Here is a 123,776-nt window from a genome sequence, read left to right on the forward strand (position 1 = left end):
TTGTAATACCGGCCCCGGCAGGTGTTTTACAGGCTAGGCCGGTAAAATACCGGACGGGTGGCAACCCTATGTGGGGGCGGGGTCTAGGGCGAGGCCTGGGGTGGTGGGCTTGGCCCAGAAATTTTTGTCATATGGGGCCCCATGATTTCTGATGGTGGCCCTGATAGTAGCAGAACACATGGCAGAATAACTGCAGTGCTGAGGCCATTACATGTATAATGCTACCAGGACACATGGCAGAATAAAAGTGGGGCCAATTTCATGATTAATACTAAACACACAGAAGCAAACAAAAATAATTTATTAAGATAGCACATAAAAGAAGCAACGAAAAGCTATAAATTGCAATACAAGATTATAACAGGGGATGGAGGACAGAAGAAAGACATAGCACAAACGCAGACTCTCAATTCTACTTCCAAAACGTTTATTGTTGCACACTAGGAGAGAACTCTTGCTACAGTTTGTCACTGTGCTACTGAGCTGCTTCTGGTTTGAAAAAGCCCGCCCACCCCCATCCTTCTCCATGGCAACCACACAGGCAGAGAGTAGAGCAGGATGGAGCAGCTGATATCCTTAATATGCTCTGAAAATTTACAAGGCATTTGCCAATCACACGCTGCTCTGCCTCTGATGATGTGATGTGCAATCAGCGTCCATTCAGTTTTTCTTGAACTACAAATCCCACGATCCCCCGGCAGGTTGGCCACATGTGGGATGGAGCGAGCCAGACCACACACAGTAGGAGGAGCAGGGAGTGCTCGTTCATTTCGGACTCGTTTGTGACATCAGCTCTGCCTTAATCCTGCCCAGAGCCCTAGAGAGACAGGGGAGGCGGCTGGAGCCCAGCGATCACTCGGGAGCGTCACAATGATGAAGAGAGCGGATCTGTCGGGCAATAAGAAGTCTGCTCTGTCCCTGCTGGAAGCCGCCCGCTCCCGATACGAGAGCCTGCAGATTTCTGATGATCTATGTGGCGAGTCTGGAGATGACAGCAGCAGCGGGAACCCCTTCTATAGCACCTCGCCTGATTCACCCACCTCAGCCTCGGGCTGCTCCACTGACGATGACAATGGGGGAGGTAGAAAGAAGCCGCATCCACTGGGCCAGCGCGAGGTTGGAGAGGTGGCCAGGAATGTGGCTGATGGCGATTTGGGCATTAGAACAGCGCATGGTACGCCGAGGGCCGAGGGAAGAGAGGAGCAGCGGGACTGTACTGATGGCGATACAGGAGGGGAGTCGCTGCTCAGAGAAGAGAGAGAAGGGAATAGGCGTGAGGAAGGGGATGCGGAGCAGCAAGTGCCCATAGACAACCTGGAGAAGGAGGAGGGCTGGACCCACACCCTGCAGGACAGAGACGCCCCTTATTTCAGCGACACCAGCGGTAAGAGACAGCGGAGAGGCATTTCTGTATTGCAGCGAGAGATATGTATTGACCCAGCAGGACTAGTGAAACCCGGGCACATTATGAGAGGGCGCGCCTGGAGCCTGAGCTTTGGGTTTATGCCTCTCACTTGCAACCGGGTACCGCTTCCTTATTGGCTTTACATCAGCCCCTTCTAATCTTCCGCTCATCCCATTAATCTCAGTTCACCTCTAACAGGGCTGAGCCGCCCCAACACTTTGGGCGGGGACAGGGCCGGGTTAGTACTTCGTATTAGTCCAACAGCAGAGCTGTGGCACCGTCTCTTATAGCAAGTTCCAAATTCTGCTGTATCCTACCAGTGGCCACACATTCTGACTTACAGGGTGCTGCTGTCATATAGATTCTATTGAGAAATATATACTGTAGCATTAACCATAGGATGCGCCATTACCTGCAAAGTCACCCTGACATGTCCAGTCATTTGTCTTTTGGTTTTTCTACCTGCCAGGGCTGTTGCACAATTATTTCATTCATCTCAGGAGGAAAACCACTCCATTATACAACAGCTAATACACAATTAGTGTTAAAATGATAAACATGCCTCTTACATATTGTCTATCTCTCGCTGTTAGGGTTGCCACATGGCCTGTGTTTTACCCGTCTGGCTGGTAAAAACGTTGCTTGATGCCATGTTATTTATAGGGAAAAACCATAAAAACAATCAAGTATTTTTTTCCAGAAAAGGTGGTAACCCTACTGTCTGTGTTTATATATTTAATATTAGCCCAACCTGGGTAAGATCTGAGAGCAATTCGTAATTGTTTTCATAGATACTTTTAAAGGTGTGGCTTGAAGGCAGTGACATTCATGATGAATTTCTGCTGCATTTTTTAAACCCTAGAATTGAGGCAGCCTGAAGGTTTATATATATATATATATATATATATAAATATAAAATGGAATAAGTCAGAAAAACGCAGATGGTATATTGACTGCTGCATTTTAGGTGATAACCAAGTTATCAGTGGGATGCGAGTAGTAAGCAACCCAAAATAAGGAGGTGCCATTTTGATTTCTACTCCAAATAGTGGTGACCACAGTGCCCCAGTATCCTAGTTCTTATGCAGGGCCACCATCAGTAATCATGGAGCCCCATACTGCTAAGTTAGTAGGATCCTATCCCAGGGGGGCCAGTTATTAGCTGACATTGGCCGTACCAACAAGTAAAATGGAGCCCACATATGATAAAAAAAAAAAATATTTCTTGCATGTATGGCCACAACATTGATCCATCCAATTATGGCAAAATCACCACAAGCCCCACCCCTTTTGCAACATTTAGAATTACAACTTTGCCACGGGTCCCTTGACCCACTCTGATGGCAGCCCTGTAAAGATGTGATGTCACGATAGAGCTATACTATCATATATTAATATAAGCAAATATGTGTTGATTTTGAAGTTATTTGTAGATTTATACAATATAAAGGGCATGATAGCAGTAACTATGTAATGATAGTAGTGCCACAGCTTGGAATCACTATATATGAATAATCATTTAGAAACGGGTAGAGATGTCATACTAATTTTGTTCCTTGAATGTCTGATAAATAATGTGCATTAGGCACAGGAATCCGAATGCAGAATACAGTGTGATTATTCACTGTCACAGACAAGAGAAAAGGAAAACAGTCATGCTGGCATAATGACTAAAGGGCAAATTGCCAAAAGGAGCTTCATTCACTGGAGCTAGCAATAAAATCTCCTTTTATTTACATACAGGTTTCGTTTATTGATTTTGGTGTAAACAAACACTATGATGGATTGTATAGCCACACCTTAGCAGAAACTCTAGGTACACCAGTGAAATTTGTACACCACTTGCTATGCCTGCTTCCTTCGTTTCTGATGTATTCATTTTGAATACATTTAAAGGACAATGAAAAATAATGTGGGTGGAGACCAAAATCACTAACCTCTTAAAGAAATATCGAACTGAATCTGGGCCATACTAAAGCTGCAACACTTAAGCCAGGGTTATAAATACAGGTGACTTTCAAAAAATCTGGGATCATTTACAGATTTTTTGCTCCAGGGTGTTCTTTAAGGTGTCCATACACTATAAGATCCACAAGTTTGACAAGGTCGCCAAATAAGCCACCTATGGGGCTTTAATTTGATTGTTGTCCCTAGGGCTGAACAATCAGATTACAACGGTGGATATACGAGTGCTTTGAAGTGTTCACTGCATGAAAAAGACGATGTGGTCCATGATCCGCGGGAAGGAAAATCAAACCTTCCCAATCGACATGTGAACGATTTTTGGCCAAATATCAGTCAGTTGGGCCCATCTGAAATCCCATTACACTGGCATATAGGTCTAAAGGGCCCAAATCAGCAGATATCTACCAGTGTATTCATATCAGATTTGCACTGCCCTGCCAGTATTTTTAACTTTTATTGTTCTTTAATGTATTGTACTTTTTTTTTCTTCCTATTTCTGTTTCCAATGTCTGTCATGTATCCAGGTGTCATAAGTAGACTAAATTTTTCTTAAGGGGAAGTTCCCCTTTAAATACGTTAGGTTTATTTAACACTCCTATAACATATTTACGGTTGCCGTGATTAAATAGGATTTAAAGTTAACCAGACTGGCCCTGTGAATGTCATTGTGTGTGTTACAGCCAGTCACTGGTTAATCTCCCTTTGTCTCTCTGTTCTAGCATTTGGCAGTGTTTCTTAATGGCTCCTGAAGCATGTGGACATGGAATATTTAGATTTTAGCTTCTTTAGTATTACCCTGATCTATTTCAGTGTCTTCCATGACCACTTAACTATTTGTTACCAAAGGCTGGGCTTTTCTCAGTATTGTATCTATGGCATAGTTCTACTGTGCTATTTCTCACAGTCAGCACCCCTTTGCACATTGATTGTAGCTCACATGCACCCCCTATCATTCTGGTTCTTCCAGTTCTACTCTGCTGTAAATGTATATGAGCATGTAGTGGCTGATGCCCGGCCCCAGGGCAAATGGTGCATGCACATATAGCACCCTGCAGGGGTGGCACACTCTGAATAAACAATACCTGCAGCTTGGAGAAGTAGGGGTTGTACTTGAGGAAACCTAAAGGGTAAGTGCAAAAGGTTCTGTGCCATTACATCTAGATGTAAGTCGCAAAGGGCTGCTGGATAGGGAAAACATTAGCCCTGTGTCATACTGATGTGCGGGTCCAGTTTTCCAGGACCCGACATCCCTCAATCCACGCCCACCCACGCTCGACTTTCCCCATCCTTTTTATAGACCCGCGCCCCCTGCCGATGATGTCACAAAGTGTGGGGGGAACAGGCCTGCGACCCGCAAATGAGGGAGCACATCACTACTGTGTCATACCCGGGGCGATCCGTGGGCTGCTGCCACCTGAGGCAGCAACCCCGATATGCCCCTCTCCCGCTCCGCACGTAAAAGTTTAGCATCGGAGTGGGTCAAAAGGGCTGCATCGCTAGTGCACCGAGCGTGTACTGCGCATCCTGCACTAGCTGAGACGAATTTCTGGTTTAAAAACCGTCGTCTTTTTGCCGTCCCTTGTAACTGGCCGTTCACTGCCGACTAAGGCAAGGTGGTCACTTTTCCTCATGGCAGGAACGGCCCTGGTCATACCACTAATAAAATAGGATATGCTTAATCAGGCCTTTAGTTGAATGAAAAGGATTATGCACCTTTAAATTAACTTTAATTAGGGATGCACCTAATCCACTATTTTGGATTCGGCCGAACCCTCAAATCCATCGCAAAAGATTCAGCCGAATACCGAACTGAATCCAAATCCAAATTTGCATATTCAAATTAGGGGTAGGAAGGGGAAAAAATTTTTACTTCCTTGTTTTGTGACAAAAAATCAATCTGGTTGTAATTTATTATTTTTTGTGTTATTTAGCTTGTTATTCAGCAGCTCAACAGTTTGCAATTTTCAGCAATCTTGTTGCTATGGTACAAATTACCCTTGCAATGTCTTGAATATGAGACTGGAATATGAATAGGAGAAGGCCTGAATAGAAAGATGAGTAATAAAATGTAGCAATAACTTTAAAGTTGTAGCCTTACAAAGCTTTTGTTTTTTAGATGAGATCAGTGAACCCCATTCAAAAGCGGGAAAGAGTCAAAAGTATTAAAAATAAATAATGAAGACCAATTGAAAAGTTGCTTAGAATCGGCCATTCTATAACATAATAAAAGTTAACTGAAAGATGAAATAATAATGGGTGAGCGAGCTATCCGTAACAAATTCCATCTGCCTTACTGATAATTGCTGCTAGTTGTTTTTCAGAAAAGGGCTGTAGATTGGGCAGTACTGGGCCCTGGTATACTTGTTATACTCCATTGTTTCCCACAGGGTACATATTGCACTAAAATATGCCTTTGCTTTCACGCATGTATTTATGTATTTGAGAAAAGTATAAATAATATACACATCTGTGGGAGAAGTCATTCTTTTATTAAATGCGTTATCTTTTCACCCAGATACACTAAATCACTGAAAAAAATTACATGCGGAATATCCATCCAGAGTCAGTGCAGTTAGTTATTCATCCTATTAGTTGCATTTTTATCAGTATTTTTTACTCATCAGCAAAGAAATCTCTGCCTTTTCTAGGGTTACCAGGCTGTCCTAGGGCTGACCTTTGGGGGGGGGGGCTGACGTTTGTAAGGCTGTAAAAATATATTTGTTGTGGGGTACAGTAATATCTAATTATGCCGCTGTTAGATTTATCCTTTTATTTTCAAGCATCTTTAGCCACAACATGTTCCTTTTAGGGGTATTATAAATACATTGGTTTTGATAGAATTTCAAATTGCAGTGACCTAGAGAATACTGTCTTTGGTATCCTATTGGTACTTATTGCAAAGCCCAGCTGGTTTGAGTCTGTTGGATGGTCAGTTTTTACTGATGGCACCGAACTGGACAGAATATTTGACAGTCGTCTGTGCAACACTGAGTTTTGATCTCTGTGCATATGATTGCATTTTTAAAAAGCAGTTTTTAAATTCAGCAAAACAAATATTTTAGGCTATATGGTTATTTTTTTGTGGCTGCCACAAACCAGCAACATACTGACTGACTGTACAAGTGACAGCTGAAAAGTCAGCTCAATTTATACATTTGAGCACCACCAGAGGGGTCAAAATACACTACAGGGCAGATTTATCAAGGGTCGAAATTGAAAAAAAAATTTTTTGGTCAAAACTGTCAAATTCGACTAGGGAGTTATTCAAATTAGATTCGAGTTTTTATTAAAAAAATGTTGAATTTGATTTTCGAACTGCAGAATTGCTGTATAAATCAATGGGAGAGGTCCAGGGATCAATTTTGAGTTGTTTGCAACCTGACATTCAAGTTTTTTTTCAAATCGAGTTTTTAAAATTCTAATCAAATTCGATTCGAGTTTTCGAGTCGATTCCATTCATCCGAGTTTAAAAGTTTAAAAAAAATTAGATTTTTTTTTTAATAAATTTCGAAATTCGACCTTTGATAAATGTGCCTTTTAACTGTGGGTGTGAAAATCATTAGCATCTTAGAGGTTAAATGAACAGTTTCCCTTGAAAAGCCCTTTTAATCCTTTAAACCAATTACAAGCTTGTCATTAACTGCCGGTACTAAAACATTTCTTTTACTTTTGTACCTTTTGCATTGCTTATGTTATCTCTGTACAAGCTTTGGCGGGGCTGCTTTAAAAAGGGGGCATTTTCCTATAGTCTATTTTTTTTATCTATCAAAGAAAATGTGAAAAGAGAAGAAAAATAGATCTTTATTTTTCCCAGCCTCTTTGAAAAAAAAGGAAAAGTGAAAAGGAAAAGAAAAAGAAAAATGTATGTTGCTTTTTTTCTTTTCGCAGAAATCATGACGATTACTATTGTGTCAAGAGTATTTTTCTTAAATAAGCTAGTGCTTAAGAATAAAAAAGTACATTTTTTTCCTGCAATAATGTTTTTTTCCTCCTTAAATTTAAAAAAATTGATAAATCCACCTCTATAACAGATGAGAAACAGTGATGAATTTGAACCTTTGTCCTGGTAGCCAGCCACGTGTACCTTAATCATTACAAGTACCTTAAGATTCAACTTAAAAGAATGGATAAATAATATGGAAACCAAATGAATGCCCAATTTTTTGTGCTGTTATTAATTTGTATTAATTTGCATTTGTATCTTATTAGCCACTAGCAGAAATACAGAATATCTGACACTGCTACCAATTAAAGTTCTATTCTGTCTTCTAGTCTAATATTTTTGTAACTGAAGAGAAGCCAGAGTGGTGCTTGTCAGAACAAATGTGGGTTGAAATTAAGGCCCATATGGTGCCCATGTGATACCATTTGTTTTGAGAACAAAATGTACTTGGCATATTATGTAATTATAATTAGTTTGGCTGTTCTTCTGAACATATTATTGTTATGCGGCACAGATTAAAAAGCTTGTATCTTGTAATGCTTTGGAATGTTCATAAGCGTATCAGGAAACATTCAGTAATCCTGCTTTTGGGTAAACCAGCTCGGACATTATGCATTTGCAGTTTCTTTAAAGGTGCAACCCAATTTATTGAAAACCTGACTAAGAAACAGCATTTCTAGTATTATTCTATTTTATGACTTTAAGTTCCCCTTTAAGCAATGGTTCAGCAAGGAATGTCACAGAAATATGAACATCATTATTACAAACAATAATACTAATAAAGCATCTAAAACTGCCTATTCATTACAGCACCACTTTTTTAAGTAACAAAAATGTCACCAAAGCTCCAGAAAACACCCTATTACCTTTAAGTCTAGTTTATTAGCTAACTATTGCCTGACAAGCCCTGGCACAAATAATTAAATAAAATTTAAATAAAAGCGGTGGAAAGCAGATCTGTTTAGATCTGTTTAGAGCAACCCCCCCCTCGTAATTCCATTGACAGGCCCAGTGTCAGCCTGTAAACTGAGGCATACCCCACAGATCGCTGCAACATTTTTGACTATGCCCATTTTGTGGCCACACCTCTTAATTACCATGTTCATTTTACAAAATTTGTCAGGTTATGAAAGTTTGAACACATTTTTGTGGTTTTTATGTGTTGTTACCGTTTTGCTCATGAAGGTGAAGCTGCAAGTCACAGTTTCCCCAAGAGACCTGCTTATCTTAAACAGTCACAATTGTTTCTTTGCTTATCTTAAAAGTACTTTTGTTACAAAAGTATCTACGAGCACCTGCCACATATTGTGGGCTCTCTGCCAAAAGCCAATTACATCTTAGAAACTTATCTTTTTCTGGCTGTTCAGTGCAGGAGATCAAAGAGAAAGTCAGGACATTTCAGTAACAATCCAGGACTGTGGGTTGAGCTGTCAAAATCGGAACTGTCCCGAGAAATACGGGACAGTTGGGAGGTATGTGGCGGGGATATCGGCACTGAATTGCTTACTTAATAAAATTTTTGTTTTTGCACCGATATCAATTCCATATAACTAACTACACATCCCAACCACAGGCTTGTCAATAATGGGGTGTGCATATAAGAGTGGATCTGCTTTCCTCCACCTCTATAAAAACCACCTGCGGAGAAATGGGACAATCTGCAGTGTGTCTTCACAGAGATGGTTTTGGGCTGTGTTTTTTTGCCTGTATGCCATTAGAACTGATAAGTGGCCTTTATTGAAATTATCGCAACAGATGAGATTAGGAAAGTAAAGATGTTAAACCAGTTGGCGGAATAGTGAACAAAATCACCTCCCATTCATGCATCCAAATGTCATTTGCATTTATATAGGTGCCCTAACTTTTGCTTCAGTCCTGCATCAGGAACCCTGGAACTACCATCAACCTGAATGCAGCAGTAATTCCAGGTTTCCCTGGATCAAAGTCACTCCAAAATAATCATATGCTATTGCTGTTTTAATGACAATTCCCTCTCTGGAGATGCTAGCTGTGACTTGCACACAATTTGCAAACAAACTCATTTGCATTGACCCAATTTGTTTGGCTTGAATTATGCTGCAATAGCTGCATAACTGGTAAATATAAATATGGTGATTTGCACACTGCACCGTGTTCCTAAATAACTTTTTATGGATTGCTAGGCAACATGTTTTTCCCATAGGGTTGCGTGTAACCCAGAAATATAGACACTTAGCCTGATATGTAATCCAAGAAACAAAGTATACACCTTTACATAATGTCTTGTAGCATTTGTAGTTTTGTGGCAGAGCTGTAGAATTTATGAACTACTGTGCATAAAGGCTTGAGAGAACATTTAGTAAGACTCAGCTAGAGCTTTTCTTAACCTGAGGTCTGGGACCTGTTTTCTGGATTCTATAGCACAGTCCCCAGCCTGGTATGGAAGCTGCACTGGAGTATTAGGAGTACACATAGGCTGGGGAGAATGCAGGTGCTGCCTTTATTAATAGAGCTGGGAATGGCATGTTTTTGAACTGATCTAGACACTTTCCTATAAAAAAAAAAATATGGACGTGTCAGTATAACTTAGTACCAGGGGCAGCTGGGAAATTGACAAAATGTCTAGCCCCATGTCAGATTTCAAAATTGAATATAAAAAAAATCTGTTTGCTCTTTTGAGAAATGGATTTCAGTGCAGAATTCTGCTGGAGTAGCACTATTAACTGATTCATTTTGAAAAAAAAATTTTCCCATGACAGTATCCCTTTAAACTAAGTTGATCTTGGAAAGTGCAGTGGAAAGTACACATTTGGTTGAAATAGATAAAAATTGCTGTCAACTCTAAATAACCAAACCGCAGAATTTGCTGAAGATGACCATCATTTCAGTTCTGGGCACCTCATGCTAGAAACTGAATTGTTGATGGTTAGGGATGGGGGAATTTGACCCGATTGGGCAAGAAATTCGCTGCCGGTGAAAATTTGCCAACGCTCGTCATTTTCTTTTTTAACGCACATCATTTTTTTCTCCTATTGGAGTCAATGGGCGCCATTTCCGCCATTTTGCCTCAAAACTTTTATTTTACAGTATCATCAGTTTGTTACCCAGTATGCCTAGAATTACCAAAATATGTGGTATTTAGAGAATCATATACAGTAATAAAAATGCATATGCTTATGAATTGTCGTATCATTCGTAAACAGTAAGATCACCCCAGAAAATCACATATTTTTAAATACACATTTGAACTAAATTAGAATATGTCATTTTAAACACAACTTAAAATGCAGCTGTATGTTATGAGTACAAGATATGTATCATTTGAATTAATGCTTGTTTTGTCTGTTTTAAAGGGCCGACACGTAAAATGCCACCCACATCCAGTGTAATGGATTTTTTTCAACTGTTTGTCCCTGACAATGTTATAAAGAACATGGTGACACAAACCAACATGTATGCCAAGAAATACCAAGAAAAGTTTGGAAGTGATGATGCCTGGACGGATGTGACACTGGCAGAAATGAAATATTTTTTTGGCTACATGATATCAACTAGCACTCACCATTGTGAGTCGGTACTCAGCATATGGAGTGGGGGGTTTTACAGTAACAGAAGCATTGCTCTTGCTATGACACAATCAAGGTTTGAAAAGATTCTAAAATATTTCCATATTGTGGCCTTTCGGTCCAGTCAGACAACTCACGGCCTTTACAAAATTCAACCTTTTCTTGACTCTCTCCAGAATTGCTTTGACTCTTGTTTCAAGCCTTCACAAACCCAGGTAAGCTTTCTCTCATCTTCATTAAACAAATGTAAAGCAAGTGAAAATTGCTAGTTTGGACACAAAATTGGGTGCGCATTGATGTTACTCAAAGTGCCAATGCACAGAGGTTTGTGTAAATTGGCTCATGTGACCTAACATGTATGGTTTGTTTGTGTGCACCATGAATCTTAGGATCCAACGGGGTGGACTTTAGTTTTTAAAATGGCAATTTTTTATTTAGGATTACCCAATGGCACATACTATAGGTATGGGACCTATTATGGCACTTGGGGATCTCCGGATAATGGAACTTTCAGTCATTTTGCTCTTCATACCTTAGGGGGCAGATTTATCAAAGGTCGAGTTGAATTTTCAAATGAAAAAAATTTGAATTTTGAGCTATTTTTTGTGTACTTCGACTAGGGAATAGTTCAAATTCGATTCGAATTTGAAAGAAATTCAAAAATTCGAATATCGAAATTTATCATGTACTCTCTATTTAAAAATTCAACTTCTACCATTCACCATCTAAAACCTGACGAAATGCATGGGGGACCTCCTAGAACCTATTTGGAGTCAATTGGTGGAAAAAATCTAAGGTTTTTTCGGGAAAAACTTTGAATCGAATTCGATTGAATGCACTATTCCTTTGATCCGTATGATTCGAATTCGGCCGAATATGGACCTATTCGATAGAAAATGGACCTATTCAACCAAAAAAAACCTTCAACTTAATTTCGGTTGGTCTTTTTGAATTTAAATTTCGCCATTTTTTCAATTTGAAATTTGAGTTTTTAATGCTTGATATTTTTAAAGAGACCTGCATTGTTTTGAGGCATAGTTTTCCTACGGTTTAACGGTTGCTAATTTCTCTCTGTATTGTTGCATCGTATGGTACCTTTGGTGGACACAACCTAGCATGCTCCTGCATTCCTGTTGGAATGCTTTGGGGGGATGCAGAATTGTGGGTAAAAAACTTAATTTGTGACCAAAAATTGTAATGGCACTTATGTTCCTAAATAACCCCCTAGGTCTCAAGCTGACATCTAAGCTCAAATCTCAGTTGCATTCATACCCACCGCATGCAAGCATACAGCAGGCCACAGATTCTAAATACAAATGCTAAGATCTTAAAGCTATTCAGTGTCCCTGTTCTTGGAAAATATTCAAAAGATCACTGAAAATTAATTTCTTAGCTATCATTGAGAAAGTGATGTTGTCAGTATCTAGGTTTTATACTTTTTGGGACCAACATTTGTAAAGTATACCTCCTGCAGCTTTTGCCTTTTTAAGCTTTAGTTTCCTTGATGGGTGAACTTGGGAGACTGATGGATTTTGTATCAGTTGGCTAGTTTAGATACAGTAGAAAAAAAGGAAAATTCCTATCATACTTACCACAATTTGCTTTTCCCAGCTATAATCTAGGACAGCACACATATGGGGTAGTTCCCCACTCACCAGTGGGACAGAAGGATCCACCCCCCCATTTAATTAAAGGATTCCACCTCGTCTCACTTACTGTCTTATATCTAGCCATATTGCTAACCCAACTTTAATCTATGCTGCCATGTATGATAGCGTGGAAAAGAAAATTACGGTAAGTATGATAGGAATTCTCCTTTTTTCTCAGCTATCCCAATGGCAGCACACATATGGATTTATCCTAGAAATAACTCGGGAGGGATACCAATAGCCAAGCACCAACACATATCTCTGATTGAAAAAAACTTCAGTGAAAAGAATAAACATCTTGCAATAGCTCAACACAGAGTCACCAAAAGAAGCTTCAGCCACTGATTTTACATCTAGTTTTTAACGTCTTATGAAAGTTCCCCAAGATGACCAGGATGCTACTGCACAGATCTGGCCCATAAAAACCAGTGCGTCAGCTGCCCATGAAGTAGCTACTGATCTCATTGAATGCGCTTTCAATCCACCAGGTACTGGAATCCCCTTAATACTGTACGCCTTCTCGATGACCACCCATCTAGAGAGAGTGTTGCTGTTTCCACTTGGTGTGCATTTCTAGGCTCTGCTGGGACCACAAATAACTGATTTCTTTTTGAAAAGGTTTGGTCTTTTCCAGATAAACCTTCAGGCATCTTTATTCTGCTGGGGGAAGTATAATTGGCAACGTGATCTGTTGACGAAGTGCCTGCTCTCAATTTCCATACCAGCAGTGCAAGGATACATGCTGGTCCAGTGGGCTGGCGGGGACGCCCACCACGCTCCCTGAGGGGAAGCCCTCCACGAGGTTCCTCTACTAAACTTTCTTCTGGGATGGTAGGCTTTGGACTCACGAAAAAATCTCCTATCCCCAGAACCATGAAAGTCCTTCAATGAAAACTGTCTATTCGAATGTCTCTCCTTCTTCTCCTGTAGCAAAAAGTGCTTTTCCCTGATGAAATCTTCTTTACGGTTTCATCCAGTTTCTCTCCAAAAAGTCTTCCCCCAATATATGGAAAGACATGGAAGTTATTCTTAGAAGAACTGTCTGCCGCCCAGGGTTTTAGCCACAAAGCCCTTCTTGCTTTAACTGACATACCCATCGCTCTTGCCTATAATCACACAGAATCCACTAAAACCTCTGACACAAATTCAGATGCCAATTTTAATTCATCCAATGCTTGAATGATCTTTCTTTCTACACCTTCCTTCAGTGCTTGCTCAATATTTCTTCAGCCAGAATTACATAGCCTTTTGAAGTTGAAGTCAGGCTGTTGTTTCTCCTACTCAATGTAACTGAATTTGTCGCAGAGGGACCTGTATTTTACTAATGAGTGTTTTTCTTAGATTGACCTTGTGTTAGGGACCTGCTATCTGGTTACCTTCCCATTTTTGTGTTATTAGGCATCTGGGGGAAAAGGGAGGGGTGATATCACTCCAACTTGCAGTACAGCAGTAAAGAGTGACTAAAGTTTATCAGAGCACAAGTCACATGACTGGGGGCAGCTGGCAAACTGACAATATGTCTAACCCCGTGTAACATTTCAAAACGAAATATTAAAACATCAGTTTGCTCTTTTGAGACACAGATTTTAGTGCAGAATTCTGCTAGAGCAGCACTATTAACTGATGCATTTTGAAAACAAATGTTTTTTCCCATGACAGTATCCCTTTAAACTAACTGTAGGGCAGTAAGCTAAAGAAATGCAATTCCACAACAGCAGGGGCGCCATCACTAGCTCCTAGCCCTCCTAGCTCATCACTCTGTTGTCGAACTTTGGCCACAACCAAGATGGCCTCCAATGCTTCCTACCATAGGAAAACCGACAGTTGCCCAAAACAAAGACTGCCACAGTGACATCACTGTCCTGCAACCTTCCCTGAACCATGCACACCTAACTGATTCCACAATTGGATTTCCTTGGTCATGACAGCCCTTGGAGAGGCTCCTTCCTGGGGCTTCACAGCAAGAGGGGACAACTAGTTCAGCTGGACCAACCACGGCTCGATAAGGCTTAAAAGAAAAATTATATAATTCCTAAAATGTGTTACCTCTTTTCCTGATCAGCAGAAGGAAAATAAGACCTCGAGTGAGGGGAGGAGGAGTCCTTAAATTAATTAAGCTGTGTGCGTTGGCCTCAAAATTTGTTAGCACAAGTGCATACCTAAGAGGGAACATTGATTGTAAGTACAAGTTGATCCAGGGACTGGTTCGATTGGCAAATATTTCCCCCTCTGAAGCAAATTGGAGAGGCTTCAAAAGTTTTTTTTTTGCCTTCATCTGGATCTAATTGCATTTAGGAAGGTAATATATAAAACTTGATGTTGAATGAATGCTTTTTTTCAACCTAACGTACTATGTAACTAAATGTAAGAAAATGAAGAAGACTGGTTTGTTCTGTTTATGGAATTGCAAAAATTACAAATATTTTTTCGTTCCTAATTAATTGTTTCTATAAATATGTTGCTGGCATAGCTTGCTTGCTTTTTGTCATGCTATTGGCATAGAGTTGCTGGGCACCGCACCATATAGCCCTCCTATTGTACTATGCTGTTACAAGCCCAACTGGGTCCTAAATGAAATAATAATTACATCATAAATAAAGATTTACATTTTCTTCATCAGCATAGATATTAAACCCAATTCTGTGGGAAACATATTAATGTGTCTTATCTGTGGGAAACATATGAATGTATCTTATCTGGTTTAGGTAGTTTTATACTCTTTCTTAATTTATTCCTTAAGATATCTAGTGAATAACCAGTAACTGATCAGTAAACACCTGCCTCTGCTAAAGAAAAGAAGAATGTTCTTGGGAAGATAAAGTGTTTTTCGGTTGTTGAGTGTAGCAATCAATTACATACAGTAAAGTCTGTTATAGTAGCCATATTAGTTTAGTTTTGTACAAATGAAATTGAATAAATGCTTGTGAACATTGCTCAACTTACTTTGAAATCGCACAACTTTTTATGAGCTCACGAGTTCAAAAAAAGAATAAAAAAAAAGCAGCTTAAATGCATGAATTTTGCACCTCTCTATATGAGCCCTTTAACGGATGGCTTTCTCGCTCCATTTGAGTGGTTCTGGGGGCAGTGCAGTCTTTTATTAGGCTGGAATACTGTGCACTTGTACTATAGAAGGATCACACTGCTCCCAGCGTAGCAGATGCAAAGAAGTTTTAGGTCCATTTGTACATTGCAGTGGTGTAATTAATAAACCTTTTTATGTTTGGTTCTTTTCTGATCTACAAAATTCAGCAAACCTTTAACATTTGCACAAATGTGCTCAACAAACCTTTTGAACATGACTGGAGGTTCTGTTTAGCAATTTTAGCTAGTTTACTTTATCCTAAAATCAGAAATGGGTTGTTACATAGTTACAAAATCACACAGTTTTACAAAACGGTAGAATGCCTGGTATTGGGTACTGCCCGATGTGGATACCTTGCTATTTTATTCATGAGAATGTAGAAATAATTCATTCATGATTAAATATCATTCACCAGGTACTACATGAACCTTTAATTGATGAAGACCCTGTGTTCATTGCTACCTGCACGGAACGAGAGCTGCGCAAAAGGAAAAAGAGAAAGTTCAGTGTCTGGGTCAGACAGTGCTCATCTACCGGATTCATTTGCCAGGTACATGTCACATACAGCAGCACAAGAAAATGGTTTCACACTGTGACTTTTACTTTCTGCCCATTTTCCAAGTTGTCCAACACCAGTGAGTTAATTTGACTTCTAGTGAAGGTCCCTTCCAATACAGAGAGTACAATGCTGGAGTACAGGTATGAAATCCATTATCCAGAAACCTATTATCCAGAAAGCTCTGAATTATGGAAAGGCCCATTGACTCCAAATAATCCAATTTTTTTTAAATGATTTCCCTTTTCTCTGTAATACTAAAACAGTACCTTGTACAAGATCCAAGCTAAGATATAATTAATCCTTATTGGTTTATTTAATGTTTACATGATTTCCTAGCAGACTTAGGGACGGGGTGGTGGCACACGTGGCTACTTGGGGAGATTAGTCGCCCAGCGACAAACCACCTCTTCTTTTGGTGACTAATCCCCCCGATATGGCTGCTCTCCAGCTAGAATGTATTCTGGATAACATGTCTCATACCTGTAGCAACATTTTATATTCTGCCCACTTTTATGTCATCCAAAAAAAACAGGCAGTACCAAATCCCTCCTTTCACATGCACAACATGACTAGAATAATCCTAATATAACATCCCTTGTACTCCCTCAAAGTGTTTTGAGTCAGAAAACCTGGTGAGCAAATGTGCAAATCCTGCACTTATAAAGCATATGTAACCTTGCACTCAAGGAGACAAGTAAATCATTTTATCAAAGCCATTCTTATTCACTGAACACTATACATTTTTGCTGCTAAAAACATAAACTTTTGACATCTATGTTGTGTGTAGCACCATGGTCCTAGAGGAACGTTGTTTTCTTTCACTGTGTACTGTACAAACATATATGGAAGAAATGACAATAAACTCACTCTTGACTTGTCTTGAGTAGTGTTCTTTAACTTAACCCACATAGCTTTGCAGACCATGGGAAAGAAAAGATGTCCGCTATTGAAAATGATGTACAGGATATATCTGGTTAGCTTATGTGGAAGTGGCCTTAACTTTTACAAGTAATAATTGTAATTCTGTCTTTGGGTCTGTTTTAAGGTTTACATTCATTTAAAGGAAGGAAGTGCCACAGATGGCCTTGACACATTGAAAAACAAACCACAGCTTCATCGCATGGTGGCCAAAAACTTGTGTCAAAATGCAGCTGGGAAAAACTACATCATTTTCACTGGGCCTAGCATCACAAGCTTCAGTCTGTTTGAAGAGTTTGAAAAGCAAGGTTTGTGCTTAAGAGTTTTATTTATATATATGTTATTTGTTTGTGGTTTAAAGAATAAAAAAGGATTTCATTAGAAGAACATTGAAAAGTGTTTTTTTCTGTTAGTGTTTTATCTAATCTGTAAGAATACAATTATTCCAACTAACATGGTAGTGGCTGGTAAAGCAGACAGAAGCAAGCAGTACTATTATGAAAACACTCAGAATGAAATGTGCTTTCAATTTGCAAAATTTGGATTTATACCTGCTTAGTTGAAAAAACATTGCTTTTGGTTGACTTGGCTCTGAAGCAACAAAGGAGTGGTAGCAACTCAGCCACCGTTAATGGCCCAAGAGCTCACAGAAATGAGTAAGCGCTGAGAGCTTGTGTATTTGTTGTATGACCCTAGGTCAGCATTTTGTCCTGTGTTTCTGTACAATGAGGCATCCTCTGAACACACTGAGCTGTGAAGGTTGGAACTCCAAAGAGAGTTTTAATAATACATTAGACACATTTAATCAAAGTAAATCATCTAAATTACATTTAGATGATTGTTTTATATTTGGACCGTACATTCATTTTAATTTACATAAATATAGATTATAGGGCCAGAAAAAATCTAGTGTGCTTTATTCCAAACAAAAAGTGTGTTGTCACAGACAAGATAGTACCGGAAGCAGTTGCTTTAATAAATTAGTCCGTTATCTCAGCTTTAACACTAAAGATTAAAATAAATTATTTTTATTTTCCCCAAAGTATTCCTCTTTTTATAGCAGTCAAGAAAGCCTTACTAGAAGGCACTAGCAATGCTGGGGCACCAGTAGGTAAAGTGAGTTTTTCTAATAATGCAGATAGAGAAAATTTAAGAGATCCTTGACAGAGAGAGGTTGATGGAGCAGCAAAAAAATGGAAAGTGCTATTACAGACTATGAAGATGATAAAAGGGGAAAAATAAGCCTTGAGAAAAGGCAAGATAATAATATGCAAAACGAAGACTGAACTATGAAAAAACAAATATAGAGGGCTTCATGCAGGAAATATGAGATTAATTCTGTCCAGAGGAGGAAAATGAAAGCTTAATCCATATTCATATTAGAGAATGGATAGTCCATTGTTTCATTTGCTATTTAACTGAACGTTAATGCATTCTCAAATGAAATGAATAAAGCTACATCACATTATTATTATGTTTTTCAGCGAAAAATAATTATTCAGAATCTGTCTTTGAGATTAATTTATTAATAAGCAAAATTTAGACCAAGATCAGATGGATTTCATACTAGATGACGTACATATTAATAACAATTTATAATCTGCAGTGAGTGCTTCCCTCTAAATACAATTACACAAACATCTCTCAATGAATGCCCTTGGATCGGTCAAAACAGGATTATACATGTATGGTATCCGTTCAACGGAAACCCGTTATCCAGAAAGCTCCAAATTACAGAATGGCCTCCCATAGATTCTATTTTATCCAAATAATCCAAATGTTTAAAAATGATTTCCCTTTTCTCTGTGATAATATAACAGTACCTTGTACTTGATCCACATTAAGGTATAATTAATCCTTATTGAAAGTAAAACCAGCCTATTGGGTTTATTTAATGTTTACATGATTTTTTAGTAGACTTAAGGTATGAAGATCCAAATTACAAAAAGATCTGTTATCTGGAAAACCTTAAGCATTCTGGACCCATACCTGTATTTGCCAAAAAAAGAAAATTTTTGAAGCCTTCCTGTTTTATTTGCATTAAAGACCTCACATACCTACCAAAGAGCACACACCTTTGTTCACACCATTGCTTCGTGTGACCTAACATGTTTGGTTTGTTTATGTGCACCGCGAATCGCATGATCCCAGGTGGTGGCCCTTAGTTCTTAAATTTATATTTTTTATTTAGGATTACCCAATGGCACATACTACTAAAAAAGTATATTATTATGAAAATGGTTTATTTACATTCAGTAGGGTTTTACATATGAGCTGTTTTATGCAATATATTTTTAATAGAAAACTTAATTGTTTGGGATTATAGTTTTCCTTTAAAGATGGCAAATAATTTGAGGGACAGTAGGAATCCAATGTTAGTTACGCTGGTAGGCATCCTTTTCCTTATTAGTTAAGGCCAGTATGTCTGTTAATGTCCATAGTGAGAAGTTTAACCCAATACACCCTATTTAAGACTTTTTTTTTTAATACAAATACTGAATCCTTCTTAAAATGAACCACATTGAGTGAGTATAAATACACTTGTCTTCTGTGTTAAATGGTAGAGCCCGTACTAGCATTTGCATTTAAAAAAAGATAAAACATGAACTCAGAAAAATGCTAAGCCTGGCCTCTACACTGCAAAAATACGAGAATTTAAAAAAATCAGGTCAGCCCTCGCTAGCACTATTGAACTTTATAACAACATTTGACAGTTCTTGTTTTTATTTACAATCCATCAATCCACATTGTGTCAGGAAACTGAGGCAGGGGAAGGGAAAAAGCAAGACACATTTCCACAGAAGGCTGTACATCAGGATTCTACATAAACAGCTCATAATAACAGTTGTAAGAAGAGTGGAATTGGTAGTTATAACTATGTGGAGGGGGTATTACTCTCATATTCTCTTGTGATCATGGATCATTAGCTATTTGTAATGAGCAGATTCCCAATGGAAGAAATACCTGCAGTTTGATGCTGTTTGTCTCCCATGGAAGGCTCACTTACTACCAGCTTTTAAGGTTGTTTTTTTGTCATTGTTTGTTTTTTAGAGTGTGGCCTATGGAGGGGTCAGTGGATTGAAATACTGCTGCAACAATAATCATACTCTGAAACTAGGTCACTGAGTTTTAATGTTATGAAGCTTTATAAGCACCTTAAATCTTTTATGTGGTTATAAATATCACATGCATTAACACTTCAGGATATGCTATTCTCATATTTGAAAAGTGCATGGGTAGCTTATAAATTTGCCATGTTTTTTTTCCTAGCCATTTCCTAATGCAAAAACATTTTGGGCAGATTTATCAAAGGTCGAATTTATGTGAATTTTTACTCTAATAAATTCAAATGTATTCAAAACTTGAATGTTATCATATTTATGAAAAAATTCGAACATCTAAAATTAGAACGAATGTTACTGACCTGAAAACTCGAATCGAACTTGAATGAAACACGATTCGAGTTTTTCTACAAAAAAAACTTGAATGTCAAGAAGGCTATGAACATCTTCAAATGGGTCAACGGACCTCTGTCATTGACTTGTAAATGAATTTGGCAGGTTTTAGGTAGTGAATATTCCATGGTTGAGGCTTGATAAATCTCATGTCCAAGTTTAAATTTGAGTTCGTGATTTTAAAGTCGAATTTATGAGTTTTGATACAATTTTTTTCCGAAATTCGAGTACGAATTTACCATTCAAACCTTAATACATCTGTCCCTTTGTGGTAGAATATTGGAACCCTGGAAAGAATTGTTCAGTCAGTAATTATACCTGGACAACAGCAGATTTAAATAACTCCCTGTATTATATTCCTTTAATTTACTTATATGAATATGGGATGGCAAAGGTTTTACATGACTATAGAAAACTGTGGCCATCTCAGACTGTATTTTCCAAAAAGGCTTGAATGAACAGATAGTGTTCAACTGCAATCTGAAAAAAGGCACATGCACCATAAGATTTTAGCAGGGAATACTGACCCCTTTATATTCTTGTGCCTCAAATCCAAGGGGCATATGCTTTTAGGAAAAGTTAAAGGTTTATTAACGATGTAGGGTATTTAGGATCTGGGTCAAAGAACTTTAAAGTTGGGTATTATCTGAATAATTATGGAAGCTTTGACTATGATGTTGGATTTATGCGTACGCTCTGCTGCTTTCAGTGTACATAATTTTGTGCAGGCTGAGACAAGCGGATCTGCTCTGTGCCCCATCTCAATTAATTTGAATTAGATATGCTTTCATACGCTCACAAGTAGCAGAGCAGGGAGCAGAGGTCAGCCCATATATGCAAAAGGAAGTATCTTCTCAAGCAGCAACGGCTCCAATCAATTGGACAGGGGCAGATTCACTTCTATCAGCCTGCAAAAATATGCAGTCTAAGAGCAGTGGAGCCTACATTCTGTTTGCCCATGGCCTAAAGATAAAACTGAGCCATGGGAATTGTATTTTAGTAGCAATAGGGTAGTGGAATATCGTCTCTTAAAATCCTTTCTAGAAAGACTTGAACATTTGCGAACAGTACCAGGACAATAAGTAAGGTCAAAGAATATTAAGATGGAACATTCACCCCGGTTTCTAGTCATTAGTGGGTCATTATTTTTTTTGAACATCAATGCTGTTCCAATATTGTGCTTTAAACTTTGAACTCTGACTGAAATTTGTCGTAGATATAAAACCAGTTTCATATATTTCACAAATACATTGACATAACCAACACTCAATACTGGTCATGCACCCCACAGATATAGAGCTTTTAGCCTGGGAGAATGGTTGTAGACTGGTATGAAAAGGTTTCAATGTGATCTATCACCCTAAGGGGCAAATTCACTAAGCGCGAAGCGCCTAACGCTAGCGTCAATTCGCTAGCGTTGGTCATTTTCGTTACTTCGCAAATTCACTAACGAACGCTGGTGTACATTCGCTAGTGTTACTTCGCACACTTATGCCTGGCGAATTTGCACAACAGACGTAACTACGCAAATTCACTAACGCACGCATTGTACTGAACGCTACCTTTTACGCTAGACTTCCTTTGCCACCTCAGACCAGGCGAAGCGCAATAGAGTACATAGGGATTGCTTCAAAAAAAGTTCAAATTTTTTCTAAGTCCCAAAAAACGCTGGCGTTTTTTCTATATTATGGGTGATAGGCTGAAAAAGATTGAAAATTTTTTTGGGGCTCACATCCTTCCCCCCTACATTTCCTAACTCATGGCAACTTAACTATACAGTGGGCACATGTGTAGGGCAAAATAAAAAATTTATTTGATGTTTTGAAGGTTTCCCAGGCATTTGTAGTGCTGCTACATATTCCTCCATTGAAATTTGAATTTGGCGCCGTATGCAAATTAACCATCGCTAGCGTAACTTCGCTTCGCTTAACGAATCAACGCTAGCGCAACTTCGCAACCTTACGCTACCCCTGAGCGCAACTTCGGATTTTAGTGACTTTGCGGAGCGCTAGCGAAACTACGCCTGGCGAAGTGCGGCGAAGTTACGCCTGGCGCAACTACGAATCTTAGTGAATTTGCCCCTAAATGTGAGCATAAGGACTTGATAGCATCTCCATGGTTTCCTCACATCAGTTAAGGTTCAAGGTGCCCCAGTGGCATAAAAAAGGTTAGTCTCCATAGGGCTGCCTAGTACACCTTTCCTCAGCCGACAGTCAGCAAGAACACTGCTGTTTAGGCCAAGGGCAGATGGAGTGCTGGCTCTGCTGTTTTCAACCTGTGTATTTTTTTTCAGGCTGAGAGAAGTGGATTTGCTCCATTTGCCCTTGGTGTTAGTGTTGTTTTGCATTGGTGATAATTTCCTTTATTCACAATGTACAAAAACTAGAATTAGATGGCAACTCTCTAGTGGTGGTTTTAATAGATACAGGAAAGGCCTCCAAAATGACCTCAGTATTCCATGTCACGCCAAAGCAAAGTGAACCTTTGATTATTATTCTAGCTGTGTGTATTTCTGTAAATGCTTACTACTAAGATGCTGAGGCCTCAGTCTGCCTTCCTGCAGTTACAGGAATGTTAGTTGCATTCTGCATCTCACAGGAACACAAAGAAGCTAGTATGGTCACCCTCACAATCAGAAGTCACCTGTCTGAACTTAACTTCAGAACTACTACTCTTTTTAATTTTTGTAATTTTGTAATTTCTTTTGTACAGGTATTTATTGCTGTGGATTATTAAGCTCTCGTAAAAGTGACTGCACTGGACTTCCTCCATCGATGCTTAGTAACACAGGAGTACCACAATCTCGGGGGCAGTATACTATCAGAGTGAAGGAAAACATGTCCCTTATTTGTTGGTACAACAGAGGATATTTTCGCTTTCTTACCAATGCTTACTCTTCAGTTCAGCAAGGTCAGTGTGAAATGTAAATACAGAGTGGAAAGAACATTCATACATGGATGCAATGTAAATAAATACTGCCAGAAACATATCACATGCTTTTGTATAAACATACAGTGTGTGGTGAAGACTGTACTTATTTCCACATGATTGTTTTCTGAAATGCAAGTCCATGATACAAAAACACAATCACAATGCAGTAGAAATTGAATTTAAAAGGGTGGTTCACCTTAACGTTTAGTACAGGGGTGCCCAAACTTTTTGCAACGAGGGCCAGATTTGGTGAGGGGAAAATGTTTGGGGGCCGACCATTCAGCCTGACATTCTTTGAACCATTAACATTAAATTACAGGAATCGAGTAATCGTAGCAGTAATATTTGGGCACATTAGTGAAATGATCTGCCACTTGGTCTATATTGCTGCCTGTGTGCTGAAGGTGTTAGCAATAGACACGTACTGGAACGTAGTGACGCCATACTTCTTTAGTTTACTGTACTGGCACATCAGTACGTCTATTGACACCTTCAGCCCTAAAGAAGTATGTGAAAACAGCGTGTCTCTAGGTGCCAGTACGTGTCTATTGCTAACACCTTCAGCACACAGGCAGCAGTATAGACCAAGTGGCAGATCATTTCACTAATGTGCCCATATATCACTGCTATGACTACGCAATTCCTGATTGCACTGTGCTGGGGGGCCACATTATTATTAATTTCATGATAGAGGCTAAATTTGAATACGGGCCGCAATTGGCCCCCGGGCCACACTTAGGATGTGCCTGGTTTAGTATGTTCTAGGCTGGCTAATTTTAAGCAACTTTTCAATTAGTCTTCATTTTTTCTTTTTTATAGTTTTTGTGTTAATTGCTTACATTTTCTGACTCTTTCTAGCTTTGAAATGGGGGGGGGTCACTGACACCATCTAAAAAAGAAATGCTCGGTATGGTTACAGATGTTTGTTATTGCTACTTTTTATTACACATCATTCTATTCAGCCCCTCTTCTATTCATAGGGTAATTTGGAGCCTAGCAACCAGACTGCTGAAATTGCAAACTGGAGAGCTGCTGAATAAAAATATAAATAACTCATAAACCACAAATAATAAAAAATGAAAACCAATTGCAAATTGTTTCAGAATATCACTCGCTACATCATACCAAAAATGTATTTTAAAGGTGAACAGTGCCTTTAAAATGGGTATCTGAATGATTCTGGTGGTAGGAAAAATAATACTAATACTATATTTACATATTCAGTAAAGCAATGCTTTTTAATCTGATTAATTGATTACATGGAGACAGCATTGCTATGAGATATGGTTATGTGATGTGGTTTATAATACACCCAGGTTGGCATCTCTATGATTCTGTTTTCTTTACATGGGAAGCAGGCACTGGTCTTGAGCGTGTAGCTAGTCCCTGGAATAAAGCAAGATAGGCTTCTGTACTTTGCCAGAAAGGAAAAATAATTAAATGTATACCTGAAAATAGGTTCCTCTATGCAAGCACAAAAAAGTGTGCAAAGTGAAATGTTTCTAAAACTATACTATTGGAGCTACAGTACATGGTTGATTTTGTAGGATGGTGTGGGAACAACTGGTGATGTATCAGTGGTGTAAAAGGTAGAAAGACAGGGTAGTATTATGGATATAATATATATACATGTATATATTTAATGCACTGAGGGTGAAAACAAGAAATATTTATTGATATGTATTGTAAAGATTAATATGTTTTTGTTTTTTTTACACTATTTATACATTTGCTAAATGGTAGTAAGTTTGCTACTTGTCTAGTAACCCTATAGCAAGCCAGTCTTTGAGTAGCCTTTACTCATCAGCTGTTCATCTGACTTCAAGAACAGCTTCAAGCTGTATCTAAGTTTCTTAGCCTACATGTTTATTTCCTTATCAGGAGTCATCATTAAAAGAAAGAGTGGAGAGATTCCTTGTCCTTTGGCAGTTGAAGCATTTGCCGCTCACCTCAGTTACATCTGTAAATATGATGATAAATACAGCAAGTAAGTTAACAAGATGTTAAAGATGGTTGTAAGAAATGAATGCGCGTACCCCATACCTTGAAAACCTCCTACCTCTGTCCTCATAATACATTAAATAGGCGCATTAACCCAGATGATACACTGACAGGCAGTATCACTACAGACTGTTGGGCAGGCTTCATTGGAATAAATCCTAGACTCCCTCAACTTATGAAGAATAGATCAGATGTTAAAACTTTTAAAGGAATTGTTCTGTATATCAATAAAACTGGGTAAATAGATAGGCTGTGCTAAATAAAACATGTATTCAATATAGTTAGTTAGCCAAAAATGTAATCTATAAAGGTTGGAGTCAGATGTCTAACAGAACAGAACCTCCTGCTTTGCAGCTCTCTTGGTTTCCACTGATTGATCACCAGGCAGTAACCAATCGTTGACTTGATGGGGGCACTTGGGTCATAACCGTTTGCTTTTGCGTTTGCTGAGGATTAATTGCAAACTCAGTTTTGTCCCTTGTGGCTCCCCTTAAAGAAGAATTCAACCCTGTGGGGAAAAATCCCATACCCTCCCCCCAGGAAATCTGCCCCCCAGGGGAAATGCCCCATACTTTATACTTACCCCTTGGCCCAGTTTCTGCCAGCGGAGTTCCACGCATCCATCTTCTGGGTCCTCGGTAAGATGAGTAGGAGATTGACAATCTCTGTCAATTTCGGCGCATGCACAGTTTTTGAAGACCGGCAAACTGCTCCAACTGCGCTTGCGCCAACATACCGATCTCCCAGGCAGCTTACCGAGGACCCGGAAGATGGATGCCGCGAAGTCCGCTGCCAGAATCTGTGACGAGCGGTAAGTAAAAAGTATGGGGCATTTCCCCCAGGGGGGTAGTTAGCCTGGGGGGAGGAGGGAGGGGGGTCTACGTGGGGTGGGGGTACGGGGTTTTATCCCACAGGGTTGAATTCTCCTTTAAAGTAGAAGGAAAGCTACAGAGGCATTTTATTGCCAATAGATTAGCTGCAATAGTGCAAGCTAGAATGCTATATTTATTCTGTAGAATGTTTTACCATACCTGAGTAAAAATCTCTATACGCTCTCTGTCTGTTTAGGATAGCAGCTGCAGTATTAGCTTGGTGTGACATTACTTCCTGCCTGAGTCTCTCCCTGCTCACTTATAGCTCTGGGCTCAGATTACAGCAGAGAAAGGAGGGGGGGGGAGGAGCAAACTGAGCATGATCACACCCAGGGTAAGGAAGTTTAAGCTGAAGGCAGGAAATCTGATACAGAAGCCCATGTGTACACAATAGAAGGAAAGAAATGCAGTTTTTCTTTTGACAGAAGACTCGGAGCAGCACTACTTTGAGGGTTTACTGGTATATTTAGTTGGACCTTTCTGATAAGGCTTATTTTGTTTTAACCTTTTCTTCTCTGACTTACTCAGAGTTAGAGAGCTGAAAAGCAGGAAGTTGTATTCTGTTCTGTTAGACATACACTCACTCCAGACTGTATACATTACATTTTTGCCTAACTAACTATAATTGAAACATTTTTAATTTTGCACAACCATCTATTTACCCAGTTTTTATTTTTACACTGAACTGTTCCTTGATGGTGCTGCTGCTCAGCCTCTAATACTGCTGTAGAACTTCAGACTACCCTTATTTTCTTATGCACAACAGTATGGTAGAGTGCTTCCACCCCTGATCATGTACCCTTTGTGGTACCAGGTGCTACACCGGAGAACCCACTCCTGCCATGTGGGTCATGTAGATACATAGAAGAAATTCCAGTGGCACACTGAATGCTGAAAAAAGTGCTAAGTTTATTCACCCAAATACATACAGACAGCCCTTGTCTGTATGTATTTGGGTGAATAAACTTAACACTTTTTTCAGCATTCAGTGTGCCACTGGAATTTCTTCTATGTACCCTTATTTTCTTGGCGTTTATTGCATGGCACATAGTATCCAACAATCTTTTAAATTATTTCACAGTTAGCCAGGGTCACTGTAGAACATTGCTCAAGCACAGTAACTACATAGATTTATCATGCATCTCTGCATCTTATACCCAAATCTATAGTCAGCCTATTGATTGAACAAACACCAGGTACCACTTTTCTAGTCTAATAAACATTAAAATACGAAGAGAATGATACATACAATAAGGGGTGGGAGGGGGGATCCCTCATGCCTCCCCTCACCTGCGACTCACTATTGATAAATGCAGTGAGTCAGTGAGAGGATCCATAGGTCTATGCACCCCAAGCATAGTACAGAGGCCTGCAAAGTGCCGAAAGCTGCGTCCTGCATTGTAAACAAGTTTTATTGTTTTTAAAAAGTCATTCTTAAAGTGTCATCCTCAAAGTGTCATCCTCAAAAGGTGTATTTTAGTTTCATTTTCTCTTGCCGTACACCCTAATGCCCAATTTCTCTCTCAACAACATCCCTCCCATCTGATGAAGTGCATTTCTGTTGCCCTCTATTCTACAGGCTAGCATGGTGCATAGTTGCACAACATTTCCCATCAACAACAACAATTTATCTGCAATCTTAAAAATGGAAGCCAACACATGTGATAGATAAAATTGTGGCATTCATTAATCCTTTTCCCCTTTTCTGTTGCAGATATTTTATTTCACACAAGCCAAACAAAACTTGGCAGCAGGTGTTCTGGTTTACTATCAGCATTGCTATAAACAATGCCTACATCCTCTATAAAATGTCTGATGCCTACCACGTGAAAAGATACAGTCGGGCTCAGTTTGGGGACAGACTTGTGCGGGAGCTGCTGGGACTGGAGGATACATCGCCATGCCATTGATATCAGTCTACTCTACAGTCTCTTGTTCTCAATATGACGCTGCAAGCTCATGATTGCCATTCAGGGATGTTGGCATCAACTATGCCAGCCTACTACTTATATACATATATATACATATATATATACATATATATATATATATATATATATATATATATATATATATATATATATATATATATATATATATATATATATATATATATAGTGATGTAAACCACTGAATCATTAGGACATGTAACAGATTATTTTAAACACATGATGAGGTTTTAATAGTCATCACTTCACTGAAATTTTTGTTAGAATTTGCAAAACCCATGCATTTTTAAAGGTTTACAAACTAAAATCTAGAAACTGTGGAGTGAAAGTTTGATGCTTGTATGAGGGCAGTTTGCACCAATAAAATTATATATTTTCAGGCAATTCCTTTTCTGTAACTAATGTGCAATATATTCTATCATGTTTTTCTTTTTTATGTCACTGATTTTTTTTGTCAATGTTATTTAAGTCTATTGTGTTTTGATGAATGATAAATACTGTTTAAATGCTGCCGAATTGCAAATAAGAATAATTAGTGAAACTCGGTGTTCAGGCTGGTCATTTCTTATAGGCTATATGTCTAAAGTAGTTTCATTAGAAATATTATTCTGAAGCACCAACATATTCCATAGTGCTGTACAATAAATGGGTGTATACTAGAGTTTAATAGAGTCCTGGGTGGGGTACCCACAGAATACTCATAATGTGATCGGGTTTTGGGCAGAAAGTTCACATTCTCTGATCCTGCGGATATTACACGGATAACCTGCCTTGGTGTGGGATTGTTCCCTCCCCTGAGGAAATTAGTCCCCCTCCGATCTGCTTTGGCTGCACGTCACTTCTGGTTCACAGTGACAGTACTTCCAGTTTCACAGGTCCTGGGTTGGAAGGTAAGTAAACTATTTGTGAGCCCAGTCGGTAGTGGGACTAGGTACGGGAACTTATTGGGTGGCGGGTCCAGGTCTGGCACAGGTCACACAGGACTCTAGTGCATACATAGAATGTGCATACATAGAATATACAAGAATACATACAAAAATAAAGCCCTTGCAAAGTCTTGAATGTGAGTACGTGAAGAGATTTTTCATATGATATTGACTGCCCAGAGATAAATACTGCATAGATATTCATATCAATTCTACTTCTTTTTAACTTTCGCACAAGTTAAGTAAATTACAGTGTATATTAGGAAACTAAAGCAGAATATAACAGCTGATTTAAAAAAATATCCCTAGAGAATAATATTGCCAATTTAACCTTATAGGGGATTGTAAGGCCGCAAAAATGAGTGATATTGTGCCTCTTGCCCCAGACAGACTGCTGTGGAAACCCTAGAGCTACCAGCATCTCCAAAGCAAGGGGCTGCTTGAGTCACTGTAGCTCAGATACACCACAAGAATACGGTGCACACATCACTCTCCCACCAAACACATTATGCCACCCCTGCTGCAATTATGGCAATTTTAATGCATCTACTGTCAATACATCAGGCCAATCACACCCTCGCAACCACAAATATGCTGCAATTATGGGGGAAACTGCCTCTCAGAGGGGGAAAATTCCTTCCTTCCTTCAAATGCAAATTGGAGAGGCTTCAAATGGTTTTTTTTGCCTTTCTCTGGATCAACATGTACATGTGGGGAATCGCTACCTTCTGATTCTCCTTATAATAGGTAAATACAGGTATGGGATTCGTAATCTGGAAACCCGTTATCCAGAAAGCTCTGAATTATGGAAAGACCATCTCCCATAAAACAGTATCCAAACTAAGATCTAATTAATCCTTGTTGTAAACAAAACCATCCTATAGGGTTTATATAATGTTTACATGATTTTCTAGTAGATAAAAGGTATGAAGATCCAAATTATGGACAAATCTGTTATCCGGAGAACCCTAGGTCCCGAGCATTCTGGATAACAGGTCCCATACCTGTACTTATTCTGCATAGGTAGAATAATAGCCCAATTTATTGTGCTCATGTGTATAGGTGTATACTGCCCCTTTAATGTTTCTCTCTTGCCCACAGTTTCATTTTATATTTTTTTCTTACTGTTTTATTTTATTAACTTTATTTAAATAATGATGAAAAAAGCGATAGAAAGGGATGTAATGAACCCCTCCTTTGAAATCTTATAGAAAACATATAAGATATAAATTTACCAAGCAGCAGATTTATTAAGTTTTTATGGGCAAAAATTTCAAATTCAAGGTTCCAAACGTAACTGTTCGAGGATTATTAAGCACAAAAAACTTAAATATAAAAATAAAAATGTGGAAAAAAAATAACACTTTCCCAAGGCATTTTTCAAACGGCTGCTTCCATTTACTTTTTTTTTTTAAACATAGAGATATGTGATCACTGAAATCAATACACAGCTTGATAAAGTCACTGGTTTGTTTTTTGTTTTAAATATTACAGTCGTGGTTTCCTCTCAATCTAAGGAATCATGAATGTCTCTCAGAAACCATTTTCCTACCCACTTAGTCATCCAACCCCCATAACCTTGTTCAATATTCAAGTGTTGGATTCTGAGACTTGAAGTCCGTTTGCCTTCCAGAGAATCAGTACACGGCTTCCCATGGAAAGCAGAAGTGTAAAAACTTGCTTTTGTGTGCCAAAAGGAATGTACCATCAGTAAGTGGAATCACCCATGGTGGTATCCTCTAAAAGCCAACTGACTCCTATACCAATGGCTTTAATTGTATAACATAACAAATTGTCTGTCAGCTGATAGACTGAACGGAATCATTTATTTACATTTACTGTGGCGCTCCTAGTCAAGCAAAGTCCAAGGTCCAACTATAAAACAATAAAACAAAGTCTTAAATGGGTTCTTTACCTTTTACCTGAAGTAGTTCTATTTTGGATTGTAAAAGCAGAATTGGGAATCTGCCCTCATACACATTCATACATACACACTGTGTTGAACTGTTAATTTAATATATAAACAGGATTACAATATTTACAATAGAATTATAAAGCCAGGCTTTCCAGGCACAATGGTTATCTCGTGCATCACATGGATATCTTCACAGACACCAGAAGTGATTTACAGTATAAACACTGAGCAAATTTGCACCCGCGAAATAAAGGTTGCCATAAACACACAGATAATATTGCACTAAACAAATCTTCGAATGATATTCAGCACAGGTATAGTGGGAGATAAGCCGATCGATATCGGTCAGCTAGTCAATCGTGATGCCCAGAAAATTTTGATTGAGCACCCGAACATCAGCCATTGTTAGTGCTGAATCATCAGATACAGGTAGAATTCTATTGTTTCTTCCTGTATAGCTGACATTTCAGTTCTACACGTGTGTGTTGAAACGAACAACCTTTCTTGGAAAGATCATAATTGTAATTCAATGACCACCTTAACTCATGGCAACCTTACCGGACTGGGCCAACTGCCCCTGCTCTTATGGGCCCCACCAGCCCAGACCCGCTCCCTGCAACTCCCTCTCCCTACCCCCCTCCCTGATGCGGACGCATTTGAAAGAGGTACGTGCACACTCGGGGTATTGCAGAGAGGACTGTGGCTGGGGGGCCCCTTAGGCTGCAGGCCCAGTGGGCCCTGAGCCCCCCTGTCTGACGCTGCCTGCAGCTGGCTGGTCTCTCGTTACTGCCCAGGTGCAAATTTGCCCAGTGTTTATAAATAAGCCCCACTGAGTCTACTTTGCTACAACAGGGAATACTCTATGTACTCAACTCATAGATGGCTGTTTTATATTTTCTCTACATGTATAAGCATAACAGCTTCTATTTACATAACAACTGTACTTTTACTACCCAGTTAACAAATATGTAGTCTGGGAAAATCACAGCCCAAAAGCATACCTCCCAACTATCCAGTTTTTAGAGTCCCGATTTTGACAGCTCAACCAGAAGTCCCGGATTGTTACTGAAATGTCCCGACTTTCTCTTTGATTTCCTGCACTGAACAGCCAGAAGAAGATACAAAGTTTCTAAAACTTAATTGGCTTTTGGCAGAGATACTTTTGTAACAATTTAAGATAAGCAAAGAAGCAATTGTCCCAATTAAAGATAAGCAGGTCTCTTGGGTAAACTGTGACTTGCAGCTTAAAGGGCAATTCACCTTCATTAGCAAAGCTGTGATAACACATAAAAAACACAGAAATGTGTTCAAACTTTCAAAAACTGCCAAATTGTGTAAAATGAACATGGTAATTAGGGGGTGTAGTCATAAAATGGGCGTGGTCAAAAAATTTTTTGCCCACAAATCTTTTTTAGAGCAATAGAACCCATGAAAAAATTGTCTGTCTTTTCAGGGGAGCTGGACAGGTTTAGGGTCTATGTAGCAAAATGTAAAGCATTTTAAGATTGAACATGTCTAGAAAGGAGTGTGTTTCTTTAGTTCTTGATTTATAAACTCTTTACATTCAAGTAGCATTGATATGAATACATTTTACCCTACACTCACTGCAGTAGAATCACAATTTTACTTTTTTCAGGGGACCAGAAAAAAATGGTGTAAATTCCAAGTGATTGTAAAATCAGTGAAATGTATTATGCATTATACATAGATGGGACCAACAAAAAAAAATTAGGGAAAACTTAAAAACACTGGATGTAAAATAGAGGTGTCACTGTATACTTTACTGGGTATTCCAACTGGGTAGCACTGGTTTATTATACTATAACCATGCATATATTCATGGTTGCTTAACTATAACATTATGAAAATATTATTTAAAGGAAAATTATACCCCTCGAACAATATAGGTCTCTATAAAAAGATATTGCATAAAACAGCTCATGTGTAAAACCCTGCTTTATTTAAATAAACCATTTACATAATAATATACCTTTTTAGTAGTATAGCAGTACAGGTATGGGACCTGTTATCCAGAATTCTCGGGACCTGGGGTTTTCCGGATAACGGATCTTTCATACCTTAAGTCTACTAGAAATTCATTTAAACATTAAATAAACCCAATAGGCTGGTTTTGCTTCCAATAAGGATTAATTATATCTTAGTTGGGATCAAGTACAAGCTACTATTTTCGAGTTTCCGGATAAGGGATCCTATACCTGTAGTAATCCTAAATAGAAAATTGGCATTTTAAAATATAAAGGGCCACCCCCTGGGATCGTAGGATTCACGGTGCACACAAACATATATAGGTTAGGTCACACGAGCATCTGCTGCTTAAATATTAATTTTGGGGGTAAAGTTTTCCTTTAACATCTCCTATTAGGGACATTATCCATTTTATCGACAAGTGGTGAGGTTGTTCTCTCTGCAGAAAAGGCAGACAAGATTACACTTTACAAGTACATTAGAGGACAATATAGACAAATAGCAGGGGACCTTTTTACTCATAGAATGGATCACCGTACCAGAGGCCACCCCTTTAGACTAGAAGAAAAGAACTTTCATCTGAAGCAACGTAGGTGGTTCTTCACAGTCAGGTTGTGGAATGCACTGCCGGGTGATGTTGTGATGACTGATTCTGTTACTGCTTTTAAGAGTGGCTTGGATGATTTCTTGGACAGGCATAATATACAAGGATATTGTGATAATAAAATATACTAGATATTGGTACAATATATAAAGTTTATATATGTTAGAGTCTAGATAGGTGTGTGTGTGTTTTGTCTTTAACGTTGTTACGGGAAACTGAAATTAAAAGGTTTTAATAGAAAAACATCTCCTTTTCTGACAGTTACGCTTACCAATAAACAAATGGTTAAATGAAGTGGTTAAAATGAGATAGAAAGCACATGTATAGTATGAAAACATTCAGATCATAGAAGTCAATGGCAGAGGTCCCTTTGACCGTTTGAAGATGTTTTTTGCCTTCATGAATTTCGGGTGTTTTACAGTGGATTGCACTGAAAAACTCGATAAATTCTAGGTATTCTATTTTTTTTCCACTATTGCATTCAATCGAGTATTTTACAATCGGGTTTTTTCATAAGTAAGCAGAGCATTAGAGCTGCGAGTTTATTAGAGGTAGAAAAAACCTCACAAACTAAATAACCCCAGTTTTTGGGTCATGATGTTATGAAAGCTAAATGATACCTTCTATTAAAGTCATCTTTGGTGTACAATCACTCACACAAGTACACATAAAATAAACACATATGTATCAAAATGAGCTCAACTGATAAAGAGTAACCACAATAGATATAACCTATACAGGAGCACACCCTTCGAGAGTCATTTTTGACATGAAAACACAGGTGAGTTCTTAAATTGTTTTTTTGGCGTTGAGTGAAAAAGAATCAAATAGCTATAAAGTATTTTATTTAAGTTAAACTTCATAACGACGCATCGTATTTATAAAATTAACAAGTACATATTCTGTACAGCTGACACAATTTTATTTAAACCAAATTGGAAAAAAGAACAATCGCCAAAGTATACTTTTGTAAAGAGGAAAAAAAAAAAGAACTAATGTTATTACATCAGTATTACTTCCATGATAACAATAAGAATACATCACAATATTTTTTTAAAGACTCTGCTCACTGCACACTGGCGTTTTAGATACACTTTTAGTTTTCTGTTTTAACTCCGCTCAGGACCGTTACTGTTTTTTTTATTTATATATTTTTTTAATAGAAATCACAACAAATGACTTTGGCACACCATGTTATGTAAACTTCCTTAAGACCAATAGCAAAAATCTTCACGGCTATTGCTCCACCAGATATACAGTCCATTGTATCTTCCAACCCCCAACAACAATGCATTCACGTGCGCACATCTGTAAGTTTCCTATATCGTTTAGACTAAACAAAAATAGATTGGTAGTTGTAATGTAAAATCAACTGAATAGGATACGCAGGATTCATCGGCAAGCAAGAAAATGGAGATTGAAACTCGAGATAAGCTTACTGTAGCCTCCGTACTTTATAAACTCTATTATTATAAAAAAAACATTACACAAAAAATACTGCTTGTGTTAAGGTGTAACTGCACGAGTGGAAATGACACGACAGGCACATCCACAGAGAACAAGGTTACGGTGGATAGAAAAGTCTTTACAGGGATTCCTTGGATCAGGGCATCACATATAGTACAATTATATTGCAAGTGTAGCAGTGTTCTGAAGCCTGAAAATGTCTCGGTTATCACTATAAAATGTTGATTTTCTAAAACAAATAAACTACATAAAGAAAGTGGTATTGCATGTTTCGTATGTAATACTCTTAATAATTATATATAATGTAATCTGCTCTGAAAATGCATTTTTACTTTGTTTTGTTGTAGTACTGATTTTCTTTGCTTCAAGTCTTAAGGCTCCAGCAATAAGTATGGGCGAGGTACAGTAGGTACCAAATCCTCTAAAGACTGAAATAGCATATGCTTAATTTGCAGCTTATATCAAATAAGGTGAATTTGGTGACCTAATGTAACATTAGATCAACTGCTTGTTCAGGAGAGGAGCAAGAGGAGTTCTAGGAGGTAGATGAGACCCAGGGGAGTCTCTACCTTACAGACCTGCCCTCAGCACACTCTCCATCATTCTCCCACGCAAATGGAGAATTTAGCTGTTTTACACCCAACTGCAAGTTTGTGGCTGAAATCTATGAACTCATGGCTTAAACATGATTGTCTACCTTAATCTTTGCACAGAATTCAATGCAGTTCTGCCATGTTCTGTATTTCCTATAATCAGCCCTTATGGAAAAAACACTCGCCAAAAAGACAGATACGGTTTCACATTCTAGGCAGCTTCTCTCTGTGCGGAATCTCCATGTGTACCGTTAGATAAAACAGGCTAAGGACATACAACATCACGGTGTTCAGCATGAGCCAAATACATTGGGTTTGTACTGATAATGAGGGCTACATATTCTTTTTAAAGGAGAACTAAAACTTAACTAAAGAAATAGGCTAGAAATATTGTACATTATATATTGGGCTTCTATACCAGCCCAAGGCAACCACAGCCCTTTAGCAATAAAGTTATGTGCCTCCAAAGATGCCCCAGTAGCTCCCCATCTTCTTTTCTGCTGATTCACTCCACATGCTCTGTGCTGCTGTCACTTACTGACTGACACAATATACAGTACTCAGACTATAAATGTCACAATAGAAGACTGATTAGTAATTAATACAGATAATTACTACATGGCAGCACAGAAACCAGTGCAATTAGCATCAGATTTTAATAAGCAGCCTTGTGGCATCAGATTATATCTGCCAATCTAATTTTCTGCTTGTTAATTTGCGATGGCCCCTAAGCTTAGTTTCTCAACAGCTGCTCAGAGACCACAGAGCATGTGAGTTTCACACTTTCCAAGATGGTGACCCCCTATGACAAGTTTGAAATCCTGGATCATTGCTGCTATTGACAAGCTGAAACTTTAGGCTGTTCAGTATATAAAATGTCATTTTTAGCCATTTTCATTTTTAGGGGTTAGTTCTCCTTTAAATCCTTAGGCTCTGTTTTTAATATTTCCTGTTTCAAAAATATATGTTTGTCTTTTGTTATAATTACAGGACAAATAACATATAAAGAGGACATATAGAAATTAAACTGTCATAAAAGATATTTCAATCACATAAATGTAAAAATATATTTAAGTCTTGCACGAAGAGCAACCTTTTGTCTAGACAAGGTCCCACACAGCCTGTAGGGATGAAGGAAGCTTTAGATAATACACATTCATGCAATACTCCCAAAAGTTCTGTAAACAGTAAAGCATGATCTTTTTAATTCAAAATAAGTGTAAGTTTAAAATGCACATTTTTCAATATGCAAACTAATGGCTATGGCACATGCAACATTTTAACTTCAAACACCACTACTTTCCTCAGAGAACTTCCCATTCATCTGATCCGGAAATGCCACGGGCCAGCCAGCAAGCAAGATTAATACTCAAATTGAGGGTGCTGGGGGACCCAGGTGCTTTCCATTCAATTAAACAAAGTGGTTTGTATTAAAACACTGTATATTCCACAGCCCTAATGGCAAATGCATTAAGGGCCATTTCAGTTTTTAAATGTATTTAAGGCATTACAATTTCCTTGTGTTCCTGGCTCTTTAAAACAACCCCTAATTATTTGCCTTGTCTCAAGCACAATTTTATTGCCCCGTTTGATATGACATTTTTTTCTGTTTACTTGATAGATATGCTAAAAGCAGAATAGTGTTGCTCAAAATATTGGCTTTAAATGCTCAGACCAGTTTTGCTGCTATTTGCTATAAAAAAAAAAAGGACAACCTTATCCAAAAAACATAGGTTAAAGATGCTGCATCACCATATACATCACATTTTTAAGGAGGAACTGGAACTAATCAACAAAACTGTAGCGAATGCTCAATATTTCTTTTTGATCAATAGATTTTCTTATAGTGTTTAAGATGTTAATGCTTTCTAAGTGTGTTTCCTCAACCTAACAGCACAACAGCCATGCTGTGGTCAGTAGTGCAGTGCTCAGGACAAAAAAAGAAAGAATATTGGGCACACTTCGACGTAAAGTGAAATAAAAAACACTATTTATTAAAACATTAAAAAGCACAGATGGCTGCTGTGGAATGGACGCCCAATGCGTCCTGCCTATGATTGCGGGGTGTTCACAAAACGAGTTAGGGAATACCCCTTCATCATAGGCAGGTGTCTATAATGAAGGGGTGTTCCTGAAACATGTTAGGCGTCCATTCCACAGCAGCCACCTGTGCATTTTAATGTATTAATTAATAGTGGTTTTTATTTTACTCTACGGGGAAGTGTGCCCAATATTCTCTTTTTTTGTCTTGGATAATTGCCGAAGGTTAGGTCGAGACTCACAAGCACATGGTTATATATACACAGTAGAACCCCCATTTTATGTTTTTCAGGACAAAAGAAAAAAATGGAGTAAAATCCAGGAAAATGTAAAATCAGGAAATGTATTAAGCTGGAAAACTTAAAACATGAGGATGTAAAATTGAGGTTTCACTGTATAAACAACTTTACGAAAATGTTACAAACAATGTTATAATTTTGTTATTTTAAAATTATTTGTGAAACAGATTCCAACACGATTTAGAGGAATTTTACAACAACCACCATTCGCTTTCAATAAACATGAGAATAACTTCCCCAGATTCTTATTAGATGCTTTATTCAAAGCTTATTGCAATATACTGTTAGGCCCATAAATATTTGGACAGAGACAACTTGTTTGTTGTTGCAGTTGAACTGCAGAATTTCAGCTATAATTCAGTGGGTTGAACAAAAAGATTGCATAAAAATGTGAGGAACTAAAGCCTTTTGAATGAACACAATCCCTTCATTTCAGAGGCTCAAAAGTAATTGGGCCATTGACTCAAAGGCTATTTCATGGGCAGGTGTGGGCAATTCCTTTGTGATTTCATTATGAATGAAGCAGATAAAAGCCCTGGAGTTGATTTGAGGTGGGGTGTTTGACTGTGGAAGATTTTGCTGTTAACAAACAACATGTGGTCAAAGGAGCTCTCCACGCAGATGAAACAAGCCATCCTTAAGATGCAAAAACAGAAAAAACCCACCTGAGAAATTGCTACAATATTAGGAGTGGCAAAATCTACAGTTTGGTATATCCTGAGAAAGAAAGCACTGGTGAAGACAACAGTGGTGGATGATCGCAGAATCATTTTCATGATGAAGAGAAACCCCTTCACAACAGCCAAACAAGTGTAAAACACTCTCCAGGAGGTAGGACTATTGATATCCAATGGCCAAGTCAGTCACCTGATCTGAACCCAATTGAGCATGCATTTCACTTGTTGAAGACTAAACTTAGGACAGAAAGGCCCACAAACAAACAGCAACTGAAAGTAGCTGCAGTAAAGACCTGGCAGAACATTAAAAAGGAGGAAACCCAGAATCTGGTGATGTCCAAGACTTCAGGCTGTCATTGGCAGCAAAGGGTTTTCAATCAAGCATTAGAAATGAACATTTTATTTTCAGTTTTTTAATTTGTCCAATTACTTTTGAGCCCCAGAAATGAAGTGATTGTGTTAAAAAAGGATTTAGTTCCTCACATTTATGCAATCTTTTTGTTCAACCCACTGAATTAAAGCTGAAAGTCTGCAGTTCAACTGCATCTGAGTTGTTTCATTTAAATTTCATTGTGGTAATGTACAGAACCAAAATAAAAAAATGTTGTCTATGTCCAAAGATTTATGGGCCTAACTGTGAATGAGCTTTTGATATGAATCACAGGCAGCAATTAAATGTTAGGAATAATACAGGATTGCCCCACAAGCTGGATGCAGATCTGTAGGGGATTGTTAGGCCCACAAACCATGACATATCACATAATCATTTTATTACAATATGGCCCATAATGGTGTGCCATGGAATTGAAATATAACGACTTCTGAATGAAGCATCTCACAAAAACACCAGTCCCTCTTTTTTTTAAATCAGTATTTACCAATAAGTAATACCACCCATCTAGGGGGAAAAGTACCCCACTCGTTAACATAATATCATTCAGCTGTAAAAAAAATTATATATTATACTGTAGATAAAATGACCGGCATTGGCAAACAATTCCTCCCTCACATTGTTCCATGTTGAAGTGATGAATTTTGGGACTTGAAGTCCCTGGGCAGTGAACAGATTTACTATGGACAAGGTGAGGGAGGGTTTAAATTACTCTGCCAGCCTATGGGTGGTGCTTTCTGCTCAACCAGTGAAATCAGGATGTCCGATATATATATATATATATATATATATATATATATATATATATATATATATATATATATATATATATATATATATATATATATATATATATATATATATATATATATATATATATATATATATATATATATATATATATATATATGTGTGTGTGTGTGTATATATATATATATATATATATATATATATATAATATAATATATATATTTCCTCCTATATTTATATATATATATATATATAACATATATATATATAAATATATATATATATATTTTTTTTTTTATATTTAACAAGTGAGCTCATGTTAAAAAGGAGGAAATATATTAAACTTAAATATATATGAGAAAATGACTCATTGGGGGTCATTTATCAACACTGGGCAAATGTGCCCTTGTGCAGTAACCCATGGCAACCAATCAAATTGCTGCATTCATTGTTCTACTTGCAGCTGGCTTTAAAATCACTGATTGGTTGCTATAGGTAACTGCCCTTGGTCAATTTAGCCCAGTGTTGATAAATGAGCCCCATGACTGTATTCTGGACAGTAGCTTTTCCGAATCTAAAATGCCCTTATTTCAGAAATACAGAATGAGGATTTTTATTTGGCACAAACCTCAGGTGATGAAGTAACTCAATATTGAGGCAAGCGGAGAGCAAAGGAAAAAGAAAACAGCATAAAGGACACTATACAGCGGCTTGCCGATATAAACTAGATGTTTTTTATGTTGTAATTTAATTTCGCTGTACTGCCACCACATCTGAATATGTGACTGAAGGACTATTATGTTTCTGTTAGGACGCACACCTTCCCTAACATAATGGCCATAAATATAACGGAAAAGCCAAAAACACTGGAACACAAGGCATGACAGACTGAATTAATGTAGAGGAAAAGGTTCCGTTGTAGCAACTGCGATGAAAGTTTCTGTGTTGCTAAATGTACTGAAGCCAATAAGCTGTAAACACTGTTTAAAATGATTTAAAGTGAATTCACATTTTTTGCAGTTGTTTGCCAATAAAATATTGATTCCGTTAAGTATTTTTTTAAGGTAGCGTTCATTTCTCATTATTTTGCACATAAGGAATAACAAGCACGAAACAGCACGACAGTAGTCCATGATAATCATCTCAGAAAAAGTTGTAGTGATTAGTGTTACTATAATAATGCACCAAAGAAACCAAATATAAGCAGAGAATCTGGGGAAAGAATAGTGCCATATATTTATTAGATACTATGCCACTTTTGCTTCCCCTTTAAATAAAAAAAGGCCTATGTGCCTAAACATCTTAACCTTTCCACTTCTCAAATCAAAGCCAAACCTCCTGTCGTGGCAACACATAATAAGTTACAATCCTCATTGAGGCCTCATGTGCAAGAATGCGATATTTCAATCCAAACAGAGGAAGAGGTGCAAAGGTGCTGCATCTTTGTGTCTCTTCTCTAAGACTTCCACCCACACTCATGACTCCACAAACAATGATGGAATACTGAGGTATATAGTTTTGCAGAAAGGTGGACAAAAATATCTGCAATGCATTCAAATCAATGTCCGTGAAATGGCGCTTGCTCACCCCCCCATTCCATATTTTCTGTTGTCCCCTCCCCCCCTTGCCCCCAAACCCTTCAGTTATTTTACTGTTGAAGATTAAGAGAGAATTTCCATTGCTGTGACAGGGAAGGGCTGCAGGCTTCTACTGTAAGACCACCAGTTTTTGCATTTCGACTATCCAGGCAAAAATTGCTACCCACGTGCCTCAGTTTGGAGTTATTTTCGATTTGTTCCCATTTCTAGAGGAAAGCACACACATAGATTAGATAAATTTCACAAATATCGCAACATGTTTCCAATTCAGCTATTGGAGAATGCTGAAAGAATAGTACTGCCAGTTCCAATTTCATTAAAGGCAAAGATGACGGGCCAAAAAGGCCCAAATCACCCTTTATTGATCCCTATGAGGATCATCTTAAAGTTTAAATACCAGTGCTGGTGACAGTGATAATGTTAAGGAATGAGAAGTGCCATGTGTCAAACACATAGAGTGGTGAGAGACAGAGCTCAGCTAGAAAAACATCACAATCACATCACAATCAAGCATAAGCTCAAAGGATCAAAGCCGCTATTCCACCGGGCAACACAGGACCTCCACCTGGATGGTTCTTAAATATTTTCTAATCTGCTGCTTGGAATAATTCTGAGCATTGTGATAGGTGTTTAACCAGCAAGCAGTTTTTTTAATGGTAGAAGAGAATGTGTTTTATGTATGTACAGCATATTTATTGGAGGGGGGGGATTATATTTCAGACAGCATACTCCAGGAATTGCCTTCAGGTCATAAACATGATAAATCACTTCAACGCAAGTGGTAAATTTTGTAAAAACTGGAGAAGCTAGGCAACATGCTTACCTGTCTGCTGTCATTTTCTCTACAGGCTTGAAGTTTTATAAGGGAGCCTGGAATCCTGTCTACAACAGTAAGGCAAAGATCCATATGTTTCACTGATTTATCCTTGGTTAAAGCCCATTCCTAAAAAGCAGATAAACAGAAAATCTAATTATTAATATATATATATATATATATATATATATATATATATATATATATTAGGGATGCACCGAATCCACTTTTTGGATTCGGCCGAACCCCGAATCCTTCGTGAAAGATTCGGCCGAATACCGAACCGAATCCGAACCCTAATTTGCATATGCAAATTAGGGGTGCTAAGGGGAAAACATTTTTTACTTCCTTGTTTTCTGACAAAAAGTCATGCAATTTCCCTCCCGTCCCTAATTTGCATATGCAAATTAGGATTCCGATTCGGCTGGGCAGAAGGATTCGGCCGAATCCGAATCCTGCTGAAAAAGGCAGAATCCTGGCCGAATCCCGAACCGAATCCTGGATTCGGTGCATCCCTAATATATATATATATATATATATATATATATATATATATATATATATATATATATATATATATATATATATATATATATATATATATATATATATATATATATAGATAGAAGAATACCTTGTCCAGTCAGCAAAGTTAAAGGGGAACTCTGGCTTCCAAACCAAAATTTGATAAAGAGGCCCACATAACACAGGAAACCCCTAATATAACCATCAGTTACCTGTTTCTTCAAAAAGAATAAATCTATGCTGAAATCCAGCTGTTTAACAGTTCTTCTCTTTCTGCATCATTTGAAATCCTGGCAGGGAAGGAGGGACTAAACACTGATATTACAAATTGTAACAACTTCTCCACAGCTTACAGAGATGCAGGAACTACATAACCCACAATGCATTGCACTGTGATGTTCCATTCCTTATATAAATTACGTGTGACGGGAATTGTGGGGTTTGGAGGATGCAGGCTGAGGACAGCTGGCTGTTGATACAAAGTAACATTAGTCAGCCAGCTCAGCAAAGTAGTCAGAAAGATCAGCAGGAGAGCAGGGGGCTAGGCTTAGGGAACTGTCAGAAACCATTAAAAACCATGAAAAGTCTGGATATTTTTAATTGATGTATATTGCAAAGTTGCTTGAAATTATGTTTACTTTTCAAAACGATTAAGTTACGTTTTTGTGGCGTTCCCATTTAATAATGACTGTTTTCTTATACAGGAATCAGTATTAATGACTATTGAGTCTACAATCACATTGGAGATATGTTGCTGGAATTTAGATTCTCATAATTTGGCTAAAACCAAGTTAATAAAAGCTATTACCCTAGTATGACCAGGAGAAGTCAAAAAGTGCAATGCAGCAGAAAATGGGGAGTGAATAAAATGGTAGACCCTTTCTTGTTCTTTAATCATCCCCTTATAACCTTTCTCTGCCAGACAGTGATGAATTATTTACTTTTATTGGACCGGAAAAAAAAATCTGCATGCACAAGCAAAATCCAGCTAGAGATAACTTTAGTTAGTCACGGACATTGTAAACTTAACCCTCTATCATCACTTTGTACAAAGTACAAATCAAGTGCCTGAACTACAATTTCCAGTCTTTTGTCATTTGCCCTTGGTTACTGGTGGGTTCCATAATCCTGATTATTGTCATTTGAATAAATGAAATAAATGAATAAATAAAAATACAATTAGATAGTATTTCAGCTGCTGATTATTTCTATTTACTCTCACAGAGCTACAGTTCTTTGTGTGATGTGATGAACACTTTGTTTTGATACCAGAGATTCATTTCCACATGTAGAACAAAGAGCAGAGAAGGGGATTATCAGTATGCTCTTTGTAAGTGAAGTGCTGCATACTAAACAGGCACAAATGCATTTTGTATGGGTCCTAAGTGGTGCATTTTTTGCACTTTTTAACATTCCTGCACATTCTCTACATATGGAAAACAGCACATGTTGCTTTAAATGCATATTACTTGGGAGATTTAACTTCCTTTAAAAATCACAGGGCAACATGCCAGTCTCCTCCATACAAACTATAAAGCTACTGTTTTGATTTGTGAATTTATAATATGCTACTACTACAATAGTATTTAATGTACATATTATGATTTGGTTCAGTTTTGCACAATTGTTGTTTTCATGCCATCCTGCATGAAAAGAAAATTCCAAAATATGAAAAACGGAAACATTTTATTCTTCTACCCACCTGATTCCCTCCAGCATTGTGACATTCATAAACCCCAACTACTCCATCTGCAAAATGGCCTAATGTGTCCAAACAGTTTGTGCCTTGCTGCAACGCCCCAAATGCAATATCTTGGTGATCAGGAACCCTGGGAACATATTCCAAAAGTTACATTGTAAAAAATAAATAAATAAATAAAACACTGATTTATTTCAGTGGTAATTTAATAAACACTATTGTCTATAAAAAGATCTAAGGTCATTATTTGCAGTTTGTAGATAGGATGTGAAAGGGTGGTGGGCTTAGGTGCACATTTTCTCCCAAAGTCCACCTAGTATGTGCAGAGAAAGGAGTATTTCCATCCTACCAATACATGTAAACAGAGTGGTAGGGTTAAGACACTAGCCTGCACATTTATAAACTGCAAATATAGTTTATCTAAGCTCTTGGGGTTTTACATGATGATGAAACCTATGCATACTGTATATCATTGTTCTACATTGCTTTTTTTATTGCCCTATATTGTAACTTTGGCAGACAAAAAAAAGCAATATTCACATTTAGTGAAAGAAGCTATTTATTATCACTTACAAAACTATGATCGATCAACATTCAAATTCGATTTTTCTTTTTTATCCTGACAATTTTTATTAGTTTTCAACAATAAAATCATTATATGGCATATAATGGTTCAAAACATTGCATACTTATTACATTAGCCAAAATAATATACACACAATTAAACAAACAAACAGAAAAAAAAATAGTAAGGGTAAGGGTAGTGTAACCTGTATTATATCTGCATGACTCTCAGGGTAATTACCATTCATACAATACATATAAGCTGTAAATAAACTAGATATTGACCTTAGACATCCAAAGTTTTTGAGCTTCCAAAACTGTTTTTTTCCCCTTAAATTCCTCGGTACTGCTTCTTCATATCCTAAATTGTTGGTCACCTCTCTTTGTACTTGGGTAATACTAGGGACTTCTTGTTTTTTCCAATTTCTAGCAATCAAAAGTCTGCAAGCATTCAGTATTTGGAAAGTCAGAAATTCTATATTTTTATTTGGAAGTTTTCCATATAGATTCAGCAGCATAGCTTCTGGAGACTGTGGAATATTTTGTTGTGTTATTTCTGTGATCAAAGATCTCACATTAAGCCAAAATCTCTGTATTTTGTCACATGACCACCAAATATGGAGCATATCTCCTATGTCCTTGTCACATCTCCAACAGGAATTTGAAGCTCCAGAGTACATTTTTGATAATCTTGAAGGGGTTAGATACCAGTTATATAAGATTTTGTAATAGCACTCTTGATGCGTAACACATCTAGTGAACTGTTGTGTTCTGGAGATAGCCTTTTGCCATTCCCTTATTGTATAGTTTTTCTTAAATCTTTGTTCCCATTTAATCATGTGTGGGATTTTCTGTATTTCCTTTGGTTCTCCTAAAAGACCATAAATCTTTGCCATTCCTTTTTTTATGCTTGAGCCATCATGGAAGTAGCTTTCAAAGCTCGATAGTGGTCTAAGTTTAGAAAAAGGAAGTGTTGTTATGTAATTCCGTATCAGCAAATATTTGTGAAAGTCATGTTTTTCCAAGGATAGTTCATTCTTCAGACACATGAAGGATTTAAGTTCATCTGCACAGTACAAGTCCATTAATTTTAATGGGGCTTTTTTAACCCATGTTGACAAATCAATGTTTAGTATTGGTTCCAAAACTGAAATAGGTGCCATAGGAGATGGAAACGGAGAGCATAGTGTGTTTTCTCTATTATCCCTCCATATTCTTATAGCAGTCTTTACAGTTGCAGGTAAGTTCATCAGTTGTCTTTGATTTAATTTTTCATTTGTCCAGAGTATTGTATCTAAGGAAGAGGTGTTCATGAGGGTCCTCTCTATTTCTGACCATTTGGACTGTGAAGATACTGATAAGTCTGTAGCCTGGTTTATAATATTGGCTATATAGTATTTCTTAATGTTTGGCATTCCAATACCAGCCATAGATCTACTTCTCTGCAGAATACTTGTTGCAACTCTAGGAGTTTTATTGTTCCATATAAATTGGTTGAACATATTAGAAACTTTAACAAAAAAAGAGGATGGGATTGTAATGGGAATAGTACGCAAAACATATAATAATTTTGGAAGCAGTATCATTTTTATCACTGAGATTTTACCCAACCATGAAATAAATAAATGTTTCCATTTGCCTGTTTCTTCTTTAATAGTATTTAGTATTGGATTAAAATTACTATCAAGCAATTTTGCAGGGTCCTTTGTCAACCTTATGCCTAAATAAGATATGTAATCTTTGCGCCAGTCAAATTTAAATTGACGTTTCAAGATATATTGGTCTTTATTGGAAATATTGAACATTAATGCCTGGGTTTTATTTTCATTTACTTTATAGTAAGATATGTTCCCAAACTCTTGTAGTATTGTCATAAGTTTTGGGAGAGTCTCTATAGGGTTAGACAAGGTAATAATAATAATATCATCTGCGTATAGACCAACTCGATGATCTTTAAAGTGGACCTGTCACCCAGACACATAAATCTGTATAATAAAAGTCCTTTTCAAACTAAACATGAAATCCAATTTCTATTTTTTATTAAAGCATTCATAGCTGTTGTAAGCTCATTTAAAAATCTCAGCTGTCAATCAAATATTGTCTGCCCCGCCTCTATGCCATGGGCATAGAGGCGGGGCAGACAATTACTTTCACTTTCCATTCAGCACTTCCTAGATGTCACTGCTCTCCCCACATTCCCCCATTCTCTTTACGATTTAATTGTGTAACCAGGGCATCGGGATGGACATCGGGTCCCCTATTCTGGTGCACAAATAAGATTCTGAGATGATACAAGGCTTGTCTTAAAAACAGTGTCCACAAAATGGCTGCTGCCTGCTTGCTATGATTTTGAAATCCCAGACTGAAGGAAGCAAGATTCAAATAATTTATATAGTGTAATTAAAGTTCATTTTGCTTGACTAATGTGATAAAATAGGATTTTGAATAATTTTTTTGGGTGACGGGTCCCCTTTAAGACCAATTTGAACACCCGATAATTCCTTGGAGGTTCTAATTTTTTGAGCAAGTATTTCTATTGTTAGATTAAATATTAATGGAGAAAGGGGGCAACCCTGTCGAGTCCCATTTGTGATATTAACTTTTTGAGATAGCAAGCCTTCATTTATTATTCTGGCTGATGGATTTTGATATAATACAGAAATTGCATGTATAAATGTGCTGTCACATCCAATCTTATCTAAGACTCTTTTTATCAGATCATGATATATTCGGTCAAACGCTTTCTCTGCGTCTAAAGACATGACTAAAGTAGGGACCTTGGATTGTCTGATAACATGTATTATATCTATAAAGCGCCTGGTATTATCCTGTGTCTGACGACCCTTAATAAAGCCTACTTGGTCTTTGTCTATGATATTGCAAACAATATCTTGTAATCTGTTTGCTAATATCTTAGCATAAAATTTTAAGTCACAATTTAACAAAGAAATTGGCCTATAGTTTGTGACATTTGATGGATCTTTACCATCCTTATGTATTACCGTACTCGTGGCCTGTAACATTTCTTCGGGGAAATATTCTTCTAATAATATTGAATTATATAACTCTGTGAGTTTTGGTATTAATACCTGCGAAAATGTTTTATAATATATTACAGGTAATCCATCTGGGCCAGGTGCTTTATTTATAGGGGATGATTTTATTGCATATTCAACTTCTTGTTGAGAGATTGGAGCTTTCAGGGAAAAAACTTGATCCTTATTTAAACAAGGTAAATCTATTGTTGTTAAATATGTATCTATACTTTGTGGGTTAGACTGAGTTACTGTATTATCCTTATTTAGGTTGTAGAGATCTGAATAATACTTTGCAAATGCTTCAGCAATGGACAATGGATTAGAGAGTATCTTGCCATTCTGTAACTTAATATTTTTGATTTTTGATTTTAGTTGCTTTGCTTTTAAATAGTTTGCCATATGATCTGTTGACTTATTACCTTTATAATATTATAGGATTTTTAATTTCCTTAAATAAAACTCAAATTTAAAGAGATCTAGATTATGAAGTTTCTCTCTAATTTGTTGTATTTCCTTAGTTCTATTTTTAGAGGGGTTAAGTTTGTTTTGTGTTTCTAATAGAGTTAGGTTTGATTCTAACATTGTTCTTTCCAACCTGTTTTTCTTTTTATAATAGGCAGCTTTTTGAATAAAGAGCCCACGTATGGAAGCTTTGTGAGCACACCATTGTGTCTGAAGTGGAGTTTCTGTGGAAGAATTAATCTCAAAATAATCTCTCAAACTATTATTGTAAAATTCTCTATCACTTATCCTATTTAATAAAGATTCATTTAACCTCCACGTATTTATTGGAAACTTATTTAATGGCTCGCTTACGGAAATTGATATTGGAGCATGATCCGACCATGTTATATTCCCTATGGTGGCTTTTTTAACATACTGTAGTAATATTTTATCTACCAAAAAATAATCTATTCTTGAATAGGTCTCATGGGGGTGTGAAAAGAATGTATAATCAATAGTTTTAGGGTTTATTATCCTCCAAGTGTCATAGAGATTGAATTGGGCTAGGATTTTGGCGAAGGGTGAATCTGTTGTTCCTTTTTTACCATTTTTGAGACTAGATTTTTGATATCTGTCTGAATTTGATGTAGTGTCTATTTTGGAGTCTGATATGATATTAAAGTCTCCACCTATGATGATAAACCCCTGTTTCTGTTTATATAGTTTATTAAATATTGATGTTAAGAATCTAATTTGTTTCGTATTTGGAGCATATACATTACACAATGTGAAAAGTTCATCATTTAATTTACATGTCAGAATTAGGTACCTTCCATCAGGGTCAGACTCACAGTGCAATAATTCAAAAGATATTCTATGGTTGAACAGTATGGATACCCCTTTTTCTTTTCTGGTGCCATTGCATGAAATATATGTGGGAAATACTTTGAAGAAAATTGTGGTGATTCTCCTTTTTTAAAATGAGTTTCCTGCAGGAATATTACATCTGCATTTTGCTTTTTCATATGAGAAAATGTTTTAGATCTTTTAAAGGGGATATTAAGACCCTTAACGTTAAGGGAAACTAATTTAATTGGTGTAGTCATGTTCAAAATTTGTAATATGCTTTGCTGACCTTGTGGAAGGCTGAACCCAGAAATACCTTACATATTGTATCAAGTCAAAGAACAATAATAAGAGGATATTGTATATCCTCTTATTATGCATATCATTTTTAGAGAGTTTTATAGCTTGACCTAAAAGCAGTAAAATACATTGCAATGAGATATAGTGGTAACTAGCTGTACTACCCTGGTACAGAAAAAAACTTATTAAACAAAACCTTAAAAGTGAGCAAAACATATCAAGGAAAATAACCATCTGACTATTTAAAGTCAGTGAACTTTGGTCCATACAGAATGAAACATTTTCTATATAAGCTTTCAAATTTTTTCTCATTAAATTATGAGTTGGAGCAGTTATATCTAGGACGTGTATTTGTTTAAACTAGTATATATATATACAGTTAGATAGACTAAAGAAAGTTAGCCCAGAAAAAAAAATTCCACCAGTCTCTGTGCTACTTGTAATCCATTTTAGCACTGATGGGTATTTCATTTTACAGGTGTTTTTCCCCATTCTGCGTTTAATCTAGGTTTTTTTTTGACCGGAAGGTCTCCATTGGAATCTGTGTTGGTTAGCTCCCATTCACGTGTTAACCCCCGAGCTTCTTCTGGTGTATTGAACACAAAAGTATTCCCATTTCTGGTTACTATCAGTTTTGTTGGAAAGCCCCATTTGTATATTATATTATTTGCCCTCAGAAGCGTGGTTATATCTGCAAATTCTTTACGTTGGGCCAGAGTGGCTGCAGATAAATCTGCAAAGATACGGATAGCTCTGAATTGTTCTGGTAGATCTTTTACGTTTCTGAGCTCTTTAAGAAAAGCATCCTTTATATGGAAATAATGGTATCGTACTAGAACATCTCTTGGTGCTGTGGCAGGAGCATTGCGGGATTTTGGCAGTCTGTGAGCACGGTCTAGAGTTAGCAAATGATCTGAGACCTGTGTAAGTACTGTTAAAGTTATGGACTTTAAAAAACATATCAAATCTGGACCTTTAATGTCTTCAGGGATTCCTCTGAACCGCACGTTATTTCTGCGGGAGCGGTCTTCTAAATCAATGACTTTTTTCTGTAGTGTAGTAATATCCTCCTCTAAGTTAGTACAAATATCCACAACTTGGTTATGTGCAGAAACAGTCTCCTCTGCCTTATTTTCCAAGTGTGTAATTCTATCTCCCAGACCTCTTATTTCTGTCTTTATTTCTGACAGGGTTTGTCTCAGGTCATTTTGGAGAGTTATACATAATTTGTTTAGCAGTTCTTTTAATTTGCCCTCTGTGACTGGCTGATTATATTCACCGCTTTGCTCATTTATATTTGGAAAAGCTATCTGTGTCTGTGAGGTAACTGCAGCTGATGAAGCTGCGGTGCCATTTTGTGTGGGCTCTGTGTGAGTTCCCTGTGAGGTACTTTTGAGAGTTGTTAATTTTAATGGGGAGCTAGATTTTTTGTGTCTGCCCATAATGCCAGAGGTGAGTAAGTCCTTCTGTAAAGCTTCCCTTCTTTTCTGCACTGTTTAGACCGGGCTTACTTGCTTTTGAAAGAGACTGGTGTGGAGCTCCCTAGGCTATGCGTCCATCTTGCTCGGTGCCAAGCCACGCCCCCCCAAATTCGATTTTTCTTAGTGATTCAATTTTTATGGAGTGAAAACTCCAGACGTTGACTAAGCTTTCGAAACTCGAATGTACAATATTTATTGCATTTCAAAAAAATTGAAAAGTAAAACATCAGCATCTAAAAGCATCAGTTTATGAAAAAGTCAATGGGAGCCGTCTATAAAAAAAAAGCACACAAGTATTTTTGGAAATTTGGGATTTATTAGAGGGAAGTAAGAGATTATATAGAAGTCAATGGGAATATTCTCTAAAAAACTCATTATTCCAGTTTATTAAAACATTTTAGATTTTCAGCCTTATTGAAAATCAATGCAACAATATGATTCTAGTTGGTGTGCAACATTTTCTCTGTGGAAAATTGTGTGGGGATATTTTGACGCATTGTTTTATGCTATTAGCTAGCATTAGAGGAGAGAGTCACAAGTTTTGTCGCATTTTTTTGGCAGCACTTTTTTTTTCTTGATCTTGAAAATGAGTAAATAGGGCTCTAAATCTTTCTGCCTATTCTCTGTCCATAGTAAATTTGCAAGACTATAGAATAATAGCTTATGCTACAGAAAAAAAGTTAGAGCCTTCTGCAAAGCTGTCCATATACCAGTAGATTTCTCCCAGCCAACAACTAGATCATGCGGCCTACAGATAGGGGCAATGAGGTTAAATTAAAAGAAAGGGAGTTCTTCAATTTACCAGGGATAGCTCCCCTTTCTTGTAAATTGACACTTGAGGCAGGGTTCTTGTCTTTAAAAATGCAGATTCTTTTGCACAGAGCTCAAATTATATGGTTATAAATCATCAGCAGTAACTGGTTATTTATTGTTCCAATGTAGAATTATGAAAAAAAATAATTAAAAAGAATTTCATAAAAGAAAGCTTCCCATCTCACCTTAGTTCTGGATAAACATTTTCTAGATACCACTTGAAAGGCTTGCATCCCAGGTTTTTTTTTAACTCTAAGCGGCTCTGAATGCTAGAAGGGGGTAAAAAAGCACAAACGGGGTTTTTTTTTTATATCTCAGTTCATTCTGAAAATGATATCAAGTATCAGGCACTGTCAATTACATAATATATAATATGGATTGATGTATGCCGATCTACATACCTCAGACCTCCAATTTCCAGATTATTAATTAAGTTAAAAGAGCAACAAAGTACAAGGAAATGCAATGGATTGTGCACTAAGTGCTAAAATAACCATCAGAAATAAAACTTAACGACCAAAGAACAGAGAAAGTTCTTGTTTGCATCCATGCAATGTTGCATTACATCCATTCCCCTTCTATATTGATTTAAGAAATGTGTTAAAAAGACTATTTCAGAACCAGAGGAACAGGTTGGCTTAACCACACCAAATGACGAGCCAGTGTATCATTAGCAATTTGTCTATAATGTAATCTATGTTAACATTTTCTGTATCCACTTACTTTCCATACGGTACATTTCTTGCAGAAGGTACTGCTGCATAGTAGAAATTCTTATAATCATCCATCCAAACCTCTGCAGCCCTTCGAGTATTTCTGTAACAAGATTCATATGGTCATTTTTTATTTCCTTATATCACACATCCCCAACTACAGTAATTTTATCCAGAGGAAGAAATCCCCCCTCCCACTCCCATATTGTTTTCTATTTGGCCTCAAGATTCGGAAAAAAACTGTGTAGCACAATGCAGTATATATAAACCAGTGGCGGTGTGTTCGATAACTTGTATACGCCTTTTCCATGTAAGCAAAACCATGATCAACACCTTCTTTTTAATGCAATGATGTAATACCTATGGGTGGAGTAATAACTAGTACATTTTTTGCTAAAGATCATTAAGTGCCACCTCTTGGAAACCCTACAATATGCCTTCGATGCTAAGGGACTTCCCCCATCCTTATCAGAAGCCATGGTAGTGGTCATCCCAAAACCAGGGAAAGGTCCAACTAGCAAATAGACTCAAGATGGTTACAGCAGACCTAATTAACCCTGACCAATCAGCCGTTATGCCAGGGAGATCCACTAACATCAACCTCTGCCGCTTGTACACTAATTTGCAGATTCCCCATTCAGAGCAAGGTTAAGGGTCATTGCATCAATGGCCTTTGACTCTGTAGAATGGTCCTACCTGGGAGGTATTCCAGATATTTGCTCCTGGTGAGCAGTTCATCTCCTGGGGAAAGTTCCTTTATAACAACCCAATGGCATGAATAAGGGCCAATGGTATCACCTCCTATCTCTTCCCTCTCAAATAGGGCCATAGACAGGGTTGCCCCCCTTTCACAAATGCTTTCTGCCTTAGCAATACAACCCCTAGCTATTTTATCAGGAATCCAAAAAACATTCAGGGCCTCACCTTCCACACAATTGTCGAGAAAATCTCCCTGTTTGCAGACAATCTTATAATATACCTCGCAGATGCAGGCTGCCCTCTTACAAATGGTACATTTATTTGGCCAGTTTTCAGGACTACACATTAACCTGCACAAGTCCCTGCTTTATTCCATGCACAAATCTCAACCCCCACCTCTCCCACCCAGTGTTACCCTTCTTCAAGTTTCTTGGTATCACTATTCACCCTGACCTGGGTCAATGTGTCCCTTAATCTTAACCCTACCATTAACTCGATGATAGCTGACCTTGCTAACTGGGGTAAATTACCTATACCTTATGGGGTTGCATCTATTTAGTATTATATACCTTGAAAGTTTCTTTATGTGTTCCATATTATATACATATATTACAGCCAAGGTCTTCCAAGACATTAACAAAATCCTTATTCCCTTCTTGTAGTACAGAAAACACCTCATGGAAAAAGGCCATGGTATCTTAGTATTTAGGGGGCCTGGCACTTCAAAACCTACAACCTTCCAGATCCATATAACTCAAATAGGACACTTCAAGCTCTAATCCTTGGTTCACTGGAGGGGGTTAAAAAAAATTTACCTTCCACACCTACCCTCTGGGGCAGTCACTTTCAAACTACACAAAATAGGGCTCCCACTCTTATCTCCCAGGCTTATGGGACAACGCTTTACTGCCACACTTACGCCACCTTGAGGACTTCATACCTTTCTTTCCTACGAACAACTATTGTTGAAGTGTCAAACCTATAAACCACACTTCAATTTAGGGATTGTTGAAAATTATGAAGCAAAAAACAAGGTTGGCTTGCAATATAAGCTGATGCTACAGGGCTGATTATTAAATTCTCATGCTATTTGCACTAGTTTCTGTGCTGCCATGTAGTAATTATCTGTATTAATAACTAATCGACCTTTTATTATGACAGTTATATTCTCTGTGTGCTGTATATCGTGAGTGGGTCCCTAAGCTCAGCAAGTGACAACAGCACAGCACATGTGCAGTGAATCAGAAAAGAAGATGGGGAGCTACTGGGGCATCTTTGGAGGCACAAATCTTCCTTGCTAAAGGGCTGTGGCTGCTTTGGGCTGGTACAGAAGCCCAAAACAAAATGTACAACATTTCTAGCCTACTTCTTTAGTTATGCTTTAGTTCTCCTTTAACACTAAACATGTCCTCCTCTACCATACAACACATGTCAAACACCTGTCCCTACCAAATTATCATTTCTATGTGCCACAAACACTTCAAGACAGCCAAAAATCACTAGCTCATCGATATCCCTCCAATGATCCAAGAGGACTGGGAGGAAGCAACCGAGAACGGTTAGGACTACTTGATCTCAACTAGAGACCAGCTTATCCAATTTAAGATATTACACCAACACTACATTACTCCAGTGAGGCTCCATGCCATGGGTAGAAGACCAGATACCGCCTGTCCCTGGTATAATATCCCACAAGCCACATTCTTCCACATGATCTGGTCCTGTCCCGTTATAGCCAGGTACTGGTCAAAGATTCTCAAGATTCTGGTTGAGGTCTTAGACTTTACCAATGTTGTTTCTCCTCTTATATGTCTCCTGGGGGTCCTGGATGAGTTTATGATATCCAAATATACCAGTTACAGATTCCGATCCCTTCTGTTCTATGCAAGAACAGATATCACTATGTACTCCTGCCCACCAACCGTTAAAACATAGAAGCAATTGGTCAACAAAGTTACACCCCTAATTAAACTTACCTCAGAAGCAAGGGACACACAGGAAATTTGATACAATTTGGACCCCGTGGTGTAAAGCAGGGCTAGACTTCCTGGACAAACAGGCTAATGCACAATACCTAGTTTAACCTCATATGATTCTGTTCACCACACCTGTGCAACCATTTTCTGATTTTTACTGGAATGTAACCTTGGCTTGGCATTATAACATATTATGTTTGCTTGTTTACTAAAACTAATAATAAAAAAAAAAGATCATTAAGTACATCCACTTAATATTTACCTGGCAAACACAGTTCCACTGCCTCCGGGGAATGTATATGGATGCTGTTTTCGAAACACATGGCCTACCCTACTGCAAGGGACAATTTCAAGGCTCCCACCGCACTGCCACACACGGAATGAGATTTCTAAGTTAAAACAGAAAATAATTGTGTCAGAAAGGCAACGGATTTGTGAAATAATATATTAGAACAATTACTAAAAGTGATTCTGCAGATTTCCCTGCCCTACAGTAAAAAAAACAAACAAAGCCACTGCTCTACGTTACTGCAGAGCAGTAGTAGAAAGCCACACTGGAAACCAGATGGCACAGCTGAAACAACTGCAAGCCATACAAACAGCTGTTGCCTGTAATAAAAATAGAAGCGAGTAAACTAACTTAACAGCACACTGGTATGACAGAAACTTTTCCTGAGGCAAATAGTAACACAATGTTGAAATAGGCATCCAACAAGCCACAAGTGAACTCTAGTGAGTCAAGTGTAAAAGTTGAGAAAATGTTTATTGTTGGTTATTTTTTAATGGGCAACTAAGAAAGATTGCAATAGTGAAGAAGCTGTTCCTCTTGGTGGGGAGAAAAAGAATTATAGCAGCAGAATTAAATATACAAAAAGTCTGGAAAGCCAGCTAGTAAAGCTGCCAGTAGCCTCGGTGGGATAGAATGAATGCATTGGTAAATGTTTCAGTAAAGGAAGAAATTAAAAAAAGGAATGAAATCTGGCGATACTGCAAAGGAAAAAAGTGACAGGCAGATCTTCTCCATGTTCTTAGTTGAATGATGTTTGTGTACCTCAATTTTCATATACTGCCACAAATTCTTAGCTGGATTGTGATCAGGGGCATTCAGCTTTTGTTACTGAGCCACTCTAATGTCACTTTGGCCTTGTGTTTGGGATCACGGTCCTGTTGAAAAATGAACCTTCTCCCAAGGTTACTATCTTTTAACAGACTAAAACAGGTTCTATTGAAGTATTTATACCTGTATTTTGCACAAATCTATTTTCCTTATACAATATAGACAAAATATAGACAATAAGAAAAAGGACAACGCAGGACTTAAAGGACCAGTAACATCAAAATTTTTTTTTAAAAATTCGTTAGTATACGTTGAAAAATAAAGACCAACACAAATCAAACTTTTAAATTGCAAAGCCTTTATTAAAAAAATAACTTACTGAAACTCCACTTCCGTTCTTCTTGAGAAAAGGCGAAAGGGCGACCATCCATTCTACAGCAGTTGATTTCGGAGAACCCGATTGATCTTTGGCCACTGGAGAAAGGTGTCAAAGGTGATAGCAGGAAGGTAGAACTTGTAGGTGCTGCGGGGGTAAGTGCTAATTCCCAGTGCTATGCTTATGTATTGCCCGGCGCTGTCTGGCTCTGTGTGTATTGCCCGGCGCTGTCTGGCTCTGTGTGTGCAACTACAATCTTCAGAACAGAGTTACAGTCCAAGGTGCAGCAGCTCACTTCAATCTCCTTGTAAAAATCAGGCAGCACAGGAGGAGGGAGACGGGGCAGCGCAGTGCAGAGGCTGGGGGTTCGGGAAGAAAAAAACATGCCAGGGTGAGACGGAGGAGCAATGCTGGGAAGTGCGGAGCAACTTGCAGGCAATGGCGACGTCGGCTGGAGGATACATGTGCATCACTTAGAAGTGCTGCCCCACCTTGCCGGCAGAGCACAGCGGCCAGGAGAGATAGCCAGGGAGGCGAAATCAACTGCTGCAGAATGGATGGTCGCCAATTCTCAAGAAGAACGGAAGTGGAGTTTCAGTAAGTTATTTTTTAATAAAGGCTTTGCAATTTAAAAGTTTGATTTGTGTTGGTCTTTATTTTTCAATGTATACTAACGAATTTTTTAATTTTTTGATGTTACTGGTCCTTTACATCAAAGGACCAGTTGATTAAGGGCAAGTGCATGAAAACTCATCGGTAGCAAGTATGTATTTACTCCTCGTCTAACAACACATATTTACTGAAAATATTAAATCCTCTTTTTTGTGAGAGAAAAACACAAGGTTTTTCTCCTGCCATAAATTCTTTCTGAATTCTTTCTGAAAATTGTGGTGATAATTTGCCAAACTTTCACACTTTAAATTTAGCACTTTAGTAGCGTGACATGTCCTGATGAGAAATACAACAAAGAAAAGTTGATAACAAATGGTAAACAGACTGCACACTTACCCAAATTTTCACCACCCCAAACATCCATCATCATATCATACTTCCCTAATTCTTCAAAGTATGGTTTATCCATCACAAACAGCCCCCCTGCAATCATTGGAGTTCTATAGTAAAAACAAACCAAAAAAAATAAATAAAATATTAAAAAATTATGCACCACTAAATATTTTCACACAGGATGAACTGTACATTTTATATGGGACCAGTTACTTATAAGAAAATGCTATCACAGCAAAATAAGAAGCAATTGGTCACTTGATCTTGTTTAAATTGTGCATCTGTTTGTTTCAGACAAGAGAGTACCCATTGTGCCTAGGTTACCATATACATATACAAGAATTGGCATTCTCTTAAAGAATGCCAATAACTGCCATGCTGTTTAATTCAGCAACACACTCTGTGTTCTTCTCAATGTAATGAATGGCAAATATTCCTGTATACTAAAGCAATTTTAACTACTCAGTGGGGATACTGCTGGAAGCCAGGAAAAGGGAAACAGTACAAAACATTTTTGCACTGGAAAATGCCAAGAAACATACGCATAGCAGATATCACATGACCCTACAGTTTATATATTTCCTGAAAACCTGCTGTTAAACCTTTACAAACCAACAGTTTTTATGATTCTTAAAAAAACAAAAACAAATTAAAATTAGGGATGTACAGAATCCTGGATTCAGACATATCCTAGCATTTTTTCAGCAGGATTCAGATTCAAAAGCCTGGAGAAACCAAATCCAAACCCCTAAAACCATGTGACTGTCATACAGAAGGAAAAGTTATCAAGAAAGCCTCTGTATATCAATGTCAAATATATGTGTATATACAGTCATATGAAAAAGTTTGGGAACCCCTCTCAGCCTGCATAATAATTTACTCCACTTTGAACGAAAAAGATAACAGTGGTATGTCTTTTCTTTTCCAGGAATACTTGGGTGTTTTCTGAATAAAGCTTTTTAGTGAAGCAGTATTCAGTTGTATGAAATTAAATCAAATGTGAAAAACTGGCTGTGCAAAAATGTGAGTTCCCTTGTAATTTTGCTAATTTGAATGCATGTAACTGCTCAATACTGATTACTGGCAACACCAAATTGGTTGGATTAGCCCCATAAGCCTTGAACTTCATAGGCAGGTGTGTCCAATCATGAGAAAATGTATTTAAGGTGGCCAATTGCAAGTTGTGCTTCTGTTTGACTCTCCTCTGAAGAGTGACAGCATGGGATCCTCAAAGCAACTCTGGCCCTTTAGATCGATTCTTTAGGTGGCCATACACAGGGAGAACCTCTCTTTTGGTGATGTTGACAAACGAGTGGATCTCTCCCTGATATGCCCACATTGAGGTGGGGGATATCGGGCTGATACGATCGTGGGCCCTAGGGCAACTGGATCGCGGGATCACATCAATGAATAGATGTGGCCGCGATCCGACAGGATTTTTAACCCTGCCCGATCAACATTTGGCCGACTTTCAGTGTTAATGTTGTATTTAAATCACTAAACTCTTCACTGTCTGCTTAAGCATTTGCCTAGCAATATGAACTCACCACCGAATATGATACAATTTTATGGTTTCCCTCTTGATGTGTGTCTTTGCCATCACAGTCCTGTCTGAGAATGCAAGCAAGGTGGAGAAATAACCAATATCATAGACCTAAGGATGTAAGTAGTCCTATCAAACTAGGCAACTAAATGAGTCTGCTGTGGTTAGATAATAACACATTAGCATTCATGATTATTTCTTCTTTAATTCATTTTTGTAATGTAATCTAGTTGATTGGGATTAACAAAATGTGAATTATTAACAAATATTGAGATGTGTGCAATTGTACATGTATTTTTACAGTTTGGGTACAGCATATGAGATCACATTTAAATTTTTCGTAGTTGTCCATATACCTACTGTTTTTTTAATTCTTACTTTTATTGGGCACGAATGTGGTTTTGTAAACTGTACATAAAATAATGGGTTTGATTTATCAAGCATGAACATTAATGAAAAAAAAAGAAACATACTTAATTGGAGCTACTGGATTTCCTTGTCTGCCTCTTCTTTGTTCGGGTGTCATATAGTCCCATTTAAAAACCAAATTCCAGTCAAAACCTGAAAAAATTAATAAATATTGTAAGATTTTTACATACTACAGATATGGGACCTGTAATCTAGAATATTCAGGACTTGGTGTCTTCCAGATAAGGGATCTTTCTGTAATTTGTATCTCTCTGAAGTCTATGAAAATATAATTTAAACACTAAACCAATAGGATTGGTTTGCCTCCAATTAGGATGAATTATATTTTAGTTAAGATGGAGTACAAGGTAAGGTTTAATTATTACAGAGAAAAAGGAAATACTGTAATTTCTAAACATTAGAATTATTTGTTTGTTAGTTTGTTTGGGAGATGGCCCGTAATTCAGCGCTTTCTGATTAACTGGTCCCATACCTGTACTAACGCATGAACAGAAAAACAATGTGAATAAGAACCCAATTATAAATAAAAACACACTGATTAGTTAAATCAAATCTGTCTATTCTGAAATTATCTTATTTATGTCAATTACACAGGAAAGAGTATCTCTGGTTCAATTTGATCAATATAAATACTCATTAAATGAAAATATTGTTAAAAAAAAAAAATGCCTACATGCTGTTGGGTGACTGATTTGGTGTTTTATCTATTATATACGGTGACTAGTGATGTCATCAGTTATAAATGGTGAGTAGTGATGTAATTTTTGTCACTACTCACTAAAACTTGTGTATTATAATAAATATGATATGAAATTGTAATATTCTTTAAAAGTTGTATATTGTACATCATCCCCTATGCTCAGTAAGTGACAGCAGCACAGAGCATGTGCAGTGAATCAGCAGAAAAGAAGATGGGAAGCTACTGGGGCATCTTTGGCTTCAAAGCTTTTCACTGCTAAAGGGCTGTGGTTACCCTGGGCTGGTATAAAAGCCCAAAACATAATTTACAACATTTTTACCATAGTTCTTTAGTGAAGCTTTAGTTCTCCTAAAGAGACACCTGTTAGCAAACAGTTTTAATTTAACTGAACGAATAAACATGACATTTCTGTGCACATAATTTTAATTAAACCTTATATATTAAAACTGACTATATAAACATGTGAAGTGTTTACTCAAAGGGTGTTTGAACCATAACAACGCTTAATTTGAAGATTTGACCTTTTATGGGGTAGCACAAGTGCAGTTCAATTTTCAATGTATTCTGTGCAAAGGATGAAGGACCCATATAGAAGAGTTGTGTTAAGAAAGAAAAGCCACTGTACCTACAAATGTCAATTTAAATAAGAACGAATTAAAAAAACAGATAAATGTTGTCAAAAGGACAATACAGAAGCATACATAAATACCTCTAAACTGAAGTTGTGATTCTGATTTATACATACCGCCTTTCAAATCAGCTGATGCTCCAACATACTGGAAATTGTCCATGTTAATGACATCAATTATAGGAGACACAACTCTAGTCCGGTCCTAAAACATAAAATTAAAATTGTAGTAAAATTTTACAAAAAATAGATTACAGGTATAAGCAAAATAAATAAACTAACATGCATGATTTGTTTTCTCTAAACAGGCCATAATAATATGCACCTATATTACCCTATCAAAATCTATGCACATATGTCCAGTTATCTTGATGCTGAACCATTATTAGGATACACTAACTACTACAACATTCTAGTACGTAATGAGATGAAAAAGAAATGCATCGTTAAACAGTATATTGTGTTGTATCTATGATTGCCAACATGCAAAAAAAAAAATAAGAGAAAAATAATCTGGTTTACACATTCTGTTTCTCATGCTTAGCAACAGATGTGAAAATGAATTATGAATGGCTTATTGAAGGCTATGACCGTAGGCTATAAGATGCTACAATGAGGAGCTGTCCCCCAAAGAGGGATCAAAGCAGTGATAGATACAGCAACCTGAAAGTCTGTAGTTGACATTTGGCACATTCATTTTTTATTTTTTTATTTATTTTTGTTTTTTTTCCCAACACAAGTTATTTCGCAAATAGTTTCAACATTATTTATGTTAAGGACAGTTATTCGGGTGGGGGGATATTAATAAGGGGGGTACACAGTTTAATAGTTTGTCTGTGTTCTACCAATATTGTTGCCGGATTTATCTATTCTAATTGTGTTTGTCACATAGTTTTATTGTATATATTCCTTGGTGTCCATATTTCAATATGCTTTCCTATTGTATCTGTCAATAAATCTGTTAAGCACAACAGTTCTGTGTCTTTCCTGTAATCCTTGTGTGGTGATGTAAATTTTAAACCATTGCTTTGCCAGGGTGATTCTGGCTATTGCTAGAATTTGACTCTGAGTTCTTTCAATGGAAGAGCCAGTAATGCTATGCATATATCCATAGGTATGGATTTGCTGAAAACCTTCTCTATTATCTTAAAAATTTCTCTCCAATAAGTTACAGCTATGGGGCAAGTTCACCAAATATGTTTGTAGTCCCCAATCTCTTTGCATCCTCGGGAACAAGTAAAAGTGGGGAAAGAGGGCAGCCTTGGCGCGTGCCCCTGGCTATTATAAAGTTAGAAGAAAGAAGTCCCATGCATTTAATTCTTGCCCAAGGGTTGGAATATAAGACACATTTTCTATTAATAAATTTACCCTTAATTCCAAACAACTGAAAGCAGCGATACATGTGTCTCCAGTTGACTGTGTCAAACACTTTTTTGAGATCTAATAAGATCTAATAAGACAAATAGTAGCCTCTAGCTGTCTAGCATCTCAGGGGGGATTGCATGACCTTCAAGTATTTTCTTGAATGTTGCTGTTAAATGGGGTATATGGAGAGCTGCAAATTTCTTATAGTTATGTTATGGCAAACCATCCGGACTAGGGCTTGATTTAGCATTCATGTGTTTGATAGCTTCACTTACTTTATCTGTTGTAATCTCTGTGTTTAGTGCCTCTAGTTCCTGTTCATTTAGTTTCTGAAGGTTTAATGAGGAAAATATTCTTTCTGGGTGTTTTTTTCCTGTGGGGAGCTATATAATTAGCTATAAAAATGATGAAAAATTTGAAGAATTGAAGGGAGGTTAATACTCCCTGGCAATTTTGGATTGCTGTGATTTGGGGTAATAGCGAATATTTGTTTAGTTTCCGGGCAAGCATAGTATCAGGTTTGTCTCTATGGATGAATAGTTTTTGTTTGGACCATCAAATAGATTTATCTGCGTCTTCCATTAGATGTTTGGTGAGGTCTGCTTGGATGGTCTGTAGCGGTTTAATTAGGGCCGGATTTGAATTTTGTTTATTCAAGTTTTCAGTTTGTTTAAGGTCTGCAGTTAATTTTGTTATTTTTTTGTTGGCAGATTCTTTTATATTTGCAACCCAGTTTAATAAAGGATCCTCTCATGGTTGCTTTATGGGCTGCCCATATGATGCTCATTGATAAAGCAGGGTTCAAGTAAGAGGAAATATTCTTGTAAATCATTAGCTACATGTTCACTGATCTCTGGGTTCGATAGTAGTGCTTCATTTAATCGACAGTTGATTCTAGGGCTTAGACTTGATTGAAGTTTTAACTGTTATTGCTATTGCTGCGTGGTCTGACCACGCAATGGCATGTATACTGGTTACTGTGATGCGCGAAAGCAAGTGGATTGGGGTAAAGATATAGTCGATGCGAGAGTACACTTTATGTGGGTGGGAAAAGAAGGTTTCATTTCTGGCAGTGGGGTTTAGAGCTCGCCAAGCATCGACTAAGGCTAACGACTTAAGGGACTTTGTGAAAATAGCTGGGGGTTTGTGAGTATAATCTAGAGGAGGGTTTTTATCGAGAGTAGTGGATATTACCATGTTGAAATCTCCCATTATTAATACTTACCAAAGGCTATATTATTTCTCTGTGTGAAAAAGGAGTGGAAGAAACTCTTTTGATTCTCTGAGAGGGCGAAGATGTTAACTATGTTGTATTCCTTGCCTAAGAGAGTGCCTTGTATGATATATTGGCTCTGGTCATCTTTTATGGTCTGGGTTTCTTGGAAACCTAGTATCAGTAAAAGATCTGGGTTGTATTCTGTAACGTTGAGATTTGTGTTTTAGAGTGCTTTGTTCTACTATGATGGCATCATGGTTTGTTTCCAGATCATTACTCGAGTGCCAATGGAGTTGATCTCTTTTGTTAAATTTGTTACTGTTTGTTGTACATCCGCCTTAAAAAAAGATTGCATTTTGTGGAATAATGTGTTTAGTCCTTCTGTAAGGTCTAATTTCGCTAAGCATAACGCATGGGATGTGGATGTTTGAGAGAAGGTCTCTTCTGCTTGTGAAATTTCCATGGCAGCTGCGTTAGTGTTGTCACGTTGTTTAATGTCTTTCTTGACTTATGAAGTTAAGTATTATGGGGTATGTTTATTTCGTGCTCCTGTCATCTTCAGTTATATTTACATTTGATGATCTATAGGAGTGTATTGTTAAAGTAGGTAGTTTATGGTCCACCACCTTTGTCTGATATGATATGTCAGGGCTTGATCTCTGCGGTTACATGGGCCGCTGTCTAGCTCCCATCTGTTTTAACGTGTACCGGCCTCCTTACAAGTTATCCAGTTTGTATGGGTTGTTGTAGTTGGTTATTTTTCTTTTATTATGGCAACTCTTGCAGGTTGGGTTTCTAGGTAGATTGCTGAACTGGCTATATATGTCTCCCGTTTTGATGAGGGGAGGGGGCCACTGTCTATGCACTACCTGTGGTTTATATTGCTCGATTCGTACTGCTCCCCGTTTCTCTTATGGTACAGTTTCTGGGGTGTTCAGTTCATACAGATTTGCAACCAAGCTATACCCTATGGGGTTATGTCCCACTGTTGCTGAATGGGGAGACTTCCCTGGGACTTCAGCTTATCAGTAATACTCTCCAAAACAGCATCTCTCCCACGTGGGCAGTGTGGGGTCCACTATCAGGCTGAGAGCTAGGGGCCCGGTTGTTATTTGACCCACTAACCTGCGCGGATGTCTCTCTGGAGCTGGGGGTCCCGTCTGTTTGTTAACCTGGAGGCCAGTCACGGGGGGTGCGGATCCAAATGTGCCCTTGAGAGCTACAAGCGCTGCTCAGTGCAGGAAGTGGCCGAATTCTGTCTGCACCGGGCAGTTCCATTAATGATCCAGTGCTGGTCTGGGGCGAGAACTTTTTTTTGTGTGTGTTTTATTGCAGCCAACCAAGTTCGGGTATGCTCCGGAGCTTAGGCTGGTGCATTCTACTAGTTCGGCTGTTGACTCCGCCCCCACGTTCATTATTTTTTAACCTAAAAGGGGCCCAAAAATGGGTCTGAGACAAAAAGCTAAAGCTTTAATTAGACCAGTAGTGTCCAAAAAGGTTGATCAAGATCTTCCATGTGGTTCTTATAACCAGGTTTATTTTTTAAGACAGGCAGAATGCTAAATACCAGTATCGGAACTACTATCCAGAACCAAAATTCAGGCAATGCTGTTCCCTAAAGGCTAACGCTAAACAAAAATTTAAATTAAATTACCTCAGCAACCCTTTCTAACAGAGGTTCCAACCAGCGTTCATTACATTCACAATGGCTGTCCAAAAACGTAAGAACTTTTGATTGTGCTGCATCTGCACCCTTTACACGAGAACGCATAAGACCTACGAGGAGAGAGAACATATTTTTAACAGCTATATAGACCTACAATTTAATGAACATATTCTGTTCTTTCATACAAATTACTGGAACAAAATTAAATAAAATAAATCTTACATGGTGTACTACACAAAACAACTGGATTTTACTGGACTAGTAAAACGGACAACTGAAAATGCCCTAAATAAATATAAAATTATTTAGGGACAGATTTATTAAGGATAGAGTTGCGATTTCCATGAAAATTCTAGTTTTTGAGGCTATTGTTTTGGCCAAAATCTAATTTTCGGGTAAAAAAAAAAACTAAAAATTTTCAGGATTTATTACACCCCAACTTGAGTCATTCAAGTTTTTTTTCAGCTAAAAACTCGATTAATTCTAGTTTTCAGGTTCCGCAACTTGAACTCCACGAATCAAGTCTTTTCCATCACAGTTTTTTCTTCAATAAGAAACCATTTGAAGTAAAAAAAACCTCTAAAATGTGACCTTTGATAAATAACCCTCTTAGCCTGCACTTCTCAAAATTCAACATTTTTGGCAGAAAAGCATGATATTCTTCTTTGAAAATACCTATGGTTTCTTTATTTCTTTAGGGCTTTTGACAAATCATAAATATGTATTATTGGAAATGCCACTGAGCAACATAGAGGTTGTGTAAACAAAGCCCCAACTTGTCTGACAGCACAACACACTTCTATAAAAACAAGGACTTCTTCAAAGAAATCCTTTTCATGTCAAATATAACAACCAGTTTGTCAATTTACATGAGTGGTTTTCATTTTGGTGTTTATCCTCCTTTAAATACCTAAGCTCCATAAAAGAAAATATACCACTGGTTCATTTATAATTTTTCAGTATATCTCTTAATATAGTTTCTAGTGCTGACATATTCTATGGTACTGTGTAACATTACAAAGAGTGCAGCATCCAAAAAAAGGGGATTGTGGGTCTTTAAATTAACTTTTAGTATAAAGAAAAGTCTGAAAAATTACAATTGGTCTTTAATTTTATATTATTTTTGTTCATCGCTCTAGTATCCGGTTTGGAATTTCAGCAGCTATCTGGTTACTAGCGTTTATGTTGTCCTATCATTCAGAAAGTGGAATAAATGAGAGACAGGAAGATGAATAGAAGTATGACTACAGTGAAAATCAAAAAGGGTATAGGTTTTTTGTTTTTTTTGTATTTCAGTGCATCCTCTGCAACACACACACACACAAAGAACAACTGAGCTCAGATGGGAGATAATGCATTCCAACCTACTGGGTCAGCCAGTTCTACACTGGCAGTGCCTGAATGAACTGACAGGCTAGGGCTGATTCTGAAGACATCAGAAGCTTGCAAAATGCAACCTTTGTTATAACAATCTTGCTTCAGTTACTTTAAAACTAAGTTACTATTATACTGACCTTCTCGTCTATCATTTCTAAGTACACGTACTTTTTCAATCTTTTCAAGCAGAGCCCCATCTTCAGCTGTAAAACATGTAAACAAGTTTAAGTGATCAAATTAAGATTTAAGTAATCTAGGCAAATTAAATGGATCCAAAATCAATGAATTAAAAATCTGCAATCAAGCATGATGCAATAAAATGTGTCCATCTTACATTATACACTTACAGAAATGGTTGTATAAAATCAAAATTAATAGGTGTAAAAATATACATAATTAATATCAGTTGTCTTTTCTAGTTTATAAGGTACACAAAATTTGCGAATGTTTAAGTGCTTTTGGTTACATACTGTGTGTTACACTCTCTTTTGGAAGACTCAGTACAGAACAAAAGTGCAAAGTAAATTTGAAGCCAGCGTGTCCTTTCCTTAAGTAAGTCCTCAAATTAGTTTAAAGGAGAAGGAAAGCTACAGAGGCATTTTATTGCCAATAGATTAGCTGCAATAGTACAAGCTAGAATGCTATATTTATTCTGTAGAATGTTTTACCATACCTGAGTAAAAAGCTCTAGAAACTCTCTGTTTGTCTAGAATAGGAGCTGCAGTATTAACGTGATATGACATCACTTCCTGCCTGAGTCTCTCCCTGCTCTGGGCTCAGATTACAGTAGAAAAGGGAGGGGTGGGGGAGAGGAGCAAACTGAGCATGCTCTTGCCCAGGGCAATGAAGTTTAAGATGAAAACAGGAAGTCTGATACAGAAGCCCATGAGTACACAATAGAAGGAAAGAAATGTGCTGTTTCTTTTGACAGGGGACTCAGAGCAACATTACTTTGGGGGTTTACTGGTGTATTTATATAGACCTTTCTGATAAAGCTTACTTAGTTTTAACCCTTCCTTCTCCTTTAAAAGACAAATTTAATATTGCATACTTTGCACAAAGCTGTATTGCAACTGTTTTTATGATTGCACTATACTATAGGTATTGGATCCCTTATTCGCAAACCCTTTATGCAGAAAGCCCATGTATACTAAGGAGTTGCAGTAAATGTGTTTCTGTAATTTATGATGTACAGGTAGAGGTCTTCTCCCATAGACTTCATTATAATCAAATAATCCAAATTTTTTTTAAAAATTTCCTTTTTCTCTGTAATAATAAAACAGTACCTTGTACTTGATCCAAACTAATATTTAATTAATCCTTATTGGAAGCAAAACCAGGTTATTTGGTTTATTTAAGGTTTACATGATTTTCTAGTAGACTTAAGGTATGAAGATCCAAATTATGGAAAGATCCATTATCTGGAAAACCCCAGGTCCCGAACATTCTGGATAACAGGTCCCTTACATGTACAGTACTAGAAAAGAGTTTGTCTTTCGACAAGCAGCAGAGTGCCAAAAACACATACTGACATAACCATAAATACAAAACAAAAAAACCAACAACTTCTCATTCACTAATTCCTGAATATACTTTTCAAGCACATAAGAAAAAATCTTGTTTGAGGACAGCTTTTCTGAAATATTCAAGGCACCTTTCTATATAGTGAAATTCATATATTATTAAATTATTATTTGCGTGAGTCAATTATCATTATACTATATACATCTGATAAATAAGCAGTTAAACTCACCAATATCACTGTAGTCATCAACAAGAATAATTTCCTTGATAAGGTGCACTGGGCTTTTTTTTAATACACTGAAATAAAAATGAAAGACCATCAAATCCTGCTGACCAGCAACATAAAATAGATCAAATTCCAGAATCAAAAACAAAATCGCAAACAAAAAGCCTGTGTTGTACATCAACAGAGGTGACCGATTTTGTTTGCAAAATCACTCTACTATTCAAGGCTTAATATAAATTGTATCTTGTTTAAAAAACCTTCATCCCCCATTTTAGTCTTTGCTTTTACATTACATTTGAAAGACAGGCAACAATATTTTGGCATGCAAATAAATGTTAGTTATTTTATTGAAAGACAACTCTTATACAAATGTTTACTTAATTGGCTTTGTTTAATTAAGCTATATCTGAGCAATTCTTCACATGTACGAAGTGACTAGTCCTGTAATTTGACACGTGTACACAAATGGCAATTCTGGAATATATTATATGATAATACGTGTATTTTTACACGTTGGTAGTGAAGGAAAGCAGCCCAATATTTATATATAGGCACCTGTGGGTCCTTGCCTAGGGCAACAGCTGTAGGGGGGATGCCCACAGTTGCCCATATATTAAAACAAGAATATTCCTCCAGTCCGCAGCCAGACACTGGTGGAGCTGAGGGGAAGTGATTCGCTCTTACACAAACTGTACAGAGCATGTGTTGGTCACCAAGGAAAGGGGGGAGGGGGCAACACTGGACAGTAATAATGCCCTAAATAATAAAATGTTGGACCTCAAAGGGGTTCAAGAACCTCTGCTCTACTCTATATACTGAAGATAATACTAAATTTAGATTGATTGCTTTCTAAGTCCCATGTAAATAAGCAACTGCATTTTTTTTTTAACCACTAATAGTCTAATAAAACTTTCAGGGATTGGTGTTACTTTGACAAATTTACAAATTTTGCTGCATCCTTTTCTTTCCTTTTTGGTTTCTAACATTTAAGGTACTAAAGCTAATGGCACAGGTACATTTTTTCTCTGCACACAAGCATTTTCCAGTAAAAATTCGCTATTCATGCAAAATGACAAGTAGAAGTCTGCTCCTGTCTGTGCTACAGAGCAAAGGCTAGTTAAGGAGCAGATTGCCATTTTCTTCAACAGTGTTTTTCTGCCAGCTGAGAAAATGGCATGTGTAATTAGCCTATGGTTGTATCATTACTATTTTACATTATTTTCTTAACTGTTAGCTAATCCAGCAAAGCCATTTAGCTCTGGATTTGTTTTTAAACTGAAAAAATATCATAGCAATTTATGTCCCAAAGTAGTGTTTCTAACTTCGGGAAAAGAAACTAAATCTTGATATGTTCCATTTTGTGTGTATCAGTTTGCATTATGAGAGTTTACGAATATAGTTCATGATATTGATTATAAAAAAAAATTGAATGATGAAAATAAATTGAATAGATGTGCTCTATCCTGCAGTGAAACATTGCCTAAGTGAATAAACACACCATTTGGAGCATTATTACAGATCATAACTTTATGCAGCATAAAAGCACACCATTGGACATAAATCTTCAACTATAAGAGCATACTACCTGATTATTGTGCGCAGTAAGGCAGACCTGGCTTCGTTATGAAATGTGATAACAACACTGGTTGCTGGTAAATCAACCCTCCATGTTTTTTTACGACATCTTAAAAATAAAAACGTTTTAGAGTGTTAATATGAATATTACGTGCAATATATACAATATGTCTGTATATGTTCATATTGGCTAAAATATCTTCTACAACCAAAAACGAAACACTGTATTAGACAATCTGATGTCAATCCTTTGTCTTGATCTCCATCTTTTGGTGCGGAGGGGGGTCACATGTCGCAGGCAATTCAAATATTCATATAAACTTCATATGCAATAACTACTGTTCAGGTGAATCCAATTATGTAGTGGAACTTACAGATACTCCTCGTGGATTGTTATACCTTGAGGTAGCAGAACCCTGCTCTATTACTATTCTATTATCACATAAAAAATAAATTAAGACTTCTCTCAAGTCATTGTTTGTTTTTATTTTAGTCAGGTAACATGAGACTTGACCCATGACAAACACCTGTGTAATTATGGATGATGCAGATGGCAAGTCATGCCTTCTCATGCCAGTCCAAGGTGGCATTACACAAAGGGTGGCATTTTAAAGAGAGACGCATTTAACTGAACTGACATGCAGGGCTCTCTCTTGCTTACTGTCAGGCATGTTCTCTTTTGACAGACATGTTTAAAGGGTGTGTACTGGTATATATACTTACACGCACGCACGCACTTACGCACACACACACACGTTTATAAAAATTTGCTTACGTACTGTTCATGCCTCGTGTCTTGGACACTTCGGTCCATGAGGAGTTTATCACTTTCCACTTGATTAAACTTGTTCCGTGCATAGGCATCCTGGCCAGGTCGTACTACAGTAGCTCCGACATAAGCATCTTGATTAAAGTCTTGCCACCTTACTTTACCTAAAAAAAATATAATAATTTTATTAAATATATACAAAATGTAATAATATAAATGCAAGTTATACACTAAATGGCAGTGTGTTGGGGGGTTTACTTAACTGTGAAGAATCAAGGGGTTTTTGCAGATAAGTTGTCTTATTCTGGGCAGTGTCATTCTGGGGCCACTAAAGCAAATAAAGTTCTGTCTTGCATAAAAAAGGGCATTAACTCAAGGGACAAAGACATAAATATGCCGCTATATGTCCCTGGTAAAGCCTCACCTGGAGTATGCAGTGCAGTTTTGGACTGCAGTCCTTAAGAGGCATATAGATGAGCTGGAAAGAGTGCAGAGACATGCAACTAAACTGGTTAGAGGGATGGAAGATTTAAATTATGAGGGTAGACTGTCAAGGTTGGGGTTGTTTTCTCTGGAAAAAAGGCGCTTGCGAGGGGACATGATTACACTTTACAAGTACATTAGAGGACATTATAGACAAATAGAGGACCTTTTACCCATACTAGAAAACTAGAAGAAAAGAACTTTCATTTGAAGCAACGTAGGTGGTTCTTCAAAGTGAGGACAGTGAGGTTGTGGGAGGTTGTGGAATGCACTACCGGGTGATGTTGTGATGGCTGATTCTGTTAATGCTTTTAAGAGTGGCTTGGATGATTTTTCGGACAGACATAATATAATTACTCTATAGTTAGTTTAGATATGGGTGTATATAATTTATGTGAAGGTATGGAGGGATGTGTATGGATGCTGGGTTTTTGGTTGAACTTGATGGACTCTTTTTTCAAGCCAATTTTACTATGCAACAAACTATGTAACTATGTAAATATGAAGCATTTTGTTGTGCAAACAAAAATATTCATATAATCCAGATTATCTAAACTTGCTCATATCAATATATTAAGGACATTAAGATATACAGGAAATAGTAGTAAAGAATTTGCAATATATGTATAGATGTTTTGCTTACAGGAGTGGACATTTTTAGTAGCTTTAGGCATTAAACATTGAAATGCCCTTAGTATATTGATATAGGTCAGTACAGAAGATCTTTTTTTTTTTTTTTTGTCTGTAAATATAGGCTTGGCTCCCAACTAACAGCAGTGGTCAACTAAATTGCATTTTTAATTCCTTGTACAGAAAGTACAATTATGGTATCTATTATCCAGGAAACCCGTTATTCAGAAAGCTCAGAATTAGAGGAAAGCAATCTCCCATAGACTTTTAAATATTCAGTTTTTCAACAATATTTTTAAACATGTAATACAAAGATATATCATGTCTACTTGAGGTAAGTTTGTAACATGTAGATTTTTACATTATGCTATTGCATTATAATACTCAAAGAATAAAACAATAAAGTAAAACAAAGATAATATTATGTATGTTAACCACCTTGAGGCACGTCCACCAGATGTGATACATTGAACCAGTTTGTGGACAGCCTTTAAAGCAGTTGGGATCAGCTGATGTCACACTTTTGGCTATTCTTTCAGGTGTCAAATACTATCTGAATAGTACTTTATAGGAGTCTTCCAACAATACAGTTTTTATGGAGCTAGATTTGGTGATTTCCCAACATTTCGTCCAAATTTCGGGGTCATAGGTAGATGTTGTCCTTTTCCCATGCCCGAACATATGCATGTTGCCTAGGGTTTGATAGGTTATTAAGGGCTGAGAATAAAGTGGAGACCATACGGATTTGGCTAGATGGGTGGGTGTACCACCGTTCAAAAAAGGATATGTTATGCCTGGCAGTCTCCCGGTGATCCTTTAATGATGATATATAGTGTATTACTTGTAATGCTCTAAAGGACTGATGCTGGGAGACCATGTTGGCTCTGTGGCACAGAGAAAAGGTTGCTTATTTGCTAGCATAACCCTGAACTGTAAGATGTTTACCAAAGGCAATAATATTTCCCAGGTTGAACAATCACCATCACCAAGGCAGAAACTGGTTATATCCTGCTGATATGTTAGCATACCCTTGCCCACCAAACCCTTTACTTGATATAAGTGGCCAGATATATACTTAAAAATGTTAACATATTGATGCAGTGTGGGGTACCTGGGTAACAATGCAAATATAAAAATGTGGTGTACAGATACTCAAGCATATAGACGAGTAAGCTACTAAACCTTCCTCTCAAGGCCCTTGAGAATCTCTCTCTTTCCTTTCCATAATCTTGGTTTCCTTCATTTTCCTCTCTAAGTTTGTTTAACTTGTAAAGTTGGTTGTGTTTATTATGAAACTTAAAAAATAAAATCTTTAAAAAAATGTTAACATAATACAGGCACCCTTTTAAATGTGAAATTCAGAGATTTAGTCTAGATTCACAGAAAGGAGTAAGCCACACTACCCATCAACTGAGAGACCTTACGTCTTGCAAAATATGACCCAAGCATGCCCAAAAAGACCAAGATCTGTACTATTAGTGGCTGAGGACCAACACACTAAGCCATGTTGCAAATATTGTTGAGAAATACTTACTGCACCTCAGATCTATGTGCAGTCAGTAAATATTTTTAAAATATAGTATCTGATGAGCACATTTGTTCAAGATCGGAGTTCTAGTGATGTTTGAGTAGACCCAACATCTGCTGGGGGTTTACCACTGGTTGGGCAATTTTGGGGGGAATTTGGCCAACCATTGCAGGGTAGGGTTTGGTGTTGGTCAGACTGGGGAAGTACATTCCTCCTCCTCTTTTCCTGAAGATTCCCTGTTTCAGAACCAGAGGTGTGCACAGAAGTAGCATACAGAGCAAGAAGATACTGTATGTTATGCGTTGGGTGTGCATTGTACACACCACTGATATTATTGATATTATCAGATGTAAGAAATTGCCATCTTGGTTTTTAATTTTAATAGGAAAGCAGTTGCGCAGGGAACTTACATGAAACCCTAATTATCATAAGAAAGGGTTTCCTGTGACTACTAAGTCCTATGTCTGCTGTGGGGACTTTAAAATCAATTTACTGTATGCGAGAAAACCTGCTCAACAGGATGTAGGCAAGTTGTGTAACAATCCATTGTTTTATTTTACAATATATCACTTTAATATACGCTTATTGGTGTGGATTGAAGATATAGTTAGTGAAACAGGCCAAGGTAGACGCAGAACTTTGCTGCAAAAAATCCTTTTATTCACACAACATGTTTCGAGCAAAAATGCCCTTTGTCAAGTGTGGATTCATGGTCTACTTGCTCAAAAGGACCAGAACCCTAGTATGTGGGTTGAGGTATATTATTATTAATATAATAGTATTAGTGATTATATTATCAGACACTAACTGATGAAACCTTTAGCCCTTACACATTAAATTGCAGTCAGACCGAGCAGTACAGTGATTAGAGGGACAGACAAACTTCTTTCAATTAAAATTTGTTTTTATGAATTTCTTTTCTAATTGGGTTTTTAATAATAACGCTAAACGTTCATTCTGCGTTCATCACATCATCTGTGTATGAAAGACTATATGGACAGAAACAGATCCATAACTATGCTGCTTCAAAGATGCTCCACTTGATTCCTTATAAAAAACCATGTACGCTTCAGCAAATGTTTAGATGAAGTGCAGATAACTCTGTGTAAGGGTAATGGCTGACAGTAAGATTTGTCGCCAGTGATAAAACTGCACCACAAATCTCCTAAAATGCTTCTCTGCCGGCAATAATTACAATCAACTATGGTAAAAATTTGTCCCAAAGTGGCATGAAGTTTCCTTGCGAGGAAACTTCTGGATGTGTAGGTTTTATCACCAGAAATTTCAATTATTGCCAGAGGAGAAGCATTTTTGGGAGATTTGTCGCTTACATTCGTGCATATTTATCGCGGGCAACAGATCTCCCTGTCGGCCATTAAGATAAAGCTGGTCATACACAGGCTGATAAAAACTGCAGCTTGGCAGCTCCAGAGCGAGTCGACACTTGCTGGCTTCACAGCTGGGTCAAGTTGTTGCTATGACTTCAATTATCCAGACATTGACTGGGGTAATGGGGTTGCCAAGACAGAAAAAACTAGTAGGTTTGTAAATATGCTGAATGACAACTTTTTATTCCAGCTCGTTCAAGAACCTACTAGGAATAACTCTCTTTTGGACCTTGTAATAACTCATCTCTAACATTTGTGTGGGTGAGCATTTAGGGAATAGTGATCATAACATGGTCTCTGTTGCAGAAGCAATTTTATAAGGGAGTAACTAAAACACTAAATTTCAGACGTGCAAACTTTGACCGTATAAGGGCATCTCTGCAACATATTAAGTGGGAAATGCTTTTCACAGGATTAAACACAGAACAAAAATGGGAAGTCTTTAAAATGCTGCTTAATAAATATACTTGTAAGTATATTTCACTTGCAAGCAAGGAACGTCGTTGCAAAGCAAAACCTTTTTGGTTATAGAAGTGTTGTTGGTGAGGTGGGTAGGAAAAGACGTGCTTTTAAGGCTTTCAAGTTAGCTGGGACAGCCGAATCATTTATAAGGTACAAGGAGGCCAATAAATCATGCAAAGAAGCTATAAGGCAAGCTAAAATGGATATGGAAAAGGATATTGCAGCAAGCTGTAAAAAAAAAAAAAAATATTTTTTAAATATGTTAATAGTAAAAAAAATGAAGGAGGAAGGGGTGGGACCTTTACTATCAGAGGGGGGTCAGCTGGTTGATGAAAACAAAATAAAAGCGCAGATTCTGAACTCATATTTTTCATCTGTCTACTAGTGATGGGCGAATTTGCGTCGTTTCGCTTCGCCGAAAAATTCGCAAAATGGCAAAAAATCAAAAGAGACTAGAACATGTTAAGATTAACAACGGTCCGGGGCCAGATGGTATTCATCCCAGGGTAGATAGCGAGCTTAGCTCTGTGATTGCCAAACCTCTTTATTTAATTTTTCAGGATTCATTGAGATCTGGCAAAACTATAGGCCAGTTAGTCTGATGTCAGTGGTAGGAAAGCTTTAGGGTTATAAAGGATAAGATACTGGACTTGTCTAATTCTGGGCAGTGTCATTCTGCGGCTACTAAAGCAAAAAAAGTTCTGTCTTGCATAAAAAAGGGCATTAACTCAAGGGATGAAAACATAATTATGCCTCTTTATAGGTCCCTGGTGAGGCCTCATCTGGAGTATGCAGTGCAGTTTTGGACTCCAGTGCTTAAGAGGGATATAAATGAGCTAGAGAGAGTGCAGATATGTGCAACTAAATTGGTTAGAGGGATGGAAGACTTATATTATGAGGATTGGGGTTGTTTCTCTGGAAAAAATGTGCTTGCGAGGGGACATGACTACACTTTACAAGTACATTAGAGGACATTATAGACAAATAGCAGAGGACCTTTTTACCCATAAAGTGGATCACAGTACCAGAAGCCACCCCTTTAGACTAGAAGAAAAGAACTTTCATTTGAAGCAAGGTAGGGGGTTCTTCACAGTCAGGACAGTGAGGTTGTGGAATTCACTGCCGGGTGATGTTGTGATGGCTGATTCAGTTAATGCCTTTAAGAATGGCTTGGATGATTTTTTGGATAGACATAATATCAAAGGCTATTGTGATACTAAACTCTATAGTTAGTATAGGTATGGGTATATAGAATTTATGTGAAAGTAGGGAGGGGTGTGTGTATGGATGCTGGGTTTTCATTTGGAGGGGTTTAACTTGATGGACTTTGTCTTTTTTCAACCCAATTTAACTATGTAACTTAACTAAGTGAAATGCATGCTCAATTGGGTTCAGATAAGGTGACTGACTTGGCCATTCAAGAATATTCCACTTATTTGCTTTAATAAACTCCTGAGTTGCTTTGGCTGTATGTTTTGGGTCATCATGAAACACCTTCCAACCAATTTGACTGCATTTAGCTGGATTTGAGCACACAGTATGTCTCTGAATACCTCAGAATTAATTTGGCTGCTTCTGTCCTGTGTCACATCATGGATAAACCCTAGTGTCCCAGTGCCACTGGCAGCCATGCACGCCAAAGCCATCACACTGCCTCCACCATGTTTTATACAGTAGATGATGTGGTATTCTTTGGATCATGAGCTGTTCCACGCCTTCTCTATACTTTTTTTCTTGCCATCATTCTGGTAGAGGTTAATCCTGGTTTCATCTGTCCAAAGAATGTTTTCCAGAACTGTGCTGGCTTTTTTTTTAGCAATCTAGCCTTTCTATTCTTGATGCTTATGAGTGGCTTGCACCTTGCAGTGCACCCTCTGTATTTACTTTCATGCAGTCTTCTCTTCATGGTAGACTTGGAAATTGATATGCCTACCTTCTGGAGAGTGATGTTCACTTGTTTGGCTGTTGTGAAGGGCTTTCTCTTCACCATGGAAATGATTCTGCGATCATCCACCACTGTCTTCCGTGGACATCCATTTCTTTTTGCGTTGCCGAGTTCACCAGTGCTTTCTTTCTCAGGATTTACCAATCTGTCGATACTGTAGATTTTGCCATTTCTTATATTGCAGCAATTTCTCGGATGGTTTTTTACTGTTTTTGCAGCTTAAGGATGGCTTGTTTGACCTGCATGGAGCGCTCCTTTGACCACATGTTGTTTGTTCACAGCAAAATCTTCCACATACAAGCACCCCCTCAAATCAACTCCAGGGCTTTTATCTGCTTCATTGTTAATGACATAACAAAGGAATTGCCCACACCTGCCCATGAAATAGCCTTTGAGTCAGTGTACAATTACTTTTGAGCCCCTGAAATGGATTGTTTCTCACATTTTTATGCAATCTTTTTGTTCAACTTTAAAGATGAAAGTCTGCAGTTCAACTGCATCTGAGTTGTTTCATTTAAAATTCATTGTGCTAATTTACAGAACCAAAATTAGAAAAAAGTTGTCTCTGTCCAAATATTTATGGGCCTAACTGTAGCTACTATGGTCTGGAAATCAGGATAACTGTTGTCGGGTATCCACAAACATTGTAATGCCCTCCAACTTACTTTTATATGTAATGGTTTGACTAAAAGATGGAGAAATTAGTTAGAAATGATCACAAAATGATGACCCCTAGGAAACCTGCATTCCCTTACTTTGCACCATCACTCAGCGATGTTTTGACAACTTTATCTCTCATGCACTTTATAGTGTTATATGATTTATTCTGCATACATATTATTTTAAACAAATAAAAGAAAAAAAAAACAAACAAAACTTTACCTGGAGGCAAGGTTTCCATATTCTGTTCTTCTCCATTGTTGTTGTGGGGATCTCTCTTTTTAACTGCATTCATTTCATTCCAGTCTTCCTGTAACAAAATTTACAGAAATGTATTTTTGGAGATCAGTTCATTAAGGGGCAGATTTATTAAGGGTGAAAATTTTCAGATTTTTTTTTTTTGTCTCAAAATTCACACATTCACTTTTTTAATCCCCCAAATCGAATATAAATTAGAATTTGAAACCTCACACCTCAACCATGGAAACAGTTTATTCAACACCTAAAATCTGCCGAGTTCATTTACAAGTTGATGGGAGAGGTCCGTTGAACCATTTGAATATGTTAATTGCCTTCCTGACATTCAAGTTTTTTTCGGAGGGATAACTTGATTCGAATTGAATTACAATTTTTGGGTCAGGACTATTAGATCGAATATTTGATGTTCGTTTTTTTTCTTAAATAGCCTCCCATTCGAGTTATGCATATATTCGAATTTAAAAAATTTGCACAAATTCAAAAATCGACCTTTAATAAATCTGCCCATTAATGTGAATTTTAAGAAAAGTTAATATTTGAAAGCAGGAATAATATTTCTATAATAAGAATAGCTATCATACAAAAAGAGTAACAAATTAACTGTAAATCAGGAATTCTTGGCCTATGGGTCGGAACAAAAAAGCTGGTCCTCAGTGGGTTTTTGTGATCCCCTTGAAATCAGTAAAATCTATGACTATGAATGCCATGGCCACCCTACCAGATCCCCTCTCTCTTTGTCAGCCCTATTAGTTACATTTTTGGACGCAAAGTTGGCTCCCAGAATTATTCTTGGTCCCCTGATAGAAAAAATAAATATTGGTCCCCTAATAGAAAGATAAAGAAACACTAATGCAGGGATCCCCAACCTTTTGAACCCGGGAGCAACATCTAGAAGTAAAAGGAGTTGGGGAGCAACACTAGCAAGACAAATGTTCTTGGAGTGCCATATAAGGGCTGTGATTGGCCATTTGGTAGCCTCTATTTGGACTGACCGCCTACAGGAGACTCTGTTTGGCAGTACATCTGGTTTTTATACAACAAAAACTTGCCTCCAAGCCTGGAATTCAAAAATAATCACCTGCTTTGAGGCCACTGGGAGCAACATCCAAGGGGCTGGAGAGCAACATGTTGCTCACGAGCTACTGGTTGGGGATTCATGCACTAATGTAAACATAGTGTAAACAATACAAATGGACATCATTAAATATAATCAATGATATGCTTAGTGTTGTTGCTGGTGCCACATTCATTTTTCAAAATAGTTTATTATGAAAAATAATGTACCTTCTTATTGTAAAAAATTAGGCTATACATTCTATCTCCTGTGAACTTGTGCCTATATATGGACATGGGACTTTCATGACCATATATTTTACTAAAAGTTTAAAGTTTTACCATATATAAAAAGGCTAAATAAAACATTTATAGCTTTAAAGCACGTTTATGGTTAGTCTATAGGGAGGAACTGGAGTAAATGCATCAAAGCTGAACAAGCCACAGTTCACTAGAGGGACATTTCACAGCACGCTATTCACTTATATGGGCAATTTATCATATTTATAAATAGGTAATTGTCAAAGTAAAAAATATACCACTAAATCTTTATAAAAATGAATCTATAACAAAGGAAAAGAGAGCTAAATATCCATTCCCCGTTGCAAACTGTGTAAAGTTCTTTTACCCTTAAATAAATATACACCTCTGAGTAAACACAAAAAATCAACACCTGTATGAAATGTATATTAAATGCAATACATATTTTAAAAATGTCAAAATGTATCTTAAACACATATTGATTTTTTGATATTTATTATTTAAAGGGAAAATAGAACCCCTCCCCTCTTTGAACTTTTTTAACTGTCATGGTTTTCAATTAATCCTGTGGAATGATGTCTGTGTAAAAAAAAATAAAGAAATTCATTTATATTTATTTCTGGAGGTTTAGGGGCAGATTTACTAAGCTCAATTGAAGAATTTGAATGAAAAATAATTCGAATTTTTTTTGGGTACTTCAACCATCGAATTGGTCAAATTCGATCGAATCGAAGTGATGTTGCACCAAGCTAATATGACAGCTCCTTTCCTAAACAAACAAAGAGCTTCTAGAGATTTTTACTCAGGTATTGTAAAACATTCTACAGAATAAATATAGCATTCTAGCTTGCACTATTGCAGCTAATCTATTGGCAATAAAATGCCGCCGTAGCTTTCCTTCTCCTTTAAACCTAACTGAATGTGCTCATGTCAAAAGATGGGTATATTTTTGCAAATTATAAAGCACATTGTAACAGATCCTGAAAATGTCTTAGTCATAATGCAACCAGTGATTTTATTTTACAATTTATCCTGGCCTTCATGATGGCTCAATCATCACAAAATGACTGGCTGAAGCTGGGCATTGTTCTGTATACAAACCATTAAATACAATGAAAGATAGTAACAGAGCTTTGAGCAAAATGGTGAAATTTGACAAACATCTTCTCCACAACTGTGTTATGCAAGACTTGGATAAAACACTTGCTTAGTTAGGGCAATTAAGCATAAAAAAATAGTGAGCTGTTTGCTTTCATTTAAGTTGCTAAGGAAACACCTTTGTGTAGAAGCTCAGCAACTGCAAAGTTACAAAGCTTTTTACTGCATCGCTCTCCTTCTGTGTGCCTGCTATCTCCCCAACTAACCAAGAGCTGGTGGCTATAGCATTTTGAGGGCAATATATGCAGTCTCAAGGCTTAATGAACATGCACAGGACTTCAGCAGGAAACTAGACATGCACTAGAGATAAGAGTTTTCTCATATCCCACTCTGATCCCAAAAAGCAGGGACAATTCTTCATATGTTAAAGAGATGATCTGTCTGCACCCAAAAATGGTCTCTCCAAATATTGGGCTAAGATTTACCTATCCAGTGTGACCAGTGCAATGGCACTAGGGTCCATGTACTTCAAGAGGCCGTCTAAGCCTGATGATGGACCATTACTGTGTTTCTGAACACAGAGCCCAATTCCGCACTGTAACATTCCTGCAGTCTGGATTGACCACTGCAAATATAGTATAACAAGGATGAGATATCACTGTGCATAAATTTTCTAGGTGAAATGTTACAGTGGGGGGGGGTGAATTGCCCATTTGGTGGTTTACAAAAGTAAGACATATAGGTGAATTAATATGAAGCTCTAAAATATGAAGAGAAAATTGCTGACATTCCAAAAATGGTTGAGATTTAAAAGGAAACCTTAATAGTACAGCTACATGAACAACCATCTGCTTGCTGTAACTTTAAGCACAATATGTACAAGGCCTTCTTCAAGTTCGTGCCTCAGCTAGATACATTTTGTAATAACAAACATGATGTGACAAAAAACTGTATGCAATTTTACGTTTGCTACATTAGATTAAAAAAAAAAAAAAAGTGTATGGAAAGCACTGTGCTTGCTAATTGGATTCCCCAGTACTGATCCGCAAGCGAGACCATGAGTTGAAATTGTGGGTAATTGAAGATTAGACGCAAAAAATGAGTGTAGAGACATTACAAAAACATATGTATTCCCTGTTAACACAATGATGTCATGTAGTAGCTGCATATGAGGGGTAAAAAAAAAACCCAAAAAAAACATAGATAACATTAAAAATGTTTCAAAAGAACTTACAGTTTTGGGAAACAGTAACATTAATACAGAGAGAACAGCTTTTCTTGCCAAACAAAGATACATTATTGGTCCTGTACATAATAAAAAGTAGCTTGAAAACAAATTTAATCATCCTCGATTCCAAAAACATCTGATCATTCCTTAGGACTGCAATTGGACTAGTTCTCGAAGCAACACTGCAATGTAATTATTCATAGCAGGAAAGGTGGCCATACACGAGCAGATTAAAGCTGCCGATATCGATCCTTTAGACTAGGGGTCCCCAACCTTTTTTTTACTCGTGAGCCACATTTAAATGTAAAAATGAGTTGGAGAGCAACACGAGCATGAAAAAGTTCATGGGAATGTCAAATAAGAGCTGTTATTGGCTATTTGGTAGCCCCCATTTGAACTGGCAGCCTGCAGAAGACTCCGTTTGGCAGTACACCTGGTTTTTATACAACCAAAACTTTCTTCCAAGCCTGGAATTCAAAAATAAGCACCTGCTTTATGGCTACTGGGAGCAACATCAAAGGGGTTAGTGAGCAACATGTTGCTCGCAAGCTACTGGTTGGGGATCACTGCTTTAAACTGATTCAGCAGCTTATCTGCCTGTGTCGGGGACATCTGACGACCCTGGCCAAAAACCATCCTGATATCCATCGGGCAGGTTTGATTTTTCCTGTGATCGAGGACCGCAATGGAAAGTTGATGCAGTCCTACGACCTGTCTGCGCCCATTTTCTTCGTCGTAAACCAATCGTTTGGCCCTAGGGCCGAACGATTGGATTAACTCGATATCGCCATGCCTTTGGTGGGCAAACTTGCCAAACGAGCAGATCTTATTGTGTATGGCCTCCTAAACAAATAACTTTTTGATTTGTTAAACAGTTATGTAACTAATTAAATCGATCAATGTAAACAACACCTTAAGATAGGGCCAGACGAGTCCGATCTGGCAGCGGATTTCAGTGCCAAAACAGGATATTTTGCATTTCGCTGCTAAAGCCACGACATCTCCCTGCACCAGAGCGGTTTCCAGGAGCAAGCACAGCAGGCAGAATGCTAGCAGTGGAAGAACAGATTTTCGGCCTGCATTTCTTCACAGGCCACGATTCGACTCGTCTGGCCCTAGTCTTAAGCAGAACATTCTATTACATCACTTCTCACTGTAAAATAACATCCCTGCAGCACCTAAAAATAATAATTCTTTTATCTCATTTATGCCCTTGAACAGAATATAGTCATGTTTTTTCAGTGCACCAAATTAAAAAAACTACACATCATATTCTAGATGGAGCCAAATAGATTCTCATGGGACAAAAACAGTTAATATAGAGGCGCAGTGAAATTAATTCTGCCACATAGCTCAGACATTGCCTGATGCAACCTTTGGTCAGATGATTATTTCGGCTTTTTGATAAATCAATAAAGGTGATACAAGTACGGGACCTGTTATCCAGAATGCTTGGGTCCTGGGGTTTTCTGGAAAAAGATTCTTCTCTGTAATTTGGATCTCATACCTTAAAGGGGACCCGTCACCCAAAAAAATTATTCAATATTCTATTTTATCACATTAGTCAAGCAAAATGAACTTCAATTACACTATATAAATTATTTGAATCTTGTCTCCTTCAGTCTGGGAATTCATAATTATAGCAAGAAGGCAGCAGCCATTTTGTGCACACTGTTATTAAGGCAAGCCTTGCATCATCTCAGAATCTTGTTTGTGCACCAGAATGGGGGACCCAATGTCCATCCCCATGCCCTGGCTACACATTTAAATGGTAAAGAGAACCGGGGAATGTGTGGAGAGCAGTGACATCTAGGATGTGCTGAATGGAAAGTGAAAGTAATTGTCTGCCCCACCGATATGCCCATGGCATAGAGGAGTGGCAGACAATATTTGATTCACAGCTGAGATTTTTTTTAAATGAGTTTACAACAGCTATGAATGCTTTAATAAAAAAAGAAATTGGATTTCATGTTTAATTTGAAAAGGACTATTATTATACAGATTTTTGTGTTTGGGTGACAGGTCCACTTTAAGTCTACTAGAAAATCATATAAACATTCATGAAACCCAATAGGCTGGTTTTGCTTCCAATAAGGATTAGTTTGGATAAAGTACAATCATTTTTAAAATTATGGATTATTTGGATAAAACAGAGTCTATAGGAGACGGCCTTTCCAGATAACAGATCCTATACCGGTACTGTAATTTTGAGCTCCAAAATGGATCAATGAGTCTCCAATTTGGGAATTAAAAAAAAACTGAGCTAGGGGCCATTTATAGGAATTTAAGGTTATTAGCTACAAGTTCTTTTCCATCAATAACTCAGCTAGTGCAAAATACATAACACTGCATTATGTATAATTAATCTCCTACACCATGGTGATAAAAAATCCTAAATCTAAAACCCATTGCAATGACAACTCAAATTCATTATATCCCACTGTTTTAAGTAAATCTGGTGAATTGGAAAACACAGAAATTGCTTTTAAACAGGCAAATGAATATAAAGCAATTAATGCGGCAACACTGATGGAATCATTTAGCACACATGTAATAACGTGTTATATATGTATATATATTTTGGGATAATTGTTTTGTAAACTACATGCTCTAGGGTTGGATTATATTTAAATGCTGATAACATACAAAGAGACTGTAGCCATAAAATGCCTTGAAGGGCCAACTCATGCCTGAGGGCTTCCATTTGGACAAAACTGATATTGAGGATGAATCCCACCTTATGCTCAGTTTATATTTACATAATATATTGTATGCAATCTTTTCTATATTCTAGCATTCACCTAGGTTTAACATATAAACATTTTACATTGAGGAAGGGTCTCCAGATTCTCTTCTTCTCTTTGGTATTGTGGGGATCACTTACTTCTTTTGGACCACAATTTTTACGTTTATACGGTCTTTAATTCCTCTATTCCTGTATTCTAAGAGTTCCCAACATACAGTTATATAGTTATTAGGGGTTGAAAATAGGCAACTGGCCATTAAGTTCAACCTTTCTACCTATCCCCACCAGCCATAACTTACCACACAGATTTTTATGGTGCTATGCCAATAGCCTTTACAGAATCTCAGCATACCACAATATCTAAATTCAACTCACTTCTCCACAAGAAGCAAGGCTATTTGTTTGTTTATGGCTCAGTAAGACAGGTTTCTGACTATCTAATTAATAGAATTTGCTCCAGTAACGGACATATGTCTCATCAGTATCATATATATGTCAACAACATATGTAGCCATTGTAAGTTACTCAGTGACAAGACTTTTGTAAGGGTCAAGGAATATGCTCAGTAGAGCAGATACTGCTGCTATTAAGAAATGTAATATGTAAAATTTGAACAGTTTATGGAGTCAGCAAACCACCATTAATAAGCGGAGTCAAAGACACAATAGGGTGGAAAGAGGAACTTACGTCTTAGAAAAAAGGTTAACCATTAAATGAAATGGAATAAATCTTTATGTTTGGTGTTGTAACAATATATATATTTAACAAATATACTTGCCACTTCTGGCTGCATTGCTACAATAGTATCTTTATATATGTATCAGCAAACATAATGAGGTAAAACGAGCCTAGGCAAATTTTGGGCTGCAAAGTCAGCCTTTAACGCTAAAAAGCTTTTCTCTATAGTTACATAGTTAAATTGGGTTGAAAAAGAGACAAAATTCATCAAGTCCAACCCCTAGAAATGAAAACTCAGCATCCATACACACACCCCTCACTACCTTCACACAAATTATATATACCCATACCTATACTAACTATAGAATTTAGTACAATAGCCTTTGATATGCTGTCTGTCCAAAAAATCATCCAAGCCATTCTTAAAGGCATTAACTGAATCAGCCATTACAACATCACCCGGCAGTGCATTCCACAACCTCACTGTCCTGACCGTGAAGAACCCCCTACATTGCTTCAAATGAAAGTTCTTTTCTTCTAGTCTAAAGGGGTGGCCTCTGGTACGGTGATACACTTTATGGGTAAAAAGGTCCCCTGCTATTTGTCTATAATATCCTCTAATGTACTTGTAAAGTGTAATCATGTCCCCTCGCAAGCGCCTTTTTTCCAGAGAAAACAACCCCACCCTTGACAGTCTACCCTTATAATTTAAGTCTTCCATTGCTCTAACCAATTTAGTTGCACGTCTCTGCACTCTCTCCGGCTCATTTATATCCCTCTTAAGGACTGGAGTCCAAAACTGCACTGCATACTCCAGATGAGGCCTTACCAGGGACCTATAAAGAAGCATAATTATGTTTTCATCCCTTGAGTTAATGCCCTTTTTTATGCAAGACAGAACTTTATTTGCTTTAGTAGCCACAGAATGACACTGCCCAGAAATAGAGAACTTGTTTTCTACAAAAACCACTAGATCATTCTCATTTAAGGAAACTCCCAACACACTACCATTTAGTATATAACTTGCATTTATATTATTTTTGCCAAAGTGCATAACCTTGCATTTATCAACATTGAACCTCATTTTCCAGTTTGCTGCGCAGTTTTCCAGTTTAGACAAATCACTCTGCAAAGTGGCAGCATCCTGCATGGAACCTATAGTTCTGCACAATTTAGTATCATCTGCAAAAATAGAAACAGTACTTTCAATGCCCACCTCCAGGTCATTAATAAACAAGTTGAAAAGCAAGGGACCTAGTACAGAGATATATTTAGATTCCAGCTAAGTCAACAGTAATGAACTACAAATGCTCATGAATGTGTTTATGCGGCCACCTAAAAACACACATGCTTCAGTTACATGCACTAACCATTCATATGTGTATTGTACCCTTGGAAATAAACACCTTTTCCACCAAGCAAAACAAATATGCCATTGTGTGATTCCTAATTAATTAGGGTAAATACACAAAGTAGCAATACAGCATTTTAGCCCCAGGATTACATTTCACTTTGCAGAGATGCACCTGTTTTATGCTGTTTCAGCCCCCAGACAAAGTTTACCCCCCATGTGTCATGTGACTGTTTCTCATTGTCCTCCTGTTAAGTAATGAACGAATATTACCTTTCGGCTGCTCCCATTGGTTCCAGAGTACACGTAATAGGCAATGCCCAGCAGCCAGAGAAAGGCGAAGCACAGCAGAATTCTAGATTTTCTTCTCATTGTTTCTCTCCTGGGCTCCCTGATCCGTCAGGCGATATAATAATTCAATAAATAAGCAGTTCACCAAGGAGATGGTTTTTGTCAAGCCTGACGTTCTATATATACTGACTCATACTTCCTCCACCTCCATACAGCGGCTCTCCCCTCGCCTGCAGCGCTAATCCCTCCTACTCCCTCCTCTTCTTCGCTACTGACTCGCGGACTGCAACAAGGCCAGCGAACAGGAAACAGCCAACATCGCCCGGTCATAGGGCAAAGGTCGAGTGTAACACGGACGACCAATCAGAGCTCACCGAGGGGCTGCTGGTAGTGGTGGGAGGGATTGGTGAATCTCTATGGCTACGGTACGCCGATGCTCGTAGCCTCTCCCACCCTCCTTTTGACTGACGTACTGACACTTGCAATACAGTAAATAGACCTGTAGTTTGTGGGTAGCGACAAGTTTCAAGGAATGTGTATGTGGTAGGTTTCTATCCAAAGATAGGACCGAAAGCCCTCTAGTGTGAGGTAGGAGGAAAGGAAAAAGTGCAATCTAGAATGACAAAGCTAAAGACAGTCCACTGTTAGTACAAAGAAACCTCGAAAAGAAATGATCATTTAAACGAGCAAATAAAATTAAAGTTTGTTTTCTCACCAGTCTGTTACAGTGTACACCCATTCCCCAACATCACAGTATTCAATCAACTGCTTTTAAAGGAATTCCAAATTCCAGAGCAAGACCTGGAGCATGAGCTCCAGGTACGGTTGCCACCTTTTCTGGAAAAAAATACCAGTCTTCCTATATATTTATCTTTTTTCCCTATTAATAACATTGGGATCAACCATCATTTTTACCGGCCAGGCCGGTAAAATACCGGCTAGGTGGCAGCCCTAGCTCCAGGGTCGCCATCCGGGGAACACGGGGTACAGTCATCCCATGCCCAGCGGTTTAAAGGGGGACCTGGCTGGGCTGCACTTTCCAGATTAGCTGGCCCCCCCTTAAGAGCGTATATATTGCCGAAGACCCAAAGCTGCAAACAGAGCCGAAGACCCAAAGCCATGAACAGAACCGAAGCCGGGAACAGAGCCGAAAGTCGCAAGAACATCCAAAAGCTGAAGACCCAAACTTAAGGCCCAAAGCTGCAAATAGAGCCGAAGACCCAAAGCCGCAAACAGAGCCGAAGACCCAAAGCCATGAACAGAACCAAAGCCGGGAACAGAGCCGAAAGTCGCAAAAACATCCAAAAGCCGAAGACCCAAACTGAAGGCCCAAAGCTGCAAATAGAACCGAAGACCCAAAGCCATGGAAAGAACTGAAGCCGCAAACGGAGCTGAAAGTCGCAAAAACATCCTAAAGCCAAAGACCCAAACGGAAGGCCCAAAGCTGCAAATAGACCCGAAGACCTGAAGCCGCAAACAGAGCCGAAGACCCAAAGCCATGAACAGAACCGAAGCCACACACGGAGCCAAAAGTCGCAAAAACATCCAAAAGCCGAAGACCCAAACTGAAGGCCCAAAGCTGCAAATAGAGCCGAAGACCCGAAGCCGCAATCAAAGCCCAAAGCCACAAAACAACCGACTGGACCCGAAGAAGAGAAGCTGCCAAAAGTTGGCGAAGACCAGAAGAGTAGAAGAACCACCAATGGCTTTTTTTAACATGTGTGTGTGTGTGTTTACTGTTTTTAGTGATGATTTCCCTGTGTTCTTTTTACTGTGGTGTGGAGTAGGAGGGATCTGGGGTGGGGCTTGGGGGCTGGGCTGTGGTGGACGGAGACCACAACATTTCATTGTATGAGACCCTGATGAGCGCACATACTTTGTCACTGTATGCTCTCGTGTTTCCTTGAGCGTGTTTTGTCTAATTTAGGATTGTTGCAATGCAGGGTCAGAAGATGGGGGAAATATGCACATATGCAGAAAAAACTTGAAGGATAGTTAAACCTTTAAAATAAGTGAATGTAAAATTGACGAGGGTTCTATTCTAAGTACTTGCAATGTACATTCATTATTTATTTTATTTATGTACTGTTAATATGACATGCCACCTGCTGGTCAGTTTATGACCATTCTGACAACCAAGTAGTAAAAGAAGTTGTCAGGAGAAAGAAAGAGGCTGCTTTGTTTGTTTTGGTTTGGAAAAAAATAGAAACCTTTCCTAACCAGAACATCAGCAGCCTCTTTCTTTCTCATGACCACTTCAATGACAACTTGGTGGCTCGGTTAAACGTAAAAAATCATTCATATTAACAGTACATGTATCCTTTAATATCTTGGCATTAAAAATAAATAATGAATGTACATTGCAAAAGTGCTTAGTATAGCACCCTTACCAATTTTCCATGTACTTATTTTGAAGGTTTACTTATCCTTTAATGCACAGATAAGACTAATTCTAATTCATTAATCCTGTGCTAATTACCTCTCTCCTGAAATTATTGTGGTTAAACTATAGAGTTTGCCAGTTTGTCAGGGGAAATTTTACAGCTCTCTTTTCATTTGTAGGGGAGTATTTTGGGCTCTTACACATGGGCAATGAAACTTGGCTGCAATTAAATTAAATTCTAAACACACAAGTACAAATTCTTAAACGCGTGACAATGCCTATGTGTAAGAGCGCTTAGTCAGCTAACCAATCAACAGGTAGCATTTACTGGTCACCTGTTTGCAAACAAACATTGCAAGTGATTTGCATTTAAATTGGCTTTTATTTTGTTGCATTGGAAAGTGAAGCCTTTTCTTATTAGACTCTGTAGGCCAGCCATTTTTTGAGAGGTCCAAAGCTAAATTGTAAATTTCTTTTGCCTTGTTGAGAAAAAGCTTCCTTTTAGAAAAGTGAAGCCTCGAAGCCTCCTCACATTAATTAATAACTTATCTGAAGATGATCTAAGCTACATATGTGTACATGTGAAAACATAATCCTTGTCATTGGCCATGTAAATGGTTATCATTCATTATATAGTGCAAACATATTCTGCAGCACTTGAGTAGATTTTTTTCAATCCTCAGGATTTTAAAGAGCAATAAAAAAAAAAGTCCCTTGCATGGAGGGTTGGCACAAAGTATGTATAATTAACCATGAAAAACAAAAGAAAAATAATATTTAACCTCATAAATAGCCTGGAAACCCAACATATGATAGCAAACTGGAGCTGCTGGCTCTTTTTAGGAAGATTTGCTTAGCTGAATACACTTCCATTGTCCTTTTGTAGCCAGCTACCATGGAAGTCTTATTAAGTAACCAATGATGTCACCAGTGGAGGGCTTTGAGAAGGAAGTGGCTCATGCGGTGATGGATAGTGTATGGCCTTTAGATCTCTAAATGGGAACTGTTGGTCGACAGTTTACAATTAGGCACAAAGGACATTTACATTTATAGTGGCATCTGTTGGTTCTACAGTTTCAAAGCACTGTGTACCATATTGTGTAGTCAAGCCAGTGTCATATTAAAAGGGGAACTATTGCAAAAATTGAAAATGTTATATTAGCTTTAGCATACTGAAACAAAAAACTTTCTAAATATAATTAAAAATTCTGTACCGTTTCTAAATAATCAAGTTTATCTTCACTATTCTTCTTTCAGCATCTGTTTCTCACCATTTGGTCTTCATTCAGGAGTTGGGTGACAGATGAATTATCCAATATATCTTATAGGGGTGCTCCTTTTGCCTACATGTATTAGAGCTCACTCTATTAAGATCAGCAGACATTTTGTCTCTCTACATGCAGAATTTGTGCAAAAGGCAGTTATTTTTTTAGATTTTGTTTGTACTGGAATCCGTTATTTGAGTGAGCTCTAATACATCTGCTAGAAAAGGGAGCCCCCCTATAATATATATTGGATTATTCATCTGACACCCAACTGCTGCATGAAAAAAGAATGAAAAGAAACAGATGCTGAGAGAGGAATAGTGAATATAAACTTGATTATTTCAGAAACAAAGCAGAGTTTTTAATTGATTGCATATAGATAGTTTCTTACTTCAGTATGAGGAATCATAAAATTTAACCTATAGCAACCAATCAGCAGGTAGTATTCACTGGTCACCTATTTAAAAGAAAATATTTAATTGATTGCTATTGGTTACTACTCCTGGGAAAACCTAGGGGGATATTTAATAAAAGGCGCTAAGTTAGCACAGGGTCAGTAACACATAGCAACTAATCAGCATTTCAAACTTACTGTTTATCTGTTTAAATGCAAACATCTTATTGGTTGCTATGGGTTACTGTGCCTTATATTACATATGGGTTTTAGAGCTTTGAGTCCTGGTGCCCATTCTGAGTTGTGGTTTGTAGTTGACACAGAAATCACTACACCACTTTATAATAGTTCATGTGTATTATTATAGTGTCCCTAGGTTAGGATTGGTGTCTTTAGATAAAGTTAAAGATAGTTAAGTTCACCTTGTCAGCTTCAAGTTTTTGTTCATCAGTAAAAGTCTAGATTTTCTCAGAAATCATTGTGCTGCACTAAAATTCACATAGATTTGCTTCAGCCAAAGATGATGAAAGCAATTTCCAGAAGTGTTTCATTGCTGCAATGAGGGCTTGAGAAGGACCTATAGGAGCGGGTGCCATAATTACTGTTTGAGAAGTCCACTGGGTTTGTGTACTATTAAATAAGCTTTTCTGTGTAATCATGTACTATATCTATCTATCTCTCTATATATCTCAACATTCCATGTAAGTTTTGTTGTCCTCTAAGGGTAGAGGGTAGACTAAAAATGGTTTATTTACTGAATCCACAAATGAAGTTTAGAATCAAAATACCTCATTGACTTTTTCTCTATGGGTACACAGAAGATATAAACTTTAAACAGTTTCAAATATGTTTAATATCGTCCATTTGTTTATATTGGTTATTTAATTTTGCAAACAAATTCTTTCAGGGAGAAGGTATGCGGTGCGATCATTTTAAACTTCTCAGCTGGCTGAACAGAAACCAATAACACGCTGGGTATTAACATGTAAGGATACGAATACAAATATAAAAGTGAAGTACAAATATAAAAGTACAAGTCATATTCACAATTATTTATTCAGGTGTTATACATTAATATAAATTCCCCTTTTCAGGCTTTATATTTTTCATCTGCTTGGTTCTTTGTTTTATAGTAGTGAGTAAACTCATTGTACAACTCTTTGAACACTTCTTTTACTCCCATAGGTAAAGATGCATTTAAGAATTTGATATCTCGTTCAATACACAGGTCCAGAATATGGAAAATTCCTTCAGTTAAGTGTTTTTTTACCACAGAATTCAGGGTCACCTAATGCAGAAACAGAAATAAATTAATGAACCAAGTCGAACTGCATATAACTCTTTTAGGCACGTACAAAATACATACTGCCTCATTCTGAACACAGGATTTTATTTTGTTAAAACAACATTAACATATGATTGGATAGAGAACTATAGAGACTATATTTCCTTATTACATTGAGTTGGCCATTATATGCACCACAGTGTTGAACCTTAAAAAACCCACTCAGATGAGCCATCTGTTGAGTATCCCTTATTGCTGTCATCTGCAACTTATTGCCTAACAAAGCAAATTGTGGTAGCAGCTTTAGCTCAGGGTGGTGGCACACGGGAAGATTAGTCGCCAAGCAAAAAACTTCCAAAATGCCTTCCCGCCGGCAAGAATGTGAATCGCTGGCAGGATGGCATACGTGTCACTTGAGTTTTCCCAAAGATGGCCGAAGTTTCCTCTTGAGGCATTTCGGGGATGTTAGTCGCCCGCAGTAGCGAAGATTTGTCGCTTGGCGACTAATCTCCCCGTGTGCCACCACCCTAACAGAGGTAGTACTTTTTGCCTCTAGCAATATATTTTAGAGGAATAACACTAACCAAATGGTTCCCCAAAGTCAGCGATCCAAATATCTTTGGTTTCTCATGTAACAATTGAGTTGCATAGCAGAGGCCAAAAAGGTTTTTTTTTTGGTATGGCTATAGGATCTATTTCCTGTAGACAGATCACGGAGAAAGCTCTGAAATAAGACAATAGTGTCTTACTTAAACAAAACATTCTCTAATATTTAGTCAGTGCCTTGTACTGTACTTGATAGTAAGTGCCCTGTATACTTTGATATTAATGGTTTTCTTTTCAATGTTTAAAAGGCACCTGTTGGATTACAATGTTATAGACAAAAAGTCAGCCTGCACTCACCAATTTAATTCTTTTGTAGAGCGACCAGGTGCATGTCAAATGGTGTCCACCTCCACCAAAATCAATATTTCAAAAATCGTAGTAGACAGCACGAAACGTTGTTGCATTTGTTCAGATGATAAAGCCATGAAGTAACAATAAAGGTTTTTTTAAATAATCTTCAAGACTGATGCTGTCTACTACGATTTTTGGATACAAATGTTATCCCAAACCAAAGGTGCGGGATAACAGAGCCCGCATTCCATATGGGGATAGCAGTAGTCTTTTTTTAAAAAAAAATGCCTCCGCCAACGCTACGCTACCCACACCAGGAGGGAGTCCGCGATGGGAGCAGCTATGTCCGGTCACATGCATGCGCATAATGAAAAGCTCATTATGTCACATGCCCGTTATGCGCATGCGAGTGACCGGACATGGCTGCTCACGCCGGGAGCTCCCTCTCGATGTGGGTAGCGTAGCGCTGGCGGGGGCCAAAAAAAAAAACTACTGCCAACCGGAATGCGGGCTCTATTAGCCTGCACCTTTGGTTGGGGATAACATTTTACCCAACAGGTGCCCTTTAACTATTTTAGTAGCCTGAAGGCATGGTGCTTTACATTACTTGCTATCAGCCAGGTCATGAGCATGCCAGATAATGGAATCCATACCCATACTATATGAAATAAAAAAGCAGTTATAAGACAGTTTGCCTGTTTTGTTTACATGAGGGATTTTGATCCTTATTTATAAACTGGTACAAAAAGTGCAAATTGCGATTTTTCCCAGCATGATTGTACCTATACTGTAACTGCTGCTAAATTCCGATGGCTCATCAGCACACCCCTTCCTGTGAAAGATATAATATCTACACTTTATACTAGAAAATAGTACAACATTTTTAAAAAGTGCATATATTGCAAAATGGTTTAATATGGCATTAAGAAGGCAAAGCACGATGATTTATTTTGGCTTTAGAGCCTCTTAAAACTTATGTAATCAAGACCGTCAGATTCCAAAGAGAAGGTACAGCAGGATCATCATGTCATAAGTGCAAGATCAGAATCTGCCTCCAAACTAAAAATATAGGATAGTAGCAAGTATGATAAAGTATTAAAATAAACTAGCACTAGTGCTACTTTGTAAAAAGATCATATATGCACAGAATTTAAATTTTCACTGCGTGTACTGTCATGTTCAGTTTGCAGTTGGGTGATTCGGTCTCCTTTAGGTTCATTAAGATTCTATTAGGTATGCAATAAATTCGATTCTGCTAAGTACAGATTCCACCACAACTATTTTGACAATACTGAACCCAAACCCTAATGTACATATTTACAATGAAGATTTAAAAGATTCCATTTTTTATAAACAAAAAACATGTCGCCTCTGAGTGTCCTGCACTTAAATATTATGGTATGATTATGTTATGATGCATTGAGAGTTTGGAGGTAGTCAGTTTAACATCATTGATTGAACGAAAATAGAATTTTGCAAAATGGATTGAGACTCTGAATCTAGTACTTCTCTAAGGTTTATAGACATTACAAATAAACAGGAATAAAATGCTTGAAGTTCTTTAGGTGGACCTATAACTTTAAAGAAATCTATACCTTCTGAAGTTCATTTATGTATTGGGAAACAATGAAAGCCGAAAATACAGTAAATTCCTCGGTCTTTGCTGCAATGTGGGTATACATACGTTCCACTAATCGTGCACACTTCAGCACAACTTCAAATTCAGGTGACGAAATTTGAGAAACTTAAAAAGAAAAAAAAAACAAAAACAAGGATTACAAGACAAAAGATACACATGCTGCCAAACAAAATATTTCTGCTATTCTGTTTAAACAAATCAATATAAAGCATTAATAACAAGGTCAGTTATTTTGTGGGGCTTTTAAAAATGCAAAAAAAAAAATATTACAAAACATTAATCTACATTAAGGGGCAGATTTATCGAAGTGAATAAGGTGAATTTTCGAAGTAAAAAACTTCGAATTTAGAAGTAATTTTTGGGCACTTCGACTAGGGAATAGTCCAACTTTGATTCGAATTTGGAAAAACTTTGAAATTCGAAGATCTTATTTTTTTTTAAGTACTGTCTCTTTAAAACTTCGACCATTCGCCACCTTAAAGCTGCCAAAGTGCTGTTTTAGCCTATGGGGGACCTCCTAGAACCTGTATGGAGGAAATTGGGGGAGTTTGGGAGATCGAAGTCGAAGTTAAAAAAACTTCAAATCGAAGTACGATCGTATGATTCGATGTAGGCCCAAAAAACTTCGACCTCCATTCGGTTGGTCTTTTTGAATTCAAAGTTTTTTTAACTTCGACCTTTGATAAATATGCCTCTAAAAGTTGCCTATGGGTCATGTTGATTGTTTTTCGCTGATAGTTCTGATTTTATAAGTAATTGCTACTTGAAGTTCCTAAACCTGACTGTTTTGCCCAGGGCCTTCATCAGGGGGCACAGCAGGTACAGTTGTACCGGGCCTAGCGGTTTTTGAAGCTGGAAGGGGGGGGCCACGGCGGTGCAACACTTCCTGGATTTGCCGGGCCCCCCATAAGTCGTGAAGAAGTCACCAAAAGCCACCGCCGATTAGATCCGAAAGCAGCAGAAAAGACCTGAAAGCACGAAATGAGCCAAAGTTGAAGTCCTGAAGGCACGAAAAGACCCGAAGTCACAAAAAGAACCGAACTTGAAGCCCCGAAGCCGTAAAAAGACCCGAAGCAAGCCGAAGTTGAAGTCCTGAAACATCAAAAAAAAAAAAGACCCAAAGCCACAAAAGAGCCAAAGTTAAAGTCCTGAAGCCGAGAAGAACCACAAAGCTGAAGTCCTGAAGCCATGGTGTTTTTTTTTTTTTTTAAACCCCTAGACAAAAATGTATTATTTTAATACTCTATAGGCCCCTGCCACCAATGTTTTTTTTTTTTTAAATATTCCCTGGGGCACCAACATTTTTTAACTTGCAAGGGGGGCCCTGGCAAAAAAAACTTTTATCAGAGGCCCTGGTGACACAGTTTTCTTTTTAACTTATAGTGGGGCCATGACCATCAATGGCTTTTTATAACTTGTGTGTGGGGGGGGGGGTTTACCGGTTTTAGCACTGATGTCTGTGTGGTCTTTTAACTGTGGCGTGGGGTGCCCCAAAAATTTTTTTGTACGGGGCCCCTTGATTTCTAATGGTGGACGTGGTTTTGCCAACCCGACTGTCTCTCCTCAGCCTGTCAGTTAGAGTTTCTAATGCGAACGGACTATTGATGCACAAATATGGCAGTCCCCTCCTAGAGGAACACGGGGGTAAGAAAGGTAACGTAAAAGCATCACACAAATACTTTTATGGCAACATTATAAATAGCATTCAAAAACAATAATATGACAAATACAAAAACAGGTTATTTCTGGTGTCAGTGTCTCTTTAAGAGACCAGATCTTTGTTTAAAAGTTATCCCATCAGATGATTTTACAGATAGGCCTTTAAATCAACTGAAAAACCAAAACAAACTTCATTTGCTTTCTATCACAAAATCACTGAAATATCAGAAACTGAACTATGTACAAAAAGTCGCAGACAAAAGGCATATTGTCAAAAGACAATATGCAAACAGGCCTCTTATATAACCAATGATTCATTGATAGCAAAGTATTCTCCAATAGTGGTTTTCTCCCAAATAAGATTCAAAAAGCATTGGGACCCACGAATACTGTATTTTCATAAGGTCCACTGTAATTAGTTTCTTTGTGGGGGTGGTACTCAATTCACTGGTTTAGAGATGTTAGAAACTATGAGCTGCATTTCGTTTAACCAATAAAACAAAATTATTTTATTTTTATTTACAGTCCTGTGCAGTTACCTTTGTCTCCTTTCTGCCTTCCTTCATGCATTACAGATGCAACTAATTTGTGAAAGCTGTTCAGGAATGATGGTACCGATTTTAACATAGCCTGGGGGGGAAAAAAAGTGTCTACTGAATACCAGAATGTGTAGGAAAAACAGAAGGTCATGGAAAAGTAGGGAGGTAATGTATGGAACGCACAATAGGCAAAAAAAGAGATAGCTTTAAAGAAAAATGCTGGTTTGTAAAGTTAAAGTGGCGAAAATGTTATATTGAAGTTGTGTTTTTGCAATAGCCCAGATAATTCTTTGTCTATATACTCAGAGAAATTGGTATATATGTCTCAGATTTATAAAAAACTAAATATAATTAATTTATGCAAAAAAAAAATCAATAAAGTGTCAGAAAATCAACAAATTAAACCTCCTTAAAACAAATGCTTCAGTACAAGTTCTCACAAGTTTCTCAAAAAATTCTTCTGTGCGCACCACAATTGTTTGGACTTCATACACACAAGGTTTAGACAACTTTGTGTGTAAAAGCAATGCAACTGCATACCTCCCAAAATTTTGGAACTAGAAAGAGGGACAAAAAAGGTTGCCGCAAGCACCACAGCAAAATTATTTGACCATACCGCCACACCCCTAATTACCATGTTCATTTTATAAAATTTGGCAGGTTATGAAATTTTGAATAGATTTATGTTTTTTTTTCCCAGTTATTACAGTTTTGCTAATGAAGATAAATTGCTCTTTAAGCTGTGAGTCTAAGTTCTCCCAAGAGACATTTGTATCTTAATTGTTACAATTACTTATTTACTTATCTCAAAATTGTTACAAAAGTATCTTAGTGCACACTAGTAGCTGTTCTGGGCTCTCTGCCAAAAGCCAATTAAGTTAGAAACTTTGTATCTTTTTCTGGCTGTTCAGTGCAGGAGATCAAAGAGAAAGTCGGTACATTTCAGTAACAAGCCAGGACTGCGGGTAGAGCTGTCAAAAGCTGGACTGTCCTGCTCAAAACAGGACAGTTGGGAGGTATGCAAATGTACAGTTGTATATATAAAACATTCTACATCCTCAACATTCTATTCTCTGGGCTCCCCTTAGTGACAACACTGCACAGTTTGGAAATCAATACTGTAGACCCATTAAATGTAGCTCATTACATGTTAATGGTAGCTGTAGGATATCCCTGTAAAAAGTAACTTTTGGGGATGAAATACAAAAATGTTTTTCCTCACCATCAGACACCACATTTTAAAAACTTTTGGTGTAACAAAAAGTTAGAGTACCCTGAAGACAAAATAAACATTAATGCAAATTCATCTTATATGACCCCCTCTCCCAGTGATTATAATTGCTTTCCTCAGACCACGTGCCAGTGCTGCAAAAAGCACTAACATGGGATACTTTTCTAGTGAGCTCCACACAGCCATCTTCTTTGCTGTAGTGTGAATGCACACAGCTCAGGGTTGCAGCAAAGGTCCTGGGGACAGGAAAGAAGATGGGGGTGTAGCACTCACTACAATATTACCCTGAGCTGGGGAATATTTCAGCTGTCCTGACATCTGCCTGGGAGTGCTGAACAAACTGGCACCTCCTCCAGTGAATAACTTTTTCCTTCTACTGTGTTTGGCTGGATTTAAGAAAAACAAGGACATTCCCAGGTACAAAAGAAGAATAACTTGGTAGATCGATCTATAAACCATTCCACAGTTTGTCATAATAACCTAGCCAACTGAGATTTTATAAGTAAACATTTGTTTTCGAAGGAAAAGTCAGAAAAGATACCTTAGAATGACACTGCAGTATAGAGAACAAAACTTCATGAACTCCCAAAAATATGCTGTAGTAATCCTCTGCCTTCAAATGATCAAGAGGCACTGCTAAAAGAATGTCGAAGGAGAGTGTGATATGGTGAGGATTTGTTAGGAACACTTCTCCCTGCCTTAATAATAGAGCAATCACCTCCAGTGCAGGTACAACAATAGTGTGGAGCATTAAGCGGTTTCTGCAAGCTTCTTTGCTTAGAGTCTGCAAAGAGACAGGAAACGTGATGTAGAAGTATACAGTGGTAGATCTTAAGTCTGACAAACTAAGTTGCGCATAATGATACTACTATGGCACCAAAGAGAAAAAAAAGAAGGATTACACTTTCAACATGACAAGCTTTCAAAAGAAGGCATTTTAAGGTGTTGCCCGATATTAATACATGTATTAGAATCATCTGTTGGGCACATCTGGTCACACTGTGCAAGAACAGGGCACAAGGGCATACAATGCTGGCATTTTTAAACTGGCCTGAATATTATTTGAATGTCAGTCAATAGTGGTGACAAGTGGATTTTGAACAAAAATACACATCTGAGCAATATCTGGCCAAATTAAACTGTCAACCGCTACGAATATATTCTATTCACTTAAACAACAACTTGCCCAAAACCTGGGGGACCCGCGGGTTTACCCACAGCTAAACAAGGTCCCACTTCCACATCCAGCGACGTCAATTTTATACATGGGGGCGGGCATATGTAGAAGTGGAACCACGTTCCAGGTTGGGTGTGGATAGTGAAGGGTTGGGTTAGGGACAGGTGTGGCTATTGGTCAGATGCAACAATATGTCGACTCACACATCACTAACGCACAGCCATGTGGAGAGCTGAAGAACTGGTGGAGATAATGCTGTGGGCCTTATTCCGGTACAATATAAAGTATACAAGGAATTACATTTGATTCATAATGCAGATGAACTATCTAGTTAACCCAACAGTAAAGTATTACATACCACTAATGATGTAATGACTTGGGGTGCTGAAAACCAGAACAGTTTTCTGTTGTCTTCATTCAAGTAGCAAGCTAGAAGCAACTTGATAACTGTGATACCTGCAAAAGGATCCTGCAAATAAAAATAGAAACAACTGCCCTTCAGAGAATTTAAAGAAATCGCCCATTTTACATTCTTTTTTATACTTTATATTCTTTGTGTTTGGTCCTTGTGAGGTAGATAAATTGCCAGTGCAGAGACAAGCAGAAGTCCATTTTGCAGGGAGATTATCTGTGCATGGGTAATCGAATTATTTACATGGCCAAATGTAGCCGTTAGCCCTGTCTAGCTCCAGAAATAACAATAACCATAGATTATTTTTCATGTCCAGCACAAGCTCTATTTATAAAGCCGATACTGAACTAGAGGTTATACTGCAAAAGATACCTGTCAACTTCCTCAAGTCAGTGTGGACAGCTTTATTTCTATAGAGGGCCACATTCATACTGAAGAAGTCATAAATCGTTATATATAAAGGGTTGACAAATGTCTCTACATCTTGATAATAAATGAATATGTAATGACTGCATGGAGTAATTTAATTTTTCGCACATCACTACATATAAATAAAACTATAGTAGCAAAATGCAATTTTCATCAGTTTAGGGTAACAGTACATTATTTTTAACTACATATAAAGCACTTTGCCAAAAAATATTGCAAGTGATAGACAGAAAGATATCATCTAAAAATGTGTACTACATATTTTCAATATCTGACGTCGCTAGTCCTTTAGTTTAGCAAATTAAATTGGTCAGGAAACGGAGAAATTACTACATACCTTATCATTTTTTTCCCACAAGTTTCGGACTTCCAGCCATTGGAGGGCCAGCTTTAGCATTGTATAGAATTCCTCATTGCTGCAGTTTTGTTCCATCTGATTAAAAAGTTCACTTACTTCTTCATGTATGCTCTCAGTGATCTGAACATTAATCCATGGAGCTAGAAATAAATATTTAGAATATACAGTGAATAAAGTACCCCCTCTAAATAAAGTATAAGGATATTATAAGTTACAGAGGAGTTTCACGACCATATAAAAGCACGAGGCCGAAGGCTGAGTGTTTTTATACAGGTCATGGAACTCCGAGGTAACTTCTAATAGCCTCATATTTTGCAACTGGGGATACTTTATTATAATCCACAAGTTTCAGTGAGTCATGTGACAGAAATGACATCAGAACTCCCCATTTATAAGGATATAATTTACAAGATATTCATGGCTTTTGTGTATTATATAGTGAATAAAGTACCCTCTCTTGTAAATTATAAGGATATTATAAATTAGAGAGGAGTTTCATGACCATATAAAAACACAAGGCCCGAAGGCCGAGTGTTTTTATACAGTTCATGGAACTCCGAGGTAACTTCTAATATCCTCATATTTAGGGGGGTACTTTATTTATTAGTACCAGAGAGAGGGAAAAGAGAGAAAGAAAAGACCGAAAGAAAGTGGAAAAAAGCACATTGCAGAAATATGAAGATACTATCATTTGTGTTTGTATGATAGAGCCAGAGGATAGCAACCTGGCCCTAAGAAAAGTTAATTTCTCATAATATCCTAATATCCTCATATTTTGCAACAGAGGGTAAGTTATTTATTAGAATACACAAGTTTCAGTGAGTCATGTGACAGAAATGACATCAGAACTCACTGTTTATAACTGATGACATCATTAGTTACCATTTATAAGGATATATTTTACAAAATATTCATGGCTTTTGTGTATTTACACAAGAAACATGAATGTCCTGTAAATTATAAATTAGAAACAGTGCCTAATGATGTCATCAGTTATAAATGGTGAATTCTGATGTTCTGTCACATGACTCACTGAAACTTGTGTATTATAATAAATAAAGTACCCCCTGTTGCAAAATATGAGGATATTATGAGGATATGCCCACCCCTTAGGATGTCGCGGACTGTTCGCCCGCGAACTAATTCGCGCGAACATCGACCGTTCGCGTCCGCCTAATGTTCGCAAACGTCGCGCGACGTTCGCCAATTTGGGTTCGCCTTAGCTGGCGCTTATTTTTGCCCTCTCACCCCAGAGCAGCAGATACATGGCAGCCAATCAGGAAGCTCTCCCTCCTGGACCACCCCCACACCCCCTGGACCACTCCCCTTCCATATATAAACTGAAGCCCTGCAGCGTTTTTTCATTCTGCCTGTGTGTGCTTGGAAGAGCTAGTGTAGGGAGAGAGCTGTTTAGTGATTTGAGGGACAGTTGATAGTAACTTTGCTGGCTAGTAATCTACTTGATACTGCTCTGTATTGTAGGGACAGAACTCTGCAGGGATTTGAGGGACAGTGAGTTTAGGTTAGTTAGCTTTGCTGACTAGTAATCTACCTTCTACTGCAGTGCTCTGTATGTAGCTGCTGTGGGCACTGCTTCTGATCTCATCTGCTGACTGCTGTAATAACCCAATAGTCCTTGTAAGGACTGCTTTTATTTTCTTTTTTGTTTTTTTACTTTGCTACTATAAGAGCCCAGTGCTATTAGTCTAGCTGTGTTGGGGAGTGGGACTGGTGTGCTGCTCCTCCTAGTAGTTCACCACTACCAGCACCAACCAGAGTCAAAATTGTTACAAAGTATCTTATTTGCACCTGTTAGCTGTTCTGAGCTCTCTGCCAAAAGCTAATTAAGTTAGAAACTTTTTTTTCTGGCTATTCAGTTCAGAGAAAAGAGGGACTTTCCAGTACAAAAGAGGGACAGGGGGTTGAGTGGTCAAAAGAGGGACAGTTGGGAGGTATGCAAGTGCCACCTAGCTGTGTGAGCTTTTTCACATTCTGTCTAAATAACAATAATAATTCCGTGTCCGTAAACATCACCTGAGTGATGTTTTTACAGCAGCAATAATATATTCCGTACCCACTACTGTATACGTTGCCCTTGCAGGCATTGTTTGCCCAGTCTTTAACCAAGTGCCACCTAGCTGTGTGAGCTTTTTCACATTCCGTGTCCAGAAACATCACCTGAGTGACGTAGTGTGATTTCTGCCCTTTACAGCACAAAACGCAGCGCTGTGTCAACAATGTATTTTTCAGATACATTTTTGCCCTTGATCCCCCTCTGGCATGCCACTGTCCAGGTCGTTGCACCCTTTAAACAACTTTAAAATCATTTTTCTGGCCAGAAATGTCTTTTCTAGCTTTTAAAATTCGCCTTCCCATTGAAGTCTATGGGGTTCGCGACGTTCGCGAACCGTTCGCATTTTTGACGCAAGTTCGCGAACATTTTTTCCGCAGTTCGCTACATCCCTACCCACCCCCATGTATGAATTGACGGCGCCGGATGTGGAAGTGGGGCCTTGTTTAATGATTGTGTATGGCCTGTATCAATGGTTTTCTGTCCGGTGCATAGGTGTGAGAAATGTTAATTTCTCCAATTGTACATACTCAGATGGAACTTCTACAATGTGGCATTAAGATTGGAGAGGGGGCACAATTGGAGAAATTAACTTTTCTTAGGGCCAGGTTGCTATCCTCTGGCTTTATCATACAAACACGAACGATAGTATCTTCATATTTCTGCAATGTGCTTTTCCCCCCTTTCTTTAAGTCTTTTCTTTCTCTCTTTTCCCTCTCTCTGGTACTACCATTCACTTATCTGGTAATGTGCACTTTGCCCTGGGCTATAAGACACCATTCAAAGGACATGCAGTCTTTTTCCCCCATGTTGACGGCTGCTCTATGGACTTCTCTTCCCACAATCCTTTGTGAACCATATTAAGTTAAGTGAAATTATATAATATAGTGCTATTTTGGACGGAGTCATGTGTTATCGTAGAAACACTGATTACAGTACCTTATGTCTTTGTGATGGGCCTTTTAAGTGTTAAATGATGATTGACCTCAGTATCCAGCGCTCTGCTGCGAGTTCTGCAATATTATTACCGTTGTGACATGCACTTCAGCACAGATATAAGTTTGCTCATTGGTGAAGCAGACTCATTTTAAACCCCAAACCTATGCGTTTGTGTTTCTACGATAATCCAGGGGATAACAACCAGTGTAAAAACACTGGTGTCATACAACACAACACATACAAGCAACACAGCTGCTGCTTTGATATTGGCTCCTGAAATTACCGATATATGCGGCACGTGGTTCTTTTTATATTCTTTTTTTTTTTTTTTTTTTTTTTTAAATCTCCCTGACTGTATTCCTTATCATGCTGCACCTTTGCAGGCCTTTAGGTGTGGGGGCTTCTAATGTTGTTTTGTGCTTTGTTCAAGTATAATACCAAATACCATTACTAATAGTTCTATGGACAATCTTCAGCTAACTCCTAAATGTTTCTCTATAAGTGCTGTTTATTTTTTATTTTTGATGGTAAAACAAGTTGTAATGAGTTTTATTATGCAATGGTTATATGCAAATGTTTCTTGCTCACCTTGCCTCACTTTGGTGATGTAATATGATGTCACAACCAGCACCTTCCCCCCTCAGATGTTAATTTTACATCAGTTTACACCTTTTTTAAACTACCTATACATACAGATAATGTCCAAAACCATAGGGCACTCAAAATTATAAAACATCTCTGTTTATTAAAAAAAAATAAACCCGATACGTTTCACCTGCAGATTCTATGCCCCTGACAAACACCCCCAGTTGTTTTTGGCAAATTGAAACTCATTGCATTTGTTGTTTACTCAAGTATAAAAAAACGCTTACATTTTTTTTTCGTTTTCTACTGACTTGCACAACGAAATAGTACACTAATACTGTTACTGAAGCTGCATGAATTAGTGCACCAGAATGATGCCATGTGGCAGATACAACTTAGAGAGTGACCACTTATGCTGGTATTCTAAGAAAAAAGTATATTATGGGGGGGAAAACGCAGTAATTTCATCTGAAATGGTCACTTTGCACAAAGCAGTACAAAGTGGAAATAATACTCATTGTTACCCTATCTGGCTCACAAACAAAAACAGCTGCAAGTGTATGCTGCAATAAGTGAGAAGACTAGAGACATTCAAATATCATTAAGTCTAAACATACATCATTTTAGAATAAAAACAAACCAAAGGACTTACCAGTCAGTAGCTTCTTAACAGAACTAAACATTGTGAGGACAGCACTTTCCTGAGAAATACAGATTTCCTTTGCTGTAATGCATTTTGCCAAATAATGCAAAGAAGATTTCAGAAATACATTCTGATTATCAGCGTAGCAAAGTTCCTTCATGATTTGGGAGGAAAACCTTTTATACAGTTCAATGTTTAGAAGCTCTTTTTTGTTCTTATAGTTTTCCAGTTTCATGTTACTTGTGTCCATAAGCGACAAACAGCTTAATTCAGCTTCCAGAAGACTGGTCATGCATGATACAAGGAAAGATGGCAGCAGACGAGTAGTGACACTGATCTTTAAGCTTTGATTGACTGCTGTACCCATTTTTAAAACAACGTGTTGCAAGAGAGAAGCAAATACTTCAGCCCGCTGTTTGTTGGCACGTTGCTCGAGGAGCAAAGATGTTATAACCTTGCACAAAGTATTGACAGCCACTAAAAACAAGTGACGCACTGTAGAGGTCCAGCATATGTCAGCTGAAGAAGGTACAGAAGTCAGCAAGAAGGCTGTACATTTTTCCAGATTAATAAGAACACTCTGCTTTCTCTCTACAATCAGTTTTAAAAAGGATTCGAAAAAAGAATGCAGAATCTCAACAAATTCCAACCAACCCTGATTTCTCCCAACTTCTTCATAATGATTCCAATTAGCTTTTAAAAGTGAATTAAAAACAATTTCAAGAATGTCACTAGCATATAGAAGTTTGAACACAGCAGTGGAATGTTTTCCATCAAGTAGACATGACAGGATTTTATAACAGAGTGTTAGATGATGAAGGGTCCTGGGAGAACTGTCTGCTCTGGCTGAAGAAAGCAGCAAGAGAAAGCATCGGCTTTGATCTAATGGTGTGAGACTGTCAGGTTTGATCTCAGTTAGAAAACTAATCACATCCACAAGCTGAGTGGTATGAGAGGCACTTAAGCCAATACCATTTTTACTGCTTGTCATAGACAATATCTTTTTAGCAGCATTTTCCATGTTTATACAACAAAGGGAAGCATTATCAGGAGTAGTATTTTCACTCTCTTTTGATACTTTTCTGTTAGAAGAAAAAACTTCCTCATGCCAATGTAAAGTGTCTGAAGAAAGAAGAGTAAATATCTCACTTATATTGTTATTCTCATCCTGCATTATAGCTGCACATTTTTTTATGATGCTGGTGATAAAAGCACATTGCAAGGCCCGCATCTCTGCAAAGACATCACTCTGTAGCAAGCTAACAGATATATTTTTGAAAGTAATTACTTGTTCAAGCTCTTCTGGGTCTTCTTCACTTTTTGCCAATAACAGTGTTTCAAGAAGAAAATCTGCTACAGTTTTGGTTTCTTCAGCTGAAATGTATGGATGTAGAATTAAAAGGTTTGATGCAATTAGGTGCCAGTAGGCCACTAGGAAAGAATCCTTGTTAACTGTGATTGCACTGCCCCCCCAGCATTCAGACTTCTCAGGTATCACAAGGTCAACTCTGAGATTAAAAACAAAAGATGCAATTGTTTTAAGTGAACTAATAACAGTCTCACTTGGAAAACGGATTTGCATTAAAATGTGTTTTAATTTCTGCACAGAAAGTAGTCCTAAATAGTACTTGCTTGCTGCATTTGATGCCATAGTCAGTGTCAGTATTTTTTCCCAACAGCTTTTATTTCCTAAAAGTGCTGAAAAGTCCCACTGTTCCAAAATGAGTTGTGTTTCAACAGGTCCTTTAAGCAGCTGGGATGTATACTTACTGCAGTTCAATACTATCATAGTATTTACTTCTAGCCAAGTGTATATTAACAGCAGAGTTGAATCACAAAGTGTCAGAAGCCATAGTGCTGGGGATGTTTCTATGACATGATCATTAATAAGATCGAGTGAGGGTTGTATTAGTTCATCCATCATTTTCCGCATTAAATCTTGAAGGCGTACTATAACAGGCAGTGGAGTATTATTGTCAATACTCTTCATGTTAAATAGCAAACAATGCAAAATAGCACTAAGAGTTATCAATTTAAGTGATGTATCAGGTTCATTTTTAATGAGTGGAAGAACATCAGAAGAGCATCTTTCCAGAATCATTGTCCATATATCCAAGATCTGATTTGGTGGAAGTTCAATAAGAGAAGCTACAAAATGCTGTGTTAGAGCAGGAGACAAAACTAGATGTTTCTGTTCACCAGTTGCTGGGCGACATATTGCTAGTAGAACAACTTTAAATAGTTTTGGGAACTGGCGGAGCTTTGCATAAGTCTCAAGCAAACTAGCAATTAATATTTCCTGTGCCTTTCTTATCCGCATGTCTGAAATGTCTGCATAAACCCAGGCATATGAAACAAGTTCTTCCATATCAGGTTCTACAATTAGGTGATTTAACAAGAGTAAATCCTTTAGACAACGGAACCAAGCAGGTACAGAAGCCCGATAGCTGAATATAAGCTTTTTTGCTAATTTGCTGTAGAAATTAAATTGAACTTCTTGGTGCCTTATTCGATCCACAGCAGTATTGTATATATCATTACTGATGACCTGGCTTAAAATCTGATCAAGAGCATATAGACCTATGTTCAAGTTTGGCACATGTTGATCATTTTGTTCTTGAATGACTGTTGTCTGAAGGCACTCATAAAGCCTGACCAGCATGTTAAAGCAGACCAGTTGATTTCCATCTCTGCAGTAGGAATTTAGAAACAGTTTATAAAGGAGAGGTATTGAACTCGATACAACAGAGTGATATGTTTCTTGTTCACAAAAATGAGAATCCTCTAACTTTGACAGCAGAGAGCAAACAGGTGTTAAAAGAATTTTGAGGGGCACTTTTTTCTTCTCCAAACAGTCTTTCTCAGTGAGTAACTCCTCTTTGTAAGAAGAAATGAGCTCAGCCTGAAAAAGGCCCATTTGCAGAACAGCTTCTGCTTTGCAACGGATTTCCTTACTGCACAGGATGCTTAAACCACTGTCCTTATCTCTATCCCAAGAATGATTACTTAAGGTGTGCCTTAATATCAATAAGGGTTGGAAAAGTTGTGCCACAACTTGGCAAAATATTCTGTTTGGGTTGTTCTGCTGCCTCTGTATCATAATGTATTGGTTTAAAGATACCAGAAGCACTTCGAGCACTTGATGTGTGATAGGATCTTTTAAAGTCAAACAACGACAAGCCAATACAGACAGCTTACTTAGCAGTTCCACGATGAGCTCACACTTAGCAGTGTATACAAAGGCAAGAGCTGGAGTTGAGAGAATTGCATGACAGCAGCTAAGGACAGTGACAATGCCAGTCTGTGGTTCTTTCGGAGTGCAAGAGGATTCAATAAAATCATTTATAACCTAAGAGAAATAAAAAAAAAAACCTAAGTACAAAGGAATAGTAAGATGTGTATTAAGTCCTTTTCACTATATACTTTTACTATAGCTTTATCGATTTGTCATGGATTACAATCTGTTTGGTCAACAACACCTACATAAACCATAATTTAAGGGTCAGATTTATCAAAGGTCAAAGTGAAAATTAGAATTTAAAAAATTAGAATTCTGAGCTCAGGTTCCCCATTCTGGTGCACAAACAGGATTCTGAGATGATGCAAGGCTTGCCTTAATAAGTGTCCACAAAATGGTTCCTGTCTACTTGCTATAATTAGGACATCCCAGACTGAAGGAAAAAAATTCAAATAATGTATACAGTGTAATTAAAATTAATTTTGCTTGACTAACTTGATAAAATAGGATTTGAAATATTTTTTTTTTTGATGACGGGTCCCCTTTATGGCTTTACTTCATTCCCCACAGAAAAATACTTGATGGTATCTGTACAGTATTTATAACTCACTCTCTTAGCATTTTGTATACTTGTTAATAGACTCGTAAACATATTATACTTTAAAGAGATACACCAGAAAATAAACTTTTTTAATATCTATCATTATCTTTGAATGCTATTCATGCTTTTGTTATAAAAGTATCTGCCTGATGCTTTTACATTACCTTTTTTACCCCCTTTTTTCCCTATGAGGGGGCTGCCGTATCGATGCAGCAGTAATCTATTATCATCAGAAACTAACTTGACCTTTAGGTAACTTTTTATATAGATTAATATTTTAAAATACATTTTTTTGAGCCAGTATCACTTTAACACACTATTCCCCTGGCCAGGATGAGAATACTTAAAAGAGAGAGATCCACACGGATTTACTTAGCGACTTCACATGGCGTCTTAAATTACTCTGTATATCAGATTCTGGGCAGAAAGAAACTTTTTTTTTTCCACTTCTCAAGAATGCCATCTAGTGGGCCTTCCTTATAAAATTGCTTCTTTTAACCCTTTACTTTTTGTCAAAACTAGAAATAAGTGACACTTAGGGGGTTATTTACTAAATTCTAAATTTATCTCATATTTTATTAAAAAAAAATCATAACTCAACGCCCATGCCAGATTTAAGCTTATTTATTAATAAAAAAAAAAACCTTGATTTAATCGGATTGCAGAAAAACTCGATAAAATTGAGTGAAAAGCTTTTCGGGCTAAACTAAGCGCAGACCACGAAAATGTCGAAATTGAGATAGGTGACTCTCCCATTGACTTATATAGACCTCGACAGTTCTGAGATGGCAGATTTTTGGATTCTGGCTCTTTGCAGCATCAAGGTATAATAAATCTCTAAATTTTCTAGTGAATTTTTTTTTTCGAGATTAACATTCGGATTTTAATAAATAACCCCTTTTAATATCTCTTGAGATTTTTTGAGCAGAGGTCTTCCTCTCATGACTCTATGTGCTTCACACATGGCACTTCATTTCAGTAACATTAGTAGATGTGACAGGTAAAATGGGGCATTTTAATGAGAAATGTTCTCCACCAGATGGCAAAGTCATTATTTTAAGGGTAACAGGCACATAAATACTTTGGGTGAATTTATTAGCCTGAAAACACAGTGCTACGGCACCTGAAATAGTCCCCTGTAGACTTAAACTCAGTCATGTCTGGAGATAGTACACTGGTACCATCACTACTAAACAGATATCTGCATTGTAAAGTCTTAAGGCTTTTAAACTTAAAACAACCACATACTGGAATAGGAAAAAATAACACCTTGCATTAATACCTGAGCTATAGTGAAGCGAAGGTTTAAAGATTTGCCCTTCTTCAACAAATTTTGCAGCTTCTTGCTATGTAGAATATTGTCTAGGAAGCTCCATAGCTTCTGTTCTGTATCATCCTTCAGATCCAGTTTTTTGGTGCAGTTAGCAATCAGAGTGTGACAAACCCAATCAAGTAAAACCTGTGTTGAAAGGATAAGAAATGTCTTACTACACATGTATACATTCAAAATGTGCGTTTTTGTAGGACAGAGCATACAGTAGTTGCTGTAACTACTAGTAAACAATGGAAGTGATAAATGTTTAGAAAGTGAAATACCCCTTAATAGGAGAAAAAAAATCCTCAATGCAAAATTGTAAATATAAGACCAGTTATAGGATCAATAATTCACTTTATAATCCAAATCAAAAAAACGATTTGACTGGGCTTGTACAGTTGTTACTGTAAGCATTACGCAAAAGCAAACCACAGCTTTCTGATTTGTGCTACATGCTCAAAACACCTGGTTTGCCATAGCCCTAGATGACTGGCAATCAGCTGTGTTCCCCTTGCCAAAACCTTGACCACTTGATGTACTAAACGAAGTATCTTAAAAAGTCTGAACATTAATGGTTAATGGACTGTCTAGATCTGAACAGGGTCAATGAAGCAACAAGCTCATAACTCCTTTCAACGCAAACTCAAAAACCACTCCAATTAGTATATTTATTTTTATGCTAAAATACAGTCACATGAACTGATGCATGTATAAAAAAAAATCTGTATATATATTTCTGTTTACCTGTTCTTTGTTTGGAATGAAGTACTGCTGAGAAATCCAAGCAAAATGGGCTAGTTTTAATTTGTCCTCCCAGGGAACCTTTGAATTTTTCAGTTTGAGGTGAATCCCAGAATAAAGCGCAGCCATTTGATTAGCTTTTTCTGCTCGATACAAACTATATGAAAGAATAATAAAAAATAAAAAAAAAATAAAATCATGTTAGCCTCATATTAACATAGTATTATAAAGTCATATGAAAAAGTTTGGGAACCCCTCTCAGCATGCATAATAATTTACTCCACTTTCAATAAAAAAAAGATAACAGTGATATGTCTTTCATTTCCCAGGAACATCTGGGGTGCTGGAGTGTTTTCTGAACAAAAATTTTTTAATGAAGCAGCATTCAGTTGTATGAAATCAAATGTGAAAAACTGGCTGTGCATGGGTGGGTACCCTTGTAATTTTGAATGCATGTAACTGCTGAATGCCGATTACTGGCAACACCACTTTGGTTGGATTAGCTCATTAAGCCTTGAACTTCATAGGTAGGTGTGTCCAAATATGAGAAAAGGTATTTAAAGTAGCCAATTGCAAGTTGTGCTTCTGTTTAACTCTCCTCTGAAGAGTGACAGCATGGGATCCTCAAAGTAACTCTCAAAAGATCTGAAAACAAAGATTGTTCAGTATCATGGTTTAGGGGAAGGCTACAAAAAGCTCAGAGGTTTAAACTGTCAGTTTCAACTGTAAGGAATGTAATCAGGAAATTGAAGAATGGTAAAAACACTGCCTGCAGAATTTTTGTTACATTTGCAAAAGCGGGCTAACTAAGTATTGATGTAATATATCTGTTGAGGTGCCCAAATTTATGCACCTGTCTAATTTTGTTATGATGCATATTGCATAATTTCTGTTAATCGAATAAACTTTATGTCACTGCTGAAATACTACTGTTTCCATAAGGTATGTTATACATCGAAAAGGAAGTTGCTACTTTGAAATCTCAGCCAATGAAAAGCAAAACTCCAAAGAATTAAAAGGGGTTCCAAAACTTTTGCATATGACTGTATACCATTCCATTGAAAATGTTGGTTGTATAGTCATATAGTTTTTGCACCCACAGGTCACTGACAGGTTTGTTATGTGCATGGGGTTGGACAGAGTGCCTTTTGTTACAGTTCACTGCTATCCTCTCTCTCTGAGATGGGTCATGAGAGGACTAATCCTGCAACACTTTTCTTAAAGGGGTGGTTCAAGTTTAAGGTAACTTTTAAAATGTTGTAGAATGGCCAATTCTAATCAGCTTTTCAATTTTGTTTAATTATTTATTTTTTTATAGCTTTATAGTTATTTGCATTTGTCTTCTGAATTGGTGTCACTGACCCCTTCTAAAAAGCAAATGCTCTGTAAGGCTACACATGTAATATTATTGCTAATTTGTATTATTCATCTTTCTGATCAGGTCTCTCCTGTTCATATTCCTGTCTCTTATTCAAATCAATGCATGGTTGCTAGAGTAATTTGTACCCTAGATACCAGATTCGTTAAAATGTAAATTGAAGGGCTTCTGAATAAAAAGCTAAATAACTCAAAAACCTTAAATAATAAAAAATGAAAACCATTGCAAATTGTCTTAGAATATCACTCTCTAGATCAGACTAACAGTTATCTCAAAGGTGAACAACCCCTTTAATAGCTAAAGATAAGAGACAGTGGGAAAAGGTTTTAAAGTACCAGTCAGTGAACAAATTGAACTTCAACGGGTAACACACACAGATTGTGGGTGATTGTGGTTTTTCTTCCCAGTGAACTGATGCAGAGAAATGAAGGAGTGTAAAGTGGATTAGACAGTGTGTATGTTCCCTAGACTTTCCTTGTCCTTTAATACATTTTTTACTTTATCTCTTTCACACTATTCATTCGGTAGCTGGAGTTTCAATATTTTTATCAATTTCAGTTAAAAAGAAGCATAATCAACAGTTTTTGACATCTTATTCATCATCATCATCATTTATTTATATAGCGCTGTCAAGATACGCAGTGCTTTATTCATCTTATTAGTAATTATATTTCTGCCTAAAAGATGCATTTTGATACCTTGTACTCTCAAAGAGTGGGCAACATTAGATTCATGTCTGTATCCAAATGAATGAAGAGCATGTGATTATCCAAATCTGTTGTTACCTAATTAAACTAAAGATAATGCCTGTCTAATGACCATCCATTATGCACTGCAAAGAACTTGTTCAACGTGAATCAATAAAACAGAAAAGGTATTAGCTAGGCAGGTTTGTGATGGAGTCAGAAAAATAAATAGGTTTAGGGCGTATAAAATGAGACCATATTGCAGTACACGTTTTAGAATGAATAGTCTACCCACAGTCCACTAGAAGTACAGGGGTTGCTAATCTATACTGACAGCACGTGTTTATACATAGCTGGTGTTTAACCCTACGTATAATCAGAGCTTTAGTTGCCTTTTAAATCTATTATATTTTTATTCTAGATCTATGTCACTACTAGATCGTTGCTGTATAACGCATTGGCACAAAACTAAAGAAAGAAGGCAGCAAACAGTAATATATAACATGAAATACAATAAGACTGATGAGAGCAGTACTCTGAGCTCAGGCAAGATTACAGGCATAGGGAAGAACAGTAAGATAATACATCAACCCAACCTACTGTAGAATAGTACAAACAAGTTAAAAGCACAAAAAAAGTTTTAATATACCTTCTCTGAACTATGCGACTTACACTTTCAAGGTTGGCAAAGCAGTTCACATATTCCACTGACAACACGTGCTTCTTAGTGCCGTCACTTTGATTCAGCGCATCGACGTATGCAAAAGAGTTTTGTTTGTGGCGCACTAATATTACGTCACAACCTCAAAGGCGGCTATTGGTTTAGCGGCCAGCGAGTAGACTCGGGTAGATCGGTATGCGCCAGTATTTCACGTTCGGCGGAAGGTTTTTAGTCCGCTCTTTACTTGCAGATTGTAGCATGTACCAGTTGTGGAATCCGGCGGGGGAGCCGCGTTAGCCTAGCTGCTAAGCAGTTCATCGGTCCAGACTTCGCTTCTAAACCTTTCCATTCTAACACCCCTCAGTCGCTTAATACATTGCCTGGTCACACCCAGTCTCTCATTTTGTGTGGGGTGATTGGTATTCTTGCGATGTGCGGTGAGTATAAAACAGTACACTTATTCATCTTTCTAATCTATGTACGCCGGGTCTCTTGTAGCGGCTATAAATTAGAGAGGGGGTTACAGATGCTATAGATATTCTGTTTGATGTGTGTCGGTATTGATTCGTGTCGGTATTGATTCGTCTGTTCGGCTAAATGAATGAACGGACAGGTTCCACCGCTAACCATGAACTATAGAAATGAATGGGTTGCCTCAAGCACTAATATAGGAATATAATAGTATGAAATCGCACCTGTGCTGCTTTATATCACTCTTCATTATCCCTGTACAGTTTTCCTCCTCTAATGATACTCCATAGCCTCCCGTCATTAGGCTTGATGATGATAATACAGCTGCTGTCAGTGCTGGAGTGCTACGGCAAAGGATCACTCAGCCAAATGTACCTAATGACCTGATACAGGTATAGCTTTTATAATATATGATAGAGAATATTATAACACTATGTTTTGTCATGTAGGAAAACACAAGTGACTTTGAATGCCCCCTCGTCTATCAAGAGCAGCAATACCCAATTTGTTGGTTTTTTTATAGGTCGCAAGGAATTCTGTGTGAAAGGCCTACTAAAATTTACATTTGCTTGGAACACCCTAGTGGCTGTAGCTCACCTAAAGTCCACTGCAATACAAAAAAAGCACATTTTCATAGCTTCTCTCCGGATGTCGGCATATTTAAAGTGGAACTCCACAAAAACATAACTTAAGCTTTTTGAAAAGTAAACATTATTTGAAGCAACTTTCCAATATACATAAATTTAAAAAATGCAGACTTTTCATGATTGTTAAGGTGGCCATAGACGCAAAGATCCGCTCATTTGGCGACATCGCCAAATGAGCCGATCTTTCCCCCGATATGCCAGTAACGGGCATGGCTGTATCGGGGGTAATCTGAACGTTTGGCCCTATGGCCAAACAATCGGATTATGACGAGAGCGCAATTGGCTCCGGCGGGATTGTCGGGACAAAATCAAACCTGTCCGATCGACCAAACGACCGATCTCCGCCGGACGAAAAATGTCGGGACTCTCCACACACGGTCCGAAAATCGTACGAATCCTCGATTCGTACAATAGGATCTTTGCGTCTATGACCACCTTTAATGGTTTTTGACACTTTTCTAAGCCTAGCCCCCTGCTCTCTTTCTGATCTCTCTGACTACTTTGCTGAGCTGGCAGACTACTACTGTTACTTTGTATCAACAGCCAGCTGTCCTCAGCCTGCATCCTCCAAACCCCACAATTCCCTGCACACGTAATTTCAATAAGGAAAGGAACATCACAGTGCAATGCATTGTGGGTTATGTAGTTACTGCATCTCTCAAGCTGTGGAGAAGTTGTTACAATTTGTAACATCAGGGTTTAGTCCCTCTTTCCCTGCCAGTATTTCAAATGATGCAGAAAGAGAACTGTTAAACAGCTGGATTTCAGCATAGATAATGGCATTTATTCATACTTTTTGAAGAAACCGAAAACCGTGGGGTTTTCTGTGTTATGAGGGCCTCTTTATCAAAATTTGGTTTGGAAGCCAGAGTTCCCCTTTAAATTGCAGGGCTGTAATTGCATACTTGTTTTACACATTTCTTTTTACACAGCATAATAAATATGACCCCTAGAGTCAGATACCCCAAATCTCTGGATTTTGCAACAAGACCAGACCATGTGTATAAAATCTGTCAGGGTTTGGAGGCATCTAGGACATTCTTTTGAACTTGAATTGCAATAAATGTATCTCTTGCACTCATCAAATATACAGCTTGCATATCAGGTCAATCATCCTCTATGTTTGTGAGCATTACCCGGGCCCATTTACTAAAGGGTGTTTGTGCTGCCAAGCAGTTAGCTAGTATTAGCTGTGCATAGTATTAAGAGAGGGGTTTTGTAAGAAGAAGGGTATGAGTTCAATGCACTGTGCTTCTGGGTTTTCTAGAACCTTGCATTTGAGCATGTAATGCATTCCTCAATTTGAATATGTGGTTTGCTAGTTGATTTTCAGATGCTGAAAGGCAAATTTTACATATTTGATTTTATATGTGGCCCACAGTTGAGGGTTTTGAAATTTAGAAAATGGGGGATATTACAACTGTTCCACAGGGGGGGCAAAAAGGGAGAGGTGATTGGAGGCACAGGGAACCAAGTTCAAGGTGGCTTGCCAGGCTTGTCATACAGCTTTCATTAATGGTCTTGGGAGTATATTTTTATCCGCTATACAACAAATTCTAAGTCCATGATGCAGGATTCCAGTGTGGTAGCTGGATTATTTTCAGATGGAGATGCCCTCCACCATGCCAAAATGATGGTTTCTATGTGTCGCAGTAAAACCCCAGTAGTAAGCTAGCCACAACTATATATTTTGAGATAATGCCCAGGTTGGTATCAAATTTAGGACCTACCACTTCACTGCTAACAACAGTATTTTATTTAACATAGTGGATATTATGAATTGGCCTATTGATGTTCTCTGTTCCTTCGTATTTCAGCAACATGTTGCTATGCATATTAAACAATATTGCTGAAAAAATTACATTATTTCCACTGATACCAGCCATGTACTACCACAACTGCTGATCGTGTGATCCCTTGGAATGCTGGCTTTAACCAGTATAGGATAAAAAAAATATTTTTCACCACTATTACATTGCATGCAAGCCTGAGCTCTACTCTTTCACATCACCTATAATACAACTATAGGAAGCACAGATTCATTTTGAACTGAACTTAGTAGAGTTGGGGTCTGTTATTTATTTTTATGTAACTACAGTGCCTCAGAAGTGTCTGCCTGAGAACTTGAAATTCTACAACCAGTTTGGAGCATTTGATACTAAGGGACAAATGTACTGAACCAATGGTAAAAACGTGTCATAATGGTAATAATGTGTCAAACTCGTATCTCACATTTTCGTTAAATGTTTCTATGTATCTTTCATAATTAGCTAAAGCTTTTAGGCAAAGAGACAGCTGGAAACAGCCATTGGTTGATTGTTTCCCATCAGTCAGATGCAGAGCCATTCAGACTGAAGTCTGTTCAGTACAACGCCTCAAGGTTTCAATACCTTTAAGATATTTGAGGGAGTCGTTTACAATACCCCACACAGTGTGCAAAGTGCAAAACAAAGCAGTAGTCAGCCATTTTTCACATCTGCAGGTCCCCTGAATGCTCCTGCCTTAGGCAGCACTTGATGCAAGAGGAGCAGGTGGGTGGAAGATGCGCGTAGACGTCATGCCTAAGGGGCTCGCTCTTCCGCCCTTTAGCAGTCCTGCATTTGCTCCCCCAGGGTACATTAATAACTCCTTTTATCTATAGTTGTCACTGTATAGGCTTTAATTGGATTTTATATTTTCCTACAGAACATGAAGCGAGTACGTGCAGAACAGATTCAGTTGGCTGTAACGTGCTACCTCAAGAGGCGTCACTATATAGATATCGAAGGGTCCCTGAAACAAGGATTAAGACTTTGCCAGACAGCCGAGGAGATGGCAGCCAATCTGACAGGTTAGTATTTTGTTTTTTCTGTACGCAGTATATTCCATTTTCCTAAATTTACAGAGTCACATTTTTAGCATCTTAGTTTGATTCTCTAGGCCAGGGGTGCCCAAAAGGTAGATCGGGATCTATCAGTAGACCTTTAGCTCGTGATCAGTAGTTCTCAAGACACTGTCTACAGCTTTACTTAATTACCCTCCTGTTTAATTATTTTCATTAAGATATTTATTTCAGTTTTATTTATTAAAGTTGCATAATAAATAGTTGTTAGTAAATCCTAGCAATATAAATTTGCTCATAAATCAGTACAATATTTAAGTAATGTTTTCATTGGAATGGAATGCTAACAATACTTTTATGGATGTAGATCATAATGGGGCAACATCACTAAAAGTAGACCCCTCATTAGTAAAGTATGGGCACTTCTGCTCTAGGCACTTTAACTGTGATAGACTGACGGCCTTGAGTGGTCCAAAGCCAATTTAAAAATAATTAATTTTATTTCTCTTTATGTTCCTGTGAATGTATAGCCCTACATATTATTACAGAATTTATTTATTTTTTTACTAACATACTGTTTGTATTAACATTTTTGGGTGCTGTTATACATTCCATGCCAAGGTAAACTGAAGTATCCTCTCTGGTGATTCTATTAAAATATCGGTCATTTCAGAGTCTATATGACCCAACAAAGCAGACATAATAGAAATTTAATTCCCTGTGACAATTGTTATATTGCTATTGATAGTAATATGCAAACTGTGCCCTAAACACTTACATCTTTATAATGTACACATCTCAGAATCTGCTAATTTACCAATTATTTTTTAACTTGTTGTAAATCATTTTTGGTAGCAACAACTGTGCCGTCTTACATGCTTGAGTTTAGAAAATGTTTGTTTTTTATCAATATTTTTAATCATATTTTTCCCCTAATCTAGTCCAAGCAGAATCCAGCTGTACAAATGCAGTATCTTCAGTTCCCTGCAGTGCTGATGCACATCAATATGAAGTGCAGTTTGCAAGGCTAAGGAATTTTCTTTCAGGTGAGCCTAACACCACAAGCAATGTGATAGGGAAAAATTAATGCAACGACAATATCCAGAAAAATTTAATGTGCAGTAGTATTTTTTAGTTTTTTTATCTACAGCACCAATTTGCTGTATAGTTAGAAAATGAAATCCTCTGCATGCGTACATATCCATATATTTGGGACATGAAGATGTTTTGTGCTCTTCCCTAAACAATAAAGGATTGAACTGCGTCTGTCATCCCTGGTCTGACACTTGCGTTCATCTGGTTCATTAAGAATTCTAGTCTTTCTGTAGTAAACTCTAAGAGCTAAGATTTACCTGCAACTTGCTTTTCCAAACTTAGAACTTCAAAATGTTGATGTTCTTATTGGAATCCACAGGCACTGCCTGACAGAAGCTGGGAATGATTTGAACATTTGCTATTAGTTTATACAGAAGCAGCTCTTTCCTAGTTAATGTCAGGGATGTGAACTTTGTGTAAATCATAAGGGTACTGTGGTATACCATTGAATACAAATGTAAATATTTTCTTAATAAAGGCTTGACATACAATCTTGATAGGGTCCATAATACTGAAATAACCAGTTTTTCTTTTTTTTTCTTTTTCTTTTACCTTACACACATTGTAGATGCAGATTCTCCTCAAAGCCAAGAGGTTACAAAGCTGCTTTACCCTCTGTTTGTATACCTCCATTTGGACATGATCCAAAACAGCCTGAAAAGCGCAGTGGATAGCTTCTACAGTCGTTTTCATGGGATGTTCGTGCAATACCCAGGTCAGAAGGACATTGTTGAGCAACTCCAAACCACCATGACGATGCAAGATATCCACTCCAACTGCAAACTGAGAGCCTTTCTTGATAACAAATATGTGGTCTGCCTTCAAGAGGATAGCTACCACTACCTTTTACGCTTCCTTCAAAGTGATAACAACACTGCTTTGTGTAAGGCGCTCGCTCTTCACATTCAACTAGATGTGCAGCCACTAAAGCGGACAGAGTATCAGCTCTACAACAACATGGGGTCATCATCTCGAGGAGAGAACAGCCTTGACCAATCAGATGTGCCCACTCCAATTCTGCAAAACGAGGCAGCTCTAGATCAGTTGCAAGACTGCATAAAGAAAGTAAAAGATGGCCCACCATCACTCACAACTATCAGCTTCTATGCTTTCTACAACACTGAGCAGCTTCTGAATACAGCTGAAATTTCTCCAGATAGCAGACTGTTAGCTGCTGGGTTCGACAATTCCTGTGTGAAATTATGGAGCTTAAAGTCTAAGAAGCTGAAAGCAGAACCTCACAGAGTGGATGTGTCCCGTATACGGCTTGCTTGTGACGTCTTGGAAGAGGTGAGATCAAATGCAAATACTTAGACCTGAAAAGAATATGGCAGTAATGATCCATGTCTATTGTGAAAATGAAAATTTAATATGACTTTCATCTAATAGTAATAATACTTTCTAAATATAATCAACTAAAAATTCTACAGCTTTTCTGAAATAATGCAATAGCCCCTTCTTGGCAATCTGTCTTTCTACCTGCAGGAGTCTGAGTCAGATTTTGATTGACAGTTGGGGTCAGATGCATCATTGGTGTGTGTTCTACCTCTGAATAGACCGTGTATTAGAGCTAACGGTTTCAAATTAAATGAGCGACATAAAGCTGCAGAGACTGATTTTTACATTTGTTCTTAGTGTAGTAACACGTGTTAAACCCAATAGTTGTTAGACAGTTTTACATCTATTCCCTTGTGTTGATTGCTCTGTCTTGTATTGGTGGTGGTCAGTACCACATCTTTTTATCCGGAATAAATTTATTCTGGTTCTAAACTAAGGGTTATTCACAAAGGTGGAGTAAAATAAAACTGGAATAAGAGAATCTTCTACTTAAACTGTTTGGGAAAAAAAACGACACATTCATAAAAGCTCCACTGCAGTTTCATGCCTTAAGGGTTTTATTAATGTTTTTGGGTTAAAATTGTGCTCTGTGCGCTTTTAATGGGGGTGTGGATTGGGATGTGTTTTGCAAAATATACATTGAATTCAGAACTTTCCCAACAATATCAAAGTAAAATCTATAAGACAGCACTGACAAGCCACAAAAGGACTTCGCTTATATATCAGGAATGCAGCAAAGGCCCAACAGGTGTCAGCAGTGGTTTACTTTTCAGACTAAACAATGACGTCTGCCAAAGTAGTTTCCTATCCTCATGTGTAACTATTAAAGAACATAACATTACATTCTTATTTCACGAATTATTGGAGTAACGCCTGATTCCTATTTTTATTTAATGTTCATTACAGGAGGAAGATGACCAAGCTGGCACAGAAATGAAAATACTTAGGGGACACAGTGGACCAGTGTACAGAACCTGTTTTCTGTCAGATAGTTCAGGCCTTTTATCCTGTTCGGAGGATACATCCATACGATACTGGAATCTTGAAAGTTATACCAACACTGTCTTGTATCAGGGTCATACATACCCAGTTTGGGATTTGGATGTAAGTCCTTGCAGTCTGTTTTTTGCCAGTGCATCTCATGACCGCACTGGTAGACTCTGGTGTTTTGACCGGACATTCCCACTGAGGATATATGCTGGGCACCTGTCTGATGTGGATTGCATAAAGTTCCACCCCAACTCAAATTACCTTGCCACAGGTTCCAGTGACAAAACTGTGAGACTGTGGAGCACTCAGCAGGGAAATTCTGTAAGGCTTTTTACAGGACACCGTGGCCCAGTTCTAACTCTTGCCTTTTCACCTAATGGGAAGTACCTGGCCTCCGCTGGTGAAGATCAGCGTCTGAAGTTATGGGACTTGGCATCAGGGACACAATATAAGGAGCTCCGAGGACATACAGACAATATTAGCAGTTTAACCTTTAGTCCAGACAGCAGCTTGATAGCCTCTGCATCCATGGACAACTCAGTTCGTGTGTGGGATATTCGCAATTCCTACTGTAATACTCCCTCAGATGGTTCTTCTAGTGAGCTAGTTGGTGTTTACACTGGGCAGACAAGCAACATTTTGAGTGTGCAGTTCATGGCATGTAACCTACTAATGGTTACGGGGATTGCGCATGACAGTCAAGAACATTAGTCATTGGTTGAGGATGGAAAATTAAAGATGACTTATGATGTATATTTGCAAGAGGTGAATATATTTTGAAAGCACTTTTTTGTCAGTCTTTTTTTCCCCAAGTGTGTTTGCTTGTGTGTTGTAGTTGTGTGTGGGTGTAAATGTGTTTGCGTTTTCTTTGTAAAGTACAAAACGCTGTGTCCACTCACTGTCTACAAAGCACACTTCTATTCAAAAAGGCAAGTTCATTAGGAACAGTCGTACTACAGTAGCTATACTACAGTGGCCAGTAGAGGGTTGTATTGGTATTTTATTAGAGAAGACAAGGTAGAAAAATAAATCTTTACTGTAATGCTTTATGTACAGTGTACTTCCCTGCCCAGGATACAGGCAGGGAAGCACATTAATTAAGCATTAAGCTAGTTTAGCAGTTTCACATCCTTAATCTAGCAAAAGCGTTAGATGCCATCTTTAAAGAGTGGTTCCCTTATTTTACTCAGTGAATCATTTATTTTTCTTACAGGGTTGATGCTTAATAATCAAGGACCAGAATGCTGGTGTGTCTTATTTATTTGTATATGTGTATGTGACACCACCTGCAGGCATACAGCTCCTACATGAAATAATGCAGACTGCCATGAACACTGTGTGATGGACATTTTAATATAGTACTAGACCCCCAAATGTGGATGGCCTTTTCCACAAATCGGAGACTTGCAGGTACTGGCCCATGTGCTTGGGCTCTAGGCTACATGGATTGGGTCTCTTTGTTCCTTAATATTATGTCTGTTATATTGTTTCCTCATTGTCACAAATATATATATTATGTTGATTATGCTTTTATTAGCTAAATATTGGCTCAGCACTAAAATAAATTGTATGGGTTGCAGGAAAAGCCTATGTAAAAGTAATATTTCACTAATAAAAGAGGCTAAGGGGCACATTTACTAAGCTCGAGTGAAGGATTTGAATGAAAAAAACTTCGAATTTCGAAATATTTTTTTTGGGTACGAATAGGCTACTACGAACTTCGCCCTCGATACGAACGATTTGAACTAAAAATCGTTCGACTATTTGACCATTCGAACTGTCTCTTAAAAAAACAAAAACAAACTTTGAATACATACTTCGGCAGTTTAAACCTACCGAGGTACAATGTTAGCCTATGGGGACCTTCTCCATCACTTTTCTAAGCTTTTTTTGATCGATAAGAATTTTTATTCGATCATCGGATTTGCGCTAAAATCCTTTGAATTCAAATTCGAAGGATTTTACTTCGAGGGTCGAATTCGAGGGTTTATTAACCCTCGATATTCGACCCCTTAGTAAATGTGCCCCTAAGTGTATGAGATGGGTAATAGCTAAACCCTGAGGCAATTTCCTTCTCACAAAAGAAAATATCCTTACCGTTAAGTTGTATGTTTCCTTCGTGCTCCTTTGAACAGTGATTTTGTTTTGCCTTGTCCAACCCAATTAGCATGAAAATAACACAGATTTCAGGTTTATGAGAAAAGGAGATACCAAAAATCCATTGGAGAGCAAATGCAGGGGCAAATTTGTGGTTTTTTTTTTTTTTTTTAGACATGCACGGCACTACATGTTTTGGACCATATGGGTCCGTCTTCTGGTACAGTGGAAGAAAGTTTCATCTGAAATCTGTGTTCTAAGTTTGGCAGGCCGTCCCTTGTAATATCAACCTGTTGAAATCATCATTCTCCGAAAATGTTTGACTGTTTCTTACAATTTCCATATACCCCTTCAAAAACTTTTTAAAGTCTATTTTTTTTATTTTTTATTATTGTTTGGTCTGGTAGAGAACCAAACTTGCCATCTAAAATTACAGGGCCCTCTTCCGAGTGGAAGATTTGCTAAAACCCAACTTTGAAACATCTTTCCTTGCTAGTCCCTTATTCTGTGTGCACACCTAGAGGCTGCCATGGTGGGCAGTTTTATGGGTATAATGTTCCCATTAAGGCAATTTGCTATGGATATCCTAGGGTAAATAATTTATCCAATTGGAACAAGCTTTTTCCTCACTTTAGTTCTGTGCCAAAGGTCCGTTACATAAGCAGTGACTGGCATAAAATAAAACACTGTAAATAAGAATTGGAAGTAATTAAATGTCCAGCAAATAGGAATGAATTTCACCCAACATTTTCTTTAGCTAGCTGCTGTCGGGGCACACCTTTAGCTTCAGAGCAGACCATTTGAAGTAAACGTGACTACCTTGGAGGTATGTGTTTGCTG

The 123,776-nt window shown here is 37.7% G+C and overlaps 4 protein-coding genes across 6 annotated transcripts; 2 read left to right on the plus strand and 2 right to left on the minus strand.

Moving 5' to 3' along the window:
* Positions 1-285: 285 nt before the first annotated feature.
* pgbd5.L (piggyBac transposable element derived 5 L homeolog) lies at positions 286-28,818 on the plus strand. The gene is made up of 7 exons (XM_018263096.2): positions 286-1,384; positions 10,646-11,073; positions 16,008-16,142; positions 17,197-17,377; positions 23,237-23,434; positions 25,337-25,442; positions 28,043-28,818. Exons 1-7 carry the CDS (start codon positions 871-873, stop codon positions 28,236-28,238), a joined length of 1,758 nt encoding a protein of 585 aa, XP_018118585.1. The 5' UTR covers positions 286-870; the 3' UTR covers positions 28,239-28,818.
* Positions 28,819-40,522: 11,704 nt separating this feature from the next.
* galnt2.L (polypeptide N-acetylgalactosaminyltransferase 2 L homeolog) lies at positions 40,523-87,346 on the minus strand. The gene is made up of 16 exons (XM_041562773.1): positions 86,934-87,346; positions 78,210-78,297; positions 70,902-71,055; positions 70,133-70,231; positions 68,551-68,618; positions 66,935-67,000; positions 65,409-65,530; positions 61,291-61,378; positions 59,890-59,977; positions 57,877-57,980; positions 55,698-55,824; positions 52,771-52,863; positions 52,233-52,316; positions 44,565-44,691; positions 42,347-42,466; positions 40,523-41,729 (listed from the first exon to the last, which is right to left on the minus strand). The coding sequence occupies exons 1-16, from the start codon at positions 87,030-87,032 to the stop codon at positions 41,574-41,576; spliced, it is 1,683 nt and encodes a 560-aa protein (XP_041418707.1). The 5' UTR covers positions 87,033-87,346; the 3' UTR covers positions 40,523-41,573.
* Positions 87,347-91,828: 4,482 nt separating this feature from the next.
* Positions 91,829-113,634, minus strand: urb2.L (URB2 ribosome biogenesis 2 homolog L homeolog). Of its 2 annotated transcripts, none has more exons than XM_041562774.1 (10): positions 113,489-113,634; positions 110,756-110,909; positions 109,979-110,155; positions 104,867-108,206; positions 100,599-100,759; positions 99,779-99,889; positions 98,785-99,027; positions 97,013-97,103; positions 94,771-94,919; positions 91,829-92,281 (listed from the first exon to the last, which is right to left on the minus strand). In XM_041562774.1, exons 2-10 carry the CDS (start codon positions 110,879-110,881, stop codon positions 92,084-92,086), a joined length of 4,596 nt encoding a protein of 1,531 aa, XP_041418708.1. In that variant the 5' UTR covers positions 110,882-110,909; positions 113,489-113,634; the 3' UTR covers positions 91,829-92,083. The 2 variants fall into 2 exon arrangements, with proteins under 2 accessions (XP_041418708.1, XP_041418709.1); XM_041562775.1 differs by having other exon boundaries at positions 113,466-113,591.
* Positions 113,635-113,669: 35 nt separating this feature from the next.
* Positions 113,670-121,624, plus strand: taf5l.L (TATA-box binding protein associated factor 5 like L homeolog). 2 transcript variants are annotated; one of them, XM_018261938.2, is made up of 6 exons: positions 113,670-113,914; positions 114,212-114,340; positions 117,281-117,425; positions 118,358-118,462; positions 119,080-119,801; positions 120,756-121,624. In XM_018261938.2, exons 3-6 carry the CDS (start codon positions 117,284-117,286, stop codon positions 121,548-121,550), a joined length of 1,764 nt encoding a protein of 587 aa, XP_018117427.1. In that variant the 5' UTR covers positions 113,670-113,914; positions 114,212-114,340; positions 117,281-117,283; the 3' UTR covers positions 121,551-121,624.
* The last annotated feature ends 2,152 nt before the right edge of the window (positions 121,625-123,776 follow it).

This window comes from Xenopus laevis, chromosome 5L (assembly GCF_017654675.1).
Source record: "Xenopus laevis strain J_2021 chromosome 5L, Xenopus_laevis_v10.1, whole genome shotgun sequence".
NCBI lineage: Eukaryota > Metazoa > Chordata > Amphibia > Anura > Pipidae > Xenopus > Xenopus laevis.

Bases quoted from the DNA above. Each gene is read 5' to 3' on its own strand.
- urb2.L (XM_041562774.1), bottom strand. From the start codon at position 110,881: ATGGCTGCGCTTTATTCTGGGATTCACCTCAAACTGAAAAATTCAAAG. The intron at 100,760-104,866 runs GTAAGTCCTTTG...ATTTATTTCTAG, and splicing joins TGTTAAGAAGCTACTGACTG to CTCCATGGATTAATGTTCAG. The intron at 97,104-98,784 runs GTATCTTTTCTG...TTTCCCCCCCAG, and splicing joins TACTGCAGTGTCATTCTAAG to GCTATGTTAAAATCGGTACC.
- taf5l.L (XM_018261938.2), top strand. From the start codon at position 117,284: ATGAAGCGAGTACGTGCAGAACAGATTCAGTTGGCTGTAACGTGCTAC. The intron at 117,426-118,357 runs GTTAGTATTTTG...CCCCTAATCTAG, and splicing joins GATGGCAGCCAATCTGACAG to TCCAAGCAGAATCCAGCTGT. The intron at 118,463-119,079 runs GTGAGCCTAACA...CACACATTGTAG, and splicing joins GCTAAGGAATTTTCTTTCAG to ATGCAGATTCTCCTCAAAGC.
- galnt2.L (XM_041562773.1), bottom strand. From the start codon at position 87,032: ATGAGAAGAAAATCTAGAATTCTGCTGTGCTTCGCCTTTCTCTGGCTG. The intron at 52,317-52,770 runs GTAAGTGGATAC...ACCCCCTTCTAG, and splicing joins AGAAATGTACCGTATGGAAA to CATTCAGAGCCGCTTAGAGT. The intron at 44,692-52,232 runs GTGAGATGGGAA...ATATGTTCCCAG, and splicing joins AATGTTTATCCAGAACTAAG to GGTTCCTGATCACCAAGATA.
- pgbd5.L (XM_018263096.2), top strand. From the start codon at position 871: ATGATGAAGAGAGCGGATCTGTCGGGCAATAAGAAGTCTGCTCTGTCC. The intron at 1,385-10,645 runs GTAAGAGACAGC...TCTGTTTTAAAG, and splicing joins TTATTTCAGCGACACCAGCG to GGCCGACACGTAAAATGCCA. The intron at 16,143-17,196 runs GTACATGTCACA...GTCTGTTTTAAG, and splicing joins CTACCGGATTCATTTGCCAG to GTTTACATTCATTTAAAGGA.